The sequence below is a fragment of the Phocoena sinus genome, chromosome 5 (assembly GCF_008692025.1).
Source record: "Phocoena sinus isolate mPhoSin1 chromosome 5, mPhoSin1.pri, whole genome shotgun sequence".
Lineage (NCBI taxonomy): Eukaryota > Metazoa > Chordata > Mammalia > Artiodactyla > Phocoenidae > Phocoena > Phocoena sinus.
This window is the reverse complement of record NC_045767.1, coordinates 90,348,963-90,493,141: the sequence shown is the minus strand read 5'-3', so window position 1 is coordinate 90,493,141 and position 144,179 is coordinate 90,348,963.

The following is a 144,179-nucleotide window of genomic DNA, read 5'->3' as shown; positions in this document are numbered from 1 at the left end:
GGGTAGATGTGAGAATAAAATAGAAAACAGTACCTGCTAAGCTCTCACTGTAGTCCATGGCATTAAAAATCTTCAGTCCTACTGCCCCACTGAAGTGGCTCTCCTGGTACAATGTGAAGCTCTGTGTCATTAAATCCCACACATTTTTCATTCTCATCTTTTTGAACTCACAGCATTCAATACTCTTGCCTATCTTTAAAACATTCTCTTTTCTTCATTTCCTGGGTACCATACCCTCTTGGTTTTTCTCCTATCTCTCTGCCACCCCCCCTTCAATCACCTTTTCTAACCCATCCTTATTTATTAAATATTGAAGGGGTTAGAGTGTCTTGAAACCGTGTTGTCTTCTCATCCTCTCTATTCTTTACCATAGTCATGAATTTAGTCCTCATCTATCTACTGATGATTTTAAAATTGATTTTTGTAGCTGGAACTGTCCTCTGGGCTGCACAGTTATATATCCATCCATCTACTCCTGTATGTCACAGGGAATCCACAAACTCTGTGCCTTAAAAACTGAAGTTGTTCTCTTCCTTCACCAAACCCTGATTTATCCAGAGTTTTCTAATATCACTTCTTTCCAGAAATGTTTCCCATACTTATTAGATTAGGTCAAGCTCCCTATTTCAGTGTTCATATCATCCTCTATTTCTCTATCATAATGTTATCACAGTTATAATTGTATAAATAGTTACTTGATAACCTTCTTTCCCAGATAGTACAAGCTCCACGACAGCTAATGTGTCTGCTTGTTAACTAAGTAAACAGCATGTAGCACTTTACTTTACATAAGTAAACATTTAATAAAGAGATAAAATAATATGTGAAAAGAAATTTATTGTTTCCTGGCATATAGCTGTTACTCAAAAATGTTAGCTATTACAGTTTTGGCCCCCAGTCTTTAACTTCTATTTTCCTCTCTACCCCTTTAAATATTGGTGTTTTCCAAGGTTTTTCTCTCTCTCTTATGTCATACTTTACATATCCTTTCTAAGCAATATAATCTATTCTGTGGTTTTATCTGTCCCCACTGTGCTGACATTACGACGAGGCGCTCAATTTATATTGAAAGACCAGAGAAAAGATCTCTGAGGAGTGACATTAAGTGCTGAGACCTACAGGATGAGTATGGGCCTGACCTCTATAGGCCACTATAGGGAATGAGTAGCCCTGGAAAAGGGCCTGAAGGTATCTGAAGCAGGGCATTCCAGATAAATCCCCCACTTACTGCTGCTGTTTCTTCTTGCATTAAATTCTCATCCTCTCCGCTTGGCTGAAGCAGTGTCACTGGGCTTGACTCTGGCTACATCTTCTATTGCCATTCATGCAGGTCATTCACTAAATTGCAGTAATTCTTCAAGATGTTGAGAGGAAAATTGCATCTCACCCATGCTTAGTGCTATAAACTGTTATGGTGGGACACATCCATATGGTTCTGGGCTTCCACTCTTAAACCTCTTTAATTGACAGTCATTCGCACAACCACTTTTTTTTTTTTTTTTTTGCGGTACGCGGGCCTCTCACTGTTGTGGCCTCTCCCGTTGCAGAGCACAGGCTCCGGATGTGTAGCCTCAGCGGCCATGGCTCACGGGCCCAACCGCTCTGCAGCATGTGGGATCTTCCCGGACCGGGGCACGAACCCGTGTCCCCTGCATCGGCAGGCAGACTCTCAACCACTGCGCCACCAGGGAAGCCCCACACAACCACTTTTAACAAAGCAAAAATTGTTAATACTATTCCCTTTCACTCTAAAAATGTCTAGATTTGAATGATAAATTATATGACCACCCTCCTTAACCCAGATTTAACCTTAACCTAGAGTGGTTAACCTAACTTAACCTAGAGTGGTTAACTCCTTAACCTAGAGTGGTTGGGTGATTGGAGAGAGAGAAGGGTTTCTAATTTCAGCCACTTAATATGCCCAAATCTAGCCTCTCTCATGACAGCTGAGGTCCCATCATTGAGCCAAGTTCGTCAATCTTTGACTGTCTCTTTTGTCAACTTGAATGACTTCTTCAGAACCCTTAGTTTGCATTACAGATAGATGGCCTCAGCTGGGACCTTAACGGTGCTGCTGAGATACTCTATTTGCACTGAATCCTAAAAGATGGGGAATAAATTTCAATTTCTTTCATATATGGGAGCTCTCAATCTCCTAATGTGAATTCAAGCACCTTTTCTCTGATATCCTTGAATTTTGCATACCTGGAGTATTATTTAGTCAAGCCTAGAAACTCTAGTTTTACCTTCTACTTATAAAACATGATTAAAGCAATTATACTCCAATAAAGATGTTAAAAAATGATTAAAATAGTCCACTGATAAGATTCAGCTAAGAATGAAGATCTGTCTAAAGTTATAGATCATCATCACTGAGAGACTTGGAAGCAGCTCACAACTTTTAAATGGCAGCCTCTTGAGCTTTTATTTATGCACATATATGCACATATCATATGTGCACACATTCACGTATATAAACATAGAAGTCTAAAGGTTATTCATGAACTGATAAACTGTAAAAGCTGTTTTCAGATCAAACTAAAGAGTATAGGAACACATAGAAATCAACCTGGTTACATTTTCATCAGCAAACATTTTTTGAACACCAGCTATATTCTAGGCATTGTGTAAAGAGCTGTATTTTTAAATAGCATAAGCAGTAAAATGATGTGATTTGGAGAAAAGTTGATCTTTTTTGTAGTTTGTAGTTCTCTGACCAAATTAATTACACATTTATCCTTCTCACATAGAACATCATACTCATGTCCTGTATAGCATACATCACACTATATTATAGCTATTTGCTTCCATTTTTATTGCCTTATATTGTCTATGATCTCCTTGAGCAGAAACTCTATCTCTTCATCTTTATAATGCCAACTACTGGCCCAGTTCCTGGACTATAATAGGTGCTATTTTTTTCTCTTGATGCTAGATTCTTCACTTTTCTTTATATAACTCAATTTAGAGCTAAAACAACTGAGTGGAGATGAAGTCTGTGCGGAATAACTTTAGCAGCAGACTGAGAAAAAAGACAGTTACAGAAATAATTTACTAAGTTAACTGAATTGAAAATAAACTTCCAGACCTTGATGTAAAATTGTTTAGAGGACAGTGTGTAAGTTTCAGAATGATGATAGGTTCCAGCAAATTTAGTAGAGTTGGCATATGATGAACTTTAAGTTTATTTTGAGTAAGAACCATGTTTTATCATATCTGTGTAGTCCACCTAGATAATACCTTAAGGCCGGTGCTAAAAAAATGCTCATGAAATAAATGAGTCTACATTTGTCATAGATTTGCATTACATGTTCTAGTAGAAGTAGCATTTGTTTTAATGTTTAATACTTATCTAATAATAAGGAAAGCTAATCCTGATTATAACTGAAGCATATGCTTAGGAGTTAATATTTCCTTATGAGCAGAGCAGCTATTAAGTACTAAACAAATATTTGGCAAAATCAAGTGGCCACACTGCTCTTCTCTGTGACTGGTCTAGCAAAATTGGGCATTTTCCCTACTGTCATTCCTTAGTCTGTATCTGTTGTAGTTATTTTTATGGCTGATATTGCTTATACAGTAGTCCCCCCCTGCCCTTATCCATGGGAGATATATTCCATTACCTCCGCTGGATGCCTGAAACCTTGGGTAATACCAAACCCTATTTATATACTTATGTTTTTTCCTATACATCCATACTTAAAGTTTAATTTATAAATTAGGCACAGTAACAGATTAACAGCTAATAATAAAATAGAAATTAGAACAATATACCATAATAAAAGTTTTGTTAATGTGGTCTTCCTCAAAATATCTTATTATACTGTACTTACCCTTCTCCTTGTGATAATGAGGTGATAAAATACCTATGTGCTAAGATGAAGTGAGGTGAATGGTATAAGCATGGTGACTAGTGTTAGGCTACTACTGACCTTCTGAAAATGTGTCAGAAAGAGGATCATCTGCTTTGAGTAATCCTGTATCATTGAACCATGACAGTGTAGTTGGCTGGATGTCAGGAGCAGACAGTGTTGATGGTGGGGGACCCTGGGAAAAAAAAGTGGGAGAGCAAGAGACTTCATCACTTGCACTTTGCTGGTAGTGCAGTGGTTAAGAATCCACCTGCCAATGCAGGGGACATGGGTTCGAGCTCTGGTCGGGGAAGATCCCACATGCTTCAGAACAGCTAAGCCCTTGAGCCACAACTACTAAGCCTGCACTCTAGAGCCTGCGAGCCACAACTACTGAGCCCACGTGCCACAACTACTAAAGCCCGTGTGCCTAGAGCCCGTGCTCCAAAGCAAAGAGAAACCACCGCAATGAGAAGCCCGCGAACCACAACAAAGAGTAGCCCCTGCTAGCTGCAACTAGAGAAAGCCCGCATGCAGCAACAAAGACCCTACACAGCCAAAAATAAATAAATAAATACATTTATAAAAAAAAAAAGAGAGAGACTTAATCACTCTACTCAGAATGGCATGCAGTTTAAAATTTATAAATTGATTATTTCTGGAATTTTCCATTTAATATTTTTGGACCGCAGTAGTTGACTACAAGTAACTGAAACCTCGGAAAGTGAAACCAGTGGATAAGGGGGGACTGCTATAGTTATTTATTTACCTGTTGATTTCACTCACTGTGGACCCTTCAAGGGGCCAGTGTGTGGCAGCCTGAGATTGTGGCACAGCTACATCCTGGCTCTATGTCCTTTGATTCATTACTCAGCCTCTGAGAATGTCAGTTTCCTTGTCTATAAAGTAGAGGAAATAATAACTTGCCTCACAGGACGATTGTGAAGATTTAATGAGATTGTGCGAATAAGCTACTTTATGTCACCTAGTATTCCAGATATGTGAAGTCATGCCTTCTATCAAAAAAAGTCCTTAGACTCCTTTCAGATAAAGTAGGAAACCCAATGCCTTCCTAACATTTTTGTGGATTCTCAAGGAAGGTTTGGGGGACGCTTCCATTCTCCTCCTGACACTTGAACTCTCTGCTCCAAGCTTTTTCTCCATCTTAACTTTAGTTACTGTTCCCTGTCTATCCTTTTTCGTGAACATCTCCCTTTTTCTCCAAAGCACCATTCATGTGTCAGTATTGTGAATAACAGATTTTCAATGGTTTTGTTGGTGATTCTGGGGTAAGGTGGTTGGGGTGTTAATTTCCATGCAGAACAGGAAACAGCAAATTCAATATCAGTCCTCACTTCCTAGACTTTCATCATTTTAGTCCACCCTAGGGAATATCTGATAGACTCTTCATGCCTCTCCTTAGGCCCTGATCTTTCACCAAGTTGCAGAATCCACAGTTAGGTTGTGTGTGTGTCTGTGTATGTGTGTGTTGGTGGTGTGGGGTGAAGGAAGGAAAGGATGACTTGTAATCTCTTAATGACCTCAGACTTGGAATTTACCTCTGCCTTTGCATGATCTTTCAAATGCAAATTATTGTTCTTCAATGTGTAGTCTCACATACTGTTTCTTCAGTCTTCCTACGTATTCTGTGAGCTCCAGATGTCTGTTTACAAAAATACTTTATTGAGGTGTAATTTACATTCAGTACAATTTACACTTCTTAAGCTCATAGTTGATGAGTTTTGACGGCTATGTACCTGTGTGTAATCACCATCACAATTAAGCTATAGAATAGTTCTGCACTCCTAAAGATTCCCTTGTGCCCCTTTGTAGACAGCCCTCCTCCACCAGCCCCCAACTCCAGACAACTACTAATCTGCTTTCTGTCATTATAGATTAGATTTCCCTTTGCTAGACATTTATGTGAATGGATTTTTCTGGCTTCTTTCTCTCATCTTATTATTTTTGAAATTAATCCACAGTGTTGTATGTATCAGGAGAGCATTCCTTGTTATTACTGCATGGCATTACACCATATGGATTTACTAAATTTGGTCTATTCATTCACTCGCTGATGGACTTTTGAGTTGCCAGTTTTGGACTATTATGAACAAAGCTGCTATGAACATAAACAAGTACAAGTCTTTACATAGTGGTATGTTTTTATTTCTCTTTGTTAAATATCTAGGAGTAGAATGACCAAGCTATATGGTAAGTCTATGAGAAACTGGCAGACTGTTTTCCACAAAGGTGATACCATTTTAAATCCTCACTAGCAATTTATGAGAGTACTGGTTGCTCTACCTCTACCTCTACCACCGATCGTTGATATTGTTAGGTTTTAAAATTTTAAATATTCCAATGGGTGTGTAGTGGTATCTCATTTAGTGGTTTTAATTTGCATTATCCTGACAACCAAAGATGCTAAGCAGTTTTTTATATAGTTATTGGTGATTCATGCATATTCTGTTGTGAAGTGGCTACAGAATCTCTGTAAATACCAATTGGGTCCTTTTTATATCTTCTGTTTCTCTCCTAATGTTTATGTTTTTCCTCTATATTCCTGATATGGAACAAATTTAAAATAACTGTTATGTAACTGTTATAATGTATCTGTCTGCTAATTCCATTAACTCTCTTATTTTTGGATTTGTTTCTACTGATTTGTATTTTTCCTTCTTATGGGCTGTATTTTTCTGCTTCTTTTCATGCCTGGTAATTTTTGTTCTGATGTCAGACATTGTGCATTTTTTGTTGTTGGCTGCTGGATTTTGTTGTATTCTTTTAAATATTTTGGGGCTTTGTTCTGGAAGGCAGATAAGTACTTGGAATCTGTTTGACCCAGTTAAGTCTTGCTTTTAAGCTTTGTTTGGACATGTCTAAGAGTAGTCTTTAAACAAATAGAGTAGTCTATAGACTAAAGCTATAAAGATATACTTCTGAGGACTCTACCAATGGCCCCCTTTATTATGAAATCTTTCCAGTTTGTCTTGTGAGCCAAAAATCATTCCTAGTGCCGGGTGAGATCTGGGAATTGTTTGATTGTTTGGCGCACTGCTTTTTGGTGGTTCTCTTTTTTTTAATCTTTTTAAAAAATTAATTAATTTTTGGCTGCGTTGGGTCTTCATTGCTGTGCATGGGCTTCTCTAGTTGTGGCGAGCAGGGTCTGCTCTTCTTTGTGGTGTGTGAGCTTCTCATTGTGGTGGCTTCTCTTGTTGCAGAGCACAGGCTCTAGGCATGTGGGCTTCAGTAGTTGTGGCATGGGGGCTCAGTAGTTGTGGCTTGCAGGCTTTAGAGTGCAGGCTCAGTAGTTGTGGTGCATGGGCTTAGTTGCTCCGCGGCATGTAGGATCCTTCCAGACCAGGGCTCGAACACATGTCCCTTGCACTGGCAGGCAGACCCAACCACTGCACCACCAGAGAAGTCCCCTTTTTGGTGGTCCTTTACCCCACATTGTGGAGTGTGACTCCTTGTGGGCACAGACCGATACTCAAAAAAAGATTCAAAAGGAACTCCCTCCTCTTATGTGCTGTGCCCCACACATTCTAAATACTTTTACCTTCTCATATTCTGATCTCTATTTCCTCAACTTAGTGAGATGGTGGGACTCTGTGCTTTCCTCTCCCTATGCTGAGGCAGGAAACTAGGACTTATTTAATTCATTTCTATTCTGTCAGAGGCCACAGTCCTGCACTGTCTGTTGTCCAGTGTCTGAAGGCATTTGTTGATATATTTTGTCTAGTTTTCTAGTTGTTTAATGTGGGAGGGTAAATTCAGTCACTGCTATTTCTTCAGCTAGAAGCAGAGGTTCATGTATGAATATCATAAAATTGAGGACTGTAATAGGATTAAGAACTTTTAATTTTCTAATTAAGAAAACAAAAGGAAAATTTATACTTACTATAGCCATCATTTCATAAAAGAAGTTTCATGGTAAAAAATTAAGAAATATATATTATCACTATGTAGGATAATCCTTTCTATAAAATAAGTTTTGTTCATGAAAAATTACATTATTAATTTTCCCCTCATTTTGTCACATGAGTAGAGTTTACTTATCAGCCACTTGTAATCTGTTGATTAGTGTTCAGAAAAGACTGATCCAGGCCATGTCATCCCTTTCTTATGCCCATACTATAGAAAAAAGTACTGAGATTCAGGTAAATTAATGCTAAAGTGATAAATGTTTAGCAATATAGCCAAGTCTAAGACTCAGATTTCCTGACTCCTAGTTTCCTTCTTTTCCTCCATCACAATGAAGTTTTCCGTGTGTGTGAAGATAGTAAAATTGAGCTACTGAACACTTTAGACATTACCTTCCCACTGAGGTATAACATTTCATAAAGTTATCTTGGCCCTTTTTTACTATTCTTTATTCTGAGTTAAGTACAATTATTATTATTATAAAAATGCTATTTACTATTTGTGTAGCACTTTATACTGTTTATACTGAGAGCATGTTAGTTTTTAGCTTCTAGAAAGTAGAAAGTATGCTCAATGAAGCAATTAAAATAAGAGCCCCGGGGCTTCCCTGGTGGCGCAGTGGTTGAGAGTCCGCCTGCCGATGCTGGGGACACGGGTTCGTGCCCCGGTCCGGGAAGATCCCACATGCTGCGGAGCGGCTGGGCCCGTGAGCCATGGCCGCTGAGCCTGCGCGTCCAGAGTGTGTGCTCCACAACGGGAGAGGCCACGACAGTGAGAGGCCTGCGTACAGCAAAAAAAAGAGCCCCAAGATTTCATAGAATACTTAAACATATTCAGATAATATTTATTGAATTGATTGCATTTGAAAAATACCAAATTCAACACCATTAATCTTAAAGAAAATAATTTACTAAACATATATTCTATTTAATAAATTAATGAGAAGTTACCTAAAGAGATGACTTTATCTTATAAAGAACTTGACACTTTTACTTGGATGTCTCCAGGCAATTAAGATTTACATTTTCTGAAACTAATTCATTTTGCCCCTCAAAAATCTCTTTTCTACCACTTATCTTATTCAGTTGCTCATTTCAGGAACTTACAAGTTACACTTGGTTCTTCCCTGTCCCTCAACTTCTACAATCAAGTCTCCAAGTTTATCAACTTTACATCCAAAGTGTATATCAAATCTTTGTATTTTTCTTCACCTTCATTACAAACCACTATCATTTCTCACTCTTTTTGGACCTCAACGATTGTCTTTTCCTCACATCTATGTTGGTTCCTAGTCTTTACTCAGCAGACAAGGGATCTTTAAAAAATTCAAATCTGTTCATCTGACTTGTGGGAGAGACAAGGATGCTCACCAAACCCTCCAACTGCTCCCTAACATTTATCAGCCTCCTGGAGTTAGGAAGGCTATGGGACTGGTTCTGGCCAATTGACTGTGGGCAGAAGTGACATGTCAGTTTTAGGCGAAAGAAGAGAGAAACTAGAGTCTAACTCACCAAATGCCTTTACTCTGCTGTGAGGTCTGTTCTGTGAGCACATTCCCCATGGTGAAGTTACAAGTCAGTCAAGTTTCCTTCAGCCTGGATTTTTGAGTGGCTTTGGGGAGAAGAGTCCCTTTCAACCTGCAATAGACATGTAGCATGAATGAAAAATAAATGAATGAAAAATAAAGTGTTTTTCCTTAAGCCACTGGGATTTGGGGGTTACTACAGTATAATTCAGCCTACAATGCATTCTCATTGGTTGTAGGATACAGTCCTGAATTACTAATGAAGCTTTGAATGATTCTTAACACACCTGCCACTCTCCATCTTCATCACAGTTTGGTCATATTGGTTTTTCTCTTTTTGTTAAATGTTCTTTCTTCCTTAAACCACTGCGTATCCTGGCAACTTTGAGGGTAACTGAGTGTCATCTTTTGTATACTGCCAGTCACTGATTGTGCTAATGGATTGGGTTAATTATAGCATGTCAGCACGTATTGGGTGGAATTTCTACTAAAGTGCATTTTTTGCAGCTGATACGGAAGTGGCCTTGTTAGGCCATGAATTGACATAGATAGTCTTTAGGGGTGAATTGGAAACACAGTATTACATTCATTTTTAATGAAAAAAGAAACTAAGTTGAGGTAATTTAAAAAGTCAACAACATCAAGAAAAAGTATTTGTTGGAAAGATATTTAGGTATCTCATGGAACCCCAAAATATCTGAATTTATAGCCTGCTGGGATAGGAATTAAAAAATAAATCTCTGTCCCAGGCAACAGTTTTTTCTCTTCAGTCTCTAGTCTCTGATTTGCTCACCATACTGCTTTATTCTTTTCTATCAACTGGAATTATCTGCTTCTTTGTGTGCATGGGGGTAATGGCTACCCCCAGTTCTCAAGCTGGAATTATCTTGGTTCTTGTCATATGGTAGAAGCTAATTAGCTGTCTCTGAACCTTTATTCCAAATTGCTAAGAAAAATATATTTAGCCTAGTCAAGGTCACTTGTGTGTGCATGGGAGGGGTGGGGTGTGTGTATGGTGTGGTGAGCAGTTCTTAAAGAAATGGGATCATTGTGAAGTGAGCAGAGACCCTGAAGTTATTTCCATTTATTTGAAATCTGGGAAGCAGTGTCAAGAGCAAATCAAGGAGTTAGTAGGTGAAATTCACCAAATTTTATCTCAAAAAAATTTAAAAAATCTTAAAACCAGGAAGTTTATCTAAGAATCAAGAGAACTATTGATTAAAGATACGAACAGAGGATGAGAAAAATGACAGATTTTGCTTAATTTATAAAGGCTTGTTTTGATTGGCCAAATGCTTATGAAATTAATGAGTTATAATACACAAAATGGACAGCATTCAGGAAGCATTGGTTAGTTCCACCTCCCCTCTCACACTTCTCCAAGTTGGGTATTTTTAAAGGAAATGCATAAATGCTGGAAGAGTTTTGGTTATATGAATAGTAAAAATCAAGGAGAGAATTAAAAGACTAAAATGTTTCAGAGTTTCCAAAACAGGAATTCAAGGAATTTCACAGGTAGCAAGAGTGTTGTGGAGATGAAGATGGGCCAGATATCTTAGCCAGAGGACTCCAGAAGGGGTGCATGCTCCCAAGGATAAATGATGGAGTACAGAAAGAAAATATTTAATTTCTGCTTATACTTATTCTTTATCTAAAAATTAAGAAGGAAATGAAATTTTGCTGATATTTCATATACAGATCAAAGCTGGTAGCCTAACTTGGATTATATGTTAGACTAGAGCTACCATGTGTGGTACATGATAGAAAGGGAATATGCAGTATGGCTAATATCATATACTTTGCAACCATACTCCCTGGGTTGAGTCTCATCTCTTATACAAACTATCTGTGTGACTTACATGAATTACTTAACCTCTCTGTGCCTCTTTTGCCTCACATGTGAAATAGGAATGAAAATAATTTATCTCATAGAATTGTTCTGAAGATAAATGAGCTGATAGATGTAAAGTGTTTGGAAGAGTTGTTGATATACAGAAGCATGACGTGAGTGTTAGGAACAACTATGAATCTGAGAAAAGAATGGGGTTCTAAACCATGGAGGAGCTGACAGTGGTGCCTTCCCTCTTTTGTTCAATTTCAACCTTATGTAATGTATTACCATTCAGATGAATTTTATCCAATGGAATCATACAGATTGCATCATTTACATTTAGTGAGAGCAGAAAGGCTTCTTGGTCTCATTAATATATAGAAATAAGCAACAAACTTTTTCTTCATGTAAATGTAGAATAAGAACTCTTGATTTTGGTTCTTAGTGACTCTAAGTTCTTTTCTTTCTCAAAATGATAATTTCTAGGCTATTGTTTGTTATTCATATCCTATTTATTTGAGACATTTAAAGGCATTTCACTTAATGCAAGAAAATTGATCAGAAAAGCACTATTAGATTAATTGTATCAGGCATCAGCACTATGGTGGAATCTTTAATTTGGGGGCAAATTAAAGAATAGATATATCTTTGACTATAAAAATAAAAACAGACCCCAAAGGTAGAATGTGTGCACATAATTGTTATAATTATTAGGAGGCCCTGAATGGGTTGGATTGTTCAGATTGTTCTGCTTGGTTGGGAACAAGAGGAGATAATTGAGAGAGTCTTCATAGAGGCTGGTAAGATCAGCTCAAGGAACCAATCATGTAATGAAACTTATGCAGGTCAAACCCTCTGGGTGCCTATGCCATTGGTGGCGTAAATGGGTAGGTGAGGAAGCATTTTACGTTCTGTAGAAAAGGCAAAAACTCAGCAGAACTGATATGGAGAATGTTTAAAAATGGTGGAAACTGTTTTCACATGGTTTCCTAAGATTAAGGACCAGGAAGACCATCCTGAGTTGTGGTTCCTGTGTGGCCCCCTTCCATTTTCCTTCCCTATGCCCGGAGAGTCAGAATTTGGAGAAGAAAAATAGCCAAACTAAAGGATATGCTCAAATTATGTTATGGTTAATTTTGTGTGTCAACTTGACTGGGCCACAAGGGTACCCAGATATTTGGTCAAACATATTCTGTTTGTATCTGTGAGGGTGTTTTTTTTTTTGATGAGATTAACAATTGAAGTCAGTAGACTGAATAAAGCAGGTTGCCCTCCCTAATGTGGGTGGCCCTCATTCAGTCTAAAGGCCTGAATAGAATAAAAAGACTGACCTTCCCAAGAATAACAGGGAACTTTTCCTGCCTGAGTGCTGAGCTGGGACATTGGTCTTTTTTCCTTTCTTAGTCTTTGTACTTGAATTGAAAGATCGGCTCCTCTTGGTCTCAAGTCTACCAGATTTCAGACTGGAACTAACACCATCAGCTCTTTTGAGTTTCTGGCTGACTGCAGATCTTGGGACTTCTTAACCTTTGTAATCATGTGAATCAGTTCCTTATAATAAATCTCTTTATGCAATAAAAATACAAATATAAATTTTAAAAATGTCTCCTATTGGTTTTGTTTCTCTGGAAAACACTGACTAGTACAAGTTTCAATAGTATTAGGAATGATTTTTCTCATTCTAATACATTCTAAAAGTATTAGAATGAAGAAAAATGACCCACATGGTGGCTCAGGCAGTACAGACTTAAGAAATTGGATTCAGTGTGGAGATCTGAAAACAACAACAACAACAACAAAAAAAAACTAAACAAAAATAGTTCTGAATTAAAGCACTCAAAAATACTACATTTTATGCTAATAGTACATCTTCTTTGGGATTAAAAGCAGCATATGGGTGCTTAAATCATTATGTAGTACAGTATATTGACAAGTAAAGGAAAGAAATGTAAGTCAAGCTTAAAAGGAATTCACATGTTTATAAACACTGAACAACTGAATCTTAATTAAGACAGTCTACTCTTCAGAATCATCCCTTATATTTCTGATGTATTTTATGGAGTTGAACATTAACAATAATATTATTGAGGATTTTTAGTTTGTCTTTGCCTTTTAACCATTAATTAATATGGATTTCACCATTCACTTAACAATATGACATTGTGATTCATCAGTGCAGGAAATAAACATTTGTAGCATGGCTTTTTTTTATTCCCTAGGCAGCCATGAAACCAAATAAAGAAGAGACCCAGTGTTTTGAATTACACTTCTTTTTCTGTGTGCAAAATGGTCTGAGTTTAGTGAGAAAATGTTCCCCTAAAACCTTAGAACACGTTTACTTGGATTGAACTTTAAGAAAAATTAGAGTTGGAAAGAGGAGAAAGGTGTATTTTAATAATCTGAGTGAAAAAATGTATATGTATGATAAGTTCTCTAATGCATGTTTTTGATGAATTCTGTTATCTTGGCCTTTGAAATAAAATGGGTAGGTGCCTTGATAAACAGGAAGACAATGGTATTAGTGAAATTGATCAAGTGACACTAAACCTAACTCTGGCTTTACCAGTCTGTACTTGCCTAGGCTTTTCCACCCATTTCAGGTATGCTTATAATAGTTGGAGATTCTGGGATTGATTTCCCTAGGCTTCAATTAGCCAAAAATCAAATACTATTCATATTTCATTCCCAGTTTCACCACAAATCCAAGCTTTTGCCAAATATCCCAGTACCTGAATCCAGAATATATTCCTTACAGACTTTCTTTCTCATAAGGTGTTATTTATGTGACTGTCTTGGGATTGGATAACATGATTTTTGATTTAACCAAAAGGCAAAAGCAATGCACTAGGTGCTACTTGTGAGACAGTGTCTGTATGAGAACAGTAGTCTTTTGAGGTAGAATTAGACCTGCAAGTGTGGGATAGCCTGCCAATTTCTAACAATAAAATCAGACGTCTTGGCAAATGAGTTCTGGGTAGTATGTAGCTTTTACTTACAGATTGGAGGGGTCCAGCTCTTGAATACTAAGGAAAATAAATCCAGGAAGGTGGAGTGCGGGGGAGATGTTGCTGTTTCCCCAGATAAGCAATTTTCGGTGCTAATGGGAATGCACAGGTCTGAGAACTGCTTTGGTTTCTTGGTAGGGGCTAAGAGAAGAAGGTTAGATAATGTATTGTATGTCAAAGACGGAAGTTTAACAGAGAGTGAACCTTATGGGGAAGGGCTTTCAATTTCATATGTTACAGAATTTCAGCCCTGTCTTGAAACACATGATAATTATATGAAACCAGAAACAATAAAGTCATGGGTAAAATAATTTTCCTAAGCTTGTTTCTCTTTTGCCAAGCTCTTCTCTCCTTTCCTGTTACCCAGAGTCTTTATTATCGTTCATCATCATAACTCCTCCTGTGTCATTTCACCTGAGGCTCTTTCAGACTCTGATGATAAAACTAAAAATTCTATTTTAGCAATAATTTCAGTGGCCAATTATTGTTCAATGTGTTATCCCTCTTAGGTAATATTTGTAATTTAAATCATGGTTTTCTGCACTTCTATCCAAAGGAGCAACCCATGATAAGGCAGTTTAGGCTCCTTCTTGCTGTTATTCTGAATATCAACCTTTGACCCCAAAAGGCATATAGATTAAAATATTATTCTATGTCTTAAAACTAATTCAACACATATTTAATAAAACCTACTGTCTGCCAGGGGCTGTTCTGGACATATGAAAACAAAGATCATAAAATACAAACTGTATTCTTAGTGAGCCACTGAAGATGTTAGTGAAAGGAGAATGTTGGAGGGGGAGGAGGTCATTCACTGTGAGAGTGTGAAGCACCTAAGTTAGAGGGAAGAGTTGTGAGATTCCAAGTTATATGCTAAGCACTCCTCTGTTTCCCGTTGTACCCCCCATGTCTTGTCTTCCCCATTCTACTGTGAGGTCCTCACTCAGGAAACAAGTCTGTCGGTACTTGCAGTCAGGGAGCCAATCTGACAGTTCAGATTTTGGCTCTACAACCTACCAACTGTGACCTCGAGCACATTTATTTACCCCCTCGAGCCCCAATTCCCTCATCTGTGAAAATGAGGGAAAAATAATCCCTAAATTGCTTATTTGGGGGAGGATTTTTTTTTTTTAAGATTTAATTTTATTTATTTTTGGCTGCGTTGGGTCTTTGTTGCTGTGCATGGGCTTTTCTCTAGTTGTGGCAAGTGGCGGCTACTCTTCGTTGCGGTGCGCGGGCTTCTCCTTGCGGTGGCTTCTCTCGTTGCGGAGCACAGGCTCTAGGCACACGGGCTTCAGTAATTGTGGCACGTGGGCTCAGTAGTTGTGGCTCGTGGGCTGTAGAGTGCAGGCTCAGTAGTTGTGGTGCACAGGCTTAGTTGCTCCACGGAATGTGGGATCTTCCCAGACCAGGACTCAAATCCCCTGCATTGGCAGGCGGATTCTTAACCACTGCACCACCAGGGAGGTCCCTTGGTGGGGAGGATTTAATTGGATAATTCATGCAAAGCACATAGTACAGTTCCCAGCACATAGTAAGCTTTCAAAAAATGTTGGCAAATATAAATAAAAATGGATGTACCACGTGGCCCAGTCTTTACATGGAATTAAATCAAAGGGAACAGAAATCCAATTCCAGAAGCCTTGATGAATAATGTAGAGCTTTGGTGTCATTTTCTTAAAGAAGATGGCCCAGAGATTTTATAGAGTCTAACACATAAGAAGCTTCCGAGAAACACTCTAGAGTAATTTCTAGTTATTTGTTCCACTGTCTCCACAAATTCCATGGCATTCATGACACCTGCTAAAACCTGTTACTTTCTTGGGTAAATTTGTCTTCCCATTAATTCCCCCCTCCCCTCTTCCCTGAATAGCCAACTCCCTGTTGAAGTTCATGCTCACACTTCCCATGCACTTCCCCACCCCTGAAGTATGACCGGCCCCACTATGTACAGCCCCTGAAAAGCCTAGGTTTTCTCTCATTTGGATTTATTTTCTCATAAGCATTAGTTATCCTGAAATTGTGATGAATCAAAAGCTATATCTTATTGCATAGTACTAATAACATTATCAGTAAATGAATAACCAACTCATGACTGCTGTTGTAGCATGAAAAGAGCCACAGACAATATGGAAATGGATGGGATGTGGCTGTGTACCAAGTAGAAAACAACACTTTTTTAAAAAACAAAACCAGGTGGATTATAATTTGCTGATACCAGATGTAGAGGTTTGTCAACCATGTAAGGACTTTGGCTTTTGCTCTGAGGACAAACGATGCTGTTAGAGGGTTCAGGGCAGAAGGTTGGCATAGTCTTAACCTTTGAAAAGGATCGCTCTGGATCGTTCTAGTATAGATTTTTTTTATAAAAAAGCAAATGCCATGCATTTAATTTGTATATTTACTTGTGTTATTTACAGGGATGACGAATTGGGTTACAACTAAGTTTAATAAAGTATGACCTTTACTTTTTTCCCATCATGAGTATATTTATAAGTCCCACTAATGTATATAATTCTGTCAGCTTTATCCAAGGCTGCCTTACATTATGAAAATTGAATGTTCCTTCAACTTTATCCTCATACCCTTTGATTTGTGATCACCAGTGAGGATTTTCATTTTCTAGAACTCCTCGTCAGCACAATCTTTCTTCAAACTGTGGTTCGGTGTGACTTCTATATTTTCTTCCTTCTTGAGTTTTCTTCCTTGCTTCGATGTGTTGTCAGTGCTCTGGATGAACACTGCCTGGCAGTGTATTCTGCCAGCTCAGGGTGTGGAGGCTTAAGTGGGGGAGGAGCATATAGGGAGGAAGTTGGTGTAATAACTGTAAATGGAAAGTAACCTTTAAAAACTGTATAAGAATTTAAAATTAAAAGATATCCTTCTAATGTTAAAAACAAGAAAAGGATCACCCTGGTCTGTGTTGAGAATTAACTACAGGGAAACAAATATAGAAGGAGGAGAAAAGGTAGGGGGATTATTGCAACAGAGAATGATGGCATGAAAATGAGAAGTTATGGCATTCTGGAGATATTTTGAAGATAAATATTACAGGGTTTGCTGATGGACTGCATGTGGGTTAGGAGTAGTAAAAGTTAGGCAGTGGGATGGCTGGTTAGAAAGCAGTTCAGTAGTCCAGACAAGGGGTGATGCTGGTGGGAACTAAGGCAGTGGCTTATTGATTTTATGTAAAAAGCTGGCTTTGTGTAGTAGTGAAGGGGTGTGGCTGGGGCAGGGAGTTATTCCCTAATACTCTTTTCATGTGGGAAAACTGTTGCTCTGCCTCATTTCATGTCAGTGTGTTTCTTCTGGGCTGCAACTTAAGAAACTTAAGAGAAAATGTGAGGGGTTGCTGATAACATCTCTCCCAGCTCTGTGCCTGAGTGGCGAGAATCCTCTTAGCCTCTAGGGGGAGATGCTTGCATGCCTAATGCAATGGCAGTAGGCTAATGTTGACTTGGCTTCTTGTCTTTATTTCACAATTTAGTATGTGAGAATCTGAACCTTAGTTATAGTCGTAAGAAGTTATATTATCAAGTTTATAATCATCTGATTATATAGTGCACCTTCATGTTTATGGCTATGATTTTCTATAACACCTTTATTTTTACAGTTTTATTTTGTCGTACACTGTAACAGAAAAAACCACTGCCAGTTGAAGCACCATGCTTCTCACCTCAGTTATGAGACACATCCTGATCTTAGAGCTGTCAGCATGTTAAACATACGTGTCTTAACAATCAGTGAAATGCAGCAAAATAGCAATGTAAGCTGAAAACCAAATGAGTTATTCTTTTGCACTTTTGAGTTTTTTCCTGGGTGCCCGTAGTGCATCAGAATGCTCTTTGGAAACTCCAGTATTACCATACCTGAATTTTAAAAATAACTAGTGTAACTTATAAAGCCTATTTAAGTTATATTTTAGTGAATATCTTTAAAAAATATTACGCATTTTAGCTAACTTAACTGCCACATCTTAAAAAGAACATACTGAATAATATTCCACCTTTTATAAATGATGTGAAGTCATGATTATAAATGCCATTTGTGTCCAATATACCACTCTCTTTGTTTTACTCCTACTCTAGTGGCTCCTCTTGTCTCCTTTGTTGGTTCCCTCTTGTTTTCCCTAAGCCCTAACTTTTCAGGTGCCCTGGGCTCAATCCTTGCATATCCAGTCTTCTCTTTCCATACGTGGTCCTCAGGTGAGCTCCCTATCTTCCTGGTTTTAAATACTTTAATTATCACCATCATAACCTCCCTCTGGACTCCTTGCTTATATCCAATTATACACTTGTCTCTTTCACTTGGATGCCTATAGAGCATCTCAAACCTGACATCTCCAAATGAACCCCTCATTTTCCTTCTAAAAGTTCTTCCTCCTGCAGTCATTTTATTTCAGCAAGTGACATTTCCATTTTTCCATTTGCTTAGGCCAAAAAATTTGGTGTCATCTTTTACTTCTCTCTATCATCCCACATATCCAAGCCTTCAGTAAGCTCTTTTCACTCTACCTTCAGAATATATTCAGAAACCCACCATGTCTCTCCACCTCTACCGTGACTACCATTGCCTCTCACTCCAAGTTCAACAGCCTCTCCCTGCTTCCACCCTTGCCTCCCTAGCACCCATTCTCTACCTAGTGGTTATTGGTGATTGAGCCTTTAAAAATGTGATCAGACTATGTCACTTCTCTGGTCAAAACCCTCCAATGGCTTTGCAACTCCTTCAGAGTAAGATCCAAAGTCCTTACCTTGATCTATAAGGCCCCACACAGCCTTGGCCTCTACCTCCTCTCTGACTTCATCTTCTCTTTCTCTTCTACTGACTCACTGTTTTATCACTGGTTTCCTCTGTGTGCTCCTAATACAGGGTTTCTCAGTCTCGAGGCTACTGGTGTATGTTTTGTTATGGGGGGGTTGTCCTGTACATTGTAAGATGTTTGGTAGCATCCCTGGCCTCTACTCAGTAGATGACAGTATCATTCCTGCGTTGTGACAGTAAAGAATATCTCCAGACCTTGCCAGATGTCCTCTGGGCATGGGGGAGCAAAACAGACCCTGGTCAAAAACCACTGCTGTAATGTATCAAGCATGCTTCTTCCTCAGGAACTTTTCTTCTTTTGTTCTCTCTGCCTTTTCCCAGATACCACATAGCTTGCTCCCTCACTTGGTCAGGTCTGTTTCAAATACCATCTTAAGATAAACTAGCTGTCCCAGTCTTATACCCTCTCAACCTTACACGGTTTTATTTTTCTCTGTTGCATTTACTGTTGGCTGGTTTTAGTCACTTACTATATCCAGGTGTTTCCTTCAATGTGGAGGGAGCACAGTTAGGGTAAAGCTCTTGGTCTCTTTTTTCACTCCACCCCCGGAAGGTGGATTGACTTATCTGATTGGCATATTTGGTAAGAAAAAAACTGGGTGTTTTTGGCTCAGTCAGTGCTCATTGTTATTTTTTTTTTTCCTCCTGGAGGTATGTTTCCCTCCAAGGGCAAGTGAGGGGATCTGTTCCATTTCATGCTATCTGTGACTGCATGGGTAAGTTTTCCTCAATCTGAGGTACAATGACGTTTTGGCCTTTTTAGCCAGACTCTCCTATTTAGTCTTTATCAGTAACAAAGGTGCTATTTTGTGCTCTTTATGTTATGTCATCTTATATCTCAGTTTGTTCAGAACTTAGGGAAAAGGAGTGATATTTACCAGACACCTTGAGACCCTAATGATTGATGCACTGAGAAATGAAGAAAGGACTGGATGCTGGGGAAGTATAATAATTTGTGAACAATTGAGGATTCTGTTATGGTGAGAGCATGCAGCTTTTTGGTTTGGGATTTTATTGTGAGGGTAGGGGGTACTGACTTTAGCTATTTGTAGAGGGTTATACTTGGGCAGTTTTTAATTACTGTGGCCTGGACAAGAGGCTTTAGGCCTTAGAACATGCAGTAGTTTACCCTTGGTGATGACTACATTGTGGACAGATGTCTCCATAGTCCACTTTATTTCTACAGGGTCAAGACTGTGGATTCTGGGCCTCAGAGAACCAGGGCTGCTTGGGCCTTAGCAAGGGCACGGGGGTCTCTTGGGCCTTGGCAAATGCTGACTTGTGTGGGCAGCCCTCACAAAAGCAGGAACACACAGGTGCAGGATGAGCAGGCCTTGGCAAGTATAAGGACCTTCAGATTGGTGGATGCAGCTTTGCCTGGGATATTGCTGAGGCAAAGGTTTGACAGTAGGCCGAAGGGACTTTCCATATACAGCCCTTTTTGACACTAGGGGAAGGCAAGATATTCATTACCATTCAACATCAAGGCAGCTAAGTCTTATGTATACTACAGAGCATTACTGGGATCTTGTTTTAATTGTTAGTGCCAGGCCTGGTAGGCAGAACCAAATTCATGGCCCCATACTCCATTCAGAATTCCTGAGGAAGGGACTGTGGAGAGTTCAATTTGGATTTATGTGCTCTTTCCATAGGCTCAAGAGTTCCTTCTCACCACATGGTCTCAAGTTGGTTCTTGACCTGGTTAGTTTTGTAAGAGGGAGAAATTGACAGGAGGCAGGGTTTTTAGGTCTAAATACTCTCTTGATGAGTAGAAGAAACAGCCATTGTAGCCTAGAACCAAGAGGTACCTGATTTCAAAGGAGTGTGAACATGATGATCCTGGATAGAGCCCACACTCCTTTCTGAATGGGGTGCTGTAATTTGTAGCTCAAAAGGGATACAGAAGGAAGTAAGAAAGAGAAAGACAAATACCGTATGCTAATACATATATATGGAAGTTAAGAAAAAAAAATGTCATGAAGAACCTAGGGGTAAGACGGGAATAAAGACACAGACCTACTAGAGAACGGAATTAAGGATATGGGGAGGGGGAAGGGTGAGCTGTGACAAAGCGAGAGAGAGGCATGGACATATATACACTACCAAACGTAAGGTAGATAGCTAGTGGGAAGCAGCCGCATAGCACAGGGAGATCAGCTCGGTGCTTTGTGACCACCTAGAGGGGTGGGATAGGGAGGGTGGGAGGGAGATGCAAGAGGGCGGGGATATGGGGATATATGTATATGTATATGTATAGCTGATTCACTTTGTTATAAAGCAGAAACTAACACACCACTGTAAAGCAATTATACCCCAATAAAGATGTTTAAAAAAAATAAAATATATATCAATCATAAAAAAAAAAAAAAGGGAAACAGAAATCGGATAAGCACATTGGAAATGTAAGGATCCTTGACAAAGAACTGGTGATTGGTGCTCTCACCAGTGTAAAATTTCAGTTTTGTGAGAAGACAGCGACTTAACAATGCCACATACTGAAAAGAGAGACAGAATACAGGAGGGAAGTGGATTCTTCCCTCCTCCGCATGTTAAATGTTTAATGCCAAAATTAACTTCTTACTGGAGTAATTCTCTCAATCTAAGGTAAGTCCCCAGGTCTTGGGCTTCAGGCGTCAGGTTAAGCTGACTGACATTCTGGCAAAACTATCTATCCTCATTTTTTAAAAAAGACAACATTGAGTCTCTGCAACACTTAAATATTTGGTTTAAGAAGCATAGTTTTTCCTGAGGTAATAGTATTGGAGGGATATGTTTATTTTCTAATTTAGTGGGTACTGGCTGGTGCTGTGACATACTTATGTGTCCAATTAACTTTTTGGACTCTATAATAAGGGAAGTGCATCAAAGTCTTGGCATTGCACTTATGTAACCCCTAGGCAACCACTCCCTTCTTGTAAGAGACAGCGCAGACTGCCGCTGATTAAAAGACCCCCAACTTCACCCTGGCAACATGAACCCTTTTGGAGCAGAGTAAGAGACTTTGGTGGAAAAATTTTGGATCTGAATTTTATTGAACTTTAACATACGTAGGCAAGCATATTTGGTTCCATTGAATTTTAATCCTTTTGGACATAAAATTGCAGAGATTTAATCTTTGAACTTCTAATTTTTCTCTGAAATTACCTAATAGAAGAGAGTTTATACGTAATTGTGGATCATCTTTTTTTTTAGTGTCTTTATTGGAGTATAATTGCTTTACAATGTTGTGTTAATTTCTGCTGTATAACAAAGTGAATCAGCTATATGTATACATATATCCCCATTTCCCCTCCCTCTTGAGCCTCCCTCCCACCCTCCCTATCCCACCCCTTTAAGTAGTCACAAAGCACTGAGCTGATTAATTGTGGATCATCTTTATGTAGGCCTGTTGTTATAGAGTGTCTTAAATTGTTTACTTTTTTTTTTTTTTTTTTTGGCCTCACCAAGTGGCATGTGGGATATGGGATCTTACTTCCCTGACCAGGGATTGAACCCACGCCCCTTGCAGTAGAAGTGCAGAGTCTTAACCACTGTATGGCCAGGGAAGTCCTTTAAATTGTTTATTTTACTGAAGAATCTCTGATGTGCTCTTTTGGACAACGTGGCTTATCACAATTGGGCAGGAGAAATAGGTTGCCAACCTTGGCACAGTGACGTTGGAGCTGCTGTAAATATTTTAGGGTTTTCTGGCAGCAAAGTCTAAACCTCCCAAGAATATAGTCCCCAAAGAAGTGACTGGTATTGGAGGAGTTGCCTCAAGAAGACAACAGCAGGATTATTCTAATAAATTGCTTTCTTCTACTCTGTGAGGGATAGCAAAACCCATAGTTAATCATAGACTTAATGGTTAAGCTCAGTGGATTAAAAGATCAAAAAGCTGGTAAATGTTTGAAGAAGCGGGTAGAAGTGCTTCTTAAATGCTGATGTCTCCTTCCAGGTCGAAGGAGTTAAGTAAGTGTAATACTAATAGTATCTCTTCAGTCCTTTGCTCAGAGCACATCTAAGGAGGAGAAACTGACTTAAACATTTGGGAAGAATAAATTGTGCACACTTGGTGTTCAGCTCCTTCATTTCTCTCCTGAGCAGTCAGTGACATCCTGGTTCTACATGCCATAAGTCTTAGCCCAGGCTGTTCCCATAAGAGAATGTCCTCTCTTTTCTATGCTTGCCTATGACTGGGTGGGAAAACCTGTCCAATTTGGGGGTTCAGAATTACTGGCTAACTTACTTGTTAGGCACATCCCCCAACTTAGCCTTTGTCAGTAGTAAAGTTGATATTTGATCTATTGTCAGTCTTTCACTTTTGTCTTATTTTTCAGTTTGCTTGGAACCAGAGCAGAGAGATGTTATTGTTGAACTCCCTTGTAAATACCTACTTACCACCCTCTGATATATTCTTTCTTCCTTTCTTTAATGTCCCTCTACCCTGGAATACAAGTTCCGGGGTAGGAATGTGTTTAAGTATCTGCCATATCCACAGTGCCCAGGATTAACACGAGGTACGTGCTCAATAAATATTTATTGATGAGGACATTGATTATTATGCCATAATGAACTAGGGTGATGACCTCAGGGATGATCGAGGTTTTTCTGAATTAAATTTCTCCATGTATTTTGTGGATTATTGATTTCCTGTCTCTGCTCTTTCTTAGGAGTACTGTAAAGATACATTCTTTTACTTGCTCTCTACCATCTTCTTACTTTCTAAACTTCTGTGTAGTTAGGGCAAATAATTTTAAAATAATAGCCTAAGAGTCTTCCTTTAGTAAAGTACATGGACCTTGTATATAAATTGAGGCTGTTCTGTAGTATTTCTCTTTCTGGTGTTTAGCTGTTTCAATAAGTTCAGTTTGCTGGATACAAGATATCTGGATAAGTGAGTAGTTACATTTTATTATTATGAAATTGAGAATAGTGCATATATGTTTTGAAGTTGACAAGAAGGAGATTCTGTTTTGCTTCCATCAAGGCCAACAAGCAGTCCTATTATCACATTTACATATTTGGCTTCAGTTCATGTTGAGTTTTGTCTTTCAAATGTCCTCTTAAAACCCTCTTTATTCATAGGACTCATTTCTTCCTTTGTTTTCTGGATTTAGGCATGTATAAATTTGGGCACTCTCATGTTTATTCTCAGGCACTTTCATCTCTTTAGTTTCCTTTATTCCTATGTGGCCAGCCCTTAGTAATGTTAGGGTTTTGAATTAGGAATGATTATGAGGCAAACCACAGGCTTAAACTTAATTTTGTGTATGTGTGTGTATGGGTTTCAGTTCAAGTTCGGTTAAGTAAAAAGGTTTGCATTGCCTTTTTATTGTTGTTATTGTCCCTCATGTATTAAAATTCCATTTGGAACCTCAGGAAAGGGGTGGCTTTGTTAGAATTCTGGTACTCCTGCATTTCAATGGTCATAATACCAACTTAATATCATTAAAACTTCACAGCAAACTCAATTAGAACTATTTCTGTTAAAAGCAACAGAAACCAATTTGAGGTAGGCAGCCATTGAGATAGATGGTCCCGCTGACCCCCACCTCCTGGCACTTACACCCTTCTCTGGTCCCTTCCTCTTAACAGCAGGCTAGACGGAGTGACTTGCTCGTAATGAGTAGAATGACAAAAGTAATGGGAATCACTTCTGAGATTAGGTTATAAAAGACTGTGACTTCATCTGACACTTTCCTACTCTCTCGCCTGCTCACTCTGATGAAGCCTGTTGCCATGCTAAGAGCTGTTCTGTGGAGAGGCTCACATAACAAGGAACTGAAGCAGCCTCTGGCTGACAGCCAATGAGGAACAGAGGCCTTCAGTCTAAAAGCCTGCAAGAAACTAAATCTTGCCAATAACCACTAATTGCGCATGGAAGTGGATTCTACCCCAGTTGAATTTTGAAATGACGTTAGCACTGCTGATACCTTCATTGCAGCTTCTTGACATACCCCTACCTGGAGGACCTAAATAAGCCATGCTTGGACTCCTGAACCATAGAAACTATGAGCTAAGAAATGTGTGCTATCTTAAGCTACTAAGTTTTGAGGAAATCTATCACTCAGCAATAGATAACATACACATTCTAAATCTATCATGAAAGATTATATTTAATAATTTAGTAACTTACATCTTCAATTGTAGTTAAAAGCAAAGAAAAGGAAATCATTTGACTTGTAAATGCATTTGTTACTCAATCATTAGAATAATTTACTTTCTCAGTTTCTGGGAATCATATCCAAAATGGCTTTACCAAGACTTAACAGATAATTACAGGTAATATGTGCTTCTTTTTAATTTAGATGCTCCTTGTTTAATTCAATATACTAAAAAAGTGGGAAATTTGGAATGGTGATTTTTTAATCTTTGCCAACCTAACATTTTGGATATATTTTTATCTTTTAATATTGCCTTAAATATATTTTTCTCAAAAATTTTGAAGTTGCAAATTTAGCTCATTCAACTTATAGAACATATTGGCCAAAAACCTAATTTCCAAAGTTGTCTTTGTGTTCAAATTAATTAAGCAAATTGGAGTTATGTTCTGTTGGAAAAAGCCTGACTTTATTTTAAAATTTTAAACATGATAACACACATTTTAAGAATATTATATAAACCACTGAGAAATAAATTGTGGTACACATCTTGTAATATTCAGTTGAAGAACCAACTAGAGAGTGTTGGGTTTATTTTTGCCTTCAACAGCAGACAGCCTCTGATGGAAGAAGGAGAAGAAAGTGTGTGTTTGCCAGGTGTTTACCTGGGAAAATGAGTCCTGGGAAGAATTTCTCAGTCGGGTAATAGAGAATGTTAAGCTTCCTTCCTTATCACCAGTGTCACAATATATGACTTTCATAGTGAAGCTCAAGTCTTATTTCTGTCTTTGGGGAAAATAAAGTTGTTGTGTGAAAAATAATGTTATTAATCTTATTAATAAAATAATTTATTAGAGCTATTCTATGGAGAAAAATATCCTCCATAGAATAGAAAGACATTCTCCAAAGAACACATATAATAACATTTTTTTCACCTTAGGTTGTAGGAATTAGGTGGGATGCTCAAGGTGAAGATGGGTCATGTAAGTCTTAACACTTTGTAGGTACCAGTTTTGTTTTGTTTTTAATGTGTTGATTTAAGGCCATTAGTCTGTGTTCTGCAGGTGAAGGTGATGACAGCAAGTGGTTAGGATATCTAGAGATCAGGGATTTTGAGCACAGCTTTGAAGTTGCTGAGGATATTTCAACTTTCATAATATATATATATATGTTTATGTTTATATATAAACATAAAAATATATGTATAAATATATATAAACATTATCTATCCATCTATCCATCTATCTATCTATCTATCTGTCTATATGATGTCAGGAGCCTAGAATTTCCTTTTCTAGAAAGAACAAAATATCAGCCCTTAAGACAACGTGGGGGACTTCCCTGGTGGTCCAGTCGTGGAGAATCTGCCTCATAATGCAGGGGACTCAGGTTCCATCTCTGGTCAGTGAACTAAGATCCCGCATGCCACGAGGCAAATAAGCCTGCGTGCCACAACTACTGAGCTCGTGCACCTCAACTAGAGAGCCTGCGTGCCAAAACTACAAAGCCCACGTGCCCTGGAGCCTGCGTGCCACAACTAGAGAGAGAAAACCCACATGCCACAACTAGAGAGAAGCCTGCGCGCTGCAACAAAAAGATCCTGCATGCTTCAACGAAGATCCTGCGTGCCGCAACTAAGACCCGATGCAGCCAAAAATAAGTAAAATAAATAAATAAATAAATCTTAAAAAAAAAAAAAAAGACAAGATGGAAGGGAAAGCTGGCTGACTGCTATAAGGGACTGCTTAACTTTGGAATGGGCTACTAAGCGAGACTGTGAAATCCCATCCTCTGGCTGCCTACAGAAGTAGTGTTTTCTCATCTGTCTGGTGTGTTAAGACAAAAATGGGATATGGTTGCAGGAGAATGGAGATGACCTCTCAAGGTCCATCCAGTCCTAAAAGTGACTAATTTTTGCAAAGGAATGCATAGTGTCGGGTAATAGGGAAATAAAACCATCTATCTAGAAGGCATGTTATGAATTAGAATTTGTAATTCTTGGGAATTTTCTCAAGAACTGATCAGTAACATATTTTTTTGTAATCTTAATTTTAAAATGATGGTGCCTAATGAGAACCTACTGTATAACAGGGAACTCTACTCAATGCTCTGTGGTGACCTAAATTAGAAGGAAATCCAAAAAAAGAGGGGATATATGTATATGCATAGATGATTCACTTTGCTGTACAGTATAAACTAACACAATATTGTAAAGCAACTATACTCCAATAAAAATAAAATAAAATGATGGTGCCTACTTTTACATGTTGCACATTCTGTATTTGTATATGATTTGTGTAATGCATGCTTTTGTAAATAGTATATACACAGATCCCTTTTCTCTTACTAGCTTGTGTGCTCTTCTAGGCAGGTACCACCATATCTTCTTGATCTTCATATGCCTAGAGCCTGGCACAGTGCTGAAACTTAGCAGGGGCTAAATGAACTTTTGATGGACCAAACTACCCTGATTCTGCCCCTGTAACACCCTGTACCTTTTCTTGTAGCATTTATTTCACTCATGTTGGGGCATTGTCATTTCTATTTACTTTACCTTCAACATTAAGTTTTGCTCTTCTGCTTTTGTTTGTTTTAGAGAAACAGTGTATTTTAGTGGCAAAGTCACATACTCTGCCAGACTAAAAATCTGTTTAGGTAATCTGCTGTGTAACCATATGCAAATTCCTTAATCTCTCTATGCCTCAGTGTCTTCGTCTGTAAAATGAGTGTATTGACAATATCCATTTCATAGGGTTTCTTCTTCTTCTTCCAGTTTTATTGTGATATAATTTACATAGAGCACTGTATAAGAATATGGTGTACATTATAATAATTTGACTTACATGTCATGAAATGATTCCTACAATAAGTTCAGTAAGCATCAATCATATCATACAGATATAACATTAAAGAAATCGAAAAAATTTGTTTTCCTAGTAATGAGAACTCTTAGGATTTACTCTCTTAACAATTTTCGTATATAACCTAGAGCAGTGTTAATTATAGTTATCATGTTGTACATTACATCCGTAGTACTTATTTACCTTGTAACTGGAAGTTTGTATCTTTTGACTGCCTTCATCCAGTGCCCCCTCCCCTTAATCCTCACCTCTGGTAACCACCAACCTGATCTCTTTTTTCTGTGAGTTTTTGCTTATTTGTTTGTTTTTGTAGTATAACTGACCTATAACACTGTTAGTTCCTGGTATACAATGTAGTGATTCAATATTTCTGTACGTTTCAAAATGATCCTCATGATAAGTCTAGTTGTCATCTGTCACACTACAAGGATATTACATTATTATGGACTATATTCCCACCTGGTACACTTCACACCTGTGACTCATTTATTCTGTAACTGAATCATAGGATTTTGTGGAGGACTAAATGCGATGCAGTATGTAATGTGTTTAGCACAATACCTGCAGATGGTATCAACAAATGATACCTAATTTTACCTTACTGTGTAGACTCATAAGCATCTAATTCTCTGTGGGTGAGAGACATGCAATCCAGGTTGAGTTGAAGTAAGTCAGGATTTGGGGGAGAAATGGTCAAAGGCTGTAGTGGGTGGAGATTTGTAAGAGATGATTAGTAAGTTAACGTTTGACTTAGTCAATATATTTTAATTAAATATATTTTAATTATTATCATCATAGTTATTATTTTTTTAAAAGATGCTCTTACCTAAATCCTCATCAATCCTCTCTACATTCTACAAGTTATGTGCAACCTTACTTTAATGCCATGTGTTTCCATGTGAGTTTTATGAAGTTAGTACCGTATGCTTTCCTAGGGAACCCATTCTCAAAGGCTGTCATGGGATGCAAGGATTTCATTTCAGAGAAGCATAATTGCTGTAATATGTGGGATACATTTATGATGCTATATAAATAAAAAGTGCTAGTGTATATGTTCTCATGGCTGCACTCTGGGAACAGTTTTAAAACAGTTTTTGTTTCTAAGTTAGGAATAGTTCACGTAGAAGAACTGCTACTATTCATTCATTAATCTTCAAAAGTTAAACAATGACAGCTCTATATGTCTCATTGCATTTTATTGTCCCAATAAGCATTAAAAACAAAAACTAGGATGGTAGGTGAGATGATTTATACCATGGGAGTGTTATCAATAATGAGCTACTCAGGGTGGCCTGTTTGCTCTCAGATCTGTTTCCTAACTCCCCTCCACCCACTCTATTTTTTAAAAAAATAAATTTATTTATTTATTTTTGGCGGCGTTGGGTCTTTGTTGCGGTGTGCAGGCTTCTCACTGCAGTGGCTTCTCTTGTTGTGGAGCACATGCTCTAGGCGTGCAGGCTTCAGTAGTTGTGGCACACTGGCTCAGTAGTTGTGGCTCACGGGCTGTAGAGCACAGGCTCAGTAGTTGTGGCACACGGGCTTAGTTGCTCCGTGGCATGTGGGATCCTCCCAGACCAGTGATTGAACCCGTGTCCCCTGCATTGGCAGGTGGATTCTCAACCACTGTGCCACCAGGGAAGCCCTTTTGTATCCTCTTAAAAATGCTTCCTGGCTAGGTTTGGCTAATGAAAGATCTTGGTGGGAGATCAGGGGACAAGACGCCCTTCATTTGCTTGGGTTGGGAAGAGTTCTCTTTGGCACTGGCTGTGTGTCTCATCAGGGTTATAGCTTTTGCGGGACTGGCCCTCTATCATTGTTCCTACTAACCCTGATAGTCCAGCTCTTGCTGCACAGCTTGGTTTTTGGGATTGGCCCCCTCATCTCCTCCTCTTGTTCTGAATCTTTTTTTTTTTTTTTTGCGGTGCGCGGGCCTCTCACCGTTGTGGCCTCTTCCGTTGCAGAGCACAGGCTCCGGACGCGCAGGCTCAGCGGCCATGGCTCATGGGCCCAGCCGCTCTGTGGCATGTGGGATCTTCCCGGACTGGGGCACGAACCTGTGTCCCCTGCATCAGCAGGCTGATTCTCAACCACTGGGCCACCAGGAAAGCCCTCCTCCTCATTTAGTCAGTTCAGACCTAAATGTGGTTAAAGATTTTGTTACTAATTTCTGGGTTGCCTCAAGGACCCACCTTTAGTTTCTCAGCTCTTCCAAACACCTTTCAAGTCTTTCTGTTGCATTATCTGACATGGACCTTGGTGCTTACAGTAGGCTATTTAGGGATTTTAGCAATTTGGATAGATAAACAGAGACCTTTGAGTTTTTATCTATATGTAGCAGATCTATTAACATACATAGTAGATGTCTTAGTCCATTTGAACTATTCTAACAAAATACCACAGCTTGGGTGGTTTATAAACAGCAGAAATTTATTTCTCACAGTTTTGGAATCTGGGAAGTTTGAGATCAGGATGCCTGCGTAGTCATGTTCTGGTCAGGGCATTTTTCTTGTTTCTAGGTAACAGCTTCTCACTGTGTCCTCATGTGGTGGAAGGGGCTTGGGAGCTCTGAGGCGTCTCTTTTATATGAATACTAATCCCATTCATGAGGGTTCCACCTTCATGACCCCAGCACTTCCCAAAGGTCCCACATCCTAATACCATCGGGCATTAGGATTTCAACATATGAATTTTGGGGGTACACAAACATTTATACCATAGCGGTAGGTGATGCAGAGGTTTCTGGAATCTTGTTCGTTTGATTGCAGGGAGTAAAACTTTGTTTCTTAATCCCTTCTAAGGACGTGAATGCTTTAGACAAAGATTTATTAGTCTGTAGCTCTTCTCTTATCAAAATTCCTGTATTATTTCTCTGTAGCTGAAATTTGCATGACCATTTTTTTTTTTTTAGTTGATAAGCAGAAAGACAGAGGAACGAGAACATGGAGGCTCTGTACATCCCTCTTGCCAGCTCAGAAAGTTAACCTCAACCTCAGGTGCTTCTGTGTTGATCTTTAACTTTCGTGGAACAAAGAGTAGCTCTTTTCATAAAGGGATAGGAAGTGTTGATGGATTGGTTGGTGCTGGTGGGTATAATACATTCTAGAGAGGAGGCTCATCATAGGTATGAAAGACCTTTCTCCTCCTGCTCTGATCTTCTCTTTCACAGGGCGGAATATTAAAAGTGTTGATTTATACCAGGGGAATGTTATCAGTAATGAACTGTTCATAGTATTCTGGATATATGTACTAGTCTTAAGCGAAGAAAGTGCCAGAAGCAGTGTTCAAGAATGCTAGGTTACTACTTGGTCAAATAATTTCCTTATTTACTATTACTTGGTTAATGTAATACCAGGGATTGAATTGAGAGCATTTGCTGCTTTCAGGCTCGCAAGAGGGAGGAGATATGGGGATATATGTATATGTATAGATGATTCACTTTGTTATAAAGCAGAAACTAACACACCATTGTAAAGCAATTATACTCCAATAAAGATGTTAAAAAAATTTTTTAAAAAAGTTTTTTATTAAAAATTTTTTGTTGAAATTTGTTCTTTTTTTTCTTCCAGTTTTATTGAGATATAATTGATCTTCAGCACTGTTTAAGGTGTACAGAATAATAATTTGACTTACATACAACATGAAATGATTACCGCAATAAGTTTAGTGAACATCCATATCTCATATAAATACAAAATAAAAGAAAAAGAAAACATATTTTTTCCTTGTGATGAGAACTCAGGATTACTCTCTTAACAACTTTCATATGTCACGTACAGCAGTGTTAATTATGTTAATCATCTTGTGCCTTACATTCGTAGTACTTATTTGTCTTATAACAGGAAGTTTGTACCTTTTGACCACCTTCATACAATCCACTCCCTGCCTGCCCTCCCTGCCCTGCACCCACCTCTGGTAATCACAAATCTGTGTCTTTTTCTAGGGGTTTGTTTGTTTCTTTTTGAAGTATAAGACTGTGTTAGTTCCTGGTGCACAATGTAGTGATTCGATATTTCTGTGCATTTCAAAATGATCACCATAAGTCTAGTTACCATCTGTCCCCATATAAAGATAGTACATTCTTATTGACTATGTTCCCCATGCTGTACATTTCATCTCTGTGACTCATTTGTTTTATAACTGGAAGTTTGTACCTCTTAATCTCCCTCACCTATTTCACTTATCCCCCACCCCCTTTGGCAACTACCTGTTGTTCTCTGTGTCTATGGCTCTGTTTCTGTTTTGTTATGTTGGTTCATTCCAGGCTCTACTTTTGATTGCTTCTAATTCCTTTAGGCTCCTTTGGAAAAAAACAATGTCAGATAACTAGGCAATGGTGATTTCAACCAGAAGAGAATTAATTTCTTTCATTTAATAGTATCATTCTTGTTAGAATAGGATGCTATTTGGAGGTAAATGGCGAGAGACACAGCATTTCTTAATTCCCTAGATGCCTAAGATTCATAGCTCAGCACATAATTTCTTGTGGTAAAGAGAAACTCACAACAACTACTACAACAACCAAATTCTACGTTTCAATGAGAGACTATTCCTGCCAACAACTTCATGACCCTCACATAACTTAAATTTATGGTTAGAGACAATTTTTTTAAAGGAAAAAATAAATTGGCACTAAATTCTGTCATTGGTCCCATGTTTTTTGGACATATTCTGTAAACATTCTTATAAAGATTATTTGGAAAAGTTCATCACAACTTTATATATGTATATATTTTTTACTAGTTTCATTGCCAAAATAAATTAGTTCAGGGTCAATAATTAACTTTCAGATCTCTGTCTTTTTTTTTTTTTCTAAACATTTGAGAATCTTATCTGGGGAAGCCATCCAGAAGACTAGTGATGTTTGTACTAAATTAAAGGCTTAGAAGCTAAAGTTCAGCTCAGTAAACATTTGCTTATTATCTACTTTGTGCTATGAGTAAGGATATGAATAAGGCAGGTCCTTAGGACAGTAGGTTCTCAAATTTTATCGGAATCATCTGAAGAGCTTGCTTAACCTCCCCCACCTGCAAATTTTCTGATTCAGCAGCTCCGAGGTGGGAACCCAAAATTTAAACAGTTCTCAAGTGATGCTGATACTGTTGGTCTTTGGATCACAAAAAGAACATAAAAATGTATGATTAAAGTGTGATTTATGTGCTAAAGAATTCGCAAGGATACACAAAGTGGGATTAATTAGAGAATAATTAAACCCACTGTAGGATGGAGGTGGTGATCAGGAAAAGCTTCAGCAAAGGATGACACTTGAGCAGGATTTGGTAGCATGAATGAGAATTCAAAGAGAAACAATAGGCACTAGAGTGAGAATTTCTGTTAAGTACCAACATAATAGAAATGTACAGAGGTAGGTCAGAACATAAGTTATTCATTTAACACATTCTAGTAATATTCATTACATCCTGAGAATAAAATGGTAAAAAATAGTGTGCTTACAGAAACACTCGTATATCATTTGGCTAGAGCATGAGTACCAGAGTGCCATGACAGGAAATGGGCCTGGAAAAATAGTTGAAGACCATTAGGGATTCATGGATAACATGTGCCATGCTAAGGAGTTTGGATTTCACCTTCTCGGTAGTAGGGAATATTAGGGGGAAGATCACTCTGGCAACAGTGTAGGGAATGGATTGGAGGGAGACAGAACAAGATTGGAGTAAGAGACCAGTAAGAAGCCTATTGGAATAATCTGGTTAAGAGATGATGAAAAATCTAGCAAAGTTTTATTTCAGTTATGAATCATGTGACATTGAAACATAAATTTGTGCATTTTCCCCTCCATAATCCCACCACCAGTCACCCTCTCCCATTAGCATGTTAATTGTTTAGAGCCTACGTGATTAGTTTTTTATCAAATGTGGTATACATATGGGCTCAGTGAAGTATGCATGAAAGTATATTCTTGTGTAACCACCTCAGCAAGTAACAGGGAGTAATTTAGACAATTGGGAAAATGAAATTGGGTGTTTTTTGAATATCTGAAAAACCATCTTTAAATTGTTATTTGTTATGTTCTTGGCTCTAAGTTTAGCCAGTGGCTCTATTGCTGTTCCAAATTTAAAACTGTCTTCAGATATTATGGACTAGCTTAGAGCATTGGTAAAATTCTGTGTAGAGTACAGAACACAGAGCTTGTTTTTCCATCTGCTAACTTCAAGGAATATCCAATGAAGGTGATGAGAATCACACAGGAGAACTTCCTCATACCCACATTCTTTTAGGCCAGTTCATGTCTTTCATTATATATTTAATTCTTGCCATGCCAAAATGACCCATTTGTTGAAAATGTAACTTCAGTATTTGTGGTAAGCAGAATTTCTAATATATGGCCTTCCAAAGATGTCCTGTGCTAATCCCTGGAACCTGTGAGTTTGAGTTGTCTCTGCCACAATTATATTATTCAGCACAGTTGACCTTAAGATAGGGAGGTTTACTTTCTGGACCTAATCTAATCACATGAGCCCTTAAAAGCAGAGAGTTTTCTCCAGCTGATAGCAGAAGGAAACGTTAGGGAGATTTGACGTATAAATATTCAAGGACCAGAGGCTGGTTTGAGGACTAAGGGAATCAGGTGAAAAGGAACATGGGTGGCCTCGAGAGCCATGACTTGTCCCCTGTTGACAGCCATTTAAAAAAAAGGGGGCCTCAGACCTACAACTGCAAAGAACTGAATTCTATCAGCAAGCTGATTTAGCTTTGTTATAGACTAAATAGTGTCCCATAAAATTATATGCTGAAGCCCTAACAGCCAGTACCTCAGAATGTGACTGTATTTAGAGATAGGATGATTAAAGAAGTAATTTAATTAGAATGAGAGGTCATTAGGGTGGGCCCTAATCTGATACAGTAAGAAAAGGAAATTAGGACACAAACATGCACAGAAGGAAGACAAATTGAAGACAAAGAAAAGATGGCTATCTGCAAGCCAAAGAGAGAAGCCTCAGAAGAAATCACGGCTCCTGGCAGCAAATCTTGACTTCTGGCTTCCAGAACTGTGAGAAAATAAATTTCCATTGTTTAAAGACACTTAGTCTTTATTATTGCAGCCCTAATAAACTTGGAAATGGATTTTTTTCCCTAGCCAGGCTGACACCATGATTTTGGTTTTGGGATACTATAAGCAGAGATCCTAGGGGAGCCCATCTGAACTTCTGACTTATGGAACTGTGAGATAATACATGGATATTTTAAACCACTGAATTTGTGGTAAACTGTTACACAGCAATAGAAAACGAATGTAATATCCTAAATTATTCATGAATACATCATTTAAATATTTTTATATTTTTAAGTCTTGAAAATGTCAATAAAAGTATTTACTTCAAGTGGAAACTTAGCTGGTTTTAGATTAATGGACTTTATCAAATTCAAAATTATGTTGACATTTTTCTCTTTGGTGAGAACAAAGGGGATATATCATGCAACCTTTGTTGCTATAAACCAAGCTTGTTCAGGCTTCTTATGGAAGGTGGTGATGAACCTGAATCCAGGTTGAATTGAAATAAGTCAGCATTTGAGGGAGAAAGGGTCAATGGCTATGGTTGGTAGAGATTTGTACTACATGATTGCTAAACTAATATTTAACACTCCATAATTCAACATATTTTAATTACTCTTATCTAATTATTACTTTTTAAAAATGGAACTCAGAAAATCACAAACTGCTGGATAAGTTTAAAACATGTAATTGATACCCTGGAGTGAACATCTTTCCCAGGGCCCATGAACCCTAGGAATAGTTCAGTAAAGTCATACAATGAAATGTATCACCAATGACCTATAGCTTTCTGAGAATTTCCTTCCGTAATGTATCAGAGCCGTGAGGGCTAAATTGGTCCCTCCTAAGTGATTGACCGACCACACCAAGTTAAAGATAAATTTGTAGTTTTAGAAATGAAAATCAACAATCAAGGCATACTTTTATTTCCAGCATAAATCACCACTGCAGAGAAGATAAATGAGGTCAAGTACAGAGTTTGTAGGACTGTGGGGAATATTTGAGTGTTTGTCACATACTGCAATTTCCTCTGAGTAATTTTGGAGTCTGAGTAAGCAATTCATAGACATAAATTAAAATAGCATGTCTGCCTCATTTTTTTCCTAGAAAATGACTTACTTTTTGACTTATATTTGGGAGTAACTAATTTTTTCACCTCCTGACCATTGTTCGCTTACTCATTAGGTTGATAAATTTCATGTAACTATTCCCATATGTTTATCCACTTTGTAGATTATTATGTATAATTGCTCATTTCTCATTCTCTGCCTTTTGAGTACTTTCCTGATCATTAAATATTCTCACCAGATTTTAGGCAAGAAAAAAAGTAAGTGAAAAATACAACTGGCTATTGTGACGATTAATGACAGCCCTAGAGGAGGTTTGAGATGATAGCAGAACAGTATCACTGACTTATCTTTGGTCACTGATGTGTTATTGTCACTTAAAATAGCACACAGAAGGCACATGGTATTTGTTGCACAAATGAATGGGAATTCTGGGTTACTTGTGGGTTTTTATCATTATTGAGTGAGCTTGAATAGTTTCTCGTATGTATATTGGCTCATATTTTTTCTTTTGTTAGTTTTCTATTCATATTCTTTGTCATTTTACTGATTGATGTTTATATTCTTAACTTGTAAAACATTATATATATATTATATAATAGTACAACTGTACCATAAAGGTTGCAAATATTTCTTTTAGCTTATTGTTTATATAATCTTTAAATTATAAAACTCTTTTATTCATGCAAACATTTTTTACTTGAAATGCCACAAAGAACTTTCCTATTCAGATATATTCACCTACATTTTCTTCATTTTAGATATATTATTTTTTAAACAGTTAATCCGTTCATTCATTTGGCATTTATTTTGGTGTATACTTTGACATTAGGATCTAAATTGATTCTCTTTTGGTAAATCAGCTAATGTTTTTAGTTAGCAAGAAATTTACTGTGGCTGTATGAGCAGAAAAGACACCTATTAAATGGGTATTGTGTAAGTCACAGAATCACCAAGAGGTTTAGGGAAACAGTGTGGAGGCTATGCAGACAGCATAGTCTAATATCATGCTTCATATTTGCTCTTGAGGACCCACTGCTACTCTGATTGAGCACTGAAGCCTGCAGTTTACACATTTGAAACCAATGGCTTTGGACATTGGACAAGGCACATGCAGCCCAGGACACTCAACCTTGCTGCAAAAACCACTGCCACCAGGGAGAATTCTTCACGTTCCTTGCTTCTTTGGTCTACTGGTCCTCAATTCCATATCTGGGGCAAATGTGTTATATGCTAGAGTGTAGGGCATAGCTCATGCCCTAGCTCAAGGGAAATTGAGGAAGTAAACACCTGCATTTTTTTTTTTTTTTTTAACACCTGCATTTTTAATCACGATAGTGGAAAGCAGTTTTTTTCTCCCTCCAAAACTCATAAAGTAGAGAGATTCAGATGCTGAGATTGTATACTTTTCTTTCTTGAAACTATAGAGGAGTACATCATTATGTATTTACATTAACCATGCTTGCAATAAACTCTTTGTGGTTTTGTGGGAAATATTGGGTTGTGGGGAATGGGGTCATGGATATGAGTACAGACTGCCTCTGGTGTAGAATTAAAAATATGATCTTTGTGGTGTAAGTGCTGGGTTTGAATTCTGTATTCTAGCTCTGTGATCTTAATCAAAATAATTAACATCTTTCTTAGCCTTAGTTGATCTTTAAACTGAAGATATCAATATTCACTATGTTGTGATGATCATAATTGAAATGAGGTAAAGTACATAGCACAGTGCCCAGCACAGAATATGCACTTAATAAATGTTATCATTATTGGTAACAGTCATTATGGGTTCAATTTATTTCTGCTGTAGCTGGGCTATTGTCTCTGGTCATTTACTTTGGCCCCTTAAATTTCAGTGAAAAATGCAATTCTTATTGTTGGCTGGTGCCAACTCCAATAAATATCAGATTGAAAAATCATCCCTCTCATAATGTTTTAGGGTCTGATTAGCCTCTGTATACCACTAAGGGGCAATATTTTGGGGGGTTAAGATATATAAGAATGTAACATCCTGATTCTGTTAAATGGTTATTTTCAATTATAAAGTTTTAAAATATACACAAAATTAGGAAAAATAGATCATTGACTCCCTCTGTACTTTACACCCAGATTCAGTAATTATCATGATTTTGCTACATTTGCTTCATCCAAGTTAAGTTAACGTATTACATTTGATTGGAAGTTAGCTCTGGGAGTTTTAATAGATGACTGTTTATTGGTAAAAGTATTTCAAAGGTAGAATTGGATGCTTCATATTATATCACAGCAGGAAGCATACAACATCTGGTTGTCCCACTTTTATGATGCTAAGATTGATCATTGAGTTCCGGTGGCGACAAGCTGATGCCTCCATTATAAAATTCCTCATAAACCCTTTCATCTAATGCTTTCATCCACTAATGATCTTTTCCTGGCTCAAATATTACATTAGGAGTTACAAAATGATGATTTTTCTAATGCTATGATTTCTTGCACATTTTTTTTTTTTTTTCCAGTACACGGGCCTGTCACTGTTGTGGCCTCTCCCGTTGTGGAGCACAGGCTCCGGACGCGCAGGCTCAGCGGCCATGGCTCACGGGCCTAGCCGCTCCGCGGCATGTGGGATCTTCCCGGACCGGGACATGAACCCGTGTCTTCTGCATCGGCAGGTGGACTCTCAACCACTGCGCCACCAGGGACGCCCTTCTTGCACATTTAATAGTCAGAATTTTCTTATCATTTACGGCTGTTTGTCTGCTCTGATGTAAAGGAAAGCCAGGAATAAGGCAAAATAAATGCTCAATATTTTATTTTAATAGCTAATATTCAGAATAAGGAGTTGGGTTGGCATCCTTGTTACTTTTTTTTCTTTGAGTTGGGATCTTTATTTATTTATTTATTTATTTATTTTTGACTGTGTTTGGTCTTCGTTGTGGTGCACGGGCTTCTCATTGCAGTGGCTTCTTTTGTGGCAGAGCACCGGCTCTAGTTGCGCAGGCTTCAGTAGTTGCAGCCCGCTGGCTCAGTAGTTGTGGCTTGTGGACTCTAGAGAGCAGGCTCAGCAGTTGTGGCACATGGGCTTAGTTGCTCCGTGGCATGTGGGATCTTCCTGGATCAGGGCTTGAACCTGTGTCCCCTGTACTGGCAGGTGGATTCTTAACTGCTGCGCCACCAGGGAAGTCAGTCCCCTGGTTACTTTCAGTGGCGTCTTGTATGTTTTTTTTTTTTTTTAATTTTAGTAGAATACAAAAAGGAACAAAAAGGAATCTATTTGCAAACCAAATAAAAACACTGATACACTACCAAATGTAAAACGGATGGCTAGTGGCAAGCTGCTGCATAGCACAGGGAGATCAGCTCAATGCTTTGTGACCACCTAGAGGGGTGGGATAGAGAGGGTAGGAGGGAGGCCCAAGAGGGAGGGGATATGGGGATATATGTATACGTATAGCTGATTCACTTTGCTATACAACAGAAACTAACACAACATTGTAAAGCAATTATACTCCAATAAATATATAAAAAATAATAAAAACACTGAACAAATTATTTTATTTTTCCTTTTCCTGGTTTTTGTGTTACTTCCAATCTTATGTTTATTCATATACTTATATACATACATATTCATATACATACTATAAATCTTTTTTAATTGAGATATAATTAACATATTAGTTTCAGGTGTACAACTTAATGATTCAATATATGTGTATATTGTGAAATGATCACCATAGTAAATCTAGTTAACATCCATCATCACACGTATTTGCAAATTCTTTTCCCTTGTGATGAGAACTTTAAAAAATCTACTCTTTTAGCAACTTTCAAACATAAAATACAGTATCATTAGCTATAGTTACCATGATGTACATTGCATCCTCAGGACTTATTTTATAAGTCAAAGTTCGTACATTTTGACTACCTTCACCCATTTTGCCAACCCTCCACACACGCACTTTCACCCCACTCCCACCCCCAGCAACCACCAGTCTGTTCTCTGTATCTGTGAGTTTGGTTTTTTTTTTTTTAATTCCACATATAAGTGAGATCATATGGTATTTGTCTTTGTCTGACTTATTTCACTAAGCATAATATCCTCAAGGTCCTTCCATGTTGTTGAAACTGGCAGGATTTTCTTCTTTTTATGGCTGAATAATATTCCATTGTGTATATATATATATATATATATATATATATATATATATATATATGTATATATATATATATACACACACACACACACACACACACACACACACACACACACACCACATTTTCTCTATCCATTCATCCATCTGTAGTCACTTAGGTTGTTTCCATGTCTTGGCTGTTGTACATAATGCCACAATGAACAAGGGGGAACAGATATTTTTTCAAATTAGTGTTTTGATTTCCTTTGGATAAATACCCAGAAGTAAAATTGTTGGATCATATGGTAGTTCTATTTTCAATTTTTTGAGGAATCTTCATACTGTTTTCCATAGTGGCTACGTCAATTTACATTTCCACCAACAGTGCATGAGGGTTCCTTTATTTCCACATCCTTGCCAACACTTGTTATTTGTGTTCTTTTTGGTAATAGCCATTCTAACAGTAATTTGCATTTCCTTGATGATTAGTGATGTTGCGCACCTTTTTATGTACCTGTTGGCCATCTGTATGTCCTCTGAAAAAATGACTGTTCAGATCCTCTGCACATTTTAAAATCAGATTGTGTTTTTTTTTTGTTTTTTTCCTGTTGAGTTATATGAGTTCTTTATATATTTTGGATAATAACCCCTTATCAGATACATGATTTGCAAATATTTTCTCCCATTCTATAGGTTGCCTTTTTATTTAGTTGATGGTTTCCTTTGCTATGCAGAAGCTTTTTAGTTTGATATAGTCCCACTTGTTTATTTTTGCTTTTATTGCCTTTGCTTTTGTTGTCAAATCCAAAAAATCATCGTCAAGACCAATATCAAGGAGCTTACCTCATATATTTTCTTCTAGGTAGTAGTTTTATGGTTTCACCTCTTCTTATGTTCAAGTCTTTAATCCATTTTGAGTTGGTTTTTATGTATGGTCTAAGATAGTGTTCCAGTTTCATTCTTTTGCATCTGGCTGTCCACTTTTCCCAGCACCATTTATTGAAGAGATTGTCCTTTCCCCATTGTATATTTTTGGCTCTTTCATTGTAAATTAATTGACCATATATGTTTAGACCATGTATGTGTGGGCTTATTTCTGAGCTCTCTATTCTGTTCCATTGATCTATGTGTCTGTTTTTAATGCCAATATCCTACTGTTCTGATTACTATAGCTTTGTAATATAGTTTGAACTTAGGAAGTGTGATGCCTCCAGCTGTGTCCTTTTCCTCAAGAACTGCTTTGGCTAATTGGGGTCTTTTGTGGTTCCATACAAATCTGGGGACTGTTCTGTTTTTTGAGGGGAGAAGGAGAGAGGGAGCAGCTTTCTCTCCTTTACATGAGTTTTATATAGTTGATATGTTTAGTCATTAGCATTCAAAAATTTTTTTGTGCTCAGATTGTTTCATCTTTAGTTGATGGGAGCCTCTTCATACTGGCTCTGTGTTCTTTTGATGTTCTTTTGGTCATAAGCCACATTGTGCAGTATACCAGAACTCAGTAGGAAGTTGTAAATTCTGAGTATACAGTAATTTTCAATAAATTATACAAAAGTATAAAATCATATAGCTGAAAAGAAATATATTCATAGTGACACATAACAGCCAATAAAATATAATAAATCTACCGGTAAATTGAATTCCATACCACATATAGAACACATACTAGCACTGTATCTCAACGAATATTGGGGACTAAAAAGCAATCCACAAGATAAAATAAATGTGGAAAAATTTACACAGAACATGCAGGGGAGAAAATATCTCAGTAAACATTGGTACAAATTAAAATAGTAAAGTAAAATTAATTTACATGAATTCCTACACAGGTAACAAAACTATGTGAAAATAAATCATTTGATGAAATAACTGGTACAAAATATAAAGCAAAAACTAATATTGAAGGAATTACAATGCCATTCTTTTTTTTTTTTTTTTTTTTTTTTTTTTTATGCGTTACGCGGGCCTCTCACTGTTGTGGCCTCTCCCGTTGCGGAGGACAGGCTCCGGACGCGCAGGCTCAGCGGCCATGGCTCACGGGCCCAGCCGCTCCGCGGCATGTGGGATCCTCCCAGACCGGGGCACGAACCCGTGTCCCCTGCATCGGCAGGCGGACTCTCAACCACTGCGCCACCAGGGAAGCCCAATGCCATTCTTATGCATACACTAAAGACAGATTTTCCAAGATATGTCAGAATATTTCATTGAGTATTCATATGCAGCCAAAAGAGAAAAAACATAAGAATTCTAATGGAAATTTATGTTCAATGAAGACCATACTGTGTAACAAACACAAACAATAAAGATTTTAATTATCTTCAAAACCTAGAACACAATAATCTTCAAAACTGTATATAATATCAGTCATAAAGCTTGATAATCCATCGTCTTTATAGAAATTCAGCATTTATTTTATTAGACACTAAGTCATCACTATCTTCAAACTACTGTTTTGTAAGTACTCTTACTGTGTTCATTTGAAAACTCTATTACCAATAAACTTGAACCTAATTTTATACTAATATCTCATTGCTTTTGAGAGATGGATTATAGGGTTAATAAATAATAACCCTAAATACAGGGGAATAAACCAAAATCTAATTTTGGTGAGTTGTTTGGTTTGTGGCATGCCACTTTTGATGAAAACAGTAATACAAACCTCTGTTAAAGAGTGTGAATTTCTTTGCTGTGATGTTTTCTATTGCTCTGCTCCACTTCTAGTGGTAACATTATTACTACTGTTACTTTGGAATTAGTGGATTAATAGTCTTGAATAACCATTGCAGACCTGTCAGCAATGTATGGCCTTCCGACCATAATATAGACTTTTCATATGCAGGTAAATTTGCAATTTTTGTTGTTGAAAAAGCTGTGTCTGTAAGCTAGAATTTTCTTCATAGTATCCAGATATACATTATGTCAGGTGTAGTCATATATATACCCTAGGAGCATACAGATTAGCTCTGTATGCTGCAGTGAGTTCAAAAGTCAATGTGCCCCCAGAAGAGTTTTTAAAACACCTTCTTTTTTGTGTGTGTGTGTGTGTTACGCGGGCCTCTCAGTGTTGTGGCCTCTCCCGTTGCGGAGCACAGGCTCTGGACGCGCAGGCTCAGTGGCCATGGCTCACGGGCCTAGCCGCTCCGCGGCATGTGGGATCCTCCTGGACTGGGGCACGAACCCGTGTCCACTGCATTGGCAGGCAGACTCTCAACCACTGCGCCACCAGGGAAGCCCTAAAACACCTTCTTTAAACTTATGAAGAGGGTTTAAAAAATATTATTACACAATCAGGGCACTGATGAGACTCAGCTTTAAACCATTTTTGATACTTCAGTGAATGCTTATTCACTTTGGTTTAGGATAGTTAATGTATTAGTAAGGATTCTCCAGAGAAATAGACCAATGGGGTACATTTATTAAAAGATTTATTATGGGGAATTGGCTCACAGGATTATGGAGGCTAAGAAGTTCCATGCTCTGCCATCAGCAAGCTAGAAACCCAGAAAAGTCAGTAGTGTAGTTCCAGACCAAGTCTGAAGGCTTGAGAACCAGGAGGTGCTGATGATGTAAGTTCCAGTTCAAGGTCAGGCGACTTACCCATCGTAAGTCCCAGCTTATGCAGTGAGGCTCAGAGTGAATTCTTTCTTCCTCTGCTTTTTTGTTTTATTCAGGCCCTCAGTGGATTGGATGATGCCTACCCACATTGGGGATAGCAATCTGCTTTACTTAGTCTACCATTTCAAATGCTGATCTTATTTAGAAATACCTTCAAACCCAAAATATTGTTTAACCAAGTATTTGAGTACTCTGTGACCCAGTCAGGTTGACACATAAAATTAATCATTAGAATTAGGTTTGTTAAGTTAAAGATAATAATATATATGTGTTCTTCACATGATATTTTCCATGTCCAGGCTATCCTGAGGATTTTTAAGCTCTGGGATATTTGCTAATAGATTCTGAAACTGCAGCATATCCTAAGCATTCAGGACTTCTTTGTTCTCTGTGTATCTTTGAAAACATGGTATTCTAGGGAAATGTGATTCATCAACTTTGATGCAAGTTGACTGTTCTCAAATTACCAGTCTATATAGTGGTAATTTTTATATATGTATCAGAAATAGTGGATTAAGGCATTTCATCAATTTAATCTTCATGAAGCTTACATCACTTTGGTTCTCAATTTTATTTTGCATTCCAGACACACAGAATCTAAAAAGACATAACTTTTTTCCTAGAGATTATTTTCGTATATGTATAAAGTCAAGTTACAAAGCAATTCAATAGCTTTGTGGGAGTATATGTTCATATGCATTCTTCTGGGGATGGGGGGACATCATGTAAAAATTGACGACTTCTGAGGGGAAAAAATGGAAAGAAGTTCAAATTTTGCAAATAAAACCAAAATAAATTTTCATTCTTAGTAGTACATTTCCAAAATTAGGCTGATGATGTTTTGGTTTAGTGGAATGGACTTTGACATACAACATATAAGTCATCTTTGGCCTTGAATTGATTATGAATATTTGTGTTAAAGCCAGCATTTCTGAAAATCCTGACTCACAGATATATATAAAAGCAAAATGAATCAAAGCTCCTCAGAATTGCTTTGCTTGATTAGAGTGAGCTAGCGTTGGAGCATGCAAACTGAATAAGGTACTTCATGTTGAATTTGGGTCATTTCATTTCCTTAGTTCTCAAGGCAATGGGATCATCTTTGATAAAATTTTCACTACTAATGCCCCCTGTCAGCAAGGAATGGATTTCAAATGTCTATTTTATTATTAAGGTCCAAGAAGCTGAGGAAACCCTCAGAAAATGTCTGTAGGATTTCCAACTCTGCCAGCTGAGAAATCGACAGTGATTTGTCAGTCTCAACCTTATCCTGTGAAGCACTTCCTTTGGCATCTTGGTAAAAACTTGCTTATGGTTTTTTAGCAGCAGGGCCTTCGATCAGAAGATTTACCTTTTGCACATGGCCAAAAATACTTGCCAAGTAAGCCAAGCAATGAATGAATATCTCCCTTTCGAATTGTTCTGAGTGGGTTTTCTTTTTCTCTGAAGTTTAATCATGTGCATTGACTTGTCCCCTGGAATGCCAGTGAGTGTCCGTACAGTAGAAAAAAGATTATAATCTTATTCCACTTTTTGGCCAAATTTCTTAAAGTGGTGACTCAAGGATCTGGCTCTGACAACTTTCACAGCAGCAAAGACTTCTTTCATTGTTATTGGCCGAGTCTTTGATAACAACACACACCAGTCTGTACAGCAATGCATTCCAATGTCATGGGTTGCTTCTCTCTTCACCAGAGCAACAAAACTAGATATATTTCCAAGCATCAAAGGTGCTCTATTTTGCACAAAATACCAGAATTTTCTTTCAGTTGAAGTGTTTCTTGGCAAAGAAATGATGTTGACAGCCCCTAGAGTTTCTAAAAGGGGCTCACAAAATAGGAATTCTTATAAGAGCTCATTTGCCCTTACATTTGTGAGTAGTTTTATCCAGTTGAGTGCTGAAGGAAAGTGATTTTTTTCCACCATGACTGGATTCAAAACATTAGAAGAAATGTCAGTGATTTTGTACTAGATAATAAAGTTTTATAGCAACACACTTTTTTTTTTTTGCGGTACGCAGGCCTCTCACTGTTGTGGCCTCTCCTGTTGCAGAGCATAGGCTCCGGATGCGCAGGCTCAGTGGCCATGGCTCACGGGCCTAGCCGCTCCGCGGCATGTGGGATCTTCCCGGACTGGGGCACGAACCCGTGTCCCCTGCATCGGCAGGCGGACTCTCAACCACTGTGCCACCAGGGAAGCCTGCAACACACTTCTGATTTTAATTCTTTTGTCCACAGATAGGCTCAACAATTTGTGTGGCATATGTGTCAACACAGTCTCTCGAATCATATCGTGTTGCTATTACCTGTCGGCATGATCAGTGACCTTTAGATTTCTTCAAGGCAAGCTTTAGGTAGTATAATTTACTTCAGAAGATTTTTTTCTAACAAAACAAATTTTAAAGTAACAGGTGGGGAAAAATATTTTTCCTTTTTTGTGGAGATCTCTATAGATGGCAGATTAAAAATTTAATGCCATAGAATTTTTCTTTTGGAATAGTCTTTCTTGTTAATTAGCTGATGCGGAGGTACTGGAGCCATGCACTGTTTTGAGATATAGCTGTGATCTTCCAAAAATCATTAATTACCAACACATTCCCACTGCTTGCAATACATGTTTTGTAATATTGCTTTTCTGACATTCTGTGATTCTCTTTCAGATGTTTTCATTTATTTAGAAAAAGACAGTCCTAGAATTCCTAGGGAGAACCCAGACATGTCTCCATCCTAGAGTGAGATAGTGTTTGAGCCTATTTAATAAGCATGAATGCATACAGCTGTCTCTCCTCTATCTGTCCAATAAGAAATGCCAATGTACCTTCACAGCCCTGTTGTATTTTTGTCATAGTTCCCACAGCTGATTTGACTCAATCTGGAATAGAACCCTGTAAATAAGTAATGTGCCATGGAAATGTTTTTGTTTTATTGTAACGATGATGGCATGCATTCATCCTAGGGTCATTTTAATAAATTAAATAAGTCTTCATAAATAAATTACTTCTACATTGAGAGAGGCCTCAGTATCTCCTGCTTCTTCTAAATTTCTTAAATTAGGCAATACCAAGGTTGATAATGATCCTTCATGAGTTTCATTCAGCTTGGTATAACTCTATTTTTTTAAACAATATTTTGTCATTTTCTCTATAGGGGTTCCTTCATTTAGCGACTGCATTTTCAGTGTTTGGCCATTAAACAAGAAGAAATAAAGTGTCCATGTTGATTTTGCCACACACTTGCTCCTCCTGTGGTCTTGCCCATCTTAGCTGATGGCAGTTGGGTCTTCTCTCACAACCTACATCTAGCTCGTTAGCAAATCCTGCTGCCTCCATGTTCGCTGTATCCAGAATTTGCCCATTTCTGACTGTCTTTCCCACTACCACCTTGAACTATGTCACCAGCATATCTTGCTTGATTTAAATTATTAAACTCTTAAAATGGTGTTCCTTCTTCTACCTTTACACCTTAGTCTCTTCACCCAGCAGTAGAATTATACTGTTATAGCATAAACCATATCATGTCATTCCTTTGCTCAAAACCCTCCAATGGCTTCAGACGCATTTTAGGATAAAGTCCAACATTCTTGGCAAGGAGTCATATATGGTCTTGCCCCTGGTTACTTGTTTTAGTCAAGTTTCCACTTCGGTGTTACTGCATAACAAACAACAAAATCTCTGTAGCCCAACGATGTGTATTAGTTTTTCTCCTTCACAGGGCTGCAGGTCTGCTGAGGCAGTTCTATTGCAGGCTATGGGGTGAATTCGGCTCTGACCTGTATCCTTCATTTGGAGACTAGTGGCTCCCCAGGCCCTGAACTTTTCATGGTAGATGTAAAGAGCACTAGAGCCCAAAGCCAACCTTGAAAGCCTCTCAAAGCCTCTGCTTCAGGCTTTCTGGCTAATGCTCTGACTTCACCTCTAAAACTTTTCTCTCCTTTTAATTGTCTTAATTAATTGTTTTAATTAATGTAGCCATATAGTAAGTCTTAAAATCAAATAGTGTGATCCCTCCCACTTTATTCATTTTCAGAATGTTTGGGCTATTCTAGTTCCTTTGGCTTTTCATATAAACACTAAGATAAACTTTTGGTAGGGATTGCATTGAACCCATAGATCAGTTAGGGGAGAAGTGACATCTTTATTTTGTATTAATGTGTTATGTACTAAGATATCCAATCCATGATAAAGGTCACTGATATCTTTCTTCAGAATTTTGTAATTTCCAGCATTTTGTGATTTCCAGCATTCATACTCTGCTTTCGTTTGGTTACATATATGTCTAAGTATTTTGTTTTCTTTGGAGCGATTGTAAATGGTATTGTTTGCAGTTTTATTTCAATTGTTTAGGAGCTTGTTTCTTAAAATTTTGCTATACACTCAGGATTTAAAAAATACATGTGTTTATAGTGATATATAAATATCACTACATAAACATAGTGGTCATACAAGAAGGCCATAGCTTTTTTTTACTCTTTTGAATTTAGTCAGATAACTTTTCTGGTCAAGTATCTACAGCTACGTATATTCTCTGGAGGTTTGCAAAGAAGGTATAATTCTGTTTATAAGATTGAACCTGATTGAACCTGATCATTTTTATTTATTTATTTTTTCTGCGTTACGCGGGCCTCTCACTGCTGTGGCCTCTCCCGCTGTGGAGCACAGGCTCCGGATGTGCAGGCTCAGCGGCCATGGCTCACGGACCCAGCCGCTCCGCGGCATGTGGGATCTTCCCGGACCTGGGCACGAACCCGTGTCCCCTGCATCGGCAGGCGGACTCTCAACCACTGCACCACCAGGGAAGCCCGAACCTGATCATTTTTTAATCTGACATTATCACTTATATTATTACAATCCTTTGTGGTCTTAAAATGGTCTTATTTTTTTCTATGCAGCCTATAAAACAGTAAGAGTGATAGGTTCAAATACCTAATTAAAATTAGTTTTATCAATTTATTTTATACATCATTCTTTTGCTTTCTACCTGACTTCTTCTTTTTCACATGGTAATGATAGCTATATTTCAGCCAGTGAGTATCATTTAGTTTGTGCTTGTTTCTTTTAAACACATATATTTGAATTTTGTTCCTTCTTTTCTCTCGAGTTTATGTCATTTACCTAGGAGTTTAAGTTCTTTATGTTATTAGATTTATATTTATTATCAACATTTACACTTAAAATTTTTTTTCTTTGTATTTAATGCTTTTTCTCTTCTGTATTACCTTTCTGATTGCCAAGTTTCCTGGCTTTTTATGTAGGAACAATAGTTTGCTTCTTTATTTTTGAGTGATTTGAAAGATGTCTACTTGTAATTCTCTCTATGGTCACCATTACATTTTGTAAAAATATAATTAAATTTACATTTTTCTGAATCTACAAGTGAAGACATCCCTATAAGACAAGGTATTTATTCACTCCATCTACCCCTCTTTCTACTTTCTTTTTCCCTCTGTTTCCTGGTCATTGTTAAGATAATCTGTAAAAATAAATCTAGATTATTATTAATAAACTAATATTTTATTTTATGCATATTATCTTTAAAAATATATTATTTTATGTTTTCATTTATTGTGTAACCATTTTAACTGTAGTAACCCAACTATTTCAAACTAACTTCATGGCTAAGACATTATTGTTCAGCACCAGCCCTTTGTAACATGAATTACTCATTTTCAAATCCTTCATTTTAATTCATCCTTTGATTGGCTAGAAGTACATCTTTGAGTAATTTATTTAAAAAGTATACATATCTGGTCTGTTTATAAAGGTAAAAGGAATTTTTTTCTATTCACTCCACACAATTGATATCTCACTGAATAGATCTTTTTTACAGCTCTGTAGATAACAGCTTTATTATCTTCAAAAGTTATTAAAGGAGACAGTGTTACAAAGTCTAGGGTGAAATTAATTTTGTTGCCTTTTCTGTCTGGCTGTCTTGTGTGTGTGTGTGCGCGTGTGCGTGTGTGTGCGTGTGTGTAAAGAGAGAGGGGGAGACTTTTTTTAATTTTTGTAAACTTTTATAAAAATTATTTTGCTAAAATTTGTCTAGTAATAGGTCACTTTCCATCACCCGTTTTTGCTGGTAAGTGGATAAAATTTCTAATCTGGCCTCTCTTTTTCTTCTAAGGAGTTTTATTGTTGTTGTTTACCTATAATAACTTTAATCATTCTATTTCATTAATTTCTGGGGTCTTCTTTAAGATTCAGTAATACCTCACAGGTTGGTACTTTGCTCTCCTTTTTTCATCTTCTCTCTCAAGTAATTTTCTCCCTTCACTCTTGTCTTCTCTGTCCTCGTATAAGCTTTATATCCACATTGTATTTGACATTTAACATATATAGTTTGTAGTCTTTGGTCCCTCTCATGAAGATTTTAATTATTGAGTGTACTTTTTTTCCTTGTGGAAATTCTTTATGTCATCTATCTTCTTTTTCATCTCTATTTCCATTTTTGTATCTGAGCCAGTGATCTCATCTTCATTTTTCTGTGTAAACACTTCCTATTGTTTTAGAAGGTATGCTTTTCTTTTCCTTAATTAGATATGAAGCAGTTTCTAAAAACTAATTTTTCTGGGTTTTATAACAAATAATTTTTAAAAGTAATTTTTTTGGTCTGAACCCTTACTTTATTTTCAATCCACGCTAGATTGTTTTCTGTACACTCATTCTTCTTTTTAAATAGATTCTCCGCAATTTAAAGTTATTATAAAACAATGGCTATATTTCCCTGTGCTGTACAATATATATATATATATATATATATATATATATATATATATATATTTTTTTTTTTTTGCGGTACACGGGCCTCTCACTGTTGTGACCTCTCCCCTTGCAGAGCACAGGTTCCGGACGCGCAGGCTCAGCAGCCATGGCTCACGGGCCTAGCCGCTCTGCGGCATGTGGGATCTTCCCGGACCAGGGCACGAACCCATGTCCCCTGCATCAGCAGGTGGACTCTTAACCACTGCGCCACCAGGGAAGCCCTACAATATATTCTTGTTGCTTATCTTTTTTATACATAGTAATTTGTACCTCTTAATCCCATACTCATATCTTGCCACTCCCTGCTTCCTTCTTTCCACTGGTAACCACTAGTTTGTTCTCTATATCTGTAAGTCTGTTTCTGTTTCGTTATATACATTCATTTGTTTTATTTCTTTAGATTCCACATATAAGTGATCACATGCAGTATTTGTTTTTCTCTGTGTATACTTCTTAATTTTCTATGAATGAGGAAAGATTTACACAGACTCAGTGTTTGTCAAAACACAGGGTTTGTAGCTATTTTTTTTTAATATATATTATTTGTGTGCTTTCATAAGGATTTATTTATTTTGCCCGTGCCATGCGGCATGCGGGATCTTAGTTCCCTGACCATGGATCGAACCTGTGCCCCCAGCAGAGGAAGCGTGGAGTCCTAACCACTGGACCGCCAGGGAATTCTTATAGCTATTTCAAGATGGCCTGCTGCCTAGGTTAATGTGCATAACTTCTAGGCCAGTTTCTTTTGCCCATCAAATTTTCAACCTTTGCAGATCTGCAGGACTGAGATAGGTAACCTCTCTAATTCCCACTGTATGATTCTCTTAATCTGTGAGAAGATGAAGTATGTTAAATACCTTAGCCTGCAGCATGCATTCTCTAAATACTCTCCGAGTCTATTCCCCAGGCTACTGTGCTTTCCATGTGGGGATTACAAGTTGCAGATTGGCACCACCCATCATTTTCCTTCACCTTTGGCCAATAATGCCAGGAATGCAATCTCTGAATGTGTGTAAAAGAGATGCTGAAGGAACATGGAAAGGAAGAGGAATATGGCATGGAATGTCCCACTAGTATAATTTTGATACAGTAAAGTAATGGCTTTTCATTTTCCTGTTTGGAACAGACCTAGCAACTGAGTTGTGGTTAGGTGGTAGTGGGAGGGTGATGATGGGGTTTGGGTAGAGGATGTGAACTGGTTATAGCTTCCTTCAGCCTTACTCTAGGAGAGCCAGGCTCCACTTTTTGACCTTGTAAAGCATGCATAGGCCGTTTATTGTGTTTCTCAACGTTGATACACCAGCCTTCTAGTTAGAAATTTATCCCAACTTCTGGATTAGTGTCTTCTTTCCTTACATTTCATTGAGGTAGTAAGTATTCTTCACTGTATTTTCTTAAGTATTTTATTGGAAATTTGGAATAGGGGCAGTTAATGAAATGCAATTTTTGTTGAGATGTCTTCTGAAGTTTAAAACATTTTCTCTATTTCTGAACTGAGACTTCTTTCTAAGAGCTTCTAGGTTCATTTCATCTTCATGACAAAGATTTATATCATTTTCTCTTAAAAAATTTCATCCGTGAATTACAGTGTAATTGAATTTAGATCTACTAGTTCTGGGCTTACACAAAGTCTGCATATCCATCTGACACTTTTTTTTTAATTAAAATTTTTTTAAATTTAATTTTATTTATTTTTTTATACAGCAGTTCCTTATTAGTTACCTATTTTATACATATTAATATATATGTGTCAATCCCAGTCTCCCAATTCACTGGCACTTAACTTCTGCCCTTTCTCAAGGGCCATGGGGCTGACTCCACAGTGACTTTGCCAGACTTGACCTTAGAGTTGGCTCCCATTGGAAGCTTGGCAGTAGCTAATTCAGCCATGCCTTAGGTCCCTGCTTCCCTTGCTCATTGCCCAAAATGTAATCTCATCTGTTATCTCTTTTCTCTTATTGGCTTCTCTTCATATTACCTGATGCTCTGATGCTTTTTCTTTCCATGGGGCTATTCCCCTAATTCCTATACAACTTTATTTCTGAAAGCATTGTTTCTTAATAGGAAATTTTCGTCTGTGTGCAACCACTTCCCTGAATGGTAGAAAGAGGATAGTTTTTTATTTTCTTGCTTTAGTTCTTTAGTAGTGAACAAAGCTATTAAATTAAATTTTTAAATTTAATTTTATCTATTTTTCCATGTGGGGATTACAAGTTGCAGATTGGCACCACCAATCATTTTCCTCCACCTTTGGCCAATAATGCCAGGAATGCAGTCTCTGAATGTGTGTAAAAGAGATGCTGAAGGAACATGGAAAGGAAGAGGAATACGGCATGGAATATCCCACTAGTATAATTTTGATACAGTCAACACATATCCTACACACACACATACACACACACACACACACACATACACACACACATGTTCTTCATGTTAGCCATTTATGAAGTTATGGGATGGTCCATTCACCCTAGCAATTTCCATAATGAGGAATGAGCTTTTATAATCAGAGAAATGGGCCTGTTTCTCAGCATAAAGAGCTGTTAAAGAGATACACAGCAAAAGTTAAACAGGCCATATGATTCATTCATACTCTTCTGTTTCGAATGTTCTGTTCTTATCTACTTTAGTCCCGTCTTGGTACACTAGTCAGTGTGCAGTGTGGCACTGGCAACAGCAGAGAAAGTTAGGCCCAAGTTCTCCATTATTTATGTGTTACTTAGCAATTATAAGAACAGTTAATTGGACTGACTAAGTGAAAAGTGGCCAGGGACCAGACTGACACCCCTCACCCCCAACTATGATTATAATTGGGACCTATTTTTTCTTTTTTTAAAAAATTGAAGTATAGTTGATTTACAGTATTATATTAGTTTCAGGTGTATGACTAGTGATTCAGTATTTTTATAGATTATACTCCATTTAAGCTTGTTACAAAATAATGGCTGTATTTCTCTGCACTGTACAATATATCCTTGTTGCTTATTACTTCAAACGCTGTAGTTTGTATTAATCTCATACCCCTGTCTTGCCGCTCCCCACTTCCCTCTCCCCACTGGTAACCACTAGTTTGTTCTCTATACCTGTGAGTCTGTTTCTGTTTTATTATATAAGTTTATTTGCTTTTAATCCTTATACCATCTTACTTTAGAGCATCTGCATGATACTGTGATTTATAAGAAATTTATATTAGGGTTTTCGTCATTTCTGGCATTGGAAATGACGAAAACCCTTGGAATTTTTTAAATGAAGAGAGAGCAATATATGTATCTTTTGTTAGGTTAATGAGGTGACTTTGGGGGAAAACACCTAAGGATGGAAGCTGGTTGATAGTGGAGCCAACCAGATGATTAGAGGGTTGGAACTTTCAGTCCCACCCCACAACCTCTGAGAAGGAGGGGAGAGGGGCTGGAGGTTGAATCAATCACCAATGGGTGGTTATTTAATCAGACCGTATCTATGTATTGAAGCCTCCATGAAAACCAAAAAGGACGAGTTCAGTGAGCTTCCCAGTTGATAAACACAAGGAGTTATGGGCAGAGTAGTGCACTTGGAGGGGGTGTGGAAGCTCAGTGCCTCTTCTTTGTATGTTGCCCTATGCATCTCTTCCACCTGGCTATTCCTGAGTTATATCCTTTTGTAATAAACTGGTGACCTAGTAAGTAAAATGTTTCTCTGAGTTCTGTGAGCCATTCTAGCAAACTAATTGAATCCAAGGAGGGGACCATGGGAACATTTGATTTATAGCCAGTTTGTCAGAAGTACAGGTGACCACCTGGATGTGTGCCTGTTGTGTGAAATTCAAGGGAGAGGGTCACTGGAACCTACAATCTATAGCTTGTCAGTCAGATGCAGTGATAACCTGGGCTTTCGATTGGTGTCTGAAGAGGGGAGGGACTAAACCCTTAACCTGTGGGGTCTGATGCTATCTCTAGGCAGATAGCATCAAAATTGAGTTAAACTGTAGGACACCCAGCTGGTGTCAGCATTGCTTGCTTGCTGGTCTGGTGGGAAAACCCCCACCTCCACACACTTGAATTGGTGACCAGAACCTTTTTAACCTGCCTTTGCATTCTCTTTCTTCGCTGGAATCTGGTGGCTGAATGCTGATTAGCTGGCAATTTTAGTAAGGATGAAGTCTGATCGGACTCCCTACACCTCACTTGGACATCCTCATCCTGGCTGAAATGGAAGTCTCCGTTAACTTGATGATTAACCACCCCCTCCTTCTTGAAACTCGACTCTTCTGGTTTCCATGACACTGCACTCTCATGGTACACCACTCACCAGTAAGACTGTTTTTTCCATGTCTCCTTCCTTAAACATTGGTGGTTATTGGGGCTTGGGGAGTGATAATCATGTTTCTATCCAATGTGGCTTCTGAACCTAAGGAGAAGCAGACACAGGATGCAGATGGAGATCAACATACCAGTTTTATTACAGTAACACTGAATTGAAGAACGCAGCCTGAGACCACAATTGGATGACTCGGTCTTTTGAGAGAAATGGATGGACTTTTTTACCCAGTTGTGGACAGTGAATCAGGAAACCCTTAGGCCTCCCCGCTCAGGGCAAAGCCTGTCTCTGTAGCTTCCTGTAGTAGAAGTAAGGATATGTATCCATGCAGTAGGCCAACTAGTCTGAAGGTGAACGAAGATTGGACCCTGGATCACACTTGTGCAGACACATTTTTTTTTTGTTTTACCAATCTAATAAATCGCTCTTCTTTCCTTAGAGACCTCTCTGAGTGTTTGAGAAATATATTTTTTTACTTTGTAGGCTGTCCAGCCTGATATGCAGATATCCTCCCAATATCTGATTAATTCCCCTCCTTGTTCCACAAAGAATGTCATCAGTTCCTCATATGCTATTAATGATGGTGACTGCCCCAACCCTAACTCCTCATGTTTACACCTAAGCCTTCATGACTATTTAGATTGTTTTTTTAAAATAGATCTTTATTGGAGTATAATTGCTTCACAATACTGTGTTAGTTTCTGTTGCACAACAAAGTGAATCAGCCATATGCATACACGTGTCCCCATATACCCTCTCTCTTGAGCATCCCTCCTATCCTCGCTATCCCACCCCTCTAGGACATTAGAAAGCACCAAGCTGATCTCCCTGTGCCATGCTGCTGCTTCCCACCAGCCAACTATTTTACATTCAGTAGTGTATATACGTCAATGCTACTCTCACTTCGCCCCAGCTTCACCCTCCCACCCCATGTAATCAAGTCCATTTTCTATGTCTACCTCTTTATTCCTGCCCTGCAACTACGTTCATCAGTACCTTTTTTTTAAGATTCCATATTATATATGCGTTAGCATATGGTATTTGTTTTTCTCTTTCTGACTGACTCTGTATGACAGACTCTAGGTCCATCCACCTCACTACAAATAACTAATTTTGTTTCTTTTTATGGCTGAGTAATATTCCATTGTATATGTGTGCCACATCTTCTTTATCCATTCATCTGTCGATGGACATTTAGGTTGCTTCCATGTCCTGGCTATTGTAAATGGTGCTGCAGTGAACATTGTGGTACATGTCTCTTTTTGAATTATGGTTTTCTCAGGATATATGCCCAGTAGTGGGATTGCTGGGTCATATGGTAGTTCTATTTTTAGTTTTTTTGGAGCCTCCATACTGCTTTCCATAGTGGTTGTATCAATTTACATTCCCACCAACAGTGTAGGAGGGTTCCCTTTTCACCACCCACTTTCCAGCATTTATTGTTTCTAGATTTTTTGTATAATGGCCATTCTGAATGGGGTGAGGTGATACCTCATTGTAGTTTTGATTTGCATTTTTCTAATAATTAGTGATTTTGAGCATCTTTTCATGTGCCTCTTGGCCATCAGTATGTCTTCCTTGGTGAAATGTCTATTTAGGTCTTCCGCCCATTTTTTAACTGGATTGTTTGTTTGTTTTGAGCTCAATAAGCTGTTAGTATATTTTGGAGATTAATCCCTTTTCTGTTGTTTCATTGGCAAATATTTTCTCCCATTCTGAGGGTTGTCTTTTTGTCTTGTTTATGGTTGTTTTTGCTGTGGAAAAGCTTTTAAGTTTAATTAAGTCCAATTTGTTTATTTTTGTTTCCGTTACTCTAGGAGGTGGATCAAAAAAGATCTTGCTGCGGTTTATGTCAAAGAGTGTTTTTCCTATGTTTTCCTGTAGGAGTTTTATAGTGTCTGGTCTTACATTTAAGTCTTTAATCTATTTGGAGTTTATTTTTGTGTATGGAATTAGGTAGTGTTCTAATTTCATTCTTTTACATGTAGCTGTCCAGTTTTCACAGCACCACTTATTGAAGAGACTGTCTTTTCTCCATTGTATATTCTTGCCTGCTTTGTCATAAATTAGGTGCCCATATGTGCGTGGGTTTGTCTCTGGGCATTCTATACTGTACCATTGATCTATATTTCCGTTTTTGTGTGAGTACCATACTGTCTTGATTACTGTAGCTTTGTGATATAGTTTGACACCAGGGAGCCTGATTCCTCCAGCTCTGTTTTTCTTTTTCAAGATTGCTTTGAGTATTCAGGGTCTTTTGTGTTTCCATACAAATTGTGAAATTTTTTGTTCTAGTTCTGTGAAAAATGCCATTGGTAGTTTGATAGAGATTAAATCTGTAGATTGCTTTGGGTAGTATTGTCATTTTCACAGTATTGATTCTTCCAATCCAAGAACATGGTATATCCCTCCATCTGTTTGTATTGTCTTTAATTTCTTTCATCAGTTTCTTTTAGTGTTCTGCAAACAGGTCTTTTGTCTCCTTAGGAAGGTTTATTTCTAGCTATCTTATTCTTTTTGTTGCAGTGGTGAATGGGCGTGGTTCCTTAATTTCTCTTTCTGATTTTTTGTTGTTGGTGTATAGGAATGCAAGAGATTTCTGTGCATTAATTTTGTATCTTGCAACCTTACCAAATTCATTGATTAGTTCTACTAGTTTTCTGGTGGCATCTTTAAGATTTTCTATGTATAGTATCATGTCATTGGCAAACAGTGACAGTTTCACTTCTTCTTTTCCAATTTGTATTCCTTTTATTTCTTTTTCTTCCCTGATTGCTGTGGCTAGGACTGCCAGAACTATGTTTAATAAGAGTGGAGAGAGTGGGCATCCTTGTCTTATTCCTGCTCTTAGTGGAAATGCTTTCAGTTTTTCACCTTTGAGTATGATGCTTGCTGTGAGTTTGTCATATATGGCCTTTATTATGTTGAGGTAGTTTCCCTCTATGCCCATTATCTACAGAGTTTTTATCATAAGTGGGTGCTGAATTTTGTCAAAAGCTTCTTCTGCATTTTTGAGATGATCATATGATTTTTATCCTTAGTTTGTTAATATGGTGTATCACATTGATTGATTTGCATATATTGAAGAATCCTTGCATCCCTGGGATAAATCCCACTTGATTATGGTGCATGATCCTTTTAATGTGCCATTGGATTCTGTTTGCTTGTATTTTGTTGAGGATTTTTGCATCTATGTTCATCAGTGATATTGGCCTGTAATTTTCTTTTTTTGTGATATCGTTTCTGGTTTTGGTATCAGGGTGATGGTGGCTTCGTAGAATGAATTTGGGAGTGTTTCTCCCTCTGCAGTATTTTGGAAGAGTTTGAGAAGGATGGGTGTCAGCTCTTCTATAAATGTTTGATAGAATTCACCTGTGAAGCCATCTGGTCCTGGACTTTTGTTTGTTGGAAGATTTTTCATTAGAGTTTCAATTTCATTACTTGTGATAGGTCTGTTTATATTTTCTAATTATTCCTGGTTCAGTCTTGGAAAATTGTACCTTTCCAAAAATTTGTCCATTTTTTCGTGGTTGTCCATTTTATTGACATATCGTTGTTTGTAGTAGTATCTTATAATCCTTTGTATTTCTGCAGTGTCAGTTGTGATTTCTCCTTTTTCATTTCTAATTTTATTGATTTGCATCCTCTCCCTTTTATTCTTGATGAGTCTGGCTAAGGGTTATCAGTTTTGTTTATCTTCTCAAAGAACCAGCTTTTAGTTTTATTGATCTTTGCTATTGTTTTCTTCGTTTCTATTTCATTTATTTCTGCTCTGTTCCTTATGATTTCTTTCCTTCTACTGACTTTGGGTTTTCTTTGTTTTTTTCTCTAGTTGTTTCAAGTGTAGTGTTATATTGTTTATTTGAGATGTTTCTTGAGGTGAGGTTGTATTGCTATAAATTTCCCTCTTAGAACTGCTTTTGCTGCATCCCATAAGTATTGGGTCATTGTGTTTTCATTGTCATTTGTTTCTATATATTTTTTTATTTCCTCTTTGGTTTCTTCAGTGATCTCTTGGTTATTTATTTGTGCCCTGTTTAGCCTCCATGTATTTTTTTTTTTACAGTTTTTTTCCTGTAATTGATTTCCAATCTCATAGCATTGTGGTCAAGAAAAGATGCTTGATGCAATTTCAATTTTCTTAAATTTTCCGAGGCTTGATTTGTGACCCAAGATGTGATCTCTCCTGTAGAATGTTCCATGTGCACTTGAGAAGAAAGTGTATTCTTCCACTTTTGGGTGGAATGTTCTATAAATATCAATTACATCTATCTGGTCTATTTGTCATTTAAAGCTTTTGTTCCCTTATTTATTTTCTGCTTGGATGATCTGTCCATTGGTTTAAGTGGGGTGTTAAAATTCCCTACTATTGTGTTACTGTCAATTTCTCCTTTCATGGTTAATAGCATTTGCCTTATGAATTGAGATGCTCCTATATTGGGTGCATAAGCATTTATAATTGTTATATCTTCTTCTTGGATTGATCCTTTGATCATTATGTAGTGTCCCTCCTTATCTCTTGTAACAGAGTTTATTTTAAGGTCTATTTTATCTGATACAAGTATTGCTACTCCAGCTTTCTTTTGATTTCCCTTTGCATGAAATATCTTTTTCCATCCCTTCAGTTGCATTCTGTATGTGTCCCTAGATCTGAAGTGGGTCTCTTGTAGACAGCATATATATGGGTGTCGTGTTTGTATCCATTCAGCCAGTCTGTGTCTTCTGGTTGGAGCATTCAAGGTTATTATCCATATGTATGTTCTTATTACCATTTTCTTAATTGTTTTGCGTTTGTTTTTGTAGGTCTTTTCCTTCTCTTGTGTTTCCTGCCTAGAGAAGTTCCTTTAGCATTTAATTGTATATCTGGTTTGGTGGTACTGAATTCTCTTACCTTTGTTTGTCTGAAAAGCTTTTGACTTCTCCATGAAATCTGAATGAGATCCTTGCTGGGTAGAGTAATCTTGGTTGTACGTTCTTCTGTTTCATCACTTTAAGTATATCCTGCCACTCCCTCCTAGCCTGCAGAGTGTCCGCTGAAAAATCAGCTGATAACCTTATGGGGATTCCTTTGTATGTTATTTTTTGTTTTTACCTTGCTGCTTTTAATATTTTTTCTTTTAATTTAATTTTTGGTAGTTTGATTAATATGTGTCTTGGTGTGTTTTTCCTAGGGATTATCTTGTATGGGATGCTGTGCTTCCTGGACTTGGGTGACTATTTCCTTTCCCATGTTAGGCTAGTTTTCGACTATAATCTCTTCAAATATTTTCTCAGACCCTTTCTTTTTCTCTTCTTCTTCTGGGACCTCTGTTATTCAAATGTTGATGCGTTTAGTGTTGTCCCAGAGGTCTCTGAGATTGTCTTCAGTTCTTTTCATTCTTTTTTCTTTGTTCTGCTCCTTGGCAGTTATTTCCACCATTTTGTCTTCCAGGTCACTTATTCATTCTTTTGCCTCAGTTATTCTGTTATTGATTCTTTCTAGTGTATTTTTCATTTCAGTGATTGTGTTGTTTATCTCTGTTTGTTTGTTCTTTAGTTCTTCTAGGTCTTTTTTAAACATTTCTTATATTTTCTCAATCTGTGCCTCCAGTCTATTTCTGAGATTCTAGATCATCTTTACTAACATTATTCTGAATTCTTTTTCAGGTAGACTGCTTATTTCCTCTTCATTTATTTGGTCTTGTAGGTTTTTACCTTGCTCCTTCATCTGTGACATATTATTTTGCCATCTCTTTTTTTTTTTTTTTAAATGAGTGGGATTGTGTTCCTGTTTTATTGGTTGTTTGGCCTGAGGCTTCCAACACTGGAGTTTGTAGGCTATTGTGTAGAGCTGGGTCTTGGTGCTGAGATGAGGAACTCCGTGAGACCTCACTCTGATGAATATTCCCTGGGGTTCTCTGTTAGTACAGTTGTTTGGACTCAGAGCTCCCACCACAGGAGCTTCCATGCGACCCCGGGCTCATGAACCAAGATCTCACAAGCTGCCGGTTCACTTGTTGTTCCCTCCCATCTCCTTGGGCATCAGAGTCTCCCACCAGCAGCTGACAGGTGCCCTAGTTGTGGGCTCTTTAGTTCTTTCATGCTTCTGTAGTTCCCATTCCAGACTTTAGAAAAAATAATTACAAATACTCATTCTATAGGGATTTTTAGGCTTAGAAAATTTTTTAGGCTTAGAAAACAGATACCTTGTGAAAATATTTCTTAAACTTAGGAAGCATGCATTCTTTACAGTTGCACATATACTTAGAGGTGTTGTCATGATAATGTTTTCTTGTAAAATAATGCCATATTTTCCTAGTGACCCTTGTTCTAGTATTTCTAATGGAAATAGAATCTCATCAGGCCTCAGAATATTGGCATTGATAGGGCCTTGTATTTTACATGAGTCTGAAGCTTGGTTTGGGAAAAATATTCTGAAATCTGGAAAGATTTGTGACTCTGAGGAAGAGAGTGATAAAATATCTAAGATATTTTTTAGTACACTATTCCCAAATGAGTGTCAGCTGAGTTGGGGAAGGAATTCCAAATGGCCCGTTTCTCCAAGACTGAGAAACTGCATTAAATTTTAACCTGTTTGCCTATAAGACATTTTGTTTATTTGTTTTTTTAACCTCCAAACCTGAGCTCATCCATGTGTGTATTGGACTTGAGTTATTTCCTCCATGTTGGAAATGCCCTTCCCAGTGTGAGATGCTTCTCTTGACATGCATGAAAGTAAAGACGTGCTTTGACTTGGGCAAAAAGCAAGGGACAATGAACACTTTACAGGCAGTTCGGGCCTGGAAGGCAGGAAATTACTTAGTGCATGAATCAATATTTAAGTAGCTCCTTCTGTGTTCAGAGAATGATTCAAGCACTAAGGAGAATAAACGTTCTATTAGTTCACGTTATCTTCTTGTTGTATGCCTATTTTCTGATTGAAAGCTTAACATATAAAAAGAAATTCCTGTGGGTCACTCTATTAGTCTGTTTGATAATGTTCTCAGATTTGGGTTAATATTTCTAACTCCCAGAACATATAAGTCATCTACCCAATCTACAACACCACTCAACTTGTAGTACTCAGGATTTCCCCTTCTAGATTTATGGATGGTTTCTAGATGAGCCATAAGAACAGATAACCCATATGAGTGTCTCAATTTCAGACAGAAAAATATCTACAATCATTAGGACTGAGTTTGACTTTCCAGTGCCTGCCTAAATCCAAAGTGTGCATTTCACTCAGTTGCTAGATACTATACTGGTTGTACAACTCCTCTTTCAGTTACAGAATGCAAGGTCTTGTGCCCAATGCACAGTGAGGCCAAATAAACTGAAACATCAGTGTTTGGTGCAGAGAAAGGTTTACTGCTGGGCCAAGAAAGAAGAACAGGTGGCTCATGCTCAAAAACTCAAACTCGCTGATGGTTTTTGGGGAGAAATTTTTATATGCAAAATTTGGGGTGAACGCTGCAGGGTGTTTGACTTTCTTCTGATTGTTTGATGATGAGGTAACAGGGCAGTGTTCCAGGAATCTTGTGCTCAGCCTGCTGTTACCATTCTCCTCCTGGGTGGGGGCCTTAGTTACTGTAGAAGAACTCAAAGATATTGTTATGTGTATTCCTTCCAGAGGAACCAGTACCTTGCTCCTTCCCTGCTCTATTAATTCACTGCTCCCCCTTTGTTTCTGTATTCCCTCACTTCACTGTTTAAACAAGCAGTCGTTTGAATCTGCCCTTTGGAAATCAGGGAAGGTCTAGGAGGCTGGATGAAGACTTTCCTACAGACAAGAAACCAGAAACAGGGGAGATGGAAAGAATTTGTATGGAGGTGGGTGGGAGGGGGTCCCCACAGAGTCCTGCTTGGTTTCATTTCCCATTCTTTTCCCAAGAAATCCATTAGAATATTGACATACATGCCAAACCATTTACTGATTTCTTCATTCATTTATTCAACAGTACTTATTGAGTACCTTTTGTGTCTGAGCATCAGGGTTACAAAGATGAGTAATATAGGCTTCCTGACTTTGAGACACCAAATATCTAGTGAGGAAAACAGACATAGAAACCAGCATGATAGGACTATATGATTTGTGAGTTAACAGTGTTACCGAGCTCAGTTTTGGCTGCTCGCTGCTTAAAGCCAATAATTGAGAGGCAAATGTCAGTAGGAAGGAAGGATGCTTTAATCAGAAAAGTCAGCAATCTGGGGAGCAGGTGGACTTTTGTCCTGAGACCAGCTCCAAAGATTCTGCTCAGCCATGATAGTTTTTAAAGGGAAAAAGGGAGAAATAATCTCAGTGAATCATTGAGGCAGGAGGTTGTGTTCTGCATCACTTTCCATTGCCAGCAGACTGGCTGATATTATCTTGCACGAGTGATCTGCCTGAAGGATTGCTAAGGTGGGGGGGTGTTGAGGGTAGAGAGCTAGTCATTCTTTACTTAATTCTTTATTCTTACTTCTTTTATCTAGGAAAAGAGTCAACAGGTTAGGCAAGGCATGGCGTGTGTTCAGGAGAGCATAAGTCAGGAGTTAGTTTAAATTGCCTAGTGATCTCATTCTTTGTTTTTTTTTTGTTTTTTGTGGTATGCGGGCCTTTCACTGTTGTGGCCTCTTCCATTGCGGAGCACAGGCTCAGCAGCCATGGCTCACGGACCCAACCGCTCTGCGGAATGTGGGATCTTCCCAAACCGGGGCACGAAACCGTGTCCCCTGCATCAGCAGGCGGACTCTCAACCACTGTGCCACCAGGGAAGCCCTGATCTCATTCTTATAATTAGGTTCTTTCAAGGTTAGAGGGGGACAGAAGTGTGCAAACAGGAAAGGGGCAAAAGAGCTGCTTTCAACAGAAGTATGTACAAAGCTGGAGGAGTCAGTTGCTTTGGGATGAGAAGGGGAAAGTGGAACGTTTTGGCTTCATCTTCGATCACCCATGGGGAGTTTCCCAGGTAACCCTAGAGAGAAAAATATGTGCTCAGAAATTGTAATTATTTAGCCTGTAAGAGCACTGTTTCTTTGGGGATAGATAAACAACGAAGTTTAATGTAGAAATTGGTAAACATTGAATGGCCGGTTTTCTTCCCAGTGGAGTGAGATTCCTGGAGCAAAAGAGAGGAGGATGGTTCTTATCCAGAGAAACATTGCAAAATCAAGTGGGCTAAAGACAGTTTGATATTTATACATTTGGATACTTGATTTTTGCATTGTTTATCAAGCTCTAATTTAAAATTACTTCAAACCCAAATATTCCTTTGGTTGTGCATATATTATTGAACTGGGACAGCATGACTAGAATAATCTTGGTTTGACCATATCTTTATTTGATTTTTCTCTTTTTCTTCCAGGATTATACACTGATTGTGAGCAGCCAGACCAAAACCTCTGTGGCCAAGAACAAGGACTGGGTGAGCCAAGAGTGAAGGGGCAAAGGATGTTAGATGACTCCATGGTCAAGCAAACAGCATGTTTGGCCTCATTGCCATGAATAATTGCTGAATTCTTTAGAATAGGGGAACTCAGGTAAATGAGTGCTCTTGTCCTCAACTGACCACACTGGAGGTCTGTGTGGCCACTAGCCCCCGCCCTATTTTGGATAGGCTGTGCAACCGAGGGAATAGAGGAAGCTAGAACTAAGTCTTGTTTTGGCTTTCTTTGTAGGTTGAATTCGTTATTGTTGTTTAAATTTGTGTTTAATTTTTTTTTTCATTCCGGAGATTTCCCTTCATTTTCCTATTCAAAAGGAAATCCTCCACATAAGTGTGTAGGTCTTTGGATGCCGCTGAGGGGAAAAGAATGGAGAGCTTACTTTTTAATGCTTGGTATCATAAACTATATTATAGTTAACATTTTGGGTGGTGAATGAAGTAGATCGACTAACACGTGTGAACATCTTCTTTGCTCTTAATGTGTTAGTTGAGATAGGAACATAGTATGTCAGAGTATTTATGAGTTGCTTTTACCCTGGAAAATGTGTTGGTGCACTACATTGGTAATATCAAAAACAAACATTTCTGTGTAAGGTGTTTTCTAGTCCTTCCATCCTCTGTATCTCTAAACACATTTTTGTTTACCCTGCATGATTGCAGTGGTACTCCATAATCCCCCTTTGTTTCCATAAGCCATAGGTAAAAATTGCTCTCAATAATCCATGGTAGCTTTCATTTAATAAATCATATCTTCTAGACATTTTTTTCTCTTCTCTTTATTAGGGCAGCCATCATTTCTACCTCCCTAAGAAAAACTGACATAGAGAATGAGAAATAGGAATCAAGGCACTAAAGTACTTTGAAAGACCTACAGTGTGAATATGTACTTCTTAGGAAGCAGGATCAGATGATACTGTTAGAAGAACTCTACATTTATTAATTCAATACCCATAACAACCCTAATCCCCAATTTATAACTCCCAGTTTTCAGTTTCAGCCTAGAGGTTATAAATAACTTGCCCAAGGCACAGTTGAGTTGCTGGAGCCTGAATTCAGGTACTGTGGGCTCTCAAACATTATGCTACAAATAACTTGTGATTTTTTTTTTTAATTTAGCTTTTTTTTTTTTTAACATCTTTATTGGAGTATAATTGCTTTACAATGGTGTGTTAGTTTCTGCTTTATAACAAAGTGAATCAGTTATACATATAAATGTGTTCCCATATCTCTTCCCTCTTGCATCTCCCTCCCTCCCACCCTCCCTATCCCCCCCTTCTAGGTGGTCTTTAGTGCAAAAGAAAATCAGTTTTCTTGATTGAGTTTAATTGGTAAAGTTGACTGAGTTTAATTACCTTATAAAATCTATTTTAATTTTTCTGATTTTATGAAGAGGACTGATTTAAGTATATGTACAGCTACTGTACTTAGTTTCAAAGATACGAAATCAGGTGGCTGTACTCTGGCACACTAAGCAGCTGTATTGAGACTCACATGACTAACACTTGGCTGGACCCAACATCTGGTACTGGGCCACAGTAAGCACGCCCCGCTGGCTGAACTCAGAGATTCAAAACATTCAGTCTTTGCACATTAGCAGGCTTCTGCTTCTTTCATACAAGTGTGGATTTTGCATAAAGTACAAGGCAAATATGCATGAAACTTTTCAGAGGAAGATTGTATTTGGAGAGGTGTTTCATCTTCAAATTATTTAAATTGGACATTGTTAAGTAGTTAGAACAAACGAAAACTTTCATATGTTATGTAAATTAGAAATCACGCAAAACAATATGATAAGAGTGGCTATTGCAACTCCCATAAAAAGAGAATAATGAACAGTACATAATAAAAGATGCTATGATTGGATGCTTAGGTTCAAAGATCATCTGACATTTACTAGCTATGTGATATTAAAGTCATTTAACCTCTCTGTGACTTAGTTTCCTCATGTGTAAAATGAGGATGATAATGGCACCAATATCATATAGTTATTTTGAGTATTAAATCAGACAATATATAAAAAGCATGTACAGAGTGCCTGGTACAGAGTAAGCCCTCAATATTAGGAATTACTTCATTCTTGAGAATGTGTATTATGGATTGCTGTTTGTCTTAATTGGACCTCAACCAATGAGTGACTTCAACCAATAAGAACTTATTAATGAGCCATTTGTTTATACCAGCTATCAATACCCAAACTATTAAACTGAGGTGATAGTTGATGTTGTATAGGTTTGTTTACAGAGTGACTTACCATGGTGGGTGGCTTATGATACAATTAAAAGAATATAAACTTCTGTGAATGGGTGAGTCTATGACAAGGCCAGAAAAAAGTTGACTCAATATATGCATAATGGCAAAGTAAAATGACTTTGGGAAAATACAGTTTGTCTCATGTCAAACTCTAGCCCAGGGCCAGGCTAGTTCTAGGGTCACCTCCAGCTTTGATGATTTTAGTTTATGTTCTACTGCATAGGCAGGCATTTTGAACTCAAAGATATTTTGGTTTAGATGATGATAATTATAGGACTTAAATCGTCTCTAAACTGTCCCCCTAAAATATACTTCCAGTAGTTCTGATGCTGGTAATATATCAGCAGTCTATGAGAAATATAATGGTTTATTTGTCTGTTAAATCCCTTAATTAAAAGTGGATCAGAGAGGAGATTGGTTCAGGATGGCAGAGCAGAAGGACGTTCTCTCATTCCCTCTTGCACGAGCACCAGAATCACAACTAACTGCTGAACAGTCATCGACAGGAAGACACTGGAACTCCCCAAAAAAGATACCACACATCTAAAGACAAAGGAGAAGCCAAAATGAGACGGTAGGAGGGGGGCAGTCACAATAAAATCAAATCCCATAACCACTGGGTGAGTGACTCACAAACTGGAGAACAGTTATACCACAGAAGTCCACCAACTGGAGTGACAGTTCTGAGCCCCACATCAGGCTTCCCAACCTAGGGGTCCACGAATGGGAAGAGGAATTCCCAGAGATTCAGACTTTGAAGGCTAGCAGGATTTGATTGCGGGATTTCAAAAAGACTGGGGGAAACAGAGACTCCACTCTTAGAGGGGACACACAAAGTAGTGTGAGCATCAGGACCCAGGGGAAGGAGCAGTGACCCCATAGGAGACTGAACCAGACCTACCTGCTAGTGTTAGAGGGTCTCCTGCAGAGGCAGGGGGTGGTGGTGGCTCTGTGTCACCGTGAGGACAAGGAGACTGGCAGCAGAAGCTCTGGGAAGTACTCCTTGGCGTGAGCCCTCCTGAAGTCTGCCATTAGCCCCACCAAAGAGCCTGTAGGTGCTAGTGCTGGGTCGCCTCAGATGAAAAAACCAACAGGGAGGGAACTCATCTGTTGGATACAACTCATCTGTTGGATGCCCCACCCATCAGCAGACAAGCAGATTAAAATTTTACTGAGCTCTGCCCAGCAGAGCAGCAGCCAGCTCTACCCATCAGTAGTCCCTCCCATCAGGAAACTTGCACAAGCCTCTTAAATAGCGTAATCCACAAGAGGGAAGACAGCAGAAACAAGAAGAACTACAATCCTACAGCCTGTGGAACTAAAACCACATTCACAGATAGACAAGGTGAAAAGGGCCATGTACCAAATTAAGGAACAAGAAAAAACCCTAGAAAAACAACTAAATGAAGTGGAGATAGGTAACCTTCCAGAAAAAGAAGTCAGAATAATGATAGTGAGGGTGAATCCAGGACCTCGGAAAAAGAATGGAGGCAAAGATCGAGAAGGTGCAAGAAATGATTACTGAAGACCTAGAAGAATGACAGAACAAACAAACAGAGATGGACAATACAATAACTGAAGTGAAAAATACACTAGAGGGAATCAATAGCAGAATAAGTGAGGCAGAAGAACGGATAAATGACCTGGAAGACAGAATGGTGGAATTCACTGCTGCGGAACAGAATGAAGAAAAAAGAATGAAAAGAAATGAAGACAGCCTAAGAGACCTCTGGGACAACATTAAATGCAACAACATTCACATTATAGGGGTCCCAGAAGGAGAAGAGAGAGAGAAAGGACCCGAGAAAATATTTGAAGAGATTATAGTCAAAAACTTCCCTAACATGGGAAAGGAAATAGCCCCCAAGGCCAGGAAGTACAGAGAGTCCCATACAGGATAAACCCAAGGAGAAACACGCCAAGACACATAGAAATCAAACTGGCAAACTTTAAAGACAAAGAAAAATTATTGAAAGCAGCAAGGGAAAAATGACAAATAACATACAAGAGAACTCCCATAAAGTTAACAGCTGATCTCTCAACAGGAACTCTACAAGCCAGAAGGGAGTGGCATGACATATTTAACGTGTTGAAAGGGAAGAACCTACAACCAAGTTTACTCTACCCAGCAAGGATCATATTCAGATTCGATGGAGAAATCAAAAGATTTACAGACAAGCAAAAGCTGAGAGAATTCAGCACCACCAAATCAGCTCTACAACAAATGCTAAAGGAACTTCTCTAAGTGGGAAACACAAGAGAAGAAAAGGGCCTACAAAAACAAACCCAAAACAATGAAGAAAAAGATATAGCATGCAAATGGAAATCAGAAGAAGGCTGGAGTAGCAAAATTCACATCAGATAAAATAGACTTTAAAATAAAGAATGTTACAAGAGACAAGGAAGGACACTACATAATGATCAAGGGATCAATCCAAGAAGAAGATATAACAATTATAAATATATATGCACCCAACATAGGAGCACCTCAACACATAAGGCAACTGCTAACAGCTCTAAAAGAGGAAATCAACAGTAACACAATAATAGTGGGGGACTTCAACACCTCACTTACACCAATGGACAGATAATCCAAAATGAAAGTAAATAAGGAAACACAAGCTTTAAATGACACAATAGACCAGATAGATTTAATTGATATTTATAGGACAGTCCATCAAAAAACAGCATATTACACTTTTTTCTCAAGTGCACACAGAACATTTTCCAGGATAGATCACATCTTGGGTCACAAATCAAGCCTCAGTAAATTTAAGAAAATTGAAATCGTATCAAGCATCTTTTCTGACCACAACGCTATGAAATTAGAAATGAATTACAGCAAAAAAAAAAGTAAAAAACACAAACATATGGAGGCTAAACTACGTTACTAAATACCAAGAGATCATTGAGGAAATCAAAAAATACCTAGAGACAAATGACAACAAAAACATGATGATCCAAAACCTATAGGATGCAGGAAAAGCAGTTCTAACAGGGGAGTTTATAGCAATACAATCCTACCTCAAGAAACAACAAACATCTCAAACAATCTAACTTTACACCTAAAGGAACTAGAGGAAGAAGAACAAGCAAAACCCGAAGTTAGTAGAAGGAAAAAAATCATAAAGATCATAGCAGAAATAAATGAAATAGAAACAAAACAATAGCAAAGATCAATAACACTGAAAGCTAGTTCTTTGAGAACATAAACAAAATTGATAAACCATTAGCCAGCCTCATCAAGGAAAAGAGGGAGAGGACTCAAATCAATAAAATTAGAAATGAAAAAGGAGCGGTTACAGCAGACACCACAGAAATACAAAGCATCCTAAGAGTACTACAAGCAACTCTATGCCAATAAAATGGACAACCTGGAAGAAATGGACAAATTCTTAGAAAGGTATAACCTTCCAAGACTGAACCTGGAAGAAAAAGAAAATATGAACAGACCAATCACAAGTAATGAAATTGAAACTCTAATGAAAAATCTTCCAACAAACAAAAGTCCAGGACCAGATGGCTTCACAGGTGAATTCTATCAAACATTTAGAGGAGAGGTAACACCCATCCTTCTCAAACTCTTCCAAGAAATTGCAGAGGAAGGAACACCTCCAAATTCATTCTATGAGGCCACCATCACCCTGATACTAAAACCAGACAAAGATACTACAAAAAAAGAAAATTACAGACCAGTATCACTGATGAATATAGATGCAGAAGTCCTCAACAAAATACTAGCACACAGAATCCAACAACACATTAAAAGGGTCATACGCCATGATCAAGTGGGATTTATCCCAGGGATGCAAAGATTCTTCAACATACGTAAATCAATCAATGTGATACACCATATCAACAGATTGAAGAATAAAATCCATATCTCAATATATGCAGAAAAGCTTTTGACAAAATTCAATACCCATTTATGATAAAAGCTCTCCAGAAAGTGGGCATAGAGGGAAATTACTTCAACATAATAAATAGCCACAGCAAACATCATTCTCAATGGTGAAAAACTGAAAGCATTTCCTCTAAGATCAGGAAAAAGACAAGGATGTGCACTCTCACCACTCTTATTCAACATAGTTTTGGAAGTCCTAGCCATGGCAATCAGAGAAGAAAAAGAAATAAAAGGAATACAAATTGGAAAAGAAGAAGTAAAACTATCACTGTTTGCAGATGACATGATACTATACATAGGGAATCCTAAAGATGCCACCAGAAAACTGCTAGAGCTAATCAATGAATTTGGTAAAGTTGCAGGATACAAAATTAATGCAGAGAAATCTCTTGCACTCCTATGCACTAATGATGAAAAATCTGAATGAGAAATTAAGGAAACACTCCCAATTACCATTGCAACAAAAAGAATGAAATACCTACAGATAAACCTACCAAGGGAGACAAAAGACCTGTTTGTAGAAAACTATAAGACACTGATGAAGGAAATTAAAGATGATACAAACAGATGGAAAGATATACCATGTTCTTGGATTGGAAGAATCAACATTGTGAAAATGACTCTACTACCCAAAGCAATCTACAGATTCAGTGCAATCCCTATCAAATTACCAATGGCATTTTTTACAGACTAGAACAAAAAATCTTAAAATTTGTATTGAGACACAAAAGACCTGGAATAGCCAAAGCAGTCTTGAGGGAAAAATGTGGAGCTGCAGGAATCAGACTCCCTGACCTCAGACTATACTACAAAGCTACAGTAATCAAGACAATATGGTACTGGCACAAAAACAGAAATATAGATCAATGGAACAGGATAGAAACCCCAGAGATAAACCTACGCACCTATGGTCAACTAATCTATGACAAAGGAGGCAAGGGTACACAATGGAAAAAAGACAGTGGTGTCAGGAAAACTGGACAGCTACGTGTAAAAGAATGAAATTAGAACACTCCCTAACACCATATACAAAAATAAACTCAAAATGGATTCGAGACCTAAATGTAAGACTGGACACTTTAAAACTCTTAGAGGAAAACATAGGCAGAACACTCTGACATAAATCACACCAAGATCTTTTTTGATCCACCTCCTTCAATAATGGAAATAATAACAAAAATAAACAAATGGGACTTAATGAAACTTCAGAGCTTTTGCACAGTAAAGGAAACTACAAACAAGACCAAAAGACAGCCCTCAGAATGGGAGAAAATATTTGCAAATGAATCAACGGACAAAGGATTAATCTCCAGTGTATATAAGCAGCTCATGCAGCTCAGTATTAAAAGAAAGAAACAACCCAATCCAAAAATGGGCAGAAGACCTAAGAAGACGTTTCTCCAAAGAAGACATACAGATGGCCAAGAAGCACATGAAAAGCTGCTCAACTTCACTAGTTATTAGAGAAATGCAAATCAAAACTACAATGAGGTATCACCTCGCACCAGTTAGAATGGGCATCATCAGAAAATCTACAAACAACAAATGCTGGAGAGGGTGTGGAGAAAAGAGAACACTCTTGCACTGTTGGTGGGAATGTAAATTGATACAGCCACTATGGAGAACAGTATGGAGGTTCCTTAAAAAACTAAAAATAGAATTACCATACGAACCAGCAATCCCACTACTGGGCATATACCCAGAGAAAACCATAATTTAAAAAGACACATGCACCCCAATGTTCATTGCAGCACTCTTTACAATAGCCAGGTCATGGAAGCAACCTAAATGCCCATTAACAGACGAATGGATAAAGAAGATGTGGTGCATATATACAATGGAATATTACTCTGGCATAAAAAGAACGAAATTTAGTCATTTGTAGAGAAGTGGATGGATCTAGAGACTGTCATACAGAGTGAAGTAAGTCAGAAGGAGAAAAACAATTATTGTATATTAATGCATATATGGGGAAACTAGAAAAATAATATAGATGGACTGGTTTGCACTGCAGAAATAGAGACACAGATGTAGAGAACAAGTGTGGACAACAAGGGGGGAAAGTGGCTGGGGCGGTGTGGTGGTGTGATGATTTGGGAGATTGGGATTGACATAGATACCCTAATACGTATAAAATGGTTAACTAATGAGAACCTGCTGTGTAAAAAAGTAAATAAAATGAAATTCAAAAAAAAATTCAAAGGTACACCCCCCAAAACTTTTCAGAAAATGTTATTTTTGTTTCAGTGGGAAGTCAGAGGTATGCAGTTGGAATTAGCAAATGATATCTCATTACAGCTTATCCACTGCTTGATACCCAGATCCAGTGCCATTTTTCCATTGTGTGTCTACTTTGCAGACAAAGTTTGCCAGTCTTTACTTTCATCAATAAAAATCTGCTAGAAACTGGCACTTCTGATATTCAGTACAGATCTTTAATCTTACTCTGTTGAACAATGCTTAAGTTTAATCAGTGTTAAAATAACCTACAAAATAATTTCTCGAAGTGGTGTCCTGTGTACTCTGGAATTTAGAGAGTATATTCTCTAAAATTTCACATATTATGATAATTTTGAAATTTTGATAATTTACTTTTAGGATTTACTCTCTAAATCTGGAAAACTTTTTTTTCCTCTTTTTTTTTTTGGTAACAAACTGCAAATGGTTTATTTCTAAAACTAAGCAGATAAGGAAGTCTTAAGAGTCCATGCTTTTATGTTATGAACTTTTTATTTTTTGTCTTAGAAAATGAGCATTGGAATATGAATTTACTTTTGTCCATGCAGTCTTCCAGCTATAGCTTTCCTTGCCCTTTCCTTCAAGTCTCTGTTTATATACCCCATCATTCTTAGAAAGGATTCTTATCTTTAAAAATTTGGGTTTTGCCATTAAAATTTATGTAATCTTGCTCAAAAAAAAAAAAGTGAGTTAGAGGTGAGCGTACTAAAAAAGACTACGATGTTCCATATTTTGTGAGTTGGTAATCAGCCCGCTTTAAAACATTAGACTTTTTTTATTGAATTTTATTTTACTTTATTTTATACAGCAGATTCTTATTAGTTACATATTTTATACAAATTAGTGTATGTATGTCAATCCCAATCTCCCAGTTCATTCCACCACCACCACCCCCCGCCCCACTTTCCCCCCTTGGTGTCCATACTAAAACATTAGACTCATTTTTAAATGCTGCCTGTATTATCTGCTATTCATTCCCAGTTACAAATGGTTACTAAATAAATTTTTAAATGCATGAAAAGAACAAAAAGAGACTTCATATGCCACAAGTGTATTCTGAAAAAGCTGGCCAATTTTCCCAAAAACTCAGACTACTAATAGAAAGTATTAAAAATAATAAATTTTATAGAATTCTTGCTTTATTATACTTCTATGACTTTTTACTGGAATGCTTGCTACACCTAACTTACTAGCATCTTTGGGTTTTAGTCAGTATCCTGATTTTTCTCTGTATTAGTAATCTACCCCAACACCCAGGTTGGTGCAACTTCTGTTTACTTGAATGCCCCAGAATTAATTTTATATAAGCTGTGAATTTATAGCTCCTGGCCAGATAGTAGGAAAACATCTGGAATGAAAAAGTAAAGTGATTTCTGTGGTAAAATTGAACCATCTATTAGGAGTGCGAGTGGGCTGGTCCTTTGTAGGACTGCCCAGAGTTGGAATGTGTACCATATGCCCTTCCAGGGTGGGCTTAAACACATATTTTCCAGGTCTCAATATTGTTGTGTCTGTTCACGTTTTAACTGTTGTCATCTTATGGGTGGGTTGGGAATATGCTAATCTGGAGATGAGAGAAACTAAGAAACCATTCACACCATCTAAGCTAATGCTCCATAAACATTATTCTTGAAAGGAGAGATGAGGACTAAGTTGTACCAGATGAAATTTGTAATGGAGAAAGCACCCTGGGATCCAATTGTTTGTGTGTTCCTTAGTAGACAGCACAGAAAAACGAAGACTTTTTCTTCAGTGCCAAACTATTTAATTGCATACATAAAACTGCTGTGAAACATTGACAGCATTAGTTCGAATAGACTCATCTACAAAAGGGACGGAAGCCTAAAGTATGTGATTGAATGAATGGAGAAACTCGTTAAGACTGTTGCTCACTCCCAGGAAGCTAGCAGGAGTATTATCTAGGTTTCTTTGGTAAATCTGTATGCCCTTGGTTCTTTTCAAAGAACCAAGTTTTGGTTTTGTTGATTTTCTCTACTGTTTTCTTCTGTATTTTATTAATTTCTTATTTCTGTTTGCTTTAGGTTCAGTTTGCCCTTTTTTCCAGTGTCTTTAAAAGGAAGTTTAGACTGTTGATTTGAGATCGATCTTGTTGTTTTTTTTTCTTTTTGCGGTACGCGGGCCTCTCACTGTTGTGGCCTCTCCTGTTGCGGAGCACAGGCTCCGGACGCGCAGGCTCAGTGGTCGTGGCTCACGGGCCCAGCCGCTCCGAGGCACGTGGGATATTCCCAGACTGGGGCACGAACCCGTGTCCCCCTGCGTCAGCAGGCGGACTCTCAACCACTGCGCCACCAGGGAAACCCGCTCTTTGTTTTTGACAATGCCCTAGGCATAAATTTTAACATCCTCTGATTCAATTAAGTATGAGAGGGAAGTTTTTGAGGTCGGTCTTTAAGGTTTGTTTTGATGCCAGGAAGGCTCTTCCTAGCTGTATCTTTCCCTGGTTCTTTCTGATAAACTTCTGGCTGATCTGTGGTTTAGTTGTTGCTCTATGAAGCTACCGGCTACTCATAATCACTTACCATCAGAACCCCCACTGTGTTTTGAGAGTATCTTTAGGCCTGAACTTCCCATTGTGTATTCCTAGTGAAGTTACTTCCTTTAGGAAGCACTTTTGAACCCTTTGTTCTTATATCCCACCTCTCTCCTTGGCAAAGCCTCTGCACCACTGCCCCAGATCTTGGGAAGAGGAGTTAGTGGCCTGCTCCTCTAGAAGTGACACCCCTGATTTATGAACAGCATGCTGGGCATGGACTGTGCCTCTGAGTCTTCTCAGACTGCCTCACCTGGCATGAAACCTTGTGCTGTGAGTAAGCTGGAAAAATATTATTGGTCTACTGCACCTGGGGAAGAACTTCTGCCCTATGAATGAGTGTCAGGTGGAGAAAGAGAGCCTCTACCCCTCAGCTGTTCTTGTCTGGAATAAGGGGCTTCTGCAACATGGAGTTGAGGGTGTGGGAATGAGAAGTGTCAGAGACCTGCCTCTTCTGAGAGATACTGTAGCGCTTGGCTGGGAGCTGGACTGGGAAGAGAGCCCTGGGTTCCCACCCAAAGTGGATTTTCCATCACACCGAGCTTAGAGGTGGGAATGGAGCACATTGTGTGTTCAGATGTGATAGATAGACTCTCATGGTGTTACTGAGATTTAGTAGATTTGCTTCAATAAATGTTTCTTCATTTGCTGTATGTCCTTAAGACAATTTCTAGAGTTTAAATGGTATTTTCTTTTTCCTTTTTTTTTTTTTTTTTGCCACTTACCGTTGTTTTGCTGTTTGGTTGATTATTCTGTGCAAGTCCTCATCCTACCCTTCTAGATATTCTCCACCTCTAGTCCTTCTTGATTTTTACATTTTGGCAGTCCCATTTTCATTGATTGATCAGTCCTTTTAGGTGCGTTACCATTATAAGTCCATTGTAAAGTATGTTCACTTGGCTTCTCCCAAGGTAGTCCATCCACCTATAAATTGATATGTAGAAGATTTTGGAAAGATTGAGAATGTAGCTTCATGAAATAAGAATTTATAAGCATATAATAATTAAAATACCTTGCATTATGTCGTCATTTCCTTTTGAGTAATCTGATGTTATTGAGATTTAATTAAATTAATTAATTTGACTAAAGATAGAGCTGAGTAAGTAGAAATCAGATTATTCTGTGTTATGTGATTTTCAAAAACTTCTTTAGAGAGTAGAAAAAATTTTAAAACCTAAAATGAAACTGAAACTCCTACTTTAAGGAAATACTATTTACATTGTTAATATACTCCTGTGGCTCATGAGCCTGCAAAATGATCAGGAGGAACATTCAAAGAGAAAGAAGAAACGACTGAAAAAAGTTTTGGAGGAAATATCAGATGTTGCTGAGTAACAAGCTATGCCAAAACCCAGTGGCTTAAAACAATAATTATTTATTATTTTTCATGACACTGTAAGTCAGTTTACCTAGGCTAAGCTCAGGTGGACAGTTTTGCCTGAGTTCACTTTCGTGTCTGCAGTTGGCTGGAAGTGGCTCTGCTCAATGTATCTCTCGTTGTCCTCTTCCTATGACCAGCAGATAGCCAGCCCCAAGATGTTCTTATGATGGTGGAAGAGATTCAGGATAGTAATTCGGAGCATGCAAGGCCACTTGAGGCCTAGGTTTGGAACTGGGCACCATAACTTGTCCTTCATTCTTCTGGCCAAAGCAAGTCATGTTGGGTGTTGGAAATGTACTTTATTTTAATGGGAGGAACTCCAAACTCACATAATATAGTAAAGAATTAGGGTCGATAGTGCAGTCAATCTACCCCAAGGAATTAGAGAGGAAGTAAAGAGAGTTTTCCCAGTTTAGTTATTCCTGTCAAATGTAAGTTGAATTCCATTTTTGTTACACTTAGAGAAGAAAAGAACAACCTTTTGTAAAATACACTAGTCTGTCTTGTTGAGGGAGTGTATGGTATAAAAAACTAGAAAAACCTAGGATGGAGCTCACCAGCCGTTGTATAAGTAAGCAGACTGGCTCTTACAATACCTGCCCTTTCATGATAACAGTGCTTATTTTGTGCTTTCTTATGTGGCTGTCTTTTGTATGGGCATACAGCAAATTATTCTGGAAAACAGATAACAGCATTTCTAATTCTTGGGAGGTTTAATCTTTACTTTTCTCAGGAATGTGCAGCATCAGCAGGTTTTGTTTGTCTTTAAAATGAGGAGGATTCTAGTGAAGCTGACTTGTTACTCCACAAATATCTTAAAACTGTGGAACTTTCCCTCTGGAATTATTATATGTGAATGGATTCCTACATTTTACAATGGAAAAGCATGAAATCATAGCAGGCTTGGCTACTGCTATTATTCATTTAGCAGGTTTTATTCTTTTAATAGTTAAACTTCCATTATGTTTTACTATTTGTTACATACCATTTTTATGTGTTTCAGTTTTATGCATTTTGCAGTTAACTATTTGAAAGAACGTTCAGTCCTTGAAAATAAGAGTGATTTACCATTCTTGTGCTTTTGTCTTTACTAATGCTGTGTGTATTTTTTAAAGATAATAATAAGTTCTGCTATGAAAAAAGTCTAATAACACACTTTATTTTTCTTGCTACCTACAGCAAGTCCTAATGTTTCAAATGTAAGGGTGTATGCTTGGGGATGTATCGATGTACAACATGCATACCTACAAATGTTAGATTCTGTATCAGACACACAGACAAGCACAGCAGAAAAAGGAATAGAAAGCTCTAGTAATAATTACACAGAGTTTTGGAATACATATACAGACAAACAAAAGGCTAAGTTGAAAATAGTATTCTATAATGCTAAGTGTTGAAGAAAATATATGTAATTTTGAAGGAATTCTTACCTATTTATCAGGAGTTTTATTCATATTCATAGTTAATGACAATTTTAAAACCAGATTAATTCTGGTATTAGAGCTTGTTTACTTGGAGAATATATGTTTCTATGCATTTGTAACAATAATTTGCAAAATTATAAGAAAGTGAAATGCTGTTTTCTTCCATTAGATTTATTTCTATATGTTAATATATATATATATAGAGTATGACTCTAAGGTAATGAGAATATTGTACATTAACAAAAAAACAAACAGCTTAAAATGTATGGAATGGGGGGGGACCTTGAAGATGGCGGAAGAGTAAGACGCGGAGATCGCCTTCCTCCCCACGGATACACCAGAAATACATCCACACGTGGAACAACTCCTACAGAACTCCTACTGAAGGCTGGCAGAAGACCTCAGACCTCCCAAAAGGCAAGAAACTCCCCACGTAACTGGGTAGGGCAAAAGAAAAAACAGAGACAAAAGAATAAGGACGGCACCTGCACCAGTGGGAGGGAGCTGTGAAGGAGGAAAAGTTTCCACACACTAGGAAGCCCCTCCGCGGGCGGAGACTGCGGGAGGCAGAGGGGGTTGTTTCGGGACCGCGGAGTAGTGCACAGCGACGGGTGCGGAGGGCAAAGCGGGGAGATTCCTGCACAGACGATCGGTGCCGACCAGCACTCACCAACCCGAGAGGCTTGCTGCTCACCCACCGGGGCGGGCGGGGCTGCGAGCTGAGGCTCGGGTTTTGGTTTTGGACGGAGCTCAGGGAGAGGACTGGGGTTGGCGGCTTGAACATAGCCTGAAGGGGTTAGTGCACCACGACTAGCCGGGAGGGAGTTCGGGGAAAAGCCTGCACCGGCCGAAGAGGCAAGAGACTTTTTCTTCCCTCTTTGTCTCCTGGTGCGCGAGGAGAGGGGTTTAAGAGCGCTGCTTAAAGGAACTCCAGAGACGGGCGCGAGCCGCGGCTGAGGGCGCGAGCCCCCGAGACGGGCGCGAGCCGCGGCTGAAAGCGCAAACCCCAGAGACGGGCGCGAGCCCCCGAGACGGGCGCAAGCCGCGGCTGAAAGCGCAAACCCCAGAGACGGGCGCGAGCCGCGGCTAAAACCGCGGACCCCAGAGACGGGCGGGAGACGCTAAGGCTGCTGCTGCCGCCACCAAGGGGCCTGTGTGCGAGCACAGGTCACTCTCCACACCCCTCTTCCGCGGAGCCTGTGCAGCCCGCCACTGCCAGGTTCCCGGGATCCAGGGACAACTTCCCCGGGAGTACGCACGGCGGGTCTCAGGCTGGTGCAACGTCACGCCGGCCTCTGCCGCAACGTCACGCTGCCTCTGCAGCTGCAGGCCCGCCCCGCACGTAGTGCCCCTCCTACCCCCATCCCCCAACCCCCGGCCTGAGTGAGCCGGAGGCCCCGAATCAGCGGCTCCTTTAACCCCGTCCTGGCTGAGCGAAAAAAACAGACGCCCTCCAGCGACCTACACGCAGAGGCAGGGCCAAATCCAAAGCTGAGCTCCTGTGAGCTGTGAAAACAAAGAAGAGAAAGGGAAATCTCTCCCAGCAGCCACAGAAGCAGCGGATTAAAGCTCCACAATCAACTTGATATACCCTGCATCTGTGGAATACCTGAATAGACAAGGAATGATCCCAAATTGAAGAGGTGGAATTTAGGAGCGAAATCTATGATTTTTTTCCCTTTTCCTCTTTTTGTGAAGGTGTACGTGTATGCTCCTGTGTGACATCTAGTCTGTATACTCTAGCTTCCACCATTTGTCCTAGGGCTCTATCCGTCCATGACTTTTTTTTAAAAATTCTTTTTCTTAATAATTAAGTTTAATTGTAATAACTTTATTATACTTTACCTTCGTTCTTTCTTTCTTTCCTTCCTTCCCTCCCTCCTTTAGACAACGAATCACCCCAAATTGAGGAGGTGGTCTCAGGGAGCAGGATTTATGATTTTTCCCCCTTTACCTCTTTTTGTGAAGGTGTATGTGTATGCTTCTGTGTAAGATTTTCTCTGTATAGCTTTGCTTCCAACATTTGTCCTAAGGTTCTATCCGTCCCTTTTTTTTTTTTCTAAATATTTTTTAATTCAATAACTATATTATACTTTATTTTATTTTTACTGTATCATCTTTCTTTCTGTCTTTTTTTCCTTCTTTCCCTCCTTCCTTCCTTCCTCCCTCCCTCCCTCCCTCCCTTTCTTTCCTTCTTTGCTTCTTTCTTCCTTCCTTCCTTTCCTCCTTTCCTTCTTTCTTTCCTCATACTTCTACTAATTCTCTCTACTTTTTCTCCCTTTTATTCTGAGCCGTGTGGATGAAAGGCTCTTGGTGCTCCAGCCAGGAGTCAGGGCTCTGCCTCTGAGGTAGGAGAGCCAACTTCAGGTCACTGGTCAACAAGAGACCTCCCAGCTCCACATAATATTAAACAGCGGAAATCTCCCAGAGACCTCCATCTTAACACCAGCACCCAGCTTCACTCAACGACCAGCAAGCCACAGTGCTGGACAACCTATGCCAAACAACTAGCAAAACAGGAACACAACCCCACCCATTAGCAGAGAGGCTGCCTAAAATCATAATAAGGCCACAGACACCCCAAAACACACCACCAGACGTGAACCTGCCCACTAGAGAGACAAGATCCAGCCTCATCCAGCACAACACAGGCACTAGTCCCCTCCACCAGGAAGCCTACACAACCCACTGAAACAACCTTAGCCACTGGAGACAGACATCAAAAACAACGGGAACTACGAACCTGCAGCCTGCAAAAAGGAGACCCCAAACACAGTAAGATAAGCAAAATGAGAAGACAGAAAAACACACAGCAGATGAAGGAGCAAGATAAAAACCCACCAGACCTAACAAATGAAGAGGAAATAGGCAATCTACCTGAAAAAGAATTCAGAATAATGATAGTAAGGATGATCCGAAATCTTGGAAGTAGAATGGACAAAATGCAAGAAACAGTTAACAAGGACCTACAAGAACTAAAGATGAAACAAGCAACGATGAACAATGCAATAAATGAAATTAAAATCACTCTAGATAGGATCAATAGCAGAATAACTGAGGCAGAAGAACGGATAAGTGACCTGGAAGATAAAGTAGTGGAAATAACTACTGCAGAGCAGAATAAAGAAAAAAGAATGAAAAGAACTGAGGACAGTCTCAGAGACCTCTGGGACAACATGAAACGCACCAACATTCGAATTATAGGGGTTCCAGAAGAAGAAGAAAGAAAGAAAGGGACTGAGAAAATATTTGAAGAGATTATAGTTGAAAAGTTCCCTAATATGGGAAAGGAAATAGTTAATCAAGTCCAGGAAGCACAGAGGGTCCCATACAGGATAAATACAAGGAGAAACACGCCAAGACACATATTAATCAAACTGTCAAAAATTAAATACAAAGAAAGCATATTAAAAGCAGCAAGGGAAAAACAACAAATAACACACAAGGGAATCCCCATAAGGTTAACAGCGGACCTCTCAGCAGAAACCCTACAAGCCAGAAGGGAGTGGCAGGACATACTGAAAGTGATGAAGGAGAATAGCCTGAAACCAAGACTACTCTACCCAGCAAGGATCTCATTCACATTTGATGGAGAAATTAAAACCTTTACAGACAAGCAAAAGCTGAGAGAGTTCAGCACCACCAAACCAGCTTTACAACAAATGCTAAAGGAACTTCTCTAGACACGAAACACAAGAGAAGGAAATGACCTATAGTAGCGAACCCAAAACAATATATAAAATGGAAATAGGAACATACATATCAATAATTACCTTAAATGTAAATGGACTAAATGCTCCCACCAAAAGACACAGATTGGCTGAATGGATACAAAAACAAGACCCTTATATATGCTGTCTACAAGAGACCCACTTCAGAACTAGAGACACATACAGACTGAAAGTAAGGGGATGGAAAAAGATATTCCATGCAAATGGAAACCAAAAGAAAGCTGGAGTAGCAATTCTCATATCAGACAAAATAGACTTTAAAATGAGGACTATTAAAAGGGACAAAGAAGGACACTACATAATGATCAAGGGATCGATCCAAGAAGAAGATATAACAATTGTAAATATTTATGCACCCAACATAGGAGCACCTCAATACATAAGGCAAATACTAACAACCATAAAAGGGGAGATCAACAGTAACACATTCATAGTAGGGGACTTTAACACCCCACTTTCACCCATGGACAGATCATCCAAAATGAAAATAAATAAGGAAACACAAGCTTTAAATGATACATTAAACAAGATGGACTTAATTGATATTTATAGGACACTCCATCCAAAAACAACAGAATACACATTTTTCTCAAGTGCTCATGGAACATTCTCCAGGATAGATCATATCTTGGGTCACAAATCAAGCCTTGGTAAATTTAAGAAAACTGAAATTGTATCAAGTATCTTTTCCGACCACAACGCCATGAGACTAGATATCAATTACAGGAAAAGATCTGTAAAAAATACAAACACATGGAGGCTAAACAATACACTACTTAATAATGAAGTGATCACTGAAGAAATCAAAGAGGAAATAAAAAAATACCTAGAAACAAATGACAATGGAGACACAACGACCCAAAACCTATGGGATGCAGCAAAAGCAGTTCTAAGGGGGAAGTTTATAGCAATACAAGCCCACCTTAAGAAGCAGGAAACATCTCGAATAAACAACCTAACCTTGCACCTCAAGCAATTAGAGAAAGAAGAACAAAAAAACCCCAAAGCTAGCAGAAGGAAAGAAATCATAAAAATCAGATCAGAAATAAATGAAAAAGAAATGAAGGAAACAATAGCAAAGATCAATAAAACTAAAAGCTGGTTCTTTGAGAAGATAAACAAAATAGATAAACCACTAGCCAGACTCATCAAGAAAAAAAGGGAGAAGACTCAAATCAATAGAATTAGAAATGAAAAAGGAGAAGTAACAACTGACACTGCAGAAATAAAAAAAATCATGAGAGATTACTACAAGCAACTCTATGCCAATAAAATGGACAATCTGGAAGAAATGGACAAATTTTTAGAAATGCACAACCTGCCAAGACTGAATCAGGAAGAAATAGAAAATATTAACAGACCAATCACAAGCACTGAAATTGAAACTGTGATTAAAAACCTTCCAACAAACAAAAGCCCAGGACCAGATGGCTTCACAGGTGAATTCTATCAAACGTTTAGAGAAGAGCTAACACCTATCCTTCTCAAACTCTTCCAAAATATAGCAGAGGGAGGAACACTCCCAAATTCCTTCTACGAAGCCACCATCACCTTGATACCAAAACCAGACAAGGATGTCACAAAGAAAGAAAACTACAGGCCAATATCACTGATGAACATAGATGCAAAAATCCTCAACAAAATACTAGCAAACAGAATCCAACAGCACATTAAAAGGGTCATACACCATGATCAAGTGGGGTTTATTCCAGGAATGCAAGGATTCTTCAATATACGCAAATCTATCAATGTGATAAACTATATTAACAAATTGAAGGAGAAAAACCATATGATCATCTCAATAGATGCAGAGAAAGCTTTCGACAAAATTCAACACCCATTTATGATAAAAACCCTCCAGAAAGTAGGCATAGAGGGAACTTTCCTAAACATAATAAAAGCCACATATGACAAGCCCACAGCAAACATCATCCTCAATGGTGAAAAACTGAAAGCATTTCCACTAAAATCAGGAACAAGACAAGGTTGCCCACTCTCACCACTCTTATTCAACATAGTTTTGGAAGTTTTAGCCACAGCAATCAGAGAAGAAAAGGAAATAAAAGGAATCCAAATTGGAAAAGAAGAAGTAAAGCTGTCACTGTTTGCAGATGACATGATACTATACATAGAGAATCCTAAAGATGCTACCAGAAAACTACTACAGCTAATCAATGAATTTGGTAAAGTAGCAGGATACAAAATTAATGCACAGAAATCTCTGGCATTCCTATATACTAATGATGAAAAATCTGAAAGTGAAATCAAGAAAACACTCCCATTTACCATTGCAACAAAAAGAATAAAATATCTAGGAATAAACCTACCTAAGGATACGAAAGACCTGTATGCAGAAAATTATAAGACACTGATGAAAGAAATTAAAGATGATACAAATAGATGGAGAGATATACCATGTTCTTGGATGGGAAGAATCAACATTGTGAAAATGACTCTACTACCCAAAGCAATCTACAGATTCAATGCAATCCCTATCAAGCTACCACTGGCATTTTTCACAGAACTAGAACAAAAAATTTTGCAATTTGTATGGAAACACAAAAGACCCCGAATAGCCAAAGCAATCTTTAGAACGAAAAAAGGAGCTGGAGGAATAAGGCTCCCTGACTTCAGACTATATTACAAAGCAACAGTAATCAAGACAGTATGGTACTGGCACAAAAACAGAAAGATAGATCAGTGGAACAGGATAGAAAGCCCAGAGATAAACCCACGCACATATGGACACCTTATCTTTGATAAAGGAGGCAGGAATGTACAGTGGAGAAAGGACAGCCTCTTCAATAAATGGTGCTGGGAAAACTGGACAGGTACATGTAAAAGTATGAGATTAGATCACTCCCTAACACCATACACAAAAATAAGCTCAAAATGGATTAAAGACCTAAATGTAAGGCCAGAAACTATCAAACTCTTAGAAGAAAACATAGGAAGAACACTCTATGACATAAATCACAGCAAGATCCTTTCTGACCCACCTCCTAGAGTAATGGAAATAAAAACAAAAATAAACAAATGGGACCTAATGAAACTTCAAAGCTTTTGCACAGCAAAGGAAACCATAACCAAGACCAAAAGACAACCCTCAGAATGGGAGAAAACATTTGCAAATGAAGCAACTGACAAAGGATTAATCTCCAAAATTTACAAGCAGCTCATGCAGCTCAATAACAAAAATACAAACAACCCCATCCAAAAATGGGCAGAAGACCTAAATAGACATTTCTCCAAAGAAGATATACAGAATGCCAACAAACACATGAAAGAATGCTCAACATCATTAATCATTAGAGAAATGCAAATCAAAACTACAATGAGATATCATCTCACACCAGTCAGAATGGCCATCATCAAAAAATCAAGAAACAATAAATGCTGGAGAGGGTGTGGAGAAAAGGGGACACTCTTGCACTGCTGGTGGGAATGTGAATTGGTTCAGCCACTGTGGAGAACAGTATGGAGGTTCCTTAAAAAACTACAAATAGAATTACCATATGACCCAGCAATCCCACTACTTGGCATATACCCTGAGAAAACCAAAATTCAAAGAGAGTCATGTACCAAAATGTTCATTGCAGCTCTATTTACAATAGCCTGGACATGGAAACAACCTAAGCGCCCATCATCGGATGAATGGATAAAGAAGATGTGGCACATATACACAATGGAATATTACTCAGCCTTAAAAAGAAATGAAATTGAGCTATTTGTAATGAGATGGATAGACCTAGAATCTGTCATACAGAGTGAAGTAAGTCAGAAAGAAAAAGACAAATACCGTATGCTAACACATATATATGGAATTTAAGGGGAAAAAATGTCATGAAGAACCTAGGGGTAAGATAGGAATAAAGACGCAGACCTACTGGAGAACGGACTTAAGGATATGGGGAGGGGGAAGGGTGAGTTTTGACAGGGCGAGAGAGAGTCATGGACATATACACACTAACAAACGTAGTAAGGTAGATAGCTGGGGGGAAGCAGCCGCAAGGCACAGGGATATTAGCTCGGTGCTTTGTGACAGCCTGGAAGGGTGGGAAGGGGAGAGTGGGAGGGAGGGAGACGCAAGAGGGAAGACATATGGGAACATATGTATATGTATAGCTGATTCACTTTGTTGTGAATCAGAGGCTAACACACCATTGTAAAGCAATTATACCCCAATAAAGATGTTTAAAAAAAAAAAAAAAAAAAAAAATGTATGGAATGTATTCTTCAAAATACGTGTTGTCCATCAGGTCATCAAAGGAAGAAGTGAAATCTGTTCTGAAAAAATAATTTTTTAATTGTTCCATGAAGAATTAGTCTGAGTTTCATAAGAAAAATCACTCTCATTTCCTTATTTTCAGTCTCATCCACAAATATTATTCAGCTTGTTTTTTTACTTTATTCTTCAGACTTCACCTGACTTGTAAAAAAATCTGTTTTGTTAATAGTAAATATATTCACATGATTCTCTGACTCAGAAGCTACCAAAGTTTCCCTTTTGTGGGTATCTTTTCAGACATATTTTAAGAAAATATGGGCTTCCCTGGTGGCGCAGTGGTTGAGAGTCTGCCTGCTGATGCAGGGGACATGGGTTTGTGCCCCGGTCTGGGAAGATCCCACATGCCGCAGAGCGGCTGGGCCCATGAACCGTGGCCACTGAGCCTGCACGTCCGGAGCCTGTGCTCTGCAACGGGAGAGGCCACAACAGTGAGAGGCCCACGTACCGCAAAAAACAAAACGAAAAAAACAACAAAAAGAAAATGCAATTGCATAAGTGTGTTTATTTCTCTCATATTTTTCAGCATAGTAATATGCTCATAAACAATTTGTCAACTTTATTTTATTAAGGAAAGTCTTGGAGATCATCTCTTATCCATACATAGTTTCCACATTTATTTTTTTCACAGCTGTAGAGTACTTTAGTGTATAAACCAATCCCCAGTTAATAAACAGTTAGCAATGAATAACTTTGTATTCAAATGACTTATGACTCTTTTAAAACCAAATTCACCTTCAAAGGATAAGAATTCTTAGCACTGTGGATATTAACAAGAATGTATCACAGATTCTGAAATAAGTGAGCCAAACTATTAAGGAAAATGGTAATATTACAAAGGTACTTTGAAGACTATAACATTAATTAGGATGTATACATCCGACATGTGTTTGAAAAAGAAGTCTCATTATTTTTCAGTATATCTCTTATTTTGGTGACAACACAATGACTTGTTTTTCATGTGTCGTATCCCCAAATAATATTGGAGAAAAACTTAACTTTTGTTTTATTTCTTTTTGCTTTTCTTGGGAAATGCGAATAGTTCCTACCTTATTACAATAGTTTCTATGCAGTTTATAAAGTGCCAATGAAACCCTGTGAAGTGGGTTTAGTTATGTTATCTCTTTTCCATTTTGTTGAGCAAACTGAGATTTAGAGAGATCTAAAAACTTGTTCATGTCATGGAGCTAGAAATTGACAGAGCCAGGGTTTGAATTCTATCATAAACTAAAATGAATTAGTACTATAGTTTCTTTAAGAAGAATGGCTGGAGAATGTGCCTAATGGAATAAAGATAATATCTAGATGAATGTAGAATCTAGTGAGATATCATCAGAATTTCACAAAGCATGATAAGAATCCAGAATCCAATTAGGGCGCAATGAGATCTGTTGAATCCAATCAATTGGATTTCAGTTACAGGTGAAAAGGAAGGCATAAAAGTTGCAGTCATTTAATCTAGTGAGGAAAAGGCCAAGAAGGGATAAAACAACAGTTTTTATACAAGTGAAACAATTATGTTTTAGGAATGAAAAGTAATATTCCCCCTCCCCCCCCCCTTACATTGTGGATTGGATAAGAGGGAAATTCCTAGCCTTTAATCTTCAAATTTTGTCTTGAAATAAGGGCTGCATAGTCCTCTCAGGTCAAGAAGTGTTTAATGAGTTATTGACTGAGTAGGGATGGATGGAGACATATGGATCCATCAGTTACAAAGGACACTGAGCAGGAAGTTGGGAGGCTCAGACCAAATTCCTTGTCTGGCATAAACTAATTGCATGATCTTTAAGGTGAACCACTTGATCTCCCAATGTCTAAGATTTTTTCTCTGCAAAGCAAGAAAACAGTCCTGTACCCCAATTTGTACAGCATCATTATGGCAGAAAAAAGAGATGACCACAAGGGAATCCCACTTCTGCCACCTACTAGAAATATAGAAATCCTTTCCTTCCTTGGGACAGAGTTTGGACTGGTATCCCAACTCAAAGACTTTTCCAAACTAGGAAGAATGGCAGGGTAGTTAAGTGTATAGGCTCTGAGAGCATACTACTATAGGCTTACCCAACTTAGCTTCTTATTGGATGAGTATCTTCAGACAAGTTATTTTAGTCTTCCAGAACTTATTTCCCCATCTTTAAAATGAGATCTTTAAAATCATCATCATAATAATGGAGACATGGTAGAATTAAATGAACTAAAAAAAATAATGTACTTAAAACAGGAGCTAGAACATACTAAGTGCTAATAAGCATTATTATTACATTCTGACCTGTGGGAGTTCTGCATCTGAACATCCAGAAACCTCTATTGGAATACTTATATTTGTATCAAAGTGGTATCTTGATTCATATTAGAGCTATTTGTTTCCTTGCCTTTTTTTCCACTAGATTTTTTTTTTATTGGAGTATAATTGCTTTACAATGTTGTGTTAGTTTCTGCTGTACAGTGAAGTGAATCAGCTGTATGTATACATATATCCCCTCCCTCTTAAACCTCCCTCCCTGCCCCCCCCATCTAGGTCATCACAGAGCACTGAGCTGAGCTCCCTGTGCTATACAGCAGGTTTCCCATTAGCTATCTATTTTACACATGGTAGTGTATTTATGTCAAACATACTCTCCCAATTCATCTCACCCTCCCCTTCCCCCACCGTGTCCACATGTCCCTTCTCTACCTCTCCATCTCTATTCCTGCCCTGGTACTAGGTTCATCTGTACCATTTTTCTAGATTCCTCATACATGCGTTAATATACCCCTTTGGCAGCAGCAGGCTCTACTTCCAAGGGGTTCTGTCTAAAATGGTCTAAATGACAGTCTTTCCTTTGAAGGAGGGATTGAAGATGGCTGGTATTCCTTTCCCGGACCAGGGGCCTAAGAAAACAGAAGAGATGTGTGAAGCAGGTGTGGGTTGATTGCATTGATGGCAGTCTTCTATAGTTGTGCTCCTTATCTGAGGGATAGCCTCCTGGTTTGAAAGCAGATGGAGTAGACAGATAACAGCAGCAGAGGTGGGAGTCCTGAATTCCCAATGCTAACAGGGCTAAAAGGGAGACCCAGAACTCCAGGGGTTGAGGTTGTAGAGTGGCTATAGGTCTAGCTATTCCAAACCACTTCGCTTGCAGTTCTGTGAGCAGATTGTGTAATTTCAAACCTCCATGCTGTGTACATGGTTCTCCCACTGCCTAAAACTCATTCCCTTCCTTGACCCCCTGGTCAATATCTCCATCATTTTTCAAGGTTCAGTTGATAGGGCACATTCTCTACTGTACCTCAGTAGAATGGGCTAATCTTACATTTGGGTTCCCTTTAAAATAAGTACATGTTTTTGTTGTAATACCTATAGTACTTATATGCATTTTCTTTAAAAGTTTGTTTACTTTTATTAAATTGTAAATTCCTCAAGGGTAAAGCAGGGTATTTTTATCCCTAGTGCTTAGTGCTGGGTCTAGCACATAGTATGTATTCAATAAAGATTTGTTAACTGACTGTATGATTGATCCAGAAGTTGGCAGTTCACACCCGTAGGTGCCTACGGTGATTTCCTCTATAAACCAGACAGTAACTTAGCCTTGATGACTCACTTTTCTTATTCTAAAAGTTGAGGCGATGTGCTTTTCTTTTCCTCAAAAGTATTTTAAAAACCTGTGAAAGTGCTGCTGAAAGGGATTTTAGTTGCTGGATGAAAGCATCCCCTAAATGCTGAGTATGACCATCATAAGATGGTCATGGATATATGTCACATGCCAGTTTTACCATATATTTTAGTATTTGCTGTTTATGTAAGAGCTATTTTATTTTATGATGAGAACAAAAAGGTTAGCAGGAAAAAGAAAACATGTTTCAGTGGTGAGCTTATTCATATATTAGGAATTTGAGATGAACCAGTGTAAATAATTGTGGACCTTAAAAAAATTTAAAAAAATTTTGAGTTTTTGGTTCCTTAAGTTACTTTCTTCCTCTGTTGTTTTAAATTGTATAATTTGTGGAACCACCATTTGCCTTAATTTAGGATCTTTTTAAAAAAACTTTCAAAATATATGAGTTAAACTTTGGTATTTATGAGGAAAGTAATTAATTCAATAAATACTTCATATATACTTATTTTGTAAAAATTGACATTCTGGTTGTGAAAGGAATGCAGTGTCCTCATTAAACTCCAACAGGAAGGATAAGACACGTTCATAAATTAATGTAATTTAAGGCAGAATACCAGAAGCAACAAAAGCCATGTGCAAGCAGACTGTGTGGGGATCCAGAAAAGGCAGAGCTCACAAGTCACGGATTTACATTTGAGAGGAAGACACTCAAGTTGTATCAGGTTTGGGACCAGCAAGTCAAAATTAATGCAAATCAGAATTAGGGGAATTAGGCCATCTCTTTAATTGTATGTACTTTTTGGCTCTTGAGACATAAGGTAAATTTGTCCTCTGGCTTGAAAGTGGAGCATGAAATAAGAGGTGTGGAGTCATAATTTTTCCCTCTCTAGCTATTCCTAGGGCAGCTGGTTCATTGATCTCATGGAAACCACACAGCAAGAAGTCTTGAGACATCAGCTCACCTTCAGAAATAGCATGTCTAAAAAAATACAGGAAAAATGTTGGCAGTTGTGGAAGCCAAGTGATGGTTCATGAGGGTTCTCTATACTATCCTTCTCTACTTTTGGATATGTTTGAAATTTTCCATTAAAATAAAGGGCAGCCACAGGGAGCCTGGGTGTTTGTTGTGAGGGAACTCATTTTCTTCTACTAACTACTATACCAGGCTTGAAGATGCTGTGCCCCTGACAGGGAGAGAACAGCATTTGCTTCTTTTCTCCACACAAGGTACCAGAAGATGGAAGAGTGGTCCTTTGAGAGCTAACTGCAGCCCTCTCTTGCCGTGAAATTAGGAGACTGGCTTGTTGATGCTTCATTATCAGAGTTTATGTTTTATCTGTAGGGTCAGTGTGGTACAGCATGTAAAATATTAGATTGGGAACTGGAAGATTTGACTTTCAGGCACAGTTCTGCCACTTGCCAGCAAATTTTGGAGGGCAAGAAACACTGTTTATTGAATCCTCCCTCTGTGCTCTAGAAAATGGTCATATATTACCTCATATGTAATATCTGTAGAGTAGAAATCACCTCTACCTACATCAGTGGGTTGTTTTGTGGCACAAGCAAGATAACACATGTAAATAATTTGAAAATTTATAAATCTCATAGCTTATAAATATGAGACATTGTAAAGATTAACATTAGCATATATTACTTATTAAAAATTGAATATTAATGAATAGCTTATTAATAGAAATTTGTCAATAAACAGTTCTTCAAAATAGCTGATATCACATACCTAAGTTTCCATGTGGGCTATTGAAAGGACTTTCAAGTCGTGAGCCAGTGAGTATGAATAATAACTGATTAAACCATTATATACTCTAATAAAAATATCATTACATATATGGTTAGTAAAAAGGCTTAACTAAGAGTTTTCTAAAAATTAATTTCGAAAAATTGTAATGCATTCTTGATTTGCATGTAGTACTTAATTCTCATCCCAGAGACCTTGGCAGAAGCTTTATCCCATTGGTATTACTCAGTGATATTTTTTTAGTTGAAGGGAAGAGGAGGAAGCCAGCTGCAGCTCTGACACTTATAATTGCACCCCATGTAATAGCAATAGTTATGTATGGGCTGTTTAAGTTGAAAGTAACATCAGCCATGCAAATTTCACATCAATTAAAAATGAAGGGAGAAAATTGTCATATGGAAAAGGACTAAATTACTAGGATTAAGTGAAGGAAATTATTTCTAATATTCTGTGAAAGTATAGCTAGCAAGTAATGCAAAAAAAATTAAAAAGTGTAACAGTAAAATGATACTTAAGTACTAAATTGGGCTCATTTTCATTTAGCAATTCAGAAAAAATCTGGTAACACTCTGGGTGGTGTGTGCAGAAACTCTCAGTGAAAATTTTAATCCCTGTTTGGAAAAATACCAGTTGTAATGATATGTCTCCTCAACTAAATTGTCTGTGGACCATAAGTTTCTGAAGTTGGCTCAGCCTACACTGATGTGGAAGTGATTATTTGGGGTCATTCCACTGTGCTCTGGGGGTTGGAGAGTGGTGGGAATCTGTGAATCAAGTTTATATGTCCTGGTATGCAGTATTTTGTTTCCTTGCTTAGAAAGATAACTGTGTTCTTCCGATCTTATAAGTGCATCTAGTTGGGCTAAAATTATTATACATGTCTGTAATATCAAAGGAATATTCTTAATCTTAAAAGAAGTCAGATAATAATAATAAAAATCTGAGACCTAAATTCAGAGAAACCAAACCTAGTGCGGGTTCATGGCTCACTCAAAGCCACCCAGCTCTTTAGCACCAAAGCTGGGTCTTAAAATGAGAGGATTGGGTTGCAGCCTCCCCAGGGATTTTCTTCTTTGTTACATGAATACTGAAGTCCTTTCTAGCTTTCAAGTACCACAGCTCCCACTCTAAAGGTCTCTTTCTTCTTATTTCTTCAAAATTTTATTTTGAAAGGAAACTTTTGAAAGAAATTTTACTTAGACTGTATTTACTATAAAATAATATTTTATTTTTTATAACTTAGGAAATAGATGGAAAAGCTGGTTATTAATTTTGGAGGACAGAAATTGCAACAAACCAGTGTCTTCTGTATTTAGAATATCATAGCTAATCAGATAATTCAGCATAAATAAGGACGTTACTTTACTCGTGCTACCCAATATCTAGGTGATGCTAAACTAAAGAAAACTCTAAATAATTTAGCTTAGAAGCACAATGGCTAGAAATATCCATTCTGGTTCTGCAAACAGAGACTTTGTTTCTTTTGAAAACCATTTAAACTCTTAGGAACTCAGTTTCTTCATTTGTAAAATTAGAATCTCAAATTACTTGGCTTTAACGTTCCTTCCAGATCTGTGATTTTGGACTTTTGGGATTTGTATCAAATTAGAACACTATAATCTAATGATAATTATTAATGATATTTTATTTCCGCATTATTCTAGGACAACAGACTTTTTTATTTTAAAATTTATTTTAGAACTTAATTATTGACACCTTTATATTTAAAGATGACAACAGAATATTTTAAAAAGTGATTCTAGGATATATCTGACTGTACTCCTTTCACATATGTGTTGTCAAGAGCTTCCTCTCTTCTGTTTCAATATGAATCTGTGGGGCAGAGAAGTTCCTCTTGAGCTGTAAGGGATTCCCTTTTTAAATTGGGAACAATGCTAACTCTTCAGCACAAGCTTCCATGTTATATAAGATTTAAAAATAAAGTGAAACAGTGATTTGCATGTATTATTTTGGGCAGAAAGAAGCTAATCAAATTTCATAAACTAAGAATTTGAGTTCAGGCAGAAGTCTTTACTTACATCTAGTGGTTTAGAAATAGGAGGCTAATAGAAACAAATGATGAAATAACTCTAGATGACTACAAGAACAGGAGAGGACGACTCAGAAAGATCCAAGGACACAAGTGCATGCACACACATACGCAGCTTAAAAAATAACAAAAAGGGGAAAACTTACTCTAGCATTTGCCCAAGGCATACATATAAGTGTAGGTTTCTGAAGAGAGGGAAGTCCATTGCAACATATGACCTCTCAGAAGGAAAGAGACAAGGCTGATATCAGTGAGTAAGCGCCAGCCAGTATGCCGTAACTGGCTCCTGGCTGGCATCTGCTCTGAGTGTTAGTGCCCGTGCTTCACTGGTCTTTATTTTTCATATCACCAAATGATCTATGGAAAGGACTCCCTAGACTCAAATGGCAAACTATGTTCATTCCATAAAATTGTCTTTATTGTTCCTCTCCTACAATCACCAGGGACAGGCTAGAATAAACAGGACTCTTGTCCAGATGAGTAAGATTCTCAAATACAGTGAAGAGCAACAATTGAGAATTGCCATGTATTTAATGAAAACTAGAACAAGAAGAGCTGCCAAAATCAACAAATGGAAAAACAAACACTGAGGAAATGGAGATAAAAGAAGAATAAAGAAAGCTTTATAATAGAACCAATTAATATTCTCAGATTTGAATAGCTTTTGCATCAATAAAAGGCAAATTTCCCCGCTAAAGGGGAAAAAATCCAGTTAAGTGTTCTTGCAAGTAAAAACAGTCATAACCAATAGAAAACATTTCAGTTGAGAGGCTAAATAGCTGAAAGGACAGAGCTGAAAACCAACTCAGTACACTGTAAGATGAAGCCAGTAGTTCACAGAGAAAGCAATGCAAAATAACAAAGGGTTAATAAGGAAGTGTATTAGTTTCCTATTGCTGCTGTAACAAATGACCACAAATATAGTGGCTTAAAACAACCCAAATTTATTATCTTATAGTTCTGGATGTCAGAGCCCTAAAATCAAGGTGTCGACAGTCTGTGTTTCTTCTGGGAGCTCTAGAAGAGAATCTTTTCTAGCTTCTAGAGGACATCTGCATTCCTTTGCTTGTAGTCCCTTCCTCTGGCTTGAAAGCCAACAACATATCATCTTCAAATCTTTCTCTCCCTTCATGTCTTACTGCTTCTGTTGTCACATATTCTCAGACTCTGATACTCCTGCCTACCTCTTTTAAGAACTCTTGTGATTACATTAGGTTCACCCAAATAATCCAGGATAATCTTCCCATTTAAAGATCCTTAATTTAATCACACTGCAAAGTCTCTTTTTCCATGTAAAGAAGGGGTCATGTATTTATAGATTCTGTATGGTAATATGTGGACCTGTTTGGTGAGGCTATGGGGGTGGGACCTTATTATGTCTGCTACAGAGAAAATATGAGAAAAACATTAAAAGGAATAGAATATAGACCTTCAATACCCATATCCATGCAAAAACAATGCCCCAAGAAGGTAAGGAAAGGACAGATGGAGCAAATGATCAGTTAAGGGGAGAAAATTCTCCACACTGAAGAAAGCAGTAAGTCTTTATGTTGAAAGGACCATGCAATACTAAGCGCTTGCATAAAAAGAGACCTACAACTAGACACTAGTGAAGTGTCAGATCTCCAAGGATAAAGAAAAATGCCTAAAAGCTTTCACAGATAGCAGCTTAAACACAAATGAGTGATATCAGATTGTCATCAGGCTTTTATTAAACAATACTGAGACAAAATTATTTTAAACTTAGAATTCTATTCCCAAAATACCATTCATGAGAATTACTCAAGGCCTTATTCTAGTGAAAACAAAGGGAAGTAAAAGAAGGAGGAAGGCAAGGGATGCAGGTAACACTGGAGAACAAAGGTACCAGTAAAACTAATAAAGTCTGAAAAATTGGTGCATATGTTAAAAAATAATCACAATCTGAACTATAAACCCCAGATGATTCTAATGTGAATGCTGGCAGAGCTGGTATGGGTAAGGTAGGAGGGAAGTGAAAAGAAGCCAAGACTTTATTTGTCTTGATGGTGGTGAAAAATATCTTAATGTAGCTTATTTTTGATTAAAGTTTAAAAACTAAATTAAAAATAATTGGATTGACAATATTCTATGTTACTATATTTTGAAAGAGATGTTCTCATATGCTGTTGGAAGGTATGTATTTTGTTAGTTTTTTTTCAGAGGACAATTTTGTAGTTTCTTTGATATTTTAAAGTGAATATATACTTCACCCTAGCAATTTCATCTCTAATAATTGACCCTATAGAAGCATTTTTATATCTACAAGAAGGTTTTCAAGAAAGTATATATGGCATTATTCTTAATTGTAAAAAATGGAAAATAAGCTAAACCCATATGGACTAATTTGATTAATTATGGACAAGTATGTCCTTGTTAAAAAAGATCAAGTTTATGAACGTTTACAGACTGAGAAATATTAAGTCATATTTTTGTGAAAAGAGTAATAGAATTACAGTTATAATTATATTTATTTTAAATGATCCTGAAAAAAAATATATTTTCACATATGTATGCAATTATAGAGTTGTCTGGAAGAATACAAGCCAAAATGTTAACAATTATTATCTTTAGGGAGGAGAGTTGATTTGGGAGAGGATTTGCTTTCAATTTCAACTTCTGTTATTTTACAGTAAGAATATTTATGTATTATGCATATTACTCATGTGCCATTTTAAAATTTCAAAAAGAAAATAGCAAAAATCCTTGAAATGCCACACCAAAGGACAATTACTGTGCATGCATCCAGACCACTTATTATAATATGAATATGCAAATATATTTAATTTTCCATAAATGAAAGCATACATACATAATGCATTTAACTCAATTTTTAATTAAACTTTTTTATTTTGACATAACTGTAGATTCACTTGCAGTTGTGAGAAATACTAGAGAGATTTAATGTACACTAAGTTGATTATCCTAATAGTAACATATTGTAAATCTGTACAGTATCACAACCATGATACTGACATTGAAGTCAAGATAGAGAACATTTACATCTCCACAAGGATACTTCATACTGTCCTTTCATAGTCACACTCACTTACCTTCCACCTTCCACTTTCTACTTAACCTCTAGCAACCCGTAGGTTGGGTTTTTCACTCAGAATAATTCTCTAGAGATTTATTCAGATTGTTGCATGTATCGATAGTTCATTCCTTTTTATTGCTAAGTAGTATTCCACAATATGGATGTAACGAATTGCTTCATCAATCACTTTTTGAAGGATGCTAATATTGTACATTATGTTGACTGATTTTCAACTATTGAACCAGTCTTACATGACTGAAATAAACTCTGTTTGAACTTGGTGTATAATCCTTTAGCATACTGTTTAATTCTTTTCACTAATATTTTCTTAGTGATCATCTACATTGGTGAGAGATATTGGTCTATAGTTTTTCTTTTTTTTTTTTTCTACTATCTTTATCTAGTTTTGGTTTTAGGGCAATGCTAGCTTCATGAAATGAATTAGGGAGTATTTCCTCCTATTCTGGAAGAGTTTTTGTTTTGTTTTTGTTTTCAATTGGTGTTATTTCTTTAAATGACTGGTAGAATTTTATAGTGAAAACATATGAGCCTGGAGGTGGCTTTTTGGGGGAAGTTTTTAAATTATGAATTCACTTTTTAACAGTGTGTATATTCAAAGTATCTTATTTCATATTGGGTAAGTTGTAGTCTGTGTTTTTTAGGAAGTGGTCCATTTTGTTTATAAGTCCAGCTTTATTTCCTTGATTACTTTCTTTTTCTTTTTCTATTCATTAATTCTGCTCTTATTTTTATTATTATTTTCTTCCATTTGCTTACTTTGTGTTCATTTTGCTCTTTTTCTACTTTCTTGCAATGGGAGCATAGATTGATTTTTGAGACATTTCTTCTTTTCTAATCTATGAATTTAGTGCTATAAATTTACTTCTCAGTACTGCTTTAGCTATGTCTCACATATTTTGACATGCTATATTTTCATTTTCATTCAGTTTTATGTCTGTTTTCAATTTACCTTGAGACTTCCTCTTAATTATGGTTTATTTAGAGATATGTTGTTTAGTTTTCAAGTGTTTGGTGATTCTCTTCTTACCTTTTTGTTATTAGTTTCTAGTTTGATTCCATTGTGATCAGAGAGTACACCATGCATGATTTCAATTTTTTTGAATTTGTTTGGGTTTGTTTTATCACCCAGGATATAAATTTGTCTGGATATATGGACCATGGACTCTTGAAAAGAATATATATTTTGTGGTTGTTTATTTATAAGTGCTAATTATATCCTTTTGCTTGATGGTGGAATTGAGTTCTTCTCTATCCTTGCTGATTTTCAGTTTAACTGTTCTATCAATTGTTGAGAGGGGGATGTTGAGGTTTTGAACTATAATTGTGGATTTTTCTATTCTTCCTTTCATTTCTGCCAGCTTTTAACTTCATAAATTTTGCAACTTTGTATCTGGTGCATTCACATTTAGGAGTGCTGAGTCTTCTTGGTGGACTGACCCTTTTATCATTATATAATGTCCCTTTCTGGCTCTGGTAATTTGTTTTTCTAAAGTCTACTTTATCTAATATTAATATAGCCATTCCTGATTTCCCTTGGTTGATGTTTGCATAATACATCTTTTTCCATCTTTTTCCTTTAAACCTGTCTGTATCATTATATTTGAAGTGAGTTTCTTGTAGATAGCATTTCATACACTTTTCCAATCTCTGTCATTGGTAACTGTAGACCATTTACATTTAATGAAATTATTGACCTGTTAGTGCTTAGGTCTGCCATTTTTTTTCTGTTTGTTCTGTTTTTCATTTTTTGTTTTTTTATTAACTGCTTACATTAATTACAACATTTTGTTCGATTCTGTTTTGATTCACCTATAATTTTTTTAACATCTTTATTGGAGTATAATTGATTTACAATGTTGTGTTAGTTTCTGCTGTATAACAAAGTGAATCAGTTATATGTATACATGTATCCCCATATCCCCTCCCTCTTGTGCCTCCCTCCCAACCTCCCTACCCCACCCCTCTAGGTGGTCACAAAGCACTGAGCTGATCTTCCTGTGCTATTCAGCTGCTTCCCACTAGTTATCTATTTTAAATTTGGTAGTGTATATATGTCCATGCTACTCTTTCACTTTGTCCCAGCTTACCCTTCCCCCTCCTTGTGTCCTCAGGTCCATTCTCTACTTCTGCATCTTTATTCCTGTCCTGCCCCTAGGTTCATCAGAACCACTTTTCTTTTGTTTTTAGATTCTATATATATGTGTTAGCATACAGTATTTGCTTTTCTCTTTCTGACTTACCTTACTTTGTATGACAGACTCTAAGTCCATCCACCTCACTACAAATAAATCAATTTCATTTCTTTTTATGGCCGAGTAATATTCCATTGTATATATGTGCCACATCTTCTTTATCCACTCATCTGTCGATAGACACTTTGTTTGCTTCCATGTCCTGGCTATTGTAAATAGTGCTGCAATGAACATTGTGGTACATGACTCTTCTTGAATTATGGTTTTTTCAGGGTATATGCCCAGTAGTGGGATTGCTGGGTCGTATGGTAGTTCTATTTGTAGTTTTTTTTTTTTTTTTTTTTTTTTATTTGTAGTTTTTTAAGGAACCTCCATACTGTTCTCCATAGTGGCTGTACCAATTCACATTCCCACCTGTAGTGCAAGAGTGTTCCCTTTTCTCCACACCCTCTCCAGCATTTATTGTTTCTAGATTTTTTGATGATGGCCATTCTGACCATTGTGAGTTGATAACCTCATTGTAGTTTTGATTTGCATTTCTCTAATGATTAGTGATGTTGAGCATCCTTTCATGTGTTTGTTGGCAATCTGTATATCTTCTTTGGAGAAATGTCTATTTAGGTCTTCTGCCCATTTTTGGATTGGGTTGTTTGTTTTTTGATATTGAGCTGCATGAGCTGCTTGTAAATTTAGGAGATTAATCCTTCGTCAGTTGCTTCATTAGCAAATATATTCTCCCGTTATGAGGGTTGTCTTTTCGTCTTGCTTATGTTCTCCTTTGATGTGCAAAAGCTTTGAAGTTTCATTAGGTCCCATTTGTTTATTTTTGTTTTTATTTCCATTTCTCTAGGAGGTGGGTCAGAAAGGATCTTGCTGTGATTTATGTCATAGAGTGTTCTGCCTAAGTTTTCTTCTAAGAATTTTATAGTGTCTGGCCTTACATTTAGGTCTTTAATCCATTTTGAGTTTATTTTTGTGTATGGTGTTAGACAGTGTTCTAATTTCATTCTTTTTTTTTTTTTTTTTTTTTTTTGCGGTACACAGGCCTCTCACCGCTGTGGCTTCGCCCGTTGCGGAGCACAGGCTCCGGACGCGCAGGCTCAGCGGCCATGGCTCACGGGCCCAGCCACTCCGCGGCATGTGGGATCTTCCCGTACCGGGGCACGAACCCGTGTCCCCTGCATCGGCAGGCGGACTCTCAACCACTGCGCCACCAGGGAAGCCCTAATTTCATTCTTTTACATGTAGCTGTCCAGTTTTCCCAGCACCAGTCATTGAAGAGACTGTCTTTTCTCCATTGTATATTCTTGCCTCCTTTGTTAAAGATAAGGTGACCGTATGTATGTGGGTTTATCTCTGGGCTTTCTATCCTCTTCCACTGATCTATATTTCTGTTTTTGTGCCAGTACCATATTGTTTTGATTACTATAGCTTTGTAGTATAGTCTGAAGCCAGGGCGCCTCATTCCTCCAGCTTCATTTTTTTTTCTCAAGATTGCTTTGACTATTAAGGGTCTTTTGTGTTTCCATACAAATTTTGAAATTTTTTGTTCAAGCTCTGTGGAAAATGCCATTGGTAGTTAGTTAGGGATGGCATTGAATCTGTAGATTGCTTTGGGTAGTATAGTCATTTTCACCATATTGATTCTTTCAATCCAAGAACATGGTATATCTATCTCTCCATCTTTTTGTACTGTCTTTAATTTCTTTCATCAGTGTTGTATAGTGTTCTGCAAACAGGTCTTTTGTCTCCTTAGGAAGATTTATTTCCAGGTATTTTATTCTTTTTGTTGCAATGGTGAATGGGATTGTTTCCTTAATTTCTCTTCCTGACCTTTTGTTGTTTTTGTACAGGAATGCCAGAGATTTCTGTGCATTAATTTTGTATCCTGCAACTCTACCCAATTCATTAATTAGCTCTAGTAGTTTTCTGGTGGCATCTTTAGGATTCTCTATGTAAAGCATCATGTCATCTGCAAACAGTGACAGCTTTAGTTTTCTTTTCCAACTTGTATTCCTTTTATTTCTTTTTCTTCTCTGATTGCCATGGCTAGGACTTCCAAAACTGTGTTGAATAAGAGTGGTGAGAGTGCACATCCTTGTCTTGTTCCTGATCTTAGAGGAAATGCTTTCAGTTTTTCACCATTGAGAATGATGTCTGCTGTAGGTTTGTCATATATGGCCTCTATTATGTTGCGGTAGGTTCCCTCTGTGCCCATGTTCTAGAGGGTTTTTATCATAAATGGGTGTAGAATATCGTCAAAAGCTTTTTCTGCATTTTTGCGATGATCATATTGTTTTTATCCTTCAGTTTGTTAATATGGTGACATTGATTTATTTGCGTATATTGAAGAATCCTTGCATTCCTGGGATAAACTCCACTTGATCATGGTGTATGGTCCTTTTAATGTGCTGTTGGATTCTGTTTGCTAGTATTTTGTTGAGGATTTTTGCATCTATGTTCATCAGTGATATTGGCCTATAGTTTTTTTGTGACATCTTTGTCTGGTTTTGGTATCAGGGTGATGGTAGCCTCGTAGAATGAGTTTGGGAGTGTTCCTCCCTCTACTATATTTTGGAAGAGTTTGAGAAGGATAGGTGTTAGCTCTTCTATAAATGTTTGATAGAATTTACCTATGAAGCCATCTGGTCCTGGGCTTTTGTTTGTTGGAAGATTTTTAATCACAGTTTCAATTTCAGTGCTTGTGATTGGTCTGTTCATATTTTCTATTTCTTCCTGGTTCAGTCTTGGAAGATTGTTCTTTTCTAAGAATTTGTCCACTTCTTCCAGGTTGTCCATTTTATTGCCATAGAGTTGCTTGTAGTAATCTCTCATGATCCTTTGTATTTTGCAGTGTCAGTTGTTACTTCTCCTTTTTCATTTCTAATTCTGTTGATTTGAGTCTTCTCACTTTTTTTCTTGATGAGTCTGGCTAATGGTTTATCAGTTTTGTTTATCTTCTCAAAGAACCAGCTTTTAGTTTTATTGATCTTTGTTACTGTTTCCTTCTTTTCTTTTTCATTTATATCTGATCTGATCTTTTTGATTTCTTTTTTTCTGCTAACTTTGGGGGTTTTTTGTTCTTCTTTCTCTAATTGCTTTAGTTGTAAGGTTAGGTTGTTTATTTGAGATGTTTCTTGTTTTATGAGGTAGGATTGTATTGCTGTAAACTTGCCTCTTAGAACTGCCTTTGCTGCGTCATATAGGTCATAGTGTTTTCATTGCCATTTGTTTCTACGTATTCTGTAATGTGTTTTTAATGTGTTTGTGTGATTTTGAATGTGTTTTTTTAGTGATTGCTCTAAGTATTACACCATATATGTATATTTACCCCACAGACTACTGGTATTGTTGTTTTACCAGTTTGAATGAAGTGTAGCATAGCCTTACCTCCGTTTAGGTCCCTTTACTCTCCCCATTTATGACGTAATTGTCTTAAATATTGCCTCTGCAGTATTAGAAATACTTCAGACAGTGTTATAATTTTTGTTTCTGCCATCGAATTTAAAAAATTCAAGGGGAGAAGAGTTTATTACATTTACCCACATTTTTTGCTTACTGTATTCTTCCTTCTTTTCAGTTTCTTTTTTTAAAAAAATAATTTCTTTTCTTTTTAGAGAACTTTCTTCAAGCCATTCTTTTAGGGTAGGTCTGATGGTAACAAATTCTCTTTTCCTTCATCTGGAAAATGTGCTGGTTTCTCCTTCATTTCTGAAAGATGTTTTCACTGGGTATGAGATTCTGGGTTGCCAGTTATTTTATACAACAAGTAAAAAATATTACATCATTTCCTTCTGGTCTTCATGGTTTCTGTTGAGAAATCTGATGTCATTTTAAATGTTTTTCTCCCTATAGGTAAGGGGTCATTTTTCTTTCATTGTTTTCAAGATTTTTTTTTTTGTGTTTAGTTTTCAGATGTCTAACTATGATATGTCTTGGTGTGGATTTTCTTTGGTTTTTAATGTTTGGGATTCATTCAGCTTCTTAAATCTATAGGTTTATGTTTTTGGCTCAGTTTGGGAAATTTCAGTTATTATTTCTTCAGGTACTTTTCAGCCTTACTTTCTTTCCGCTCTTCTTCTAGAACTTTGTCATATAATTATAACATCTTTGTCATCTCAGGGTTGTCATCTGTTGATTTTCTTTTTTATTCAGTTTAAGAAATTTTTGGTTCTTCGTATGATGAGTAATTTTTAGTTGAAACCTGGTCCTTTTCATGTTATGTTGTGTTATATACAGTATGCTCTATCTTACTTAAACCTGTTTTAAATGACCTTTTTTGTTACTGCTCTAGCATGGAAGGGTGGTTCCACATCATTACAGGCTAGGTGGATATAGAAGCTCAAGTTCCCCACTTGGCCTCTGTTGATAGCCAACATTGGTGGTGCTCTTACTGCCAGGCAGGGGTGGGAGTTATGGTTCCCTGTGGTCTCCACTGACTCCTAGGTGGGGGTGGCCTTGTTAGTGCTGAATGAGTGACAAAGTTCTGAGTCTCTACTAGGCCTCCTCTGACACCCAGGGAGAGGGTGAGAGATGCCTCATTACTTCTGGATGGAGATGGAGGTAGGCTCACCACATGGTACCCACTGTCGTCACATTGGGTGGACCCATTATCAGCTAGCAAGGATGAAAGGCCCAGTTCCTTACTTGGCTTTTTCTGATTCTTGGTCAGGTGTCAAAGTGCTTCATTATAGCTTCATTAGGCTAGAAGTCTAGACTTCCCATTCAACCTTTGCTGACATGAGTAGGGGTGGAACCATAGGTTTTCTTTGATGTTTGGCTGGAATAGAGCGGTGTTGCCTAAAAGCTTTGCTCTGGATTTGCTGCTCCTTTCCTGGTTCTTTGACTAGAGAAAATAGGTGTTTGTTGGAGCTATTTTTGTCTTTAGCCATTGACATTGTTGGATTGCTGCCTTCTTCTGCTCCAAATCTGAGATGAGGCAAAAAGAAAATTTCAGGAGCTCACTAATGTGCCATTTCTTGGGTCTTGATGTCCCAGGTTGTCTGACTTCTTCTTTCCATCTCTCAGAATCTTCTTAGATTTGTTTTATTTATAATGCGCAGGGGTTTTAGTTGTACTTAGGAGATGGAATAGGGAAAGTATGTCTACTCCATCATCCCAGAAACAAAAATCCTTATGATAAATCCTGATAAAGCAACATCCATTTTGTAACCTACTTGATTTACTCAGTAATGTTTCGTGAAGACCTTTATGTTCTGATGAATACTGATTGATATTATCCTTTAAGTAGACAGACAGATATTATTCCATTGTCTGATTATTACCATAGTTTCCTTTTAACTAATCAATTACTAGTATACATTTAGTGACATAATAAACGATGTTGTGGTAGACATAATATAGAGACCACATTCTTTTATCTATACTTTTGAAATCTGAAAAACTATAAAAATAATATATTTTATAATGTTTGGTGTTAATTCACTTTGTGGCAAAAATTTGACTGGAATTCACATGAGGCTGTTTATAGTCTTAATTTATCCAATGTGGTTCAACACTTCATGCTTTCTATAGAAGTATTAAGATGTTAGATTATGGTTTGCTGCCCAGACTTTGCTGGGGTTGTTATGAAACATGTGGTCTATGTAAATATCTTATTACTTTCTAAGATCCAAATGTTCTAAATGCTAACAAACCTTTAAAAATATTCTTAGGAGATTTGAAACATCCCAGGAAAGTTATTGCTAACTTTTGGGTCATACCATCAAATTGCAGTCCTAAAATATTACACTGTATGTTCTTCTACAAGTTCTTGACAACACTGGATATTTTCATAAAATAGTTTAAATTTACATTTATTCTTTGTGGGATTATAAATAGAATCTATAAATGTACATTTCAGAAAAACCTAGAAAATACAGAGAAACACTAAAGAAGAAAACTAAAAATATTTACAATGTCTCTTTTCAGAGGTAATGACTTTTAATTTTTTTTCAGCTATTTTCATCATATCTACTTTTAAATACAAAATTGGAATCATACCATATGCAATTTTTTTTTTTTTTTTTTTTTTTGCCGTACGTGGGCCTCTTACTGTTGGGGCCTCTCCTGTTGTGGAGCACAGGCTCCGGAGGTGCAGGCCCAGCAGCCATGGCTCAGGGGCCCAGCCGCTCCGCGGCACGTGGGATCCTCCCGGACCGGGGCATGAACCTGTGTCCCCTGCATCGGCAGGGGGATTCTCAACCACTGCGCCACCAGGGAAGCCTGCAGTGTATTTTTTTTTTTTTTTTTTTGCGGTACGCGGGCCTCTCACCGCTGTGGCCTCTCCCGCTGCGGAGCACAGGCTCCGGACGCGCAGGCTCAGCGGCCATGGCTCACGGGCCCAGCCGCTCCGCGGCACGTGGGATCCTCCCAGACGGGGGCATGAACCCGTGTCCCCTGCATCGGCAGGCGGACTCTCAACCACTGCGCCACCAGGGAAGCCCCCGCAGTGTATTTTTATTTCATTTTTTCATTAGTGTTGAACTGTAAACAATTGCCTCTTTCTCTAAATATACTTATATAGTATAATTTAAGTGATTGTATAGATTTTATTGAATAGATATACCATAATTGATATAACTAATTTCTTACTTTTGGGCAAGTGGATTTTTCCCATTGTAATTACACTGTAATAAATATGGTTATACACATTCCAAAATGTAAGAGTTAAAAAGAAAGAGGCTTGGCCAAAGCCCGATTTATGTCTCTTAAAACTGAAATTCCATATTTTCCAAAGGTGTTCCAGTTAACTCTGATTATGGTACTTTTATTTTCATAAGAATGTGACTCTGAATACAAATTGAGAGAAATTAGTTTTAGCTCTGTTCTCCCTCATTTCTTTCTTTCTTTCCCGTTTATCTTCCTTTGTCCTTCCTTCTGGAAATGGTTAAATACAAATAATTAATTTCTGTCAAAGAAAAGAAGAAGAGATAGACTTTTGATTGTCACAATAACTCATCTTGAAACCCGGAAAAGGTACGTGAATTTCTTGTCTTCACTTTCTTCAACTATAAAGTGAGAAAGTTGAGTTAGTAGTTATCTAAGGTTATTCCCAGCTGCTAAATTCTTATGTTTTCCTTTCTTCAGGCCATCATAATGTTACTGAAGTGATGTATTCATCAATTTTCCAGTTTTTTCTGTTCTTTTGCATGATTTTTTGGGCAGCCATTGTTTATTTTTTATTATTATTTTCAAATTTTCTGGCAGGATTGTTTTGTGTGTGAAGAATATGGGGGTACATTTTTCAGTCACCATATGAAGATTTTTCTATATTTTACCTTATCTCTGCTGGGTGGGTGGGAGACTCAATCACCACCCTGAATGTCTCAATACACTGTGTATAGACAACCTTTCAGGATACAGAATATGTACCAGCTATCTGGGTCTTAGTTTCCTTATCTGTAAAACAGAAAATTATCTACCTCACAGCTTTCCCTTGAGAAGTAAGTGAGGTAATAAATGGGAATGTCCTCTGTGAAATGAACAGAAATCAGCCCTGGAGCACCATCTAAGAGACTAGAAGGATCTCTCACCACTAGATGGCAGAGTGGAGCATCGCGTTTGTCCATCCTAAATTGAAGCCAGTTGACTTTAGTTATTCTAACCTCTTAGGCCAAACATCTATTTCTTTCGCATTTTCATTAATCTACCCTTCTTATTCTACCTGCTTAGCTCCCAAGACCTTCAAACTGATATTTTGAAGTTCTTCTCCTTTCAGGCTGTCAAGAGAAGTATTTTTTGCCTCACGTTTGCAGTTGTCTATCCCCACTCCCTAGCTACTTGTTGGCTCACTAGCCTTGAATACTCAGAAGACAAGCCAAACATCTTGAGCTGGAGAGTGTGGTTATTATCCTGTCAAGTTAAGAGCCAATAACATAAAACTTTCTTAGATATGTCCATATGGCTCTTGTCATTTTTTGGAGGTCTGACATCAAGGACACCCCTGAGGGATTGAGTGTCAAGGTAAAGAACACTGTACCTGGCACCTGGGAAGTCAGTTCACATTCAACTTGAGCTCACTGGCGTGTGGGTGATTTAGTACGTTATAATGGGAAACAAAACCCTTTGTAGTCCATGTCTGATTAGGACAGTTACAGACACAGTTTTTCACTGTTTGCTTTTTAGATAAATTTAACATTGGAAATCAACACATAAATAAAGAAATACAGTTGTTTTCTTATTTGCTATGGTTAGAAGATATGCAGTGGTAACTCCAAGCCTTGGAACAGGGCTGAACATTGACAAGAGTACTCCAAATCAAGGGTTTTCCTTCCAAATAGGCAGAGTAGATGGTACTTCAAAGATGTTATCTATAAAACAAGTGTTAATAATTTCCTTTCTAAAAATATCTTCCTCATAGTCCATCTGGGATGCCCAAATTTTCCCTGTTTGGGTTTAAGGCATTGTTACTCTTGTGTGCCCCATAAAAGTGCATGTTCCATTGGATTATAATTTCATATGAATTTATTTTTAGATTTACTATGTTAGCATGAGGAGCTGGATCCCATGGATCCAGGAAGCTAAATAAACTAAGCTAAGTAATACCTAAGGTCAAGTTAAGGTTCCTTAAACAGAGTTAAAGACTGTATTTTTATGGAGTCAGAGTACAGGATATCTTAGAGGAAGAATAGAGATCAGAGCAGCAGGTGGTATCCAAAAGTATTGAATGTCTACATGGAGGAAGAGTAGTGTAGGCTTAAGGGTTATCAGTAGGTTAAATGAATAATGTATGTGAATTCTTTAGCCCAGAGCTTGACACAAGGTAATCCTCAACAGTAAATAAAAGAGGTACTCTTAGTTTTTGAAAAGAACAATAAAATCAAGAGAAACTGAAAAAAAAAGTTACTATTACTACAATGTGTCTTGCAGATTGATGCTGGGGTGACAACAGAGAACAATACAGGCTTGGTTCTTGCCCTCAGGGAGCTACAGTTGGGTAGATGGGCAAGTAACTAAAAATTGTAACTGAGGGTAAGGTAAATACTATGTTGGAGGAAAATCAGAGCAGGGTGTTTGAGGAGCATTCAGGGTTTTCTAGAGAAGGTGATTTTCTACTCTGTGACCTGAATGAGGAATGGGTGGTGTGGGGAAGCGAGAAGAGAGGAGGTTCAAACACAGGAAACACATGCATGAAAACCCAGAACTGAGAATGGGCAAGACATGTGTTAAGAGCTGAAAGGAATTTAGTTATTGGAGGGTAGAGTACCAGTGGGTCACTGTTTTGAAATAAGGCTGAAGAGGTTGGCAGCAGAAGGGAGAGTGGAAAGTGGTGGGCATAAAAGACATAGCTATAGTTGTTTGAAGCTGGAACTAGCTCCTCCAAAGTGAGAAAAACCTTAGTCACCAGCACAAATCGGCTAATTCCTTTTGGAACATCAATGCTGCAACCGATTTTTGTTGAATTTAGGAGAAAACTGAACATTCTTATGACCACTCTCATGCTCTGAATCAAATGCTGCAATTGGAATATTGTTACTTCTCTCCTTACACTCTTCCTATTCTCTTTCCCTCAGAAGCATCAGAGTGGTGCAAAGGTCACTTCCCTTGCATTTCTCAATGTCTACCGCTGTGTGGCACTATAGAGAACAAGCAAAGGTCACAGGGGGTAGAAGAGGACACAGCTGAATAACAGTTCAGAATTGTTACAAATTAAAAAAATAAGTATACAGGACAAGTAAATAATACAATTCATGTCACGTCCACTCCTACCCTCTGCTGAGATAACCAGTGTTAACAGATTGGTGTGTATCCTTTCCTACCTTTTGCCAAGACCAAATACAAGTAAAGCTATACATACATATAGATAGGAGGTGGGTCATAAAAGATCTTGCTTTGATTTATGTATGAGTGTTCTGCCTATGTTTTCCTCTAAGAGTTTGATAGTGTCTGGCCTTACATTTAGGTCTTTAATCCATTTTGAGTTTATTTTTGTGTATGGTGTTAGGAAGTGTTCTAATTTCATTCTTTTACATGCAGCTGTCTGGTTTTCCCAGCACCACTTATTGAAGAGACTATCTTTTCTCCATTGTATATCCTTGCCTCCTTTGTCATAGATTAGTTGACCATGAGTGTGTGTGGGTTTACCTCTGGGCTTTCTATCCTGTGCCACTGATCTATATTTCTGTTTTTGTGCCAGTACTATATTGTCTTGATTACTGTAGCTTTGTGATATAGTCTGAAGTCAGGGAGTCTGATTCCTCCAGCTCTGTTTTTTTCCATCAAGATTGCTTTGGCTATTTGGGGTCTTTTGTGTCTCCATAGAAAGTTTAAAATTTTTTGTTCTAGTTCTCTAAAAAATGCCCTTGGTAATTTGATAGGGATTGCATTGCATCTGTAGATTGCTTTGGGTAGTATAGTCATTTTTACAGTATTGATTCTTCCAATCCAAGAACATGGCATTTCTCTCCATCTGTTGGTATCATCTTTAATTTCCTTCATCAGTGTCTTACACTTTTCTGCAAATAGGTCTTTTGTCTCCCTAGGTAGGTTTATTTCTAGGTATTTTATTCTTTTTGTTGCAATAGTGAATGGGATTGTTCCCTTAATTTCTCTTTCTGATTTCTTGTTGTTAGTATATAGGAATGCCAGAGATTTCTGTGCATTAATGTTGTATCTTGCTACTTTACCAAACTCATTGATTAACTCTAGTAGTTTTCTGGCAGCATCTTTAGTATTCTCTATATATAGTATCATGTCATCTGCAAACAGTGACAGTTTTACTTCTTCTTTTCCAAATTGTATTCTTTTATTTGTTTTTCTACTCTGATTGCTGTGGCTAGGACTTCCAAAACTATGTTGAATTACAGTGGTGAGAGTGGACACCCTTTTCTTCTTCCTGATCTTAGAGGAAATAATTTCAGTTTTTCACCATTGAGAATGATGTTTGCTGTGAGTTTGTCATATATGGCCTTTATTAGGTTGAGGTAGGTTCCCTCTGTGCCCATTTTCTGGAGAGATTTTATCATAAATGGGTGTAGAATTTTGTCAAAAGCTTTTTCTGCATTTTTGAGATGATCATATTGTTTTTATTTTTTAGTTTGTTAATATGGTGTATCACATTGATGGATTTGTGTATATTGAAGAATCCTTGCATTCCTGGGATAAACCCCACTTGATCATGGTGTATGATCCTTTTAATGTGCTGTTGCATTTTGTATGATAGTATTTTGTGGAGGAGTTTTGCATCTATTTTCATCAGTGATCTTGGCCTGTAGTTTTCTTTCTTTCTGACATCTTGGTCTGGTTTTGGTATCAGAGTGATGGTGGACTCACAGTGAGTTTGGGAATGTTCCTCCCTCTGCTATATTTTGGAAGAGTTTGAGAAGGATAGGTGTTAGCTCTGCTGTAAATGTTTGATAGAATTCACTTACGAAGCCATCTGTTCCTGGGCTTTTGTTTGTTGGAAGATTTTTTATCACAATTGCAATTTCAGTGCTTGTGATTGGTCTGTATATATTTTCTGTTTCTTCCTGGTTCAGTCTCGGAAGATTGTCCTTTTCTAAGAATTTGTCCATTTCTTCCAGGTTGTCCATTTTATTGGCATAGAGTTGCTTGTAGTAATCTCTCACGATCCTTTGTATTTCTGCAGTGTCAGTTGTTACTTCGTTTTCATTTCTAATTCTGTTGATTTGAGTCCTCTCCCTATTTTTCTTGATGAGTCTGGCTAATGGTTTATCAATTTTGTTTATCTTCTCAAAGAACCAGCTTTTAGTTTTATTGATCTTTGCTATTGTTTCCTTCATTTCTTTTTCATTTATATCTGATCTGATCTTTATGATTTCTTTCCTTCTGCTGACTTTGGGATTTTTTTGTTTTCCTTTCTCTAATTGCTTTAGGTGTAAGGTTAGGTTGTTTATTTGTGATGTTTCTTGTTTCTTGATGTAGGAATATATTGCTATAAACTTCCCTCTTAGAACTGCTTTTGCTGCATCCCATAGGTTTTGAGTTGTCGTGTTTTCATTGTCATTTGTTTCTAGGTATTTTTTGATTTCCTCTTTGATTTCTTCAGTGATCTCTTGGTTATTTAGTAGTGTATTGTTCAGCCTTCATGTGTTTGTATTTTTTTACAGTTTTTTTTCCTGTAATTGATATCTAGTCTCATAGTGTTGTCAGAAAAGATACTTGATATGGTTTCAGTTTTGTAAAATTTAACACGGCTTGATTTGTGACCCAAGATATAATCTATTCTAGAGAATGTTCCCAGAGCACTTGAGAAGAAAGTGTATTTATTGTTTTTGGATGGAATGTCCTATAAATATCAATTAAGTACATCTTGTTTATTGTATCATTTAAAGCTTGTGTTTCCTTATGTATTTTCACTTTGGATGATCTGTTGGTGAAAGTTGGGTGTTAAAGTCCCCTACTATTATTGTGTTACTGTGGATTTCCCCTTCTATGGCTGTTAGTATTTGCCTTATGTATTGAAGTGCTCCTATTTTGGGTGCATAAATATTTACAATTGTTATATCTTCTTCTTGGATTTATCCCTTGATCATTATGTAGTGTCCCTCTTTGTCTCTTGTATTAGTCTTTATTTTAAAGTCTATTTTGTCTGATATGAGAATTGCTAGTCCAGCTTTCTTTTGATTTCCATTTGCATGGAAAATCTTTTTCCATCCCCTCACTTTCAGTCTGTATGTGTCCCTAGGTCTGAACTGGGTCTCTTGTACACAGCATGTATACGGATCTTGTTTTTGTATCCATTCAGCCAGTCTGTGTCTTTTGGTTGGAGCATTTAATCCATTTACATTTAAGGTAGTTATGAATATGTATGTTCCTGTTACCAGTTCTTAATTGTTTTGGGTTTGTTTTTGTAAGTGTTTTCCTTCTCTTTTGTTTACTGCCTAGAGAAGTTCCTTTAGCATTTGTTGTAAAGCTCGTTTTGGGGTGCTGAATTATCTTAACTTTTGCTTGTCTGTAAAGGCTTTAATTTCTCCATTGAATCTGAATGAGATCCTTTCTGCATAGAGTAATCTTGGTTGTAGGTTTTTCCTTTCATCATTTTAAATATGTCCTGACACTCCCTTCTGGCTTGCAGTGTTTCTGCTTTAAGATCAGCTGTTAACCTTTTGGGGATTCCCTTGTATGTTATTTGTTGCTTTTCCCTTGCTGCTTTTAATATTTTTTCTTTGTGTTTAATTTTTGATAGTTTGATTAATGTGTCTTGGCGTGTTTCTGCTTGAATTTATGGGACTCTCTGTGCTTCCTGGACTTGTGTATTTCCTTTCCCATGTTAGGGACGTTTTCAACTATAATCTCTTGAAATATTCTTTCAGTCCCTTTCTTTTTCTCTTTTTCTTCTTGGACCCCTATAATGCAAATGTTGCTGTGTTTAATGTTGTCCCAGAGCTCTCTGATACTGTCCTCAGTTCTTTTCATTCTTTTTTCTTTTCTGCTCTACAGTAGTTATTTCCACTATTTTTATCTTCCGAGTTGCTTATCCATTCTTCTACCTTAGTAATTCTGCTATTGATTCCTTCTAGAGAATTTTTAATTTCATTTATTGTGTTGCTCATCATTGTTTGTTTGCTCTTTAGTTCTTCTAGGTCCTTTTTAAACACTTCTTGGATTTTCTCCATTGTATTTCTGAGATTTTGGATCATCTTTACTATTATTACTCTGAATTCTCTTTCAGGTAGACTGCCTATTTCCTTCTTCAATTGTTAGCTCTGGTGGGTTTTTACCTTGCTCCTTCATCTGCTGCATATTTCTCTGTCTTCTCATTTTGTTTAATTTACTGTGTTTGGGGTCTCCTTTTTGCAACCTGCATGTTTGTAGTTCCTGTTGTTTTTGGCGTCTGCCCTCAGTGGGTGGTGTTGGTTCACTGGCTTGTGTAGGCTTCCTGGTGGAGGGGATTGGTGCCTGTGTTTTGGTGGGTGGGGCTGTATCTTGTCTTTCTGGTAGGCAAGGCCACCTCTGGTGGTATGTTTTGGGGTGTCTGTGAACTTACTATGATTTTAGGCAGCCTCTCTTCTATTAGGTGGGGTTGTGTTCCTGTCTTACTAGTGGTTTAGCATGGGGCATCCAGCACTGGAGCTTGCTGGCCGTTGGGTGGAGTTGGGTCTTAGTGTTGAGACGGAGACCTCTGGGAGAGCTTTTGCCAACTGGTATTATGTGGGCCGGGAGGTCTCTGGTTGTCCAGTGTCCTGAACTCGGCTCTCGCACCTCAGAGGCTCATGCCTGACACCAGGCCAGAGCACCAAGACCCTGTCTTCCCCACAGCTCTTTCCTTATACTTCTAACAGGCTCATGAGTAAAAGAGCGTCACCGCATCTAAAACGCCGTATTGAAATTCCTGGTGATGCTTTATTCTCCTCTCTCAGACTATACACCTCCTTGATCTGTAGTCCAGCTGCCCTCTGGAAGGACAAGCTCAGCATGGTCACCTTCTTGCCCTCCTCCTCTGTGCTGCCAGGAGTGGCCCCCGCAGCATGGCCTGCCCTGGGATCCTCACACCACCCACAGTAGCTACATGCTCTCCCAGCACCTCATCCTGCTGCTCTTACATTATGATTTATTTCCTTCTACTAACTTTGTGTTTTGTTTGTTCTTCTTTTTCTAGTTCCTTTAGGTGTAAGTTTAGATTGTATATTCGAGATTTTTCTTGTTTCTTGAGGTAGGATTGTATTGATACAAACTTCCTTCTTAGAACTGCTTTTGCTGCATCCCAGAGGTTTTGGATTGTTGTGGTTTTGTTGTCATTTGTTTCTAGGTATTTTTAAATTTCCTCTTTGATTTTCTCAGTGATCTCTTGGTTATTTAGTATCGTATTGTTTAGCCTCCATGTGTTTGTGTTTTATACGTTCTTTTTCCCTGTAATTTATTTCTAATCTCATAGTGTTGTGGTCAGAAAAGATGCTTGATATGATTTCAGTTTTCTTAAATTTACTGAGGTTTGACTTGTGACCCAATATTTGATCTATCCTGGAGAATGTTCCATGCGCACTTGAGAAGAAAGTGTAAACTGCTGTTTTTGGATGGAATGTCCTATAAATATGAACTAAATCTATCTGGTTTATTGTGTCATTTAAAGCTTTTGTCTCCTTATTCATTTTCTGTTTGGATGAGCTGTTCATTGGTGTAAGTGAGGTGTTAAAGTCCCCCACTATTATTGTGTTACTGTGAATTTCCTCTTTTATAGCTGTTAGCATTTGCCTTATATATTGAGGTGCTCCTATGTTGGGTGCATATATATTTATAATTGTTATATCTTTTTCTTGGAGTGATCCCTTGATCATTATGTAGTGTTCTTCCTTGTCTCTTGTAACATTCTTTATTTTAAAGTGTGTTTTATCTGAGTATTGTTACTCCAGCTTTCTTTTGATTTCCATTTGCATGGAATATCTTTTTCCATCCCCTTACTTTCAGTCTGTATGTGTCCCTAGGTCTGAAGTGGGTCTCTTGTAGATAGGATATAGTTGGGTCTTGTTTTTGTATCCATTTAGCAAACCTGTATCCTTTGGTTGGATTATTTAATCCATTCACATTTAAAGTAATTATCGATATGTATATATGTTCCTATTACCATTTTCTTAATTGTTTTGGGTTTGTTTTTGTAGGTCCTTTTCTCCTCTTGTGTTTCCCACTTAGAGAGGTTCCTTTAGCCTTTGTTGTAGAGCTGGTTTGGTGGTGCTGAATTCTCTTAGCTTTTGCTTGTCTGTAAAGGTTTTAATTTGTCCATCAAATCTGAATGAGATCCTTGCCAGGTAGAGTAATCTTGGTTGTAGGTTCTTCTCTTTTGTCACTTTAAATATATCCTGCCACTCCCTTTTGGCTTGCAGAGTTTCTGCTGAGAAATCAGCTGTTAACCTTATGGGAGTTCCATTGTATGTTATTTGTTGTTTGTTTTTAATAATTTTACTTTGTCTTTAATTTTCGTCAATTTGATTACTATGTGTCTTGACGTGTTTCTCCTTGTGTTTATCCTGCCTGGGACTCTCTGTGCTTCCTGGACTTGGGTAGCTATTTCCTTTCTTATGTTAGGGAAATTTTCAACTATAATCTCTTCAAATATTTTCTTGAGTCCTTTCTCTCTCTCTTCTCCTTCTGGGACCCTTATAATGAGCATGTTGATGTGTTTAATGTTGTCCTAGAGGTCTCTTAAGCTGTCTTCATTTCTTTTCATTCTTTTTTCTTTATTCTCTTCCCTGGCCATGAAATCCACCATTCTGTCTTCCAGGTCACTTATATGTTCTTCTGCCTCAGTTATTCTGGTATTGATTCCTTATAGTGTATTTTTTCATTTCAGTTATTGTATTGTTCATCTCTGTTTGTTTGTTCTTTAATCCTTGGTGTTTTTCTTTAATTCTTCTAGGTCTTTGTTAAACCTTTCTTGCATCTTCTCGATCTTTGCTTCCATTCTTTTTCTGAGGTCCTGGATCATCTTCATTCATTATTCTGAATTCTTTTTCTGGAAGGTTGCCTATCTCCACTTCATTTAATTGTTTTTCTGGGGTTTTATCCTGTTCCTTCATCTGGTACATAGTCCTCTGCCTTTTCATTTTGTCTGTCTTTCTGTGAATGTGGTTTTCATTCCACAGACTGCAGGATTGTCGTTCTTTTTGCTTCTTCTGTCTGCCCTCTGGTTGATGAGGCTATCTAAGAGGCTTGTGCAATTTTCCTGATGAGAGGGACTGGTGGTGAGTATAGCTGTGTGTTGCTCTGCTGGGCAGAACTCAATAAAAGTTTAATCCTCTTGTCTGCTGATGGGTGGGGCTGAGTTCCCTGTTTTTTTCACCTGAGGCAACCCAGCACTAGTCCCTACAGGCTTTTTGGTGGGGCTAATGGCAGACTCCAGGAGGGCTTATGCCAAGGAGTGCTTTCCAGAACCTCTGCTGCCAGTGTCCCTGTCCCTGCGGTAAGCCACAGCTGCCCCCCGCCTCCGCAGGAGACCCTCCAACACTAGCAGGTACGTCTGGCTCAGTCTCCTATGGGTCACTTCTCCTCCCACCGGGTCCTGATGCATACACTACTTTGTGTGTCCCCTCCAAGAGTGGAGTCTCTGTTTCCCCCAGTCCTGTTGAAATCCTGCAATCAAATCCCGCTAGCCTTCAAAGTCTGATTCTCTGGGAATTCCTTCTCCCATTGGTGGACCCCCAGTTTGGGAAGTCTGACGTGGGGCTCAGAACCTTCACTCCAGTGGGTGGACTTCTGTGATATAATTGTTCTCCAGTTTGTGAGTCACCCACCCAGCAGTTATGGGATTTGATTTTATTGTGATTGCGCCCCTCCGACTGTCTCACCGTGGCTTCTCCTTTGTCTTTGGATGTGGGGTATCTTTTTTGGTGAGTTCCAGTGTCTTTCTGTCAATGATTGTTCAGCAGATAGTTTTGATTCTGGTGCTCTCGCAAGGGGGAGTGTGTGCATGTCTTTCTACTCCGCCATCTTGAACCAATCTCAAAGCTCTTGGTTTTCTCTGTCCAAAGTGAACAGCTGGACCCATTGTCAATGTCACCATGTCTCCGTTTCCCTGTTTTTAAAAGGGGCTACACTTTACACATTACTTTGAAACTTGCATTCTCATTTAATAATATATCATAGACAACTTTCCAGTTTTAGAAACATAAATAATTAATACAATCTTTTTAATGTTGCATACTATTCTGTAATATAATGCACTATAATTTGACCAACCACTCTACTCTTGAGGGACCTTCAGATTGTTCTCAGGTCACACTATAAACATGCTATAATAAATGTGCATATTTATAAATTCTTACAGCGGTTTTCTATAGGTTGGCATAGTGGGTGCCAAGAAGGTGGCTTAAATGAGTCAACACATTCATATAGGAACTCTGCATTTTTTTCTTTTGAAGATGCCACGTGCTTTCCATTTTTCTGAATGCTTGAAAGCAACCAATTCTCAAGTTTTGGGTGAAGGGAGTGGTGATTCTTAGCTTTAATCCTCTTCAGTCTTATCAAGGCATCATATAAACCATCAGCACCCAAACTTGTTGGTCTCAGGAAACTTAAACTATCAAAAATGATTGAGAACCCCAGAGAGCTTTTCTGTAATGGAAATAATATCTATCAGTATTAACTGTACAAGAAATGAAAACTGAGAACTTTTTTAAAAATTATGATTTCCTTTAAGGATAACAATAATAAGTGCCTTACCTATTAATATAAATAATATATTTTATGAAAAGTATTTATTATTTCCAAAAAGAATTTACTGGAAAGAATGGCATTGGCTTTTTTTTTTTTTTTGCGCATTCTTTAATATCCAGCTTTATAGAAGATAGCTGGATTCTGATATCTGCTTCTGCATTCTGGTAAGTTGTTTTGGTTGAACAATATAAAGAAAATTTGGCCTCACCCAAATAAATTTGCAAAAGAGGAGTATTTTAATAGAATTTTCAGACAATTGTGGATATTCTTTGATACTATATCAAAACTTGACAAGAGGTAGTTTCGTAACTATGTAACATTTTATGTGCAGTTTGGAATCTAAAACCGTATCAATAAATGTGTATTCTTGTTACATTGAAGTTCATTGTTCTATCTTGCTTCTTGAATGGATCTTTTACTCATATATTGATCATTTAAAAATATGGGTTCTGTGAGTTATGTAGGGCTTCCTTTTTTTTTTTTTTTGCGGTACACGTGCCTTTCACTGTTGTGGCTTCTCCCGTTGCGGAGCACAGGCTCCGGACACGCAGGCTCAGCGGCCATGGCTCACAGGCCTAGCCGCTCTGCAGCATGTGGGATCTTCCCGGACCGGGGCACAAACCTGTGTCCCCTGCATCAGCAGGCGGACTCTCAACAACTGTGCCACCAGGGAAGCCCTATGTAGGGCTTTCAAATGCTGGTGGTATTAATTTCACCAGCAATCTAATCAGAAAAGTCTTTTAGAAGTAGGAAGATGTGAGGATCTTAGTGGTAAATTCTAGTTTTCTAAAATCCTAATTTCCACTTTAAACATCAAAGGTTATCATTGGAAACATATACTGTTAATTATTTTCCTTGAAGTGACAGACTTACTTCATTCATTTTGAATAAAGTATTTGCCAAATACCCAATTATGAATAAGCATAGTTTATCTATCATTAGTTCCTTCAAGTAAATGGTGCCTCATGTAAAAGAGGCTAGTTTAAAAAAATAAAAAGAAAGGGCGCTGGTTAACTTATAACTCAGTCTCACAGGTGGTTTTCTTGAGTCAATCTTTACACTTCCTTTTGCAGCAGCAATTCTTTACACATACTTCTTGTTTATTTCTTTCCAAAGTATATTAAAAAGTGTATTTAATGGTTAGGAATTAAGAAAATTAGTATGTTTTCCTGCATCATCAAAAACATTCTTAAGTGTAACTGGGCTTTTCTTTTTCCTGCAAGTGTGTGACAGTGAAGAAATTAACAATTACTTTTGCAGTTTGGTTCCAGTGCCTTGATTCATACTAAGGCCCCTAAAGTTTTATCCTCCATTGCTTTGGAACCATCAGTGAACATGCCAATATAGTAAAAACGATAAAAGATTTTGGTCTTATTTTGAAAATATTTTGACCTTGTTAGCCCCCCCAAAAGGTTTCAGGTAACTTTAAGGGTACAGCCAATGTTGAGGACTACTCTTTTGGATCAGTACTTCTTAAATATTAATGCACATGTAAATTACCTGGGGATCTTATTAAGGTACAGAGTCAAATTCAGTAGTGTTGAGGTGGGACCTGAAAATTGCATTTGTAAAAAGTTCCCAGGTAAAGATGATGCTTCGTGTAGTTGGCTACACGTTGAGTAACAAGTCTCTAGACCTGCATCATCCAATACAGTAGCCATTAGTTCCATGTGACTACTTTAATTTAAATTTAAAGTAATTAAAATGAAATAAAATTAAATGTTCAGTTAATCCGTCATGTTAGCCACATTTTGATCACTCAGAGCCACCTGAGGCTAGTGTCTATCATACTAGACAGAGCAAATAGAAAACATTTCCATAATCACAGAAAGCCATTGAACAATGATGTTCTAGATTGTTTGCATGGAGTTAATAATGACAGGCTCATGTAACTAAGTTTATTTAAACATTAATCAGAAACTACCCTTCAAAACATGTGGGAATAACTTATTATGAATAACTTCACCATTTTTCTGATAAATGCAAAAAAGGCAAATAATTTAGGAATTACAATAATGTTTTAAACTCAATAGCTTCAAGTTGCCTGACCAATTTCTTATAAACTCCTTACTGCCATGTCTTTATGAGTTATGTAAACTGATACTGCCAAGGCTGGAGTATGATATTCTAGTTTTTGTGGAAGAAAGGTTTCTGTTTAAAAGTTTAAAAGATTAAGAGTGACTGATATGGAGATAGAAAAATTTGTACTCACTGTAAATGATTTTCATAATCAAAACATAGTCTTCCATACAACTCACGAGGAACAATTTCGGTAAAATAACTCCACTGGGGAGAATAAAAGGTTATGCCTCAAAGGTTAGCAGGAGGGATAGTGTTTTTCCTGGGCACACGCCAGTGCAGACAGCGTGCTGAGAGGCATTCCTTGGAGTTCTTAGGCAGTTCTTACTCCAATGAGAGCTGGCCAAACTCTGCATACCCCACCTGACTCAAGGAAACGTTCCAAGGTAGGCTTTCCAACAGCATTCCTAGTCTGCAAAGTTCGCAAGCTGAGACGAGCCTATTTGGAGTGAAGAGCAAGTAAAAGCTAACAAAAATAAGAGGAAAGTGGGGAGGCTGTTCTAGATTGTACTGTGGGCTCTTCTTTAGGTTGTTTTCAGTCACCTCTCTATCCATAAGCACAGTTTACTATATACTTGTAAAGAATAGGTTGTAAATGTAGCACACCTGAAACAAGGCTTGTTCTTTGGGGCTACAAGAATATCTCAATAGCCATGCACAAAACCTTTTGTCAAGCATTCCAGCTTTAAAAGTGGATGTAGTGCTGGATGTTTCGGGAGAAGTGAAAATTTCCTACCCTGATAATGGTTTCTGTTTATGTACCTAACGTGCTTCCATAAAATTCTTCAGTCAGAAGACAGAGAGAGTGTTCCATCAGTCTTGGCCACTGGTTTGCCACTGCCCAGAAGCGCAAGATTAGCAACTTTTATAATCTCATCCTCCAGGGTAGGTGGAGATGCTGTTCTTGTCAGTTGAATTCTCATTTGAGTCGATGTAGCTTGGCTTTGAAACTTTCCAGATATTAGTAAAATACCCCCACGAGGAGCAGACTGATGAACTCCATTGGAATCTCCACCTAATAAACGTGTTTTCCTGTTGCCAATTAGCTGTCTATCTGTGGTTGTGTAACTGGACCACCATTCTGTCAGTCTCCCAGCTCCCATGCTCATGTTAGAGCCACATCTTAACTCTGTGCTCTGTCTCGGACCCTGGAGTCAGGTCCCTGTGGTCACCATTATGGTGAGAGGTCAGGCAAGGGGCGTTGTTTTTATTATTTGGTTGAAACAAAAATAGGGACATTTTAGGTAAAAAGGAGGATTTCCTTTTGCTTTTAGATATGGAGGTGGAGCATGAGGGGAGGCAGATTGTTGAATCCAGGGATGCAGAACTGTGGATGTGGAACTGAGGATAGTGTGTGAGGGCCAACTGTAAGTTACAAGCAGGTTTTGGACTGCTGGGAGGGTTGATACCCCCAATCCCCTGCCTTGTTCCAGGGTCAACTGTATGAGGAACCTCAAAAAATAGAAGTGCCCTGAACCCCTCTAGGTCTCTGACAATGCCTGCTTGCAATCTAAATCACATGGAGTTATTTTTAATTGACAAGTTAGAATATTAGTTTATGTGGTACAATTAGATAATTCAGCCACAGTTAATTACAGTATAATTCTTGCCAGAATTTCTTTTAGAGGCAGCCTAATTAATTAACACATTAACTTTGTTCTCTAGCTTTGGCCCTATTTACCTGAGCAACTGTGCTAGTTTGCTAGGTTGTTAGCCAGGTTGTTATTCAGGCTCCTCCTGTTACTGTGTTAAAATTTCCTCTTGTCTCTCAGCTTTTGTAGAAGGCTAGAGACTCACAGATTCACTTCAGATATCATTTATTCAAGTTCCTTCATTTTAAAAATAAAGAAATTGAGGCCCAGAGAAGTTAAAACACTTGCTCAAAAAACACAGAGTCGTGGAACTTCCCTGGTTGTCCAGTGGTTAAGACTTCGCCTTCCAATTCAGGGGGTGTGGGCCTGATTCCTGGTTGGGGAGCCAGGATCCCACATGCCTCACGGCCAAAAAACCAAAACATAAAACAGAAGCAATATTGTGAAAAATTCAATAAAGACTTTAAAAAAGGTCCACATCAAAAAAATCTTTAAAAAAAAAGCAACCAAAAACCCCAAAGGTAGTAAGTAGCAGAATCAGTACTAGAAAACCATCTCTCTTTTCCTTTATATGGCAGTCCATTGGAAATGGCAGTTTCTCTGGCTCTCCTCCAATGTGTGTCCTTTCTCCTACAGGCACTTTATCTTTAGCTTCTGGTTTTGACCGCCTTGGGTGAGCAGTGATGAGTAGAAAACATTCATTCTGCTGAATATTTAGGAAATTTTTTGAGATGATCCACACATCCATGTTTGTTCATTGCCAGCAGTAGTACTTCCAAAAAGAATCCACATTTTGTACATTGAGACTTTGGACTGTAGAGTCCTTGTTGGCCAGGTACTATGCAATATGTTTCTTTGTATAGATTCTGAAATTAGTTAAAATTAAACAGAGCATCAAATTTAATATCTCCATTGCTTGTATAATGAAATCATTCTAATATAAGCACTAGGACCAGATTATGTGACTTCAGATACATTCTACCATATCAGTTTTGGGACCTTGAATAAGTAACTTTACCTCTCTGTGTCTCAGTTTCCTCATTCATAAAATGGGGCTAATAATAGTTTTTATCTTACAGAGTTGCTGTAAAGGATAAATGAAATATTACATGCATAGCTTTTGGAATAGTGCCTAGAACTTAGCCATTATTGGTATTTTTATAGTTTAATACAAGTTTTCTTACTAAAAGGCATACATGATGGGAATTTTTGAGTATGCATCTCAAAGATACATATTTCTTTATATTATATTTGTATCACTGTCCTATTACATATATATAAACTACAAGAATAGAAATTAAAATTGATGAGATAAAGCATTAAAACTTTCTGGATGCCAAGAGACTGTGTTGCATATATATCCCCACTGGAAACTCTGGACACTACTGGTCTACTCTCATGCCCTGTATTTTGTGCTATTGCTGCCTTCAATTTTATTTCACAGTCTACCATCAATCACAAAATGAGCAAAGGACAAGCTTCTTTCCTCTCCCAAAGCAATTATTCCTGTGATAACACTGCTAACTTTAATCAAATTTAGTGGTTTAAAGTGCTGGTAAACTTAACAACATATATCTTCAGTAATTAAGGACTTTTCCCCATCTGGCACCAGTGGAATTATTCTGTGGTCATTAGTCATAGGCTGTAACAAATTACATTGTATGCTCAGTAGTTAGAATTTTTTTATTGCTTAAATCTGAAGGCTATCATAGCTTTTCAGTGTCTTTGTTTTTTAAAATGTTTTGTTCATAGATGGAAATGCATAAAAATGTTCTCTTTTTGTATTTTTTAGTTTGTCAGTGGAGGATTTTGCATATGGTCCTAGTTACAATAGGGAACCAGAGACATTCCACAGAGGTCTTGGATGTTCCGTATGTCAGAGGCACATATGGGCTGCAGATGATGTTTAAAATGAAGGTTGTCTTTGGATAGCTTTACACTAAGACATATCAAACACAATTTGTAAGATGATTAATGCTACAGGAATTATTTTTCTCAATTTTTATGTGGTTACAGAAGTTGTTGAGGCATCTCCAAGATGATAAGTAATTATGAAAATTCAAATCAATTTTTTATTTAAGGATTTAAGTTGGTTACCCATTTTCATTTTAGAGGAGGTAAAAGTGCTCATTCAGTTAATAATGACACAATAAGCATGAGTATACTACTGGAATTGTTAGCAAGTTCATTTTATAACTTCTCTCAGATATAATTTTAAGAAGCAATTATTTTGGAGACTAACCTCTTGTCAATTGTTTTGTCTATGGTTTCTCTTGCTGTGCAAAGCTTTTGAGTTTAATTAGGTCCCATTTGTTTTTATTTCCATTACTCTAGGAGATGGCTTGAAAAATATACTGCTGTGGTTTATGTCAAGGAGTGCTCTGCCTATGTTTTCCTCTAAGAATTTTATAATATCTGGTCTTACAATTATGTCTTTAATCCATTTTGAGTTTATTTTTGTGTATGGTGTTAGAGAGTGTTCTAATTTCATTCTTTTACATGTAGCTGTCCAGTTTTCCCAGCACCATTTATTGAAGAGACTGTCTTTCCTCCATCGTATAGTCTTGGCTCCTTTGTCATAGAAACACTTTGCTGTACACCTGAAACTAATACAACATTGTTAATCAACTATCCTCCCATATAAAATAAAAATTAAAAAAAGCAATTATTACATATTATTACATACTGCACTAGAATTAACCTAGAGTTTACCTATATTATTTAGTAAATAGTATTCTATCACATGTTACTTTAATTATAAAGAAAATTTTATCTTTAGTTAGAAAAGATTCATTCTATTTTTGTAATTTTAAATATTTTGGGGTAATGCTGTGGGAATTTATAAAAAGTGTAGAAAACAGTACACAACTTCAAATAAGTAAAAATTATACAGAGAGAAAGTTATTAGAGATACAACTAAACAATCTCAAGACATAAAACTAATTACACGTAATAATAATAAAGTGCAAAAATCGGAAAGGTGCTTGGTTCAAAGAGAATGAGTTGAGACTAGTCACTTAAGTATCTGTATTCAGCTGTGGTTAAACTAGAATGACTTTATGATTGAGGAGGATTTTTAATAAGTATTTTTAAGGTTTAAAGGAAAGGAGGGAACAAATTTTCCCACCCTTTAGAGAGTTAACATAACTTAAAAGGGACAGAAATTAGGGTGTGTCAAAAGGCTTCTTGGTCCAGGTCTTAAATTTGAGGAGGCCTCATGTGTTGGCTATTATTGGGTGCCAACTTATACAAGAAAGCAGAAGTAAGTTACATCACAAACGTTGATATTAGTCTGGGATATTCTCCATTTAGTCGTCTAGGCACCATATTGCAAACAATTATGGGGGTTTGCTAAGCATTCATAATTAACCATAAATGGTGAGCCAATTTTATTGGAGAAGATCAGTGTAAGCCTAGGTCCCACTTCAAGAATAGTTTGTGTGGTGATTAGTTTTATGTGTTAACTTGGTTCTCGGTTTTTTGGTCTAACACCAGTCTAGATGTTGCTGTGAAGATATTTTTTAGATGTGATTAATATTCAAATCAGTAGACTTTGAATAAAGCAGATTATTCTCCATGATGTGGATGGGTCTTATCCAATAAGTTGAAGACTTTATGAGGAAAGACTGAGGTCTCACGAGGAGGAAGGAATTCTGGTTCCATACTTGCCTTTGGACTCAAGACTGCAATGTCAGCACTTGCCTGGCTCTCCAGCCTGCCAACCAGCCTGCCAAACTAAATCAACCTCTCTCCTCCTCCGCCTCCCCCATCTCCTTCTCCTCCTCCTTCTCCTCCTCCTTCTCTTCCTCTTCCTCCTCCTCTTCCTCCTCCTCCTCCTTCTCCTCTGACTTCTCCTCCTCCTCCTCCTTCTTCTCCTCCTCATCCTCCTCCTTCTTCTCCTCCTCCCCCATCGCCTCCCCCTCCCCCTCTTCCTCCTCCTCTCTCTGTTAATGCATCGTAATCTGTTCTGAATCTCTGAAGGACTTTGACTAACACGGTATGAACATTTGCTGTTACTCATACTGATTGATATTTCCTCAAAGGCACAGTAGGATTTTATCTTTCAGTAACCATACGTGTTACCTCTATTTATTCAAGAAACTGTCAAAAATGCAATCACATAGTCACCTTTAAAATATATACATATATTTTAATCATATTTTTATATTTATTTGTAGCATAGTCCATAAAAATTAATTCCTGGGAATTTAAAAAATATTTTATATTGTCTGTTTATGTTTTTGATACTTTAAAACTTGTGTCACATAGAGTAGAAGCACATCATACTCATTTTATTTAACTGTACATAAAACTACATTTTTTTCCTCCTCCCTCCCTCCCTCCCTTCCTTGTTTCTTTTCACCAGCTTTGTAATAATATTTTAAGGTCTATTCATAATTTTTCAATATAAGAACAATTTCTCTTGCCATTAATAGAAAACAACATATTTTAATCACACAATGAATTCCCTGATTTTAGGTCGTATTTAAGAAATAGTTTAGTAGAAAAGTGTGGCAATACAGGTGATCAAGCTTCAAAAGTTTTATTCTGCTAATAACATATAAGTCTCTGATTTGTTGCTTTATCCTTTAACTTCAAATTTATTATGTTGAACCATATAAAATTGCTGATATTCAACCATTTATGACCTACAAAATCTTTTTTTTTTTTTTTTTTTTTTGCGGTACGCGGGCCTCTCACTGTTGTGGCCTCTCCCGTCGTGGAGCATAGGCTCCGGACGCACAGGCTCAGCGGCCATGGCTCACGGGCCCAGCCGCTCCGCGGCATGTGGGATCTTCCCGGACCGGGGCACGAACCTGTGTCCCCTGCATCGGCAGGCGGACTCTCAACCACTGCGCCACCAGGGAAGCCCCAAACTCTTTTTTTTTGTTGTTACAGAAAACCACTTAATGATCCACAAACATGGCAATTTTATCATAGAGCCCATCCAAATGTAAGGAAATTTCACTGACACCTAGGATTACCTACACCAGAGCATGGGAAGAGTTAACAGCAAGTGGCCTCAAAATCTAAATGCTGCCCAGGTCTCACTGAACCAATTAGGGAAATCTCCTGCCCTTGGTGGCTCAAATATAAGAGAGGTCAATCCTGTGAGGTGATCAGGAGGATGCTTTGAGCATACTATAAAAAAGACAGCTCGGTAAAACGGGAGATTTATTGATGAATGTTAATGTTATAATGATGGGTTCTAGTTTTTAAGGACAATCTTTTGAGTGATAAGGTTAACAAAAATATCACAACTCCACTGCTAGGAAAAATGATTTCTATATGGAAAGTTAGGAAGACAAAACGATGATGAAATAAAGGAGGAGAGGCTCTTTTGTAAAATACAATAGAAGTCCAAGACTGGGTCATGGCTCTGAGATGGATGGGAAAAATTATAATCAGGTTCATGAACAAAAACAGCAGTCTATATGATAAAAGTAGGAATAGAGACAAATCAATGTAATATAATCACAAAGTAATTTGGTACCATTAATGTATTATAAAAATTTTAAGAAAAGATAAAAAATAATGCTTTAGAAAAGTTATAAATGTATGGTTTATTTTGAAAAGCATTTTCAAAATTTTTATAATTCCAAACATTCTGCTCATGGTTAGTTATCTTCTACTAATTATTATCTTCCTCAACTTAAACCAACATTATTAGTTTACACACAAAAAGAATGGTCTAAAAAACAGAAATGGGTTAGAACTGAAATAAGAAAAAGATGAGTGAAGTATAATGTTTTATTACTTACAATGTAGTATAGTGTAAGTTTTTTGGGAGGGTTCAGATAGGGCTGCTTCTCTGAGTATATGTGGGTAAGCTACAATATTTGTGTTAAAAAAGCACTCTGAATTTTGTTGCACTAGAACTTGTCATAGAACATGTGGTTCACTGAAGGTCATTCCCTCAAGTACATGATGTGCCGTGTGAAGTTTGAAACTAGTAATCTTGACGGTACGTGAAATGGTAGGATTGAAATGTGGTCTGCACAAGATGCCACAAGACAAAATACCAGAAGAAAAACATTACCACAGTGCTGTTTGCCTTGTAATCACTCCTATATTTATTTACTTTAGTTTTTTTTGTTTGTTTGTTTGTTTTCAACTCAACTCTAACCCAAATATTTGAGTTAACTCAGTGGACTCTTAAGGTCATCTGCTTACTTGATTTTTGCAATATAGGTAATTACAGCATAATTTTAAAATGTTTTAATTAACCAAACAGATACAGATTAAGAAAAGAGTATTAAGAGGAAGTTTCCTAAATATCTTTAAATTCGAGACCCTCTTGTAGAAGATAGAGAAGCCATCTTCTGTGATGATTTAGACTAGAAATTTATCAACCAACAGTCTTCAAGTGTAGCCATATAGGATTTTTTAAACAGAAACATTTCACATAAAAATCTGTTTTTCAAGCTTCTCTTGAAAACTGAGAACACTTTGGCAACATTAGGCCTGCTTCCTCCATGGCGCCAATCAGCTGTGGAATAGCAGCGACTGCTTTTGGACTAGGCAAGTGCTCTTTCACTTGCTACAGCCCCACCCCCCCACCCCCGTCCTGGCCAACCTCATGTGACTCTTAGCTACCTGATTTCTGTAGGCATCTGTGTCTGTGACTTAGTAAAGAGACACATTTCAGTTTTGCATGACAATTTTTTTTTGAGGTAGAATTGACAAAACACTAGTTTCAGGGTTATGGCATAGTGATTCAATATTTGCAAATATTGCAAAGTGTTCACCACAGTAAGTCTAGTTAGCATGTCACCACACATAGCTATAGTTTTCTTCCTTGTGATGAGAACTTTTCAGATCTACTCTCTTAGCAACTTTCCAATATGCAGTACAGCATTATAGTCCCCACAGCATGACAACTTTAGCCTTCTAACAGTGAGACAGGCTGCCTCATGGGGTAGTGGGTGGCCCTGCTCTGAAGTGTTAAAGACGGACTAAGTGTAGAGAGAATCAAGAAAAATAGGTGTGAAATTTGGCTAGATGGCCTCTCAAAATTGTTTTCACCTCTAAACTCCTTTGATTTTCTTCATTAATGTAGCGTCATTTTCTGAGAAATGTTAGTCTTTACAAATTTCACTTCTTTAAAATCTTTTTTTTTTACAAGAAAGGTAATAAGAAATCAAGACATATAACTGGCATATGTATTAGGAAATGAATGGAAGGTGTCTATCCCTGAACCCAGGGCCTTTCTGTCCAACATATCTGTTTGTTCATTTGGCATTTATTCAGCTCCTTCTTTGTGTTCAGGATCCTGGGAATGTAGGGCTACAGTGAATAGACAAAGTATATGCTTTTATGGGAGTTTGTATCTGGACTTTGGAAATAAAAAATAAATAAGTATATAATTTTAGAGAGTAACAAGTACTATGAAGAAAATGAGGCAGAGTGAGCCAATCTGTGTGCATTCTTTTAGAAAAGGTGTTTGAAAAATACTCCCAAGAAAGTAATATTTAAGCAGCGAATGAACGAGTAGAAAGGGTTAGCTATGCAAGGATGTAGGGTTAAGGGCGAGGAGTGAATTTGACTTCTTCAAGGCACAACAAGAAAGCTACTGTAGATGTTGCTTAGTGAGCAAGAGAGAGAGGGCAAGAAATGAAGCCAGATCGTAGGGAATGTTCGGAGTACAGTGGGAAGACATGAGACGATTTTAATCTGGGGAATGATGTGATCTGATTTAGGGTTTGAAGGGTTGGTTTGGCAGATCTGTAAAAGACGAACTGCAGGGGGCAAAAGAGGATGCAGGGAGAACAACTGGGAAGCTGCTCCTGTAATCCAGGGTAGGTAGTAAAGGTGAAGTGGTGGGAAGTGATGATATAAGATTTATAGTGAAAAGAGAACTGACAGGATTTGGTGTGCTGGGCTGAATCAAGAAGAGGGAGAGAGAGAGGAATCAGGAATGACTCCTCCGTTTTTGGATTGAGCAATTGGATGAATGATTGCTGGTAACGGAAATAGTGAAGACTGGGAGAAGCAAGTTCTCCCAGCAAAACCCAAGTAGCACATTAAATCTTTCCTGGAAAAGGTAGGACATAAATACACAAGAGAAATATATTGAGTACGAAGCATGAATATACTTATATTCACATGAAATAAATATGACACTCTCCCTCGTCCTGGAGGACTCATAGTCTAGTAGGGGAAACACATGTCAAAAACATCATAAAAGTTTATATCCAATGTGATAGAGATGTGAACAAAGTGGAAGAGGAGGGCCTTTCCTTATGATCATTTCCTTACGATCAAGAGGTAAATAGACAGTTTTAACAACGGGCTCACTAGTATGTTTCAGGAATGGCTAGCAGCATGACTTGTGAACCTAAAAAAAAAAAATTTTTTTTTTAATCACTATTCACCTATTCTTTTATGGGGAAAGGATTGGATTTTATTTAACCTTTTCTCAGAGGTCTTATTTTCTCACATTTCAATCATCCCCACAGTTCTCTGGTAAATTATCCCTTTACATCACATGATGGAGAGAACATGGAATATGAAAGAAATTTCGGTCTGTGCTGCTTTTTTCTACAAATTCTAATCTTGTTTTCACTCCCTTATCTCTTTTCTGTCTCAACAGCAACCAAAGCCTACCAAGTGTTTCTTAAGAGTCTATTATGAGCCAAGTACTTGTTTCTTTCCACATTCTCTTTACTTTCTGGCACTTGAAACTTTGAGTATGCTAAAATTTCCAGCTGTTATTTTAAAAGCATTCTTAGACTTCCTCTCTTCCTGACTCAAAGTTTTATTTTCTTCACCACATCCTATCTGTCTCTTTCAGCTTGTTCTCCATTTCCCCCTTTTTGCTTAAGTAACCAATAACCTGACAGTCTGCCATGTTTTTGCTTCCTATAATTTAGCTCACTCCCCCCTTCCCCCACCCACGGTTCTTTCCCATTTCTTATTCTTTAATTGGAGCTTCCATATCCTCCTTGGTTACCATTTCTCTTTATTTTTCGGGGTTGTTCCCTGTCCATATCACTTAATTCTGTTCTCTCTAACATGGTCTACTGCCTACCATTTCTTTAGTAAATCCATATTAAAACAAATTTAATATATGAACTTTTCTAGGCAGCTTAAAATAGTTTGATAATGTTGATTAGATTAAAGATGTTCCAAACATCATTATGAATGGTTACTCCTGCCAAACAGCAATGCATGTATTTTTTCCTTTCTTGCTGACTGGGGTTTCCATTGATACGTTTTCTTAAAAGAAAAAAAATTTTACGAACAACTGATCTATTTGTCTACTTGCCTGGTTTTAATTGGGCAGGGACTGAGTAAAGACTGTAATTAAGTATAATCCAATCGTACCAAATAAAAATCCAAATAAAAGGTTAACCAAGTTAGATTTAGAGAAGATAATAAGACATAAATGAAGATATACATGAAGAGAAAAGCAAGGAGTGAAACACATTTCCAAGGTCCGTCCTTGTCACTAGATATTTAAGAGCCCTTTATTGGAAATTTCTGTCATTACAGATTCAGGAGGAATTATACTTCTCCTTTGAAACTGAACAAGATTCCTTTTTTCCTATGCACTGCTAGAAAGACTGAAGTCAAATTCATGGCCTAAAGAAACTTCTCTTTCTTCCTTCTTTGACCCTCTATCAAGAAAGATGTTTTCAGCCCCAAAGCATTTTGTTTCCTTATCTACTGCCTGTTTTTAATTTGTTATCTGTGGCATAATATTTATGTAAGCCACCCCAATTGTTCTGATGAGAGATGGCATATAAACACTCTTCCTTAATAAACACCCTTTCTAACCATTTGGTGTCACTGTTCACCCTGTTTCAACCCTAGTCTTAACTGACTAGAATATGAGCCATTTGGTTAGAAAAACTGTCACATTTGGAAAGGAGCAGTCAGTCAGAGAGAAATTAAATTGTTTTTCTTTGTCTGCCTACTGTTCCAGGTTTTTGCTGGCGTTGCCAGTCATTTGGAGGGAGACGTGTGGGGCTCGTTCAGCTGTCAGTGAGTGTGAAGGAGGTTGGGTGGATGCATGCCAGCCTCTGCTTTTTGCCGTGGAGTCAATAACTGAAGGCTGGGTAGGCACTGGGGGAGGCTCCACCAAGTCACTTTCAGAGGAAGCAGCCGAGGCTTCTGAGGAAAGAAAGCTTTGTCACTGTTGTGAAGCTGATGGCATTGGTCTGCGAGACAAAGCTCATATTTCCCACTTTGATAATCTCTGGCATTAAGAGTCTTTGTGGGCAAAACAACTTTATACTATTCACCAAAAGCTGAATTTGTCTTAAGGTTAGTTCAGTCATTCAACAGGGGTGAGATGCTGAAATAGTAAGAATCTCTCTGTGTGAATCAGTCTCTTGAGATGGCTCTGGAGTGTTGGGTCAGATCCCATTGTATTTGTCTGAGGAGAGTGATTGGGGAGATATTTAGAGGTATAGCTCTGAAGTGTGATGAGAATGAGAAAAACATAGATGAAGTGAATTGATGTTTGATTGAGAAAAGTTATCAAGGAAAAAACTAATCCTAAGGAGAATGGTGGAAGATATATAAACCATGGAGCTCACTATAAAATACAGTAAGCTAATACGGCATGTTTAAATTCAGAGGCCAGTTTGTCAGACACTCAGTGTTAATAAGTATATATTGGGTTGCCCAAAAAGGTCGTTCAGGTTTCTCCATAAAATCCTTATGGAAAAATGAGGATGAACTTTTTGGCCAATCCAATATTTCCAGAACTATAACAGAAATTAGTGACTCAACTGATGATAAATTCGTCTAGTGACTTTAGGATGGTGATCCGTCCTATAGGAAAAGCATGTGTTAGAAACAATGACAGGAAGAAATTTCCCTTTTCCCACGTTTTGATGTTTACTTAGTGATTGTGTTACTATGCTAAGGGCTACTTTTTAAAAACATCTTTATTGGAGTATAATTACTTTACAATGGTATGTTAGTTTCTGCTTTATATCAAAGTGAATCAGCTATACAGATACATGTATCTCCATATCTCTTCCCTCTTGTGTCTCCCTTCCATCCTCCCTATCCCACCCCTCTAGATGGTCACAAAGCACCGAGCTGATCTCCCTGTGCTATGTGGCTGCTTCCCACTAGCTATCTATTTTACATTTGGTAGTGTATATATGTCCATGCCACTCTCTCACTTTGTCCCAGCTTACCCTTCCCACTCCCCATGTTGTCAAGTCCATTCTCTACGTCTGCATCTTTATTCCTGTCCTGCCCCTAAGTTCTTCAGAACCAATTTTTTGTTTTGTTTTGTTTTAGATTCCATATATATGTGTTAGTATATGGTATTCGTTTTTCTCTTTCTGACTTACTTCAGTCTGTATGACAGAGTCTAGGTCCATCCACCTCACTACAAATAACAAATAACTCAATTTTGTTTCTTTTTTTTTTCTGCGGTACGCAGGCCTCACACTGTTGTGGCCTCTCCCATTGTTGAGCACAGGCTCCGGACGCGCAGGATCAGTGTCCATGGCTTACGGGCCCAGCCGCTCCGTGGTATGTGGGATCTTCCCGGACCGGGGCACAAACCCGTGTCCCCTGCATCGGCAGGCAGACTCTCAACCACTGCACCACCAGGGCAGCGTTTCGTTTCTTTTTATGGCTGAGTAATATTCTATTGTATATATGTGCCAGATCTTCTTTTTTTTTTTTTACATCTTTATTGGAGTACAATTGCCCCACAATGGTGTGTTAGCTTCTGCTCCATAACAAAGTGAATCAGTCATACACACACACACACACACACACACACGTTCCCACATCTCCTCCCTCTTGCGTCTCCCTCCCTCCCACCCTTCCCATCCCACCCCTCCAGGCTGTCACAAAGCACCGAGCTGATCTCTCTGTGGTGCCAGATCTTCTTTATCCATTCATCTGTTGATGGACATTTAGGTTGCTTCCATGTCCTGGCTATTGTAAATAGAGCTGCAATGAACATTTTGGCTTGACTCTTTTTGAATTATGGTTTTCTCAGGATACCTGTATGCCCAGTAGTGGGATTGCTGGGTCGTATGGTAGTTCTATTTTTAGTTTTTTAAGGAACCTCCATACTGTTCACCATAATGGCTGTATCAATTTACATTCCCACCAACAGTACAAGAGGGTTCCCTTTTTTCTCCACACCCTCTCCAGCATTTATTGTTTGTGGATTTGATGATGGCCATTCTGACTGGTGTGAAGTGATACCACATTGTAGTTTTGATTTGCATTTCTCTAATGATTAGTGACATTGAGCATCCTTTCATGTGTTTGATGGCAATCTGTATATCTTCTTTGGAGAAATGTCTATTTAGGTCTTCTGCCCGTTTTTGGATTGGGTTGTTTGATTTTTTGGTACTGAGCTGCTTGTAAATTTTGGAGATTAATCCTTTGTCAGTTGCTTCATTTGCAAATATTATCTCCCATTATAAGGGTTGTCTTTTCGTCTTGTTTATGGTTTCCTTTGCTGTGCAAAAGCTTTTAAGTTTCATTACGTCCCATTTGGGATTTTTGTTTTTGTGATACATTTTTTTTTAATTTTTGAATTTAATTTATTTTTTTATACAGCAGGTTTTTATTAGTCATCTGTTTTATACACATCAGTGTATACATGTCAATCCCAATTGCCCAAGGCATCACACCACCACCCCCACTCCCCCGCAGCTTTCCACCCTTGGAATTTTTGTTTTTATTTCCATTTCTCTAGGAGGTGGATCAAAAAGGATCTTGCTGTGATTTAGATCATAAAGTGTTCTGCCTGTGCTTTGCTCTAAGAGTTTTATAGTCTCTGGCCTTACATTTCATTCTTTAATGCATTTTGAGTTTATTTTTGTGTATGGGGTTAGGGAGTGATCTAATCTCATTCTTTTACATGTAGCTGTCCAGTTTTCCCAGCACCACTTATTGAAGAGGCTGTCTTTTCTTCATTGTATATTCTTGCCTTCTTTATCAGAAATCAGGTGACCATATGTGTGTGGGTTTATCTCTGGGCTCTCTATCCTGTTCCATTTGTCTATATTTCTGTTTTTGTGTCAGTACCATGCTGTCTTGATTACTATAGCTCTGTAGTATAGTTGAAGTCCGGGAGCCGGATTTCTCCAGCTCTGTTTTTCTTTCTCATGATTGCTTTGGCTATTCGTGGTCTTTTGAGTTTCCAGACAAATTGTGAAATTTTTTGTTCTAGTTCTGTGAAAAATGCCATTGGTAGTTTCATAAGGATTGCATTGAATCTGTAGATTGCTTTGGGGAGTAGAGTCATTTTCACAATATTGTTTCTTCCAATCCAAGAACATGGTATATCTCTCCATCTATTTGTATCATCTTTAATTTTTTCATCAGTGTCTTATAGTTTTATGCATACAGGTCTTTTGTCTTCTTAGATAGGTTTATTCCTAGGTACTTTATTCTTTTTGTTACAACGGTAAATGGGAGTGTTTCCTTAATTTCTCGTTCAGATTTTTCATCATTAGTGTATAGGAATGCAAGGGATTTCTGTGCATTAATTTTGTATCCTGCTACTTTATCAAATTCATTGATTAGCTCTACTAGTTTTCTGGTAGAGTCTTTACAATTCTCTATGTATTGTATCATGTCATGTGCAAACAGTGACAGCTTTACTTCTTCTTTTCTGATTTGGATTAGTTTTATTTCTTTTTCTTCTCTGATTGCTGTGGCTAAAACTTCCGAAACTATGTTCAATAATAGTGGTGAGAGTGGACAACCTTGTCTTTTTCCTGGTCTTAGTGGAAACAGTTTCATTGTTTCACCATTGAGAACAATGTTGGCTGTGTGTTTGTCATATATGGCCTTTATTATGTTGAGGTAAGTTCCCTCTATGCCTGCTTTCTGGAGGGTTTTTATCATAAATGGGAGTTGAAATTTGTCAAAAGCTTTTTCTGCCTCTAGTGAGATTACCATATGGTTTTTATCCTTGAATTTTCTAATTTGGTATATCACATGGATTGCTTTGCATATATTGAAGAATCCTTGCATTCCTGGGATAAACCCCACTTGATCATTGTGTATGATCATTTTAATGTGCTGTTGTATTCCGTTTGCTAGTATTTTGTTGAGGATTTTTGCATCTATGTTCGTCAGTGATATTGACCTATAGCTTTCTTTCTTTGTGTCATCTTTGTCTGCTTTTGGTATCAGTGTGATTGTGGCTTTGCAGAATGAGTTTGAGAGTGGTCCTCCCTCTGCTATATTTTGGAAGAGTTTGAGAAGGAAAGGTGTTAGCTCTTCTCTAAATGTTTGATAGAATTCGCATGTAAAGACATCTGGTCCTGGACTTCTGTTTGTTGGAAGATTTCTAATCACAGTCTCAATTTCAGTGCTTGTGATTGGTCTGTTTATATTTTCTGTTTCCTACTGGTTTAGTCTCGGAAGGTTGTGCTTTTCTTTAGAATTTGTCCATTTCTTCCCAGTTGTTCATTTATTGGCATAGAGTTGCTTGTAGTAATCTCTCATGATCCTTTGTATTGCTGCAGTGTCAGTTGTTACTTCTCCTTTTTCATTTCTAATTCTATTGAGTCTTCTTCCTTTTTTTCTTGATGAGTCTGGATAATGGTTTTTCAGTTTTATTTATGTTCTCAAAGAACAAGCTTTTAGGTGTATTGATCTTTGCTATTCTTTCCTTCATTTCTTCTTCATTTATTTCTGATCTGACCTTTATGATTTCTTTCCTGCTGCTAACGTTGGGGTTTTTTTTTTTCTTCTTTAATTGCTTTAGGTGTAAGTTTAGATTGTTTATTTGAGATGTTTCTTCTTTCTTGAAGTAGGATTGTATTGCTATAAACTTCCCTCTTAGAACTGCTTTTGCTGCATCTCATTGGTTTTGGGTCATTGTGTTTTCATTGTCATTTGTTTCTAGGTATTTTTTGATTTCCTCTTTGATTTCTTCAGTGACTTTTTGCTTATTTAGTAGTGTAGTGTTTAGCCTCCATGTGTTTGTAATTTTTACAGATTTTTTTCTGGAATTGATATCTAGTCTCACAGCATTGTGGTCGGAAAAGATACTTGATACGATTTCAATTTTCTTAAATTAACCAAGGCTCCATTTGTGACCCAAGATATGATCTATCCTGGAGAATGTTCCATGAGCACTTGGGAAGAAAGTGTATTTTACTGTTTTTGGATAGAATGTCCTATAAATATCAATTAAGTCCATCTTGTTTAATGTATCATTTAAAACTTGTGTTTCCGGGCTTCCCTGGTGGTGCAGTGGTTGAGAGTCTGCCTGCCAATGCAGGGGACACAGGTTCGTGCCCCGGTCCGGGAAGATCCCACATGCCATGGAGCGGTTGGGCCCATGAGCCATGGCCGCTGAGCCTGCACGTCCAGATCCTGCACTCCGCAGTGGGAGTGGCCAGAACAGTGAGAGGCCCGTGTACTGCAAAAATAAATAAATAAATAGATAGATATAAAACTTGTGTTTCCTTATATATTTTCATTTTGGATGATCTATCCATATGTGAAAGTGGGGTGTTAAAGTCCCCTATTATTAGTGGTTACTGTCCTTTTCCCCTTTTATGTCTATAAGCATTTGCCTTATGAATTGAGGTGCTCCTTTGTTAGGTGCATAAATATTTACAATTGTTATATCTTCTTGGATTGATCCCTCAATCACTATGTAGTGTCCTTCTTTGTCTCTTGTAATAGTCTTTATTTTAAAGTCTGTTTTGTCTGTTACGAGAATTTCTATGCCAGCTTTCTTTTGATTTCCATTTGCATGGAATATCTTTTTTTTTTTTTTTTTTTTTTTGCGGTACGCGGGCCTCTCACTGCTGTGGCCTCTCGCATTGCGGAGCACAGGCTCCGGACACGCAGGCTCAGCAGCCATGGCTCATGGGCCTAGCCGCCCTGCAGCATGTGGGATCCTCCTGGACCAGGGCACGAACCCGCATCCCCTGCATTGGCAGAAGGACTCTCAACCAGTGCACCACCAGGGAAGCCCCTGGAATATCTTTTTCCATCCCCTCACGTTCAGTGTGTATGTGTCCCTAGGTCTGAAGTGGATCTCTTGTAGACAGCATATATATGGGTCTTGTTTTTGTATCCATTCAGCCAGTCTTTGTCTTTTGTTTGGAGCATTTAATCCACTTACATTTAAGGTAGTTATTGATATGTATGTTCCTATTACCATTTTCTTAATTGTTCTGGGTTTGTTATTGTAGGTCTTTTCCTTCTCTTGTGTTTCCTGCCTAGAGAAATTCCTTTAGGATTTGTTGTAAAGCTGGTTTGGTGGTGCTGAATTCTCTTAGCTTTTGCTTGTCTGTAAAGGTTTTAATTTCTCTCTCAAATCTGAATGAGATCCTTGTTGGGTAATTTTGGTTGTAGGTTTTTCCCTTTCATTACTTTAAATATGTCCTGTCATTCCCTTCTGGCTGGCAGAGTTTCTGCTGAAGGATCAGCTGTTAACCTTATAGGGATTCCCTTGTATATTATTTGGTGTTTTTCTCTTGCTGCTTTTAATGTTTTTCTTTGTATTTAATTTTTGATAGTTTGATTAATATATGTCTTGGCATGTTTCTCCTTGTGTTTATCCTGTATGGGACTCTCTGCGCTTCCTGGACGTGACTAATTTACTTTCCCATATTAGGGAAGTTTTCAACTATAATCTCTCAGATATTTTCTCAGTCCCTTTCTTTTTCTCTTCTTCTGGGACCCCTATAATTCGAATTTTGGTTTGTTTCTTGTTGTCCAAGAGGTCTCTGAGACTGTCCTCAATTCTTTTCATTCTTTTTTCTTTATCCTGTTCTGCGGTAGTTATTTCCACTATTTTGTCTTCCAGGGCATTTATCCATTCTTCTGCCTCAGTTATTCTGTTATTGATTCCTTCTAGAGAATTTTTAATTACATTTATTGTGTTGTTCATCATTGTTTGTTTGCTATTAATTCTTCTAGGTCGTTGTTAAACGTTTCTTGTATTTTCTCCATTCTATGTCCAAGATTTTGGATCATCTTTACTATCATTTCTCTGAATTCTTTTTCAGGTAGACTGACTGCTTTCTCTTCATTTGTTTGGTCTGGTGGGTTTTTACCTTGCTCCTTCCTGTGCAGTGTGTTTCTCTGTCTTCTCATTTTGCTTAACTTACTGTGTTTGGAGTCTCCTTTTCGCAGGCTGCAGGTTCGTAGTTCCCTTTGTTTTTGGTGTCTGCCCCCAGTGGCTAAGGTTGATTCAGCGAGTTGTGTAGGCTTCCTGGTGGAAGGGACTGGTGCCTGTGTTCTGGTGGATGAGGCTGGTTCTTGTTTTTCTAATGGGCGGACTGCCTCTGATGGTGTGTTTTGGGGTGTTTGTGACCTTATTATGATTTTAGGCAACCTCTCTGCTAATGGGTGGGGTTGTGTTCCTGTCTTGCTAGTTGTTTGGTATTGGGTGTCCAGCACTGGAGCTTGCTGGTCGTTGAGTGGAGCTGGGTCTTAGCGTTGAGATGGAGATCTCTGGGAGACCTTTTGCAATTTGATATTATGTGGAGCCGGGAGGTCTCTGGTTGTCCAGTTGTTGTGAACTTGGCTCTCCCACTTCAGAGGCACAGACCTGACACCCAGCTGGAGCACCAAGACCCTGTCAGCCACACGGCTCAGAAGAAAAAGGAGAAAAGAAAAAGAAGAAAGTAAAAATAATAAAATAAAATAATGTTATTTAAAAAATTATTAAAAATAAAAATATTAAACAGTTATAAGAAAAGAAAGAAAGCAAGAAGAGAGCAACCAAACCAATAAATCCATCAGTGGTAACAAGCACTAAAAACTATACTAAAAAGCCCCCCAAAAACAGAAAACCAAAAAACAGACAGAACCCTAGGGCAAATGGTAAAAGCAAAGCTATACAGACAGAATCACAGAAAGAAGCATACACATACACACTCACAAAAAGAGAAAAAGGAAAAAAAAAAAATCTATATATTTAAATAAAGGAAGAGAGCAACCACATCAATAAAGAATCTACTAATGGTAATAAACTCTAAATACTAAACTAAGATAAACATAAAACCGGAAACAAATTAAATGCAGAAAGCAAACCCCAAGTCTGCATTTGCTCCCGAAGTCCACTACCTCAGTTTTGGGATGTTCCTTGTCTATTTAGGTATTCCAGAGATGCAGGGTACATCCAGTTGATTGTGGAGATTTAATCCGCTGCTCCTGAGGCTGCTGGGAGAAACTTCCCTTTCTCTTCTTTGTTCGCACAGCTCCTGGCATTCAGCTTTGGATTTGGTCCTGCCTCTTCGTGTAGGTTGCCTGAGGTCGTCTGTTCTTTGTTCAGACAGGTCGGGGGTTAAACTAGCAGGTGATTAGGGGACTCTGGCTCACTCATGCTGGGGGGAAGGAGGGGTATGGAATGTGGGGTGAGCCTGCAGTGGCTGAGGCCAGTGTGATGTTGCACCAGCCTGAGGCGCGCCATGTGTTCTCCCGGGGAGGTTTTCCCTGGATCACGGGACCCTGGCAGTGGCGGGCTGCACAGGCTCCCTGGAGGGGAGGTGTGGAGAGTGACCTGTGCTTGCACACAGGTTTTTTGGTGGCTGCAGCAGCAGCCTTAGCATTTCATGCCTGTCTCTGGTGTCTGTGCTGATAGCCGTGGCTCATGCCCGTCTCTGGAGCTCGTTTAGGCAGTGCTCTGAATGCCCTCTCCTCGCACACCCCGAAACAATTGCCTCTTAGGCAGTTCCAGGCTTTTTCCTGGACTCCCTCCCCACTAGCTGTGGTGCACTAGCCCCCTTCAGGCTGTGTTCACACAGACAACCCCAGTCCTTTCTCTGGGGTCTGACCTCTGATGCCCAAACCTCAGCTCCCAGCCCCCGCCTGCCCTGGCGGGTGAGCAGACAAGCCTCTCGGGCTGGTGAGTGCAGGTCGGCACCAACCCTCTGTGCGGGAATCTCTCCGCTTTTCCCTCTGCACCCCTGTTGCTGCGCTCTTCTCCGTGGCTCTGAAGCTTCCCCCCTGCCACCCGCAGTCTCCACCAGTGAAGGGGCTTCTAGTGTGTGGAAACGTTTCCTCCATCACAGCTCCCTCCCCGAGGTGCAGGTCCTGTTCCTTTTCTTTTGTCTATGTTTTTTCTTTCTTCTTTTGCCCTACCCATGTACTTGGGGGCTTTCTTGCCTTTTGGGAAGTCTGAGGTCTTCTGCCAGTGTTCAGTAGATGTTCTGTAGGAGTTGTTCCACATGTAGATGTATTTCTGATGTATTTGTGGGGAGGAAGGTGATCTTCACGTCTTACTCCTCCACCATCTTGAAGGTCTCTCTATGCTAAGGGCTTTGAATGCAGTGTATTATTTACTACTTACAACAAGTTTATGAAGGTGGCTCTGTTATCACCTTTGTTTTCTGAATGATTTCTTCATTGAGGCTGAGAAAGTTACTGCAGCAACTTGCCGCAGGTTACAAAGCTGGAAAATGGCACAGCCAGATTCAAACCTAGACACTGCTCAAATTATTTACTGTTAAGCTCTATATATTTCATTCAGGACATAGGTGCAAAAATAAAAGTGGAAATTTATCTTAACCCTTAAATCTGTTAGTCATATACAGACTAATATTTGAAGGAATTGTTGAGCCATTGATACATTTCTAAGGAACAGATAAGACACAGAAATAAATGCCTCCAGCGCAGAACTTTGCAAGAGAAGGTTAAACAAGACTGCGATATAAAAACAGTTTTCATGCAGGTATTGGAACTTAGCAAGGTACAATAAGACACTTACTGAGACCTACTCATGTAGTGGGCTCATCGTCACCATGTCTCATTGTTCTAAAAATAAATTTTATTACTTATTAATTTACTTCGTCTCTCTGGATTTTGTTTTTCTCTTTTTAAAAATAAGAACAATAACTGTACGTACCTTGTAAGTTGTTGTGATGATTGAATGATTCATATACTAAAAGATGGTCCGGTACTTAGTTCTCAAATGTTAGCTACCACCATTGTTAGCATCATCATCATCTCACTTAATTCCTTTTATTTCTCACACCAGTTCTTACTGTATGACCGGCAGTGTTCTAAGTACTTTATATTTACGAACTCAGTTCATGCTTATAACATATGTGGTGGGCATTGTTATCATGCCCATTTTAGAGTGAGGACTCTGAGGCAGTGCTACTCAGGATTCTGGGCTCTGAAAATGGCCTTCTTCATCATCACCCTAAGGCTTATACATACTATAAGAAGTCGATCCAACCTCAGAGAGCTACCAAGGGTCAGAACTGGAATTTGGACTAGTACTTTCCAACTGCAAGTCTAGACTCTGCATTTTTTCGGGGTGTAACTTGGAGACTGATTGGAGCAGAAGAATTAAAGCAAGATTCTCCTTAACAATCAGAGATGTATTGACATTGCATTTCAACACATGAATACACTTTAACTTGCCCAAATCAGATGTTCTGGAAAAGAGGAATTAAATATGTGGAAAAAAGATTAGTAGATAAGATGCTCAAAATGAGCAGGAAGAGAAATTATATTAATGAAACACAAAATAACAAAATGGATCAAAAGAACCTAAACAGACACAAATTCCCAAATCTAAAACCCTGAAAGCTCATATTAACATGGTAAAACAAACCAGGAATAAAATAATTGAATTATGTTTGTTTGCTATTATGTTTTGTTTTTCCAGTGATATTGAATAAGAAAACTTATTAAATGGTAACAATTTTCCAGAGACATTGTAATGCTAATTACAAAATTATTTAGCATTTTTAATTCTTTGACTTTTGTACCAGACCAGTTTTTGTATCAGTTCAAATTTATTGAAAACACCTTCTATACACCTTTGTGATGATTCAAATTGGAAATGTTTTAATATTCTCCTCAGCTCAATTATCATTTATTGAGTTTTCAAAAGACTCAAAATTTCATACCTCAAATAAAGTACCTATTAAAACCAATAATATCTGAATAAGATGAAATGATCTTTTTACTCCACATTTCTGCCTCTCTTTCTTTTTGCGTCCCACTCTGCAAAACCAGGAAAGACTTCATTAGGCCTTTTCCTTTGCATTGTTGTAGATGCTGGGGATCCAGTGATAAAAAGATAAAGACAAACCAAGTACCTGTTCTCCTAAAATGAAGGAGAAAAATAAAGCAATGACAAAATGCCTAAATCCAAGACAACAACAACAAAAATGGTTGTAGTCATCTTTTAATGCTGCAACTACTACTGAAAATAAGAATAATAGTAATAATAACGAAAATAATAATAACATGATAGGTAATAGTTATTGAGGGCTTATTCCTGCAAGGTACTGTTAAGCATTTTGTACACATTATATCTTTGAATACTCACAGTTCATTCATTCTGCAAGATTTTATTAGGAGCCTACTTTGTGCCAGGCACTCTCCTAGAGCTGGACATTGATCAGTGAACAAAACAAAGTCTGTGCTCTGCTGACATTTATATTCTGGAACCAATAAGTAGTGAAAATGTTAAAAAATGAACTTATGATAAGTGTTCTTGTCACAAGGATAATAAAGAGGGGGAGGACTCTTTGGGACGTAATGGATATATCTATGACCTTGATGATCCTGATGGTTTCACAGGTATATACTTATTCCTAAACTCATCAAGTGGTATATTTTAAATATATGTAGCTTTTTACATGTCAATCATACCACATAAAGTGGTTAAAAACATACCAAGTGTTGTGATTTGGCAAGCTGAATTAATGGTGAAATCAAGGATAGACGTGGAGTGGTGGGGAAGGAGAGTTCATCTGAAGAAAAGAAGAGAATGTCAGTTTCTAATAGGTTGAATGTTGAATTTGAGGTTATAGCAGGTCATACAAATGGAAATGCCCATGGCCATCTATAAATAGAGAAGGGGCTGTTGGGAAATAAGAACTGGAGATGGAGATTTGGGGATTACCATCTCAGGAGATAGTTGAAGCAATGGCATTTATAAACTCACTGACTGAAAGAGTAAAAGAGAAAAGTATGATGGGCAAAGGACCCTTGAGACACAAGAAGGGGCAGGAATGATGAGTAAGAGTTATCTAAGAAGAGAGAAACAGAGTAGTCAGAGAAAGAGAAGAGACCAGGAGAGTTCTAAATGCAGCAAGGAGCTCAAGGTAAAGACAGGAGACTGTTATATTTTGGTGAGAAAATGGCTGCTGATAATATCAAAAGAGTGCTTTACGTAGAGTGGAAGCAAAGGGAGTGCAGAAACCAAATGCGCGGGATGGAATAGGGTGGGCAGGCAGGAAATTGGGGCAGGCAGGAAATTGACGCAGTCAGTCAAGGAAACAGAGATAGGATAATAGCTAGAATGGCTAGTAGGGCCATTCCAAGAACAAAGTGGCATCACTCAGCTCACATCTAGTCTCTGGGTTCAAAAGACTATTGAGGAAGAAATTGTTATCAGCTCGATGAAAAATTCCTTATGAAATATTGAAGAATAATCCATTTTTCCACAAAGTAGTTGGCCTGTAGTATACAACCTAACATACAGAAGAGACCTTGGTATAAGTTCTTGAATATGAAGTGGAAAATCTGTGCCCTCCAATGTGAATGTTTTATTTTCCCATCTTCCTTCACATAGAGATTTATTTTTGCTGTCAGGAGGAACATTGTCTGGTGGTAGGTAGTAGTGTTTGAAGCAAGGGAGAAGATGAGACATACTCTGTCACAAGGTTGCATTTGTATTAGGAAAATATCATTTTGGCAGGAGAGACACTGTAATTTGTCAAGCAGATTAATCTTTGGAATGGAAAGTCCTAATCAAGTGGAGAAGATTTTAATATATCTCTTGGATAGATAGGTTGGCTGCAGCCCTGTAACTGCTATGGGCGTGAAAAGAGACTCAGACGATCTGCAAGAATCTATCGCATGGAAATCATGATAAATTTGGAGAATCTGTATAATTAGATTTGCTCAGTTGTGGCATGTTCCCACTTTTAGCAATGCAGCAGAACAAGTAGAAAATGCTCATTTAGAGCATAGTAGCCTATGTGTAATACATTAAGGTTCCTTTAATCTATCTATAGGTTGTGAATGGCTAGAAAAGTAGAGAAATAATCAGAGTAATTTTTCCTTCCTCTTTCACTCTAATTATATTTGTTATATTTTCAAAATAAGCAAAAAGGAATTGACAGGCAGAAAATTCAAAACAACACCCAAGAGCTAGACTGTTTCTTCAAACTTTTAAATGCCATTCCAGTTGAAACTATATTAAATGGCAAACTCATTCCAATTATACTCTGAAATTCTTGTCCCATTAGGGGGTCCTTCAGGAAACATTTGTTTACTGATAGATGCACAAAGACTATGCTTTACATGCTGATACTTCTTCACATATTTCATTACAGGAATGATGGTAGAAGTTAGTGCTTCTAGAACACAGATATTTGGCTTTGGTACAGCTTCATTTCTTCAAAGTTAGTACCAACTTCTGTGTATCCTCATGGTAGTTAGCAGAGTGCTCTAAGGGTAGTCAATAGTCATAAAACTTAGTTCAGCATATGAACACAAAGAATACTGTTGTATTTTCAACTGTAGTAAAAGCAGTTAAAAAATTCCATAAAGGGGCCAAATGGACAGAATTTAAGTTCTCAATACATACTGCTAATTACAAAATAATCATTATCCAATTTCTAGTTGTTGATGATTTGGGTATCTTAAATTACAATTTGTAATGAAGAAGATTATATCCAGTGTTTCCAGCTCAGTACAGTCAGAAAGATAATCCTATTTGAGAGAGTAATGGAGCTTCTCTTGGGTAGGGGGCAGCCTACAGAAATATAATACATATAGCTGGGTGCTGCCTAAGATGTACATAAGCTGCCACTATTTTATCAAATTGTAAATCTCTCCTTTAAAAATCTTGGACAG